Source organism: Hypomesus transpacificus, chromosome 22 (genome assembly GCF_021917145.1).
Source record: "Hypomesus transpacificus isolate Combined female chromosome 22, fHypTra1, whole genome shotgun sequence".
Classification (NCBI taxonomy): Eukaryota; Metazoa; Chordata; class Actinopteri; order Osmeriformes; family Osmeridae; genus Hypomesus; species Hypomesus transpacificus.
Genome location: NC_061081.1, coordinates 8,664,222 through 8,777,701, shown reverse-complemented (window position 1 = coordinate 8,777,701; position 113,480 = coordinate 8,664,222). Strand labels below are relative to the sequence as shown.

Below are 113,480 nucleotides of genomic sequence, written 5' to 3'. Positions count from 1 at the left end.
GAGGAAAGACTGAGAGACAGACGGACCGACAGACAAAGAGAAAGATACCCATTCAAATGCCAGCAGGGACAGTGCCTGTTGAAGGACTTTCACATCAGCATCAACAAAATGGGCCTGGTGAACTGTCTACATCTAGTCTTATATTATGTGCTGTATTGACTATGCACTGGTAGGATCAAAATGACTGCTATTTGAAAACAAGCCTTTTGATGTAGTATTTCAACTTTGTGAAGGAGAACATGCGTGGAGAAACACATTCCAACCGAGAGGGAGAGCAGCGTGGGTTAAGGAACGCATGCAACAAGCCTTGTCTAAATGGGCAGCCGCCACCATAAGAATGACCTGCTTGTTAAAAACCCTGCCATATGGAGGTTCGTCCAAAGCCTAGAACCTGGGGGGTAGTTTCCATAAGTCTGCAGCCTGTCATATGTGCATGCTATTGTTACCAGGAAAGAAATGTTGTGTGGGAGGGGTGAATTTGGCCTGCGAGTAATTGGGCTTCCCACAGTCTAAACCTCCTAAAAAGCATTCTTGAAGTCAAACTCCTGCTGGGCGGGACTATTTGGTTTTGCAGAGCATCACAAAGTGAGGGATGGCTTGACATTATGTCAGTGTAGGTTGGAGTGTGCGTGGGACATTGTGTTATGTCCTGTAAAGGTGTGCTGTGTATTTTGGGGACTATGTTCCACGGAGGAGTTGACTAATCACGGGTGAGCGTGAAGTGAGAGCCTAGCAGGGTGGTGAGAATAGGAAGGTTGGGTTGCCCTGTCCTAACTAGTACAGTGTCTACGTTATGCAGTTGATTTCCCTGAAATAAAACAAAGCCTGTTTTTACCTTGGAAAGAAGATGGCAGCTGAACACCAAGTCATACATTTACTACTTAAAAGTGTGGGCTTCCTTCCAAAAAATATTTCCTTGACTATATCTGACATAGAAATGCATGACAGTTCTTGAGTACTGAATACTCTTAAGTTTGGCAGTTCTTTTTAAATAAAACTAATTTGCTTCCGATTGATCCTGTCATATGTGGAGCAAAATTGTCAGTCTCTAACAATGAGGTTCCTTGCACCTCCTAGTCAAGCATACGTAAGGAAAATTATGTATTTAAAGATGTAGATCTCGGAGGTGAGTCATACTTAAATGATGTCCCCGCCCCATTGATTATATGGTAACTATATGACCACTGTGTCAGGCATGACCAAGTGTGCATGTCAAGTCAATGCCAATATGTGTTTTCTGTATGTAAGGAGTAATTGGTTTGGAAATGGAATGGCTCTCTTCCACACACCTATAAACTAGTGAATTTCCTTCAATATTAACAAAGCAAACATATTGGAAGACACAAAGATAAATTGCCATTGCATACTAATGAGGAAGGTAATAGAGGGGAATTCATATTTCTATGCATCCATCAGATATGATGATGATTCGTGTCGCCTGATCTCTTGACATAAACCCTGTCTTCTCAGACACCTTAGCATGATTATTATTATTATTTTATATCATTACAACACCAGTGTTATAAAGCAATGCAAGCCTGTCACAAGCGCACATTCATAGTGTTGAATTGTGCAACCCAATCAGTTCTCGTGGCCTCTTCATAGTGGATCTATGGGAGAAAACCAGGGAAATGTACAACATCAATATCTAGAAGACTTAATGATCACCTAGGTGACTCCCAGAGAGTTAGGTAGAGCAATAAGATCAGATCCAAATTAAATGGGTAACACATCGGGAATGAAGGATACATATACAGGCATATTTACCAATAGGTTGAGGATTGAAGATTGAAGATTTGCAATAAAGAAATGTGGTTATGTTTTGAGTTCTGTCTCATTTGATGCTAAAATTACATTTCAATGTGTAGTCGTTGAGACCTAACTTGTATTAGGAGACAGAAAAGCCTCTTGTGAATCAGTGGAGTAAGCTTTTAATAACATATTGATCAGTTGTGAGAGTGAACATGGAAGGGCTTTGCCCTTCTTTCCCTCTCAAAAGGATTTTAAACACTCCAGACCAACATCCAGTCATATCCTTACTGTGATTCAACAGTGTTCATCAGACCCTGACTATTTCTAACGTTTCCAACAGTAACACTCTGAAATTGCATTTATCCATTAAAGGAATGTGATATGCCTGAGGCTTAGCACAGTTACTGTGGTAATCACCAAGGCCTGTGGCCCTGGCAAATGGTTGGTGTGATGATAAATGTACCTTATGTTGGGGCTGTTTCATTCTTTTAACTCACTGTCTGTGTCTGTGGACAAAATTCTAGTCTCACTTCAGAGTACCAACAGTACGTGACTGGTGAGAAGTGTTGACGTACATTCCTCAAGGCTAACAGGACAGGAAACTCCATTGCTTTGTTCTGTATTCATGAACCAACACAACAAAAACATATTTCTGCAGGTTTAACAGCAACAGAAAAAGAAGCTCAAAGGGCAGCTGTTAATGTTTTCAAAAGTCTTTTTTTTTTGGAGTATGGCACCACAAACGCCTGACGATTTTAAGTCAAAACACACATTATAAGATGAAAAACATGAACTGAGAAGACACCATTTCCATTAGTCACTTAATAGCAGTGATAAGTGATAAGAAGGGTTTATTGTTTCAGTGCACGGTTCTGCTGAATTTATCAAACACTGTTCCTAATCACAGACTGAACAGTTAAGTCTGTCGAGTGGCCCTGGCAGGGAAGCCAATGAATCAAGGTTTTAATCAGTGACATACAGACTCAAGAAGAACTGTCAGAGAGGAGAGGATGAGGAATATGATCTCAAACAAGGTTTGAATTGCTTAAGATTTTTGTATGGGGCTTTCATCGGAATAAAATGTGTGTGTGCATGTGATGAGAATGTATGCAGTTGTGTGTGCACCTACAACTAGCATGTGCTTGAAAGTGTGTGCGTGCACAATGGTGTTTCTGAGTGATTGCATGTGTGTCTATGAAAGGGAGGAGGGGGCACTCAGATCCAGCTCTCGCTAAGCATCCTGAAATGTCGTCTTGATTTGATCTGGTCGGCCGGGACACAAGAACTTCTCTAGAACTGATTAAGTGCTCGTCTATGCCAAGAGCCTCATCTTGAGAAGCTCCCATCTTCCTCTAATTAGGACACATTGTTCTGAAGAAGAGGGCAGATTAAAATAAAAGGGGGTTGAGGTCCTCACAAACAAACTGTAATCGTGTTTCTATGGATTACCTCTCTGTAAAATAAGACTTGATTTTGATAACTGGATTGGCAGGGGTCATCTGTCTTGTAAAAGCGTACTGCGCCTGAAAAGTATCGTCCTGAGCAGTGTAGGTTGCCATTGTTTTCCCCTCTGGAAAGGACATCAACAGGACATAAATCCCCTCTGTAGTCTTCTGATTATACATGCCCTTAAGATTTTATAGAGTAGAGTATGAGACCATCTTTTACCCACAACGGGCAATAATTGGTGTCAAATAACATTAAAGTGCATATTCAAAATGTTTCAGCTCCAGGAAAATGTTTAAGCTTGGAAATTTTAGCTATAATCCATGTTTCTTTCATGTTCCATGTTTGATTGCAAGGCTAGAAGCACACTTTGCTACAGTTTTTGCTACAAATTTGTTTCATTACTTATAAATATATTTAATTTACAGTGATGTCATGCCTTGTCCAATTACAACCACTGAAATGTGATCGTTAATGGCCAGGGCTGAGATTGGATGGCACAATCTAATCATGAACCTAGAAAGGATATATGTGTTTGTTCTTCATTACTTTGTTAGTTTTGAAGTTCTGGCATCACAAGGTTAGAGTCGCAAGCGAGGCTGAACGTACAAACACAGTGTGTATACTCTCATCTATAGATGTGATTGTAATGAAAGGTGTGGATTGGGTCAACATAGGTGCAGAAAGATACCAGAATCACATTTTACAGACACGGGAGGACACAAAGTTAGTACTGTAGCTAGAATTGAGGCAATTCCATCTGGAATCTCTCAAACTTTGCAACAGCCAAAACTAGATGCCAGAATGCTTTATCGGTGTGGACAACATAAAAATGCAACCCATCAAGGTCAAAGTGTCAGGAAGTATTATGCCCATGACTTTATCCTTTATCCATTCATATGACAGGACACTCCCATAAAATAAGAATGTTGAGGGGAAAAACCAGGTAAATAACGTCTATTTTTCTACAGCTAAAGAAGCAGATTCAAACTAGGTATTCAGTTTGATGTTCACCTGCTGCTGGCTACAGCCCTGAGGGCTCTGCTCTGATCAACACACAGTCAGCAGAGGTCCATTACCTGCTGGAAAACTGCAAATCCTCCTTTGCAAACATAATCAGGGCTATTGTCCAGCTTCAAGGACACACTCAAGTACTGATCCATTCCACTCTAGTTCTCTCATAAAAAATAAATAAATAATAATCAGCTATCTTAACAGAATTGGGCTTGGCAGGAATGAGTGCACATTTAGCCACTTATTAGCCGCGGTATTATTAATAACAGCACCAGTGGACTTATTACATGACGAATGTCATTCCACTCGGCTGCAGCTTAGCTCCCATTAGACGGATGGACACTGAGACGTATCTCAAATTATCAGTAGGTGGGTGTTCTGTCAATCGTCTCTTCTGAGGTGGGTATACACTGCACACCTGCATATATGCAGCACTATACCACTGTATTAGGACACATTGATACAACAGTCTACAAATCTACCGAACAAAGACTTTTAAGGATAGCAGTTTCTACTTAGACAACGTGGCCAGTTGTACTTTTCCACAATAACTAGAGACAAAAACCTTGTGAGAGTATCTGCCTTCCAAACAACACCAAGCCAGGGGAGCTGGGTATCTCACAGAGCTCCCCAGAGCTTCCCAGAGCTTAGCGGAGCTTCCCAGAGCTTCGAAAACAATAAAACATGACTTGTCTACTCATGTTTCAGTATCACTTTAACCACGAACCACATTAGAAATCAATACCATTGGCCAGTGTGTTAGGGTATTTGTTGACCAAAAAAAACATATTTTGCGGATTATGGAAGTCTGATGCTGTGTCTTCTTTTCATATGGGGCTGAAAGAAATGGGCAAGATCCTCTATCTGAAAAAGATTCAAGGATGCAGGAGAGTGTTACATAATTCATGGACACCAATGCTGAGACCAGTGGAATGCACAGTCCTGTGACAATGGTGGCTGTCTGTTCACTTATACTTTGTTATAAAACTGAAAAATGAAATGCATGATAACAACCAGCTATGTAGACATAATTCCACTTCAGCCAAATGTAACTAATCTTTACAATCACATTAATAAGAAACAAAGACAACCAAAGACAACCCCGTGTCGGGCCATATTGGATGTGTCCTTCATATTTTGAGCCCAACTGGTCTTACCAGTATTTGGGACGCCTGTCCATTTGTATGCTGCCATACACTTACCAGCCAGAACAAGGTCATGTTTCACGCTCTAATGAAGCATGCCGAGCTCATCTCATTGCCAGTCGGCCAGCAGCCCCAGGTCAGGAGGGCACTGACTCCTCGTTCTCTGAGGAGGCCTTTAACACTGGAGTGGAGAGAAAGAGCTGTGGTTTTTATCACCCCCACAAGGCACAGATGTTCCCTCCTTGAACATGAAGTTCCATGAAATAACAGCAATAATAAAATAAATTGTGGAGAAAAGATGTGCAGAACGGTAGAGGAGAGAAAGGTTTTTCCAAAAGGGATCTATCGGTATTCCCTCGGCATCATAATTTTTTTTGGACTTCCACTAGCGAGCAAATTGCTAGGCAGAATGAAACCCAAGGATCACTTTGATCACTCGGTGACGGAAGCCTGATAGAAGCAAATGCTCTGCTTTTGGCCAGATGTCAGAGATCTGTTTAGCATAGAATTGTAATCCAGAAAAGCAGGCTTCAGTCAATTCAGGCATCCTGGGGCTCTGTCCCTGGGGGACCTCTGAAATCACTAATGCATGATCAAGCTTTCACTCCAAGCAAGGAGAAACATGGTTTTCCTCGAGGAAAGGCTTGTAGCTGAGATAAAGAAGGGATTGAAGTTGGGGAAAATTGCTTTGTACATCAACAGTAGTTCTGACTTGCATCATAGATGATGAGTTTTCCCTGAAATATTCGGAAGTGTAGGCAACATCTGCATGACGACACTCCCTTGGGGCCAGCCGTAATGTTCGTACTGAGGCCAGGGCTCACACATGGTTCAGGTCTACCCCTGTCATCTAACGACTCACAGACTCTGCAATCCCGTGTCTTCTTCAGTTTCTCCCCCTAAACACCAAACGCTACCAGTCATCTTCTTGAGATCCAAGCCTAATCATCTCTGCTACGGAGGCTAGTCAAAGTCACGGCATACATACGGCACCACACTGGCGAGGGGCTGGCATGACATGTAACCCCACTATGCTGTGAGTATTCCTGGTCATGCTCGTCAGGTGAAAGGTTCACACTTCTAGATTGCATTGGGGAAAAGTGCTGATGAGCTATTGGGCCCACCCCTGGAGGGTTGATTACTGTATGTATAAGGACCTTTCAGACCTCACCTGCAGTCTGACCCCTCAGACAGAGTGTGATAACCATGTGGAGTGGAAGATGTGTATAAATCAAGACCGTCTTTGAGTAGTCTACTATATATACTATATACTACTAAACTATACCCGTAACAACAAGATGATTAGACGGTTTTAAATTGATTTCCCGAGTCTCTGTTATTGATTAAGAAAAAAATATTCAATGAATCTCATTGTGAAAATAGCATTTTACTTTTACTAGACTCCCACGCAGGAAAGAGATTAAACAAACTACGCCCACCCATCCAATGGGATTGGATATTGATTCCAGAATGAAGCAAAGCAAAAGAAGCGAAGCAAAGCAGACAGAGCAGTGAGGTAGACCAGTATAATTGCAGGGCTCAATAGATAGGTAACCGCCAACCATGGAGGACAAATCTCTTCACCACCTCTCTGAGGGCCTTTCTGAGGTTAATGCAAGCAAGAGGGAACAAACCGCGTGTGTCTGTGTGTGTACGGATATTGTTTTTTGAATGGTGCAATGTTATAGGTTTGTCTTAGATTATTGTTTTTCCAGAACTGTGGACAGTCAACCCTGGGCAAATAGCATCCACATGATTCTCGAAACATTAAATAACCATGCTTGAAATGCAGCCCATGGTTGTTACATAGACATAGTAACCCCCCTTTCCCCATAATCACAGCTATTCTGGGGCAATCCTCCAAAAATGTATTCGGTAAATGCCAACACCCACACACACACACACACATATACAGCTTTAGTAGACAGTAGACCATGCAACTGTGTGTTACCGCAGCTGACTAAACCTTGCTACTTCAGGTGGCTAAAGCAACTCCAAGCCTCTGCAGTCCAGGTTTTTGTATTCAGCATCCTCACAGTAAGAGGTGAACGAGCGACACTCTGAAGGTTCTTTCTTCACACACCAACGAGGGTCAGGGGCGCCGCCAGGAATTTTGGGCCCCATGAAAAAGAAAAAATATATTTATAATTTCTATTAGTTTTTCAATTTTTTGGGGCCCCTGTCAGTCAGGGGCCCTTAGAATCATCCTAACCTTTCCCCCCTATACGGCGCCCCTGACGAGGGTCAGTTGACTCATATAACTGAACCATGTTTTCCATATTTAACTTGAGAGTAGACATTTACAGAAGGCCTGTCAAGAGACCTGATTCATGTCATCTGAAAGCTTGCTGCGGTGGTCTCATGGGTAACCATGTGACAGACTGAGGCAAGCACTTCAGTTCATTCATCTCTCTCATCAGCCAACACCCACAGGGTTTTAAGATGCAAGTTCTCGCCATTAGTAGTTGAATCACACATTTCAGTAGGAGTAATCTGGACCCTGTCACCTCTGAGACAACACAAGCATGCACACACACACTTCAACACACACACACACACCTAGTGCTGCCTGTTGTTAGCATCAAGACAAACTTTGTCTTCTTTTTCCCAATGGCAGCGTTTGACATCAGAATTTCTCAACGTTCCCAAACGTAATTGCCAAAGTAGACAGTGATAAAAACTGCTCTGCTGAACTGTGTGAATAATTCATCTTCCCATGAAATGAATACGGTGTGGAGCCCTCGTGGAACACACTCTATTTTTTGGGGGAAGATAATCAATCAATGTAAATGAGGCCTTTCAGTTTCTAAAGGTGGCAACACTGCACTATCAATAGCAAAATGAGCAATGAATCACTTAGATAATTTGGAACAATGAGCTGGTGCCATAACTACAGTACCTGTTGGGTTTTAACAATGCCACAACACCCAGGTAATAAAAAGGAAATATAATACCTGGTTGGCACTTGTCACTTACTGAAGGTCAGCTAAGTCTAATTTTGGATGGCCATTCTGTCTGTCAATAATTTTCGAACTCAAACTACCAATGTTTGTACGCATTCGTCCACATATCACACGCAAACACACTCTCAAAAGGACACCAGAATTTTTTTTATTCCTACAGTAATTCCCAAGACCACACCAACAGCTGGATATGGATACAGCAAAACAGATAGAATTCCGTGAGATATAAAGTTGTGAGCAAGACCTGCAAGTTCCACCATGCAAATGTAAAGACACATCATTGCCAGGTATAAGAAGGTTGTATTTATAGTGGGCTACTGACTGAGTTACACATTGGATTAGCTGTATTAAGTGTGTTATTTGCATGATAACCAGATGCTTGGACAAGGTGGCAGATCGGAGGTGTGGTATGGTCATCTCCTCCAAAAACCCAGTTCAACTTTAAGAGGGAAGCAGAGAGACAAGGGACTAAAACAATTGAAATCCCTCCACATAGGTAAAGTCAAAAAGGCAGATGATGTAGCTGACTGTACCCACATCTTCACCACTCTGGACTAAGTCCTCAAACACACGCTCCCCATGGCTTTTATACACACATCCTCTAAATAGCTAGGATGAGACTAGGAATGGTACCCTGTTAGGAAAGCTGTTATCTTCTGCCATCTTCCAGTGCACACATGGCAGGGAACTAAGACAGACTGGGAGGCAGGACAGACTGGGAGGTAGGACAAGTGGGGAGGTAAGACAGACTGGGAGGTAGGACAGACTTGGGGTGAGACAGAGAGGGGGTAAGACAGACTGGGAAGTAAGACAAGTGGGGAGGTAAGACAGACTGGGAGGTAAGACAGGCGGGGAGGTAAGACAAACTGGGAAGTAGGACAGACTTGGGGTGAGACAGAGAGGGGGGTAAGACAGACTGGGAGTTAAGACAGTTTTGGGGTAAGACAGAGAGGGGGGAGAGACAGACTTGGGGGTAAGACAGATGGGGAGGTAAGACAGACTGGAAGGTGAGACAGGTGCGGAGGGTAGACATGATCCAAGCTAAAGGGCATCTCCAGCTGAAACAGACTAAAACCTTCTCTGAGTGCATGGACTATATGTGTTTGTGTGTATGTATGAGAAAGCCAGAGAAAGACACTATCTGTGTATGAATGAGAGAGACAAAGAGAGAGAGAGACTGTATGTGTGTGGGTGGACATCATGGTGGATATTCACTTAACTACAACAGTGTTGAATAGAACATGATATTGACGAGCCTATTGATGAGCCTATGATATTGACTCTTTCACTCGATTATCAATGGGTTTGACATTTCCTGATATTCAACTTCCTTCAGGTGTAGTTTGCTAAGAAAGTTGTGCAACAATTTCCCATCAATTTGATATCAAATAGGGCATGATATGGTGTAAAACATAAATTAGGAGAACTACAAACATATTCTGTTAAACAATACATTGTTACTTTTGAAAGACACCATTCCAATTAAATGTTGGAAACGAAAGTTGTACATCTTCACATTGTGATAATCATACCACATCCTGTACAAGCATGTCATGTGAATACATTCTATTATCATGGAGGAGTTGAAGAAGGCATCACATTTCTGGATCTATGGGTACAATTTGATAGCAAACCATGTTTAATTGATGACTTCTATATCTGGACGTGCACACGCCAGGCACATTCACTGAGAAGTGATATTTGTTGCCAAGCTGCCAAGATCAAATTGAACTTTTGGATTGTATGTATTGTTCAGAAAATCCCCCCTCAGTATTGGTCTGGCTCAGGGAGCAGGTGACACTCTGGTGCGATTTCCTGACTTCTGGGATGGTGCCGAACGGTTATGTAAACATTAGTCTGTCACATGAGGGCATACTATCAGAAAATACACTATGCATTCAGACAACGCTTCCAGTCAATACGGAGGCAATCTTTTTCCAATTGTGGGTAGAAGTAATGATACAAGGAATGGACCTAAGAGAAAAGGTTTTGTGATTGGATTTTAACATCCCCTTGGAAACAGGCTACACAGTATGAGGATATTATAAGGTTATAGGAAAGGATGAATAGCTATGACATATGTAGGAAGTTCAAAACAGCAAAATAAATTGCACTTTTAGCACCATTGTACTTTAGACTAGAGAAGAATGAATGGCTTTTTATAGCAGGGGCTTTGATGTTGAACGTCACACCTCGCTCCTAAAAGCTTTCGTTAAATTGATGTTGGCTTTCATACATGAGCTTCTATTGATCAGGGATGTCACACTTCTGGATCATCCGACAAAGAACACATGGAAAAGCTTTCATTATTGATAGTATCAATATATCATAAGATTAAGCTTCTGAAGTAAAATGGCAAAGGCTGGGTCTTTACTATACATGGGCTGGAAAATAGCATCCACAGAACTGTTCCTTCAACCTGACAAGGCCAGTCCACTCAGCAGTGGACTGCTCACACTATGTCTGCGAGTACAGCAGTCTCCGTAGAGACAGACATGACATGAGCTTATCCATTGGATATCCATTGGATAAGCTCATGTCATGTCACCTGTCTTTCTGAGGAGAGAACAACTCTTATCTTTTAGGCTGTGAGCTTTTGAACTTGTATCTGACAACAAATCTACAAGTGTACCGCCATTCTGAGTCAAATGTTTGTTCTAAGATTATCTGGCAGGGCCCATAGTCAAACATACAGTATATCCGTGCTGGCTGTGACAATCCTGGGCATTCCCACCCCCAGAGAACCATCCCAGCAGACAGAAACAAATTGGCTGAAAATATGTACAGCCTACTCAGGCTGATTAGTTGAATGAATTAAATGAAGCGCAATAGCAAACCAATTACCCGTGGTAAGACGACACACCAAGTTAGTGATAAACAACATGCCCTGACTTGCTGCATTAGTACGATCCACATTCAGACTTGAGTAATGGTCAAAACATACAGTAACGACAGCAGTCTTCAATCTTGCCTTTTTGAAATGCTTAACCAGAGAAAAAGCTTAAAGCAGTGAGTTCCGGTATGTCAGAGACTTCTTCAGAATGAAATGTTCAGGTGTTTGTTGAAACACCACAGAGGAGTAATGAATGTAAGCATACTGCTGCCAAGTAGCTCTAATGTGCACTATTAGCCCAAAGGCACAAAATAATCCTCTGACTCTGAGGAACTTGTTTGATGGAAAAACAGCAAATGCAGCTTTCAAACCCACTATTTCAGAAGTCTCATTAAGACTAATTTCTGTGTTAATGTTGTTGTGAGTCATGTTTACAAGCATCCAATATTACAACTTTATTCATTCAGATGTCAGAAAGATCTAATAAAATAGATTGTAATTGCGCCTGAGGGGTGTCATGGACACAAGGAATGTATGGACCTCTGATATTTTCAAATACTTTTTGTACTTACCTTATATCCTTATGTGCACACAGCAGAGATCAGCTACAGTTACATTTTAATTGTAATTGAGCCATACTAATTAGCTAAATAGAAACACATTTTTACACGTATGCATTAAGGTGAATCTCTATACTTCATGTTCTACCTCTAATAAAAACAAAATGTACATTTCAAAGCCCTTTTTAAAATGCACAACAGGCTTTTAAAGCTATCAACAGCTTAGGTTCAAACAACCACTCCATAAGTCTACAGACTCTTGAACATAAAGATGTTTTAATTACCTCTGTAGAACTTGAGTTTACTGAAGCAAAAAGGACAATAGTCTTTCCGCTACAAACTTTGCAATCTCAAAAAGGGGACCTGCAAATCCTTGGAATAACGTCCGGAGACATTTTCACACGGGTTCACAGATTAGTCACATCCGAGCTGTCTCTAATTGGACAACAGTGCTTGACTGATGCTGCGTTTCTCCCGACACATGCATGCCTGCTTCATGTACAAAGCATACATGGGGAAAATTGGTTGTGTCTTTTGTTGTAGGTGTTGGGTTGATGCATTGCTAGTTTAATCCTACAGACAATCTAGGAAAACTGCAGTTGCTTGAGTCTACCATAATGAAAGAAGCACAGGCGAGTTTGTGCTTAGTAATGGTCAGGAAAAGGCTGGGACTATTCAGTGGAGCAGAAAACCTTTTATTTACAGGACCACTTAAAAACACAACAGATCAACAGTTACAAGTCCACACACTTACAAAATGCTTTTCAAAAAAACGTAGCAGAAAAAGAAAAGTTTTTCTTTTTTTCGTGATAACAACATTTGATTAATTGAAAGGGCCTGTCTTGAAGTTACTGAACACAGAAGCATATACAGTGCATTTGCATTACATACAAGCGATACATTGTGCATTTTAAATACATAAATCTATGACTTTTTAGAACAGTTTTATTCACTTTAAAAGTGGACATAAGTATGTTGTTCTTAGTTTGAGTAGACCATGATGGTGTTAAAAGCAAAGACAGATGTCTGAATTGAAGCTAAAAACTGATAACAGGATAATCTTTCCAATGTAAAACATTTCTGGGCACTAGTATGGAGACCCACTGTAGTAAAATGACAGCCAGCAGTTATGATATTCTACCATACATCACAACTTAAGGGTGCCAACAAACAGAAGGTACAGAACAGAGCTTTGTCAAGTCAAAAAAGAACTATTTACGATTCCAAACAGCATTAACATATTCCATCTTGATCCACGGTTTTATATTAAACTTTTGGGTTCAGAGAGTTCATCCATTATTAAAAATAAATTTACAGTTTATAGTGTAGAACTCCAGAAAGTTGGCAGATGTGTTAGAAATGTTTTTATTTTTTATTTTCCTGCAATACAATAACACAACAATAGAGGCACTGCTCTTCCTTCTGTCCACTAACACAAAGCATGTTATCGAAAATACATGAACAGGTAACACAGGAACGCGAGATCTCAACTAAGCAAACCACAACATGACACCACGCAACAACTTACCTTTTCATAGGCATTTCTTTGTTTTTAGAAACAAATAGCACATCATATAGATTGACAACACTTACCATAACATAGCAGCATAAATGGCAAACTGTTTTGGTATGAAATTATAAATAGTTGCTTTATAGCAAGTTTACTCGCAATATTGAAATCATAATTTAAGTTAATATAATCTAATAAATACTTTCATGACGTCTTTAAACATTCTAATGGCACACTTAGCTTGCCTACCAACGACTGAGAACTCAACTGTCTGAGTACACACAATATATTTCTCTCTGGCACCAATAACTCCTATGTGAAAATAAATGTGTACATATAATATATTAGCAATGCCCCCTCGGAGGGCATGTTTGCTGTAAGGTGAGAGGCTCTAAACATGCATTTTTGATACTGTAAAACAAGAGTTTGCACAAATCACTATTGATCCACTACATTAATATCTATCAAAGTTCATATGTACAGTTAAACAATGTGGGGTTTTGAATGGCTACAGAACACTGTCTAATTGTAGGCCTCCAAATACAAATCTATGCTTTGAGAATGAATGAGGTATCACTCTCAACCTAATTATGTTCCTACAATCTGTCAGGGGCCACAAATTAAAACAACAGGACTTTGATGAGCTACAGTTCCTAGCGCGACCTCACAAACATTCAATTGTTTCCATGACAACCAACAAGCACAAATAACACAAATCCCCACCACCATCATCACCACCACCACCACCCCATCCTCCTGTTTTCTTTAAGGCACAAAGAAGGAATGGTCACAGGTGGAGGTCAGTCATCTAGAAAAAATATATAAATAAATCTGTTACACTTCGATTCTGGAATCTGTCTATGATTCAACAGAACACTTGGCTGGCCCTGAGGGAGGTGTTTGCCTGTGTGTGTTTTGGGGGGGGGTTACACATTTGTCACCCCAAGCTAGGACTGATCTCTGCCCTGTAGGGATGACTGGGAGACCCCATCGGACTGTCTGACAAGTATAAAGCTGGTTCATGCTGAACTGCCCTCCCTTCTCCCACTCCTCTAAGGCCATGGAAATAAACAGGCATAAACACTGTGTCTGTTTGGCATTCAGACCAAACATGACAAGAGCTGAAGGGCTGGTGGGTGCTGCATTTAGCACATGATGGAGAAACCTGGCTGTAAGATTAACCTGGGATGGGGGGAGACACGCACACACACTCTCCAAAGAGGGAAAAACACTTTCCTTGCCATATTTACACTGAAACTTACAGTCATTGTTCTTCAGCTATGTAAACACACACTTAGCTGGAGCTCTGCGGAAACTCAGGCAATTGTGGTTTTACAGAGGGGTGTGAAAAAATATTTTACATTCAGACATTTACATTCACACATTGTTGCTAGCTCACGTGCTATCGTAATCCCACATCAAGGTAATGTCAACGAATTTGACAGATTTGTCCATTTATGTACAACCCTTTTCACACTCACTTTGCTGTTAAGTGATTTGCACTGTTATTACATGTCCACATCGAGTTATTTGGTGCGCTTCAAACACACAGACAACACCACAACAGTCCCATTTTAAGATAATGCCCAGCCAGGCATCATGAATTAGATCAAAAAGGCCCACACAGCATGACAATAACCTTGTGTTTTTGTCAGCTGTACTACATGTTGACTTGGTCTGACAGGAAAATGAATGGGCAACAAACCCGTAACAGCACACACACACACAACACATAAACTTGATTACACCTTTTCTTGCAAGTTCAATAACTGGCAAGTCTCCAAGTGGCTGTAGACATTGATACATGACCACATTATCACAGTATCACGCAAAAGAAGAGCTCAAACTTATCACCATATATGCTGGATCATGTACACAGCACTGGCGTGACCATGTAAACTGTGGGATCTGCTCAAGAAATAAACAAAACTAGAGATTTCTGGGGAAATTGTAGGGTGTGCTTGCTTACTTGTGTTGGTTGCAAGGGTCCGTATTTAAATTACATTTCTATATATTTTATATTAAAATGCATAGCCTACTTATTATTTATATGCTAAAGATTACATAGATTTAAAAGCATTGTTTTCTGCTCATTTACAACTCAAAATACTAAGAGTGAAGAGTAGAATGAAATAGTTGTCTTCTCATCTCCCCTGCAAGAGGGAATGGTGATCAGCAACCTCATAGTTGAATCAAAACGAATACATTTGGCAGACCGGTGTAAAAATTGACCTAATCTCTATGACTTAAACGTCATTGTAAGTTTTTCCATTCTCGTGATATTTTCAGGCATTTAGCCTACTCATATTGCATTAATTCATTAATAAAGAACCCCCTTTGAAATTTAGTTTAACAACAACGTTACCAGCAGTACTGTAGCTAGCTATCTCAGATGGAATCGCGATTCAAATAGTATCATCTGCTAACTGAAAATATGCCCCAAAAATGGTAAATAAGCTTGACATGTATTTAGGGGAAAATCACTCATTCATAAGAATGTCAGTGGTAGCGATCATTGTCAGTAACCAGGCAAAATGCCATATAGCCCTGCTGTGTGGAGAAGCTGCCCTGGTAGATTGTAGGCTACAACTACTACTAGACTGTCTTGGTCGCGATTGCGTTGGTTGAATTTGATTTAACGTTACTTACTTTGTACGGTCTAGGCTGAAATGAATTATTTTCATGAACAGATTGACAAAGTTTAGGCTTTGGCAATGGAGTTCAGGTTAGTAGTCACTAGTTAGATAGTTTCACCAAAAACATGTGCCGCCGTTTGACTTCCTACAGTACTGTAAACAGCTGTGGAGATGTTTTTGTTAGCTACAGTAGCCTACTAGGCTACCTAGCCGCTAGCACTGTTCTGTTAGTAGTCTTTACCTAGCCGCTAGCGCTGTTCTGTTAGTAGTCTTTATCTAGCCGCTAACGCTGTTTTGTAAGTACCCTACTAGGCTACTGTACAGTGTTGCAGTGAGTTACATTAGTTTGACACCACAGGTAATGATAATTTCACCCAAATCGTTTACTTGTAATATGTCATAATAAATCCTACAACGAAAATGTATTGGAGAAGAATGTTTATTTTAACGATTGAAAACAGATGCATCACGGACCGCTGTAGTATGTGTTGTCCGGGCAAGAGGCTAATGTCATGATGCTAATGCTTCAGTGAAATAGTAGACTATTGTTTCCGAAAGTAGACGTAACTACTTCCTTATATCAGCTTATATTGTACATTACACTTCACAATTGTGTTTCAAATCGCAAAGTAAAAGTATAATGAGTAAATAGTTATCACCCTGGCCTATTTGCTTGTGGCGTTTCTGCTCCTCCCTTGCAGTACAGCAGTTAGCCTAGCTATCTCCCAGAAGTTAACAAGCTGCTAAACTAATGTTCTGCTAGAGGTAGTCACGCGATATTTTGTGACGTTAGTGACGTCAGTAGCGTCAGCGACTGTGGCTAGCACGTTAGCCACTGTTAGCTTCACTTTTGCCACAAAAACTTAATTAAAACCTCAACCGTGCAACGGAACATAAATCCCGATAGAAACAACGCAATCGCGACCAAGACGAACCTTTTGACATCGGCGTTGTCTATGTAGTCCAAATATTGACTGAGCCTTAGGGGCGCGAAAATAAACAATAATAATATATATGTGAAATAACAATGGTTTGTGCTCGCCGTCGGCAAGCACACCCCAATAATCAGTCCAAGAAGGATCATTTGTTTTGCCAGGCATGTGCCCTCGCTAATTACCACAGTCCACGACCTTTCAGATGCTAATCAGTTCCAAGGTTGAGCACTGTGATCATGGCCTGAACCCTCAATGAGGTATATGGGAGAAACCCTCATGGGATTAGAGCTAAAATGAAACCACTACAACACAAACCAAGCAAGACAAACCGCAGAGCTGCGGCACGCCACGGCGACCTTGCTCAACTGTACTTGAGATGAACTAAAAGGATGGTGTTCACAAAGGCTACTACAAAAACCTGTTCCGGTGAACTAGATTCAATTCTCATGTTTGTGCTGTTTACTTGGGTGTGCGTTCGGTTTGGAAACATTGACTATTAGTTGTCTTGATACAACTTAGTACACAACTACCCTGAGTGTGTTTCTGTTTGTGTGTCTAATTATGCGAGAGTATGTGTCTGTCTGTGTGAGTGTGTGAGCGTGCTCGCTTTTGTTTCAGGAGAACTCTTCGGCCTCCACTGTGGGGGCGATCCCGGCCTTGACCGCTCTCCCATTCCCGTTGCAGTCGTCGTGGCGCGACGCCACAGAGATATTCTTCCTGTTGACGGTGGCGTGGTTCTGGACAGCCCCACCACTCCCGGCGTCACCCTCGGCGGGGTCGTACACCACCATGGTGTTGGTGTCCATGCGGGACAGGGTGTACATGCTGCTCTGCCTCGCCGGGTGCAGGCGGGTGGTCTGCAGCTCCAGCTCGTCGTAGCTGGACACCTGGACGAACGGGCACCAGCAGAATGCCCTCTTGAACCCCGCCCGGAACCTGGGGAGAGGGGGGGGGCAGCAGGTGATGAGAAACAGAGAGAGACAGAGAAAGAGAAGCAATAACAGAGAGACAGAAAGAGAGAGGAGAAAAATGGGTGTCAATCCCACTTTTCCGTTAAAGCTGACAGTTGCGTCCACAAAAGTATGTTGGCAGCAGCTTCCCAACTTGCCCCTACTGTGTGTGGACAATGGCATGAGCCTTCATGGGCATTTAAGGGGGACTGATGTATTTTCCCCACAACTTGCCTCAAGTGTCAGAGAGGAGGCAAACACATTGTACGTCCCCCATAAGAGCTGTGCTTACTCTGGACAAAGAGGCACCCTGCACTTCAGTTAATTACCGTGAAACCCTAATTGCCCTATTTGCTATTCACCTTTCATGCACTGCCATACACCAATGCCCAAACCATGCAGGGTGCTTGAAGCTGCCCCATGTCTCTTTCATGTTGTTGTATGGTCATGCTATGTTCAGTTTCGCAGAAACAATGCTCATGGCCATGGAAAAATGTATTCACTCAGAACATTCTGTGTGTGTTTGTGTCGTCACAAGTATCACACATAATTACTGGGTTGTCTAACAATAATAATAATCCACCCAATAATGTCCCACTTGAGAGCATGTTTATGAACTGCATGAATCACAGAATAGATTAAAAGAATCAGCCAGAGTTATTGGACCACTTTGCTAGAGGGGCGCCTTCTAAACTGAGAACACAGCCTTTCATTTTCAAAAGCAAGATGAGGCAACATTCTATTGGTTAGAAGACACCAGGAAAGCTTTTTATCTGTGCACTCAACTATGTTCTGATCTGTGTGTGTGTGTGTGTGTTTAGCCTACCTGCTATTCAGACAGCAGTAGATGATGGGGTTGTACATGGTGGAGCTCATGGCCAGCCACAGCACTGACAGGTACACCTGCTGGATGGACTTCCACCTGTTCAGGTACTTGATGAGGCCCGTCACGATGAAGTAGACGTGGTACGGCAGCCAACAGAGGGCGAAGGTCACCACCACGATGATCATCATCTTCACCACCTACCACAGCACACAAAGGACAACGGGTGAGGGACCAGCAGGGAGAACCCGAGATGTATCTCCAGCAAGTACCTCGAGGATTACAAAATAACAGCACACCAAACTTAATAAGAAAGGTTTTTTTGAAATGTGAAATGGTTGAGCCTTGACAAGCTGTACACCATGGCAAGAAATGATTACTGATGTCACTTTAGGCCAGTCTGTTGCCACATACAACACATTGACCAGTGCATCAGGGGGTCAGCAGGGGGTGAGACCATCTCAACTGGATATCTGGTAGAATAAGCCACCGTGAGGGTGAGTCTGTAAAAATGACACCAAAGAGACGTGTGAGGGCTGGGATACAGGCCTATAAAACCAGCCCAGAACTTTTTCTGAGTACAAGGCAGTAAGGCATTTTACGAGTATGTTTCACTGGAGTAAATGAAGTTAAACTGTGTTTACATGTCACTGCTTCTGGAGTTAACTCTGACTTACTTACAAAACAGCGTCCTGTGATGTCATGTCTACATGTTCTCCAGTTTTGTTTTTGATTATATTTCTGTACTATTATTTTAAACAATATGATATTTTCCTTCATTTTGATATGAATTTGATAGTAACATATAACTAAAACTGACAAACTGGGTAGACGAAAGTCAGATGCTATTTTACCATTCAGTTTCTTCCTGTTAGTTCAAAATGAGTAAAAATATAAGAATGATTAAGGTACTGTTTTATTAGATGCTGCGTGCATCTTTTCTCTCGAGGGAGGAAAGACAAGCTTCAACACCCAGTTGGGAGAGATTAGTATGATGGGTTGAAATATTGATTATGGTTCAGCAGTGTCAATCATTTCAACTGTGACGGATAAGAGTGACCGTCGTGCTGACAGAACCAAAAACGGTAAAGAATCAATAAACTGTCAATATGTGGCTTGCTCAGTTCTAATGGTATTCGAGCAACTTTAAACAGAACTCATCAAGATGTGGCAAAGGCATCTCCCTTGTCAAAGGAACTGACCATTTCTTTATGTAGGCAATGTTGCAACCGAACATACAAGACAATCCCCAGAAACAATATAAAGTATACGAGTATACAGCATGTTATATACAGTATGTGATTATCCAGCATGCTATACAGCAAGCTGTTACCAGCAGACCAAATGACCCCTCCACCCCAAAGGCCATTTCTAAACAGAGACGAAGCCTCATGTCTCTGGGAGGATGATGCCCCACTGCTCATCCGCATCAAACGATGGGGATCATTCTGATTCCACTGCTGTTCTGTGTAGGAAGATCTGCAGGAAACAGGGCCCCCCGTGGTCTCTGAGGTGAAAAGTGGACGCCCCCTTAATAAGTGAACGTCAAGCAGTTGCACTTCTACAATGGTGAGGAAATGAAGGACCAACCTTGGAGACAAATGGAGCAGAGCAGGACTATTTTCGGACAGATTTGCTGCAAAGTAAGTTGTCAATTGGCTTAATTCTTCCAAACAGAAATTATATATATTTTATAAGTACTCGAGAGCATTACAAATATCTTCCTGTTGAATAGTCTACCCCCCCTCCTGACAGAACCCCCTCTACCTTCTCTCCCATTTCCGTCCACTTAAGGAGATCAGGTAAGCATTATAAATATTTCTCTGTTGAATAGTCCACCCCCAAACTCCCCCTCCCCTCCCACATTACCCTCCATCCTATCCACTTGAGATTCAGGTACTTGAAAGCACTATACATGTCTCTGTTAAATAGTCAATAGTCCCCCATTTACCCATCCCCCACTCCCCCATCCCTCTCCCTCATCCACATTGACCTCAGGAGAATCAGCTGGCAGGACGTGCAGTGCTGGCCAAGCAGCTGAACAGGTCAGACCCTTCACTTTTGCTCTCGGCGTTACGGTGCTGAGAAAAGACTTTCCGAACCCCAAGGCCGTCTCAGGGGGTGGGCCCGGCATCTGGGTCTCATCTCCTGTCCAAATTGGACTCTCTTCCAAAAGGCGAAGCTATAACAAAAAACTATAATAATCGTGCTTGAAAGAGAGACTTGAGTCTTGCACAAGCCAAACACAGCATATTCTCCGCCAGGCGTTGCTTGCGCATAGATAAGAATAGAAGTTGAGGTCTGGCATACAAATACATCAGTTGAGCTGAACAGAGTTCCTCTATCATCTGTAAGTCATCTTATCTGGTCTTCTTTCAGATTGCCTGGACTGTTGCTGTCAGAAAATGATGCACCGAGGTGCTGTCAATTGTGTTGACAAAAGATGGGACGTTTTTAATCTCATGGTCATGATGGTTTTGTTAATTCTGGTAACTTTTCAAGTGACAACATGGGACTCCAGACAGTTCCCATATTATTGTTCCCAAAAGACAGTACAGACTATATGTCAGGCCATTTGTCCATGAAATCATCAGAGAGCAAACACAGTAAATATCCTGGAAAAAGCCTCCAAGCCTTTGGTTTTGGTAAGCTACAAACTCAATAGCTCACGCACATGCACACAACAAACAGCTCTAGTTAGTCCATAATTGACTGATGAGGTATTTACTGGAAGTCCACATATGGCAGGTTTCACATTCCACCAATTACAGTCTCCCTTCCTACGTATCTAGGCTGCTGTGCATTCCCCAAGGTGGACAAATACCACAGCGAAATCCCGAGAGCAGCCCAGCCACATCCAGAGCACGGCACAATGATCTTCTTCAGACCAACCACCTTCAGAGTTGACATGGGGACGGCCTCCCACATCCTGTCACACAGGTTATGTAGTGTACAGGTACCAAACACACACACACACACACACATCCATGTACTGTATACAATGGGCAAGGTTAGCAGCTAAATGTCTTTGAGGACAGAGTCTATGGGTGGGCGATCCAGTGAGAAGGATTTGTTTTATTAGTCCATAAAAGCTGACAGGTCTGAGAGAGATACAAGAGAGCTGGAAGAAGAAGGAGAGACTTGACAGTAAATATATATTAGGGGTGTAACGGTACATGTATGCATGCCGAGAATTGGTGATACTCACGTCATGTTGCTAACTGATTCAGTCTCTTTTCAGTCTCTCAGTCTAGTTCTGAAACATGATGCTATTGTATCCCTAACCACCTGGATAACGGTTCTTGTCAAGTGATTGGATTTATGCATGTCAATTAATTAACATGAATATCAAATTCACTGCGTTTCTACTGAAACTAAGTACTCACTTTATATTGTCTTGCTGTTAGTTAGGTAGCCAACATTTCATCCATAAAGAAACTCCTTTCAAATGACCTAATTCAACTACTGTATCGTTTAGCTTCACTTTTACCTCATCAACTTTCCCCATATACTTTTCCGTGCAATATCTCACTGTGGAATGGTAGGAAAAAACAGGAAATTCCCCAATCCCAAACTGACAATTGTGGTTAGAACCGACATGCATGTATTTTACAGTCTAGTTAGTGTTTACAGTCTAGATAGTGCCCATTTTATACAATATGCCGAGAACACAATGCACATTTTTACTGACTTGGAAGCAACAGCAGCTTGAAAGGTTGAGCGCTGCCCCTGGCTACAGGAAATGAGGCGGGCTATGTCCTTCACCAGCACAGACATCTGAGAGATTTTGATGTCACAGGCTGATTCAAATAAAACTTCAACAGTGAGTCATCTACGCTATGCACACCAAACTTCCGACAGTATATTTGTGGGATGGATTTAGATTCAACCATAATGCCAATATATTCAGTATTATATGATGTAGAAGTGGGATCAGGCATGTGGTGTACGCTCTGTGTGCAATGCTCTTTGAGCAATGGAGCACTTTCAGTAACACACCTATTCTGCTATGGTGCTCAAAAGAACGCTTCAAAACCTCCTTCCCGCCATCTGTCTGTCCATCTGATCTGTCTATCTAATCTAGCTCTTCCTGGCTCTGCGGTTACCTGACAGACTGCTAATGGTGTTGACTCATTCCTTCTCTTCATCTTAGCTGTGTATAAAAAAAGAAAACACTTACAAAGGGCAGTACAAAAAGCTGCAGTAGATCAAACATCAGCCTTTATCCACAAGAATGGAAGGTTGGAAGCTAAGTGTTTTTTCATTGGAAAAGTAACGCCTGATTGGAGATACTGTACTTAGGGAATTTAATTAAAATATCAAACACAAAGATACATTGACATTTGTTCATATTACTGTGCTGTATCTGAGAGTAATTCAAAACAAGTCTATACTTTACAAATTTCTGCTACAAATGCCAGCTACAGATGTACAGTTATAACTAGTGCTGTCAAACGATTAAAATATTTAATCGCGATTAATCGCATTAATGTCATAGTTAACTCGCGATTAATCACAATTAATCGCACATTTCTATTTCTATCTATTCTAAATGTCCCTTGATTTCTTTTTGTCCCATTCTTTTTTCAAATTTTAATGCTCTTATCAACATGGAAAAGTGGTTCGGATTGCTTCGTGCAAATATTTTTTGTTATTGAAAACAACATTGCAATCGCCTGGCTTTGACGAGGGGGCGGAGAATTTGCATCATCTGTGTGCTTGGCCATCAAGTGGTATTTCAGACTGGACGTGCTGCAATGATAGCTCATTTTACAACGACAAAACACACAGATCACTTTGGTCTTGTCAATGGAACCATTTGGCAACTTTTTAAAAGTAAACTTTCCATTCAGAATCTTATTGGCATCCATTTCGGCGTCTCGCGCTCGCCATCCACTCAAAACGTAAAGTTAACCTACTACCAGAGAATGTCTCATATCCGTAAACGGGCTCTGCTACTACGCTTTAGCCGGATCGCAAGCCAATAGTGATGTGTCGTTCGTGAACGATTCGTTCATTTTGAACAAATCCTTATAAGGACTCGGGAGTAACGAGTCCTCTCAACGAGTGATTCGTTCATTTCCCGACTCGGTCTTTCTACGAGTCTTTGGATCATTTTTCACGTGACCTGTACAGGCTGTAGCAAGAGGAAACGAACGATTCGTTCCTTTCCCGACTCGGTCTTTCTACGAGTCTTTGGATCATTTTTCACGTGACCTGTACAGGCTGTAGCAAGAGGAAACGAACGATTCGTTTCCCCCCCCCCTGAAATGAACAAATGACTCGAAAAAAGATTCGTTCATTTTACTGAACGAGATTCAAAGAACCGAATCAGTAAAAAGAACCGAACTTCCCATCACTACAAGCCAAACAAGTGTGTGGCGTGCCTGTTGTTTTGTTTCCGGTCTAGCTAGATCCGGTGTGGTGTTGTAGTTTTTCTAACTTCGGTAGTTGTTGCAACAGCATGTGAAAAAAAACTACAAAGTTTGCTAGGCCAAAAAGAGCGTTAATCGCGCGATAAAAAAATGGACGCCGTTAATTTGGGTTTGCGTTAACGCCGTTAATAACGCGTTAAACTGACAGCACTAGTTATAACGTATTGTTATTGTTGTACCCTCAAACTAAATGTGAAACTTTGCATATCTGTGTTGTTCTCTGAAAAAGCATTGAATTGAGCTGGTCATCCCCCAAAAACCAGCGGTTAAAACGAGACAAAATGGCTGAGTTTGCTCAAATGTGTCAGCACACGCAGACCCTGGCACTATAGATCCTCACTCAACACAGTAAATGGCTTCCCTTGTATTGATCCTTGCTATGGAAATAACAGCCAGGGGGCCCTTATCGACCACTAAGTAAAACAAACACATGCATGTCTGCTCTCAAGCCATGCCCTCATGTCACCAGCCCCAGCTCCACCCTTCTCCGACCAGCCCCAGCCTTCTCCGACCAGCCCCACACTCACACCTCCATGTCGTGTTCTCACGATACCATATTTGTACAGACCTGACCACAATGCAGCACACCCACCACCCTGTGTACACAAACAAATGTAAATGCTTTAATGAGACCACGGCATAATGCTGCATTCTCAGTGCAGCACAGGGTGGACATTCTGTACATTGTTGTGCCACATACTGATAGACTACTGTGCAGGATTTTTTTTTGTACATTTGTGCTCTGATTGGCCTTGCGCATCCATACACACTCAAAAGTTGAGCTTTTCATCACTTTTAAGTCCGCAACAAGGAAATCACCCTTTGAAAATGGCCCTTTGGAAATCACAGGTATTGCAATCAAAACTGACCAGATCAAGCACACATACGCAGTGTGGCAACATCAAGTAAAATACCATACAAATTAAACACACTGCCTTTCAAAAAAACAATCATCATCATCGTTGTTACACACATATCCCCATTCCAAAGAGCACCTCAAATAAACTGATTTAGAGTCCAGGAAGTGCTCTTACCCAAACATTTGTTTGATCATTGTCGTTCGTTGAAAAACAGCTGGACAAACAGCTTTTCTTTAGGAGTGCTGCAGGACGACTGTGCACTGTGGGATGTGATGGTCACGCCGGGGAAACTGGGAATATGAAGCTGATTACGTGCTGTGACGGCTCTGCACGTTGGCTCATCTGGAGACGCTCTGTCACTGGGTAATCACACCCAGGCTGTGACAGAGCTCTCTGGTCCAACAGGTTATCACACATGTGGGGATGTTGGCTACCTGCTGGGCTTTCCTCTAAGGATGGAAGAAATCCACAGAGAGCCAATCAATAAACCTTAACAACCTCCAATGGAAGTGGTTTGATAAAGAAAATCAAGCTGTTATCTTTGAAAACACTGTTTAGTTACACGTACCTGCAGTGTTAAAAAGGAAAATAATTTGTCCCTGTCATTTGGGATGAAAGCAGAATTCAAATAGTCTTTTATAGCACTGAAAAACAGCATGCCGACTGAGGAAAAATCCTTTGTAGCCCCCTTTTCTCATCACACAGTAACAAAAGAAAATTGTTAATGTGTTTAAAAGGTCTACTCTAGAGTATTCTCAGAGGGAATTGTAAAAGCTGTCAAGTCGTTTGGTCCTTTTGTTTCAAAGACCCAATGTGAAACCGTGTTTCCTGGTTCCTACTTAACTAATTTGACTGTGCTCTCAGGGACAACAAGAGCTAAAGATATGAGGGAAATTAAAATGGCCAGATTGATGAAACTCCCACGTATAAGAAATTAGTAGGCCAACAGAAAGACATATAGGCCATTTAATATTACTTTGAATTTGTTGAAGGATCCTTGAGAATTGTTCACAACAGTATTCCTCACATGCACTCAATCATCAGTACACCAGCACATCAGCATTAGTAGGTCTCGCTGAAACCCTTCATGTTTTAAATTGCTATGATTGGATGTCAATATGTGTGCTCCATTTCTCAGACACAAACAACCTGTTCACAACTTGTAGGGTATCCATCTTTTCACAATTCTGTCCATATTAATGTATAATTAAACAATTTATTTACACAATAACCTCTTAACATCTTTAAGAGAAGTGCCAGTTGTATCAAACCTTAAAAACGGTGACTTCCTTTCTTAAACAATGCAAGAAGTGTGCTCCACTGCTGTTTATTGCTCCTTTTTTCGTCAACATATTCTCAATCAAATTTTTGCTTTTTAGTTCCTGAGAGATATACATATTAATAACCCGTTAGACATCCATTAAGGATTAGGATTAGGATTAAGGAAAAGAATAATAACAACAACAACATTTGAGCAGAGCAGTGGGAGAAGAACATAATTTTTCATCTGCTGAAAATCTGTCTCTAATGACAATATGAATGTATCTAATTGATGTTGAATCATGCAGCAACTGCCAAGGGTGGTCTTAGGGCATGGCCACTTCATTGGATTTATAATGCATCATTATGCAGTAAATGACTAACTGTTAGTTTCAGGACTACTGGAAGAAGATGAGCCACTGAGAACAAAGTTCCTGAGAATGTAAGAAATGGGGGAGAACATTTACATTTGTTTTCTTGGACAGAAATGAGTATTATAAATATTCAAGACCCCCAACCCACTCAGACCTTACTACAAAGGCCTTTCAGATTGTTGCCATGGTTGTGCCAATATTAGCAGAAATCAAAAGCTGCTTCCCGTCAATCATTATAAGAACCCACATACCCCTACATTTCTCTGTGCTGCTTTTAAGAGTACCCACAACATAACAAAGTTCTATCAGAAACACAAACCATGGCTTCCCATGTCTCATCTACACCCTGGACACAAAAGTTAAAAAATGAGTTGATACCATAGGTGGCAACAGGCGGAGTACTGAAAGTGCCTGTCAGACTTATATTAGCATGTCTTTCAAAACATCATACACTTTTCAGTCATTGATTTTGAGGGAAGCACGAAATGTGCACACTGCACACAATTAAGCCTGCCAGAAACCTCAAATGTCTCTCAAGAACATCCAGGCTGCTATACTTCTAGCTACTTTACACTGGCTCCCTGTTACCTTCAGAATTGACTTTAAGGTCCTTTTCCTCACATACAAAGCTCTACACGGACAAGGACCTAGCTACATTGCTAACTCCCTTATAAACTACACACCAGCTAGAACACTGCGATCATCAAATGCAGGCCTATTAGAGGTCACCAGAAGCAATCATAAGAAGATTGTTGATTTGGCCTTAGTCAAATACGTCCCAAAACTATGGAACAAATTACCCATACATTTTAATTACTTTTATCACTTGTATTATTGTTTTTATTGATTTTATGTAAAGCACCTTGAGCTACAATTCTTGTATGAAATGTGCTACATAAATAAAGTATTACTTACTAATGTGCCGTGATGTCAATCACATACCAGCCGCCCTATAACAAAGCTTGTTTACATTCTGCAGCACAAGTTGGATACTAACAGTGGTGCCTGCAGTTCTGCCTCATATCACCACACTTCAGCTGGCTCTAGCATTGTCACACGTGTGCCTTCAGGATTAAAAATCAGGTCTTCTCGGGTAACCTAGCAATAACACTCTAAAAGATAATACACAGACCAACACACACAACAACATGCATACACATTTTGTCTGCTGAGGGACTGAGTATGCAAGTCCACTTCCAGAGCAGCACAAGTCATCTGTCTGGTACATGGTCATGGATGGGTTTTTCCCAGGGAAAAGCCATTGTAGGGCCAAACATTAATAGATTCTACTTGTCAGAGATTGTCACAGAATGGATTAAACAGAAAACAATGGAGCTCACTGCTGAATCTGTTAGTTGTGAAGATGATAAGAGATAATAATGATAGTCAAGAGACTGTTGCTTCTCGATGGCTTGCTGCCCTCTTCCAACTTGAACACCAAGCCCTGTTACAACCTGCCCACACCAAGCCCTGTTACAACCTGCCCACACCAAGCCCTGTTACAACCTGCCCACACCAAGCCCTGTTACAACCTGCCCACACCAAGCCCTGTTACAACCTGCCCACACCAAGCCCTGTTACAACCTGCCCACACCAAGCCCTGTTACAACCTGCCCACACCAAGCCCTGTCACAACCTGCCCACACCAAGCCCTGTTACAACCCTGCAGGTAGCAGAGAGGACAAGCTGAGGCTGACTCTACTAAAACAAAGCCCCTGTTAGACTCGATCATTATTTTATTTTATGCCTATAATTTCTGCTTGCTTAAATTTTCTTCAAGGACTCTCCCAGATAACCATCCAAGCACACATTCAGGGACCAGACCACTCAGTTTTAATGTAAATTCTAAAAACCATCCAATCATCCAGCATGGTTGGGGTTTTCAGCCTGTTTCTGTGCCCAGCTATCTGTGTTGACATAGGGGAAAAAACTAAATCACGTCTTTTGCCAAAGAGAGTTGAATGACCTAGGCAAATAAAGACAACAAATGATCACTTGACAGCCCTATCTAATACGCAAAAAAAGTTGCAACAACCTCACTGTCCACATCAAATAGATCTGCTCAGTGCCCTGTGCTCTAACAGCATTTTACTGAAAAACATGATGCTCGGAAAATTGGCCGTGGACAATGAAAGTGACACTAAGCCTTTATAGTCTCAGTATCTATATTATCTGTGACAGTAGTGCTCAAGGCCTGGGCTCTCTCCCCTAACAGATTCTGAGCGGGGTCAGCAACACCTAACCTTACGCTACCTGGGACATTATCCCCGGGGGGGAAGGACATTCACAGTCGACTCTCACTCGTTCAAAACCCAGTATGGTTACACCAGGGATATGGAGGGAGGAGAGTCTGTGTACAGACAGGACGTGAAATGTTCTGACCCACTTTTAATTTGCAGCGACTGTCCCTTTTTATGAGTGCAGGACTCATAAAAAAAATCATTTTCGGGCAGGGCAGTGGGGGAAAAAAACATACCGCAACAACATGAAGATCAAGATGCACCAGGAGATTAAAGGGAAAAAGGGAATGAAAGATAAAAACATATGCTCTATAATTGCTGCAACGCATACGAATGCACGCACATCACAGACACCATGTACTGGGATCTACTCTGTCTATTATTAATTCAGGCAGGCTCATTTACTCTGCATGGGAGTATAAGGAGCCTCCCTGTAGTCTGAAGTATTCATTAATGACAAGAGGTTTCAAGCTGCATACTCAATGCCACTGGCAATGGCAGCATTATGGCAGGGGCCCCAAATCATAGCTAATTAAATTGAGTTGAACCACGGCACCACAGACAAAATAACCATGACGACTGTAACAGAACACGCTTCAGAGTTTCCCACCCTACACTTTGCAAAAAAGAACGAACTTTGCAAAGAAGAGCAAACTTCACTGAGGGGAAAAACTTTGCTAAGCAGAGCACACTTCGCTAAGAACAGCACTCTTCGCAAAGAAAAGCAAGCATCGCTGAACAGAGCTCACTTCATACATTTCGCACATAACCACAGCCATGAGACCACAGTGATGGATCCAAATGACACCAAAAACTAACAACTGAGTTATTTTGGTTTGGATCCAAATGGTTATTGCATAGGTTGTCGGTCTCCACGGCAGGCTTCCTGTCAGCATCAGTGCCCAGCCAGGTGTTGTGCTGTCTCCTGGCATTTGGACTGGAGTGGTGGGGAGTCAGCAAACTCCCAGCGCACTTGGGAGTCTACATTAACATTCAGAAAACATTCAAAATACTAATTGTGGCAGAGTGAGGACAAAGAGCAGGCAGGTCTAAGCAAACTAAGCCATGTATTCATGGTCCCTTGTAGAGGGTGGGGCTGGGGCACCAGGTCTATTCAGGTATCACCTCAGATTGGGCTGTCTTTCTGAGCGTTGGCACCATTTGTTTTCTCTGACAGACCTTGACCTTGGTCAGAGTTGTTTGCTCGTGAGATGAAAATATTATTGTGGCCAGAGACAGCTCCCCTGACTATCTCCTGCCACACTGAAACAGAAGGTAGAAGATTTTAAAAACTCCTACTAAAACTCTCCAGAATTACCGGAAACAATTTAAAGTATCCACTCAAATCTATTTCCTTTCTTTCACCACCCCCATTCTGTCTTCTTCTCCATCATGTCTTACAGAAGGACTCTGCTCTCACCTTCCTCTTGGCTCTGAGCTGGCCGTGGTAATTGTCTGAAGAGTTCCCAGGGATCTCTCCTCCCCACAAGGTCACGCCCACGATAGTGTAGGTGATGCCCATCACCACTAGGGGCAGCAGGTACACCAGCACCATCACAATGATGTGGTACCTGCACACAAACAGTTAAACACGGCCATCAACAAAAGCAGTATTTGGTTCAGTATTATCTTACGCCAACTGGAGGAGCTGGGAGGAGAACAGTGTGACATAAATGAAACTGATAAAAATGTAGGCAGGTCAACACAGCATATAAATCTGGTCTGGTATCAAAGACGGATATGAGTAGTGAGGCGAGGGTAGGAGAGTGGATGAAAGGATTAGTAGAGACTTATAGTATGACCGGTGAAACTAAGATCAGAAATAATGGGATAGGTATTGTGTGTGCGTCTGTGTGTTGGTGTGTGTGTCTGCATATGTGTGTGTGTGTGCCCCCTCACATGAAGGAGTCGTCCGCGGGTCGAGGCCAGGCCACGTAGCAGATGGTCCTGCGAGGCATCCTGCGGAGGGTGGAGTAGAAGCAGAGAGGGAAGGCCAGGGCCACAGCCAGAGCCCAGATACTCACGATCACCACCTTGGTGGCAGTGGCCGACAGGCGAGGCTTCAAGGGATGGATGATGGCCATGTACCTGTGCAGGTCAGACATCACAGGGTCCAGATGTCTGAGAATAAGGTTCAGTGGTCTAAGACTTCTTCTTTATGAAGCAAAAATTATTGTTCCCCACTTTCATCTTAAATGAGGACACCTTTTCACATATTTCCAGTAGTCATATAAACTGTTAGGTGGAAAACCTATTTGTAAAATAATTCAATAAAACAAATAGAGACAATTTTTCTCATTACTTAGAGACAATTCGCTCACTCTTCAAAAATCCATCTTAACCCCTAAAAGGGGAAAAGTAGCCAATGTACATCAGGCTGTCATTGTTTCCTTATAATTCGCTTCACAGAAAATTCAAATTTCACATCCTATTCACTGTACTTGGTTATCTTGCTTCATTCATATCAACAAGGGATTTTGAGAAATCCCAGCCTGATTTGAACAATAGAGCCTGCAAATGAGGCAGAGATGGGGAAGGAGATATGCTGAGTATTACCCTGATGAATGAATGCCATCCTCTGGTACATCCCACACTGATGGACTGTCAAGAGTAGAGGGTAAAGGATGCTAATTGAAACGCAGGCATACTTGCATGACTGTCTGAGGGTATTCATCACCTCGTCACCTCAATGATGGGTGTTCCCTAGAAGACATACCCACAGACCTCCCTAACCGCCTCCAGTAATTAATTGTTATTTATGTTGAGTGGCACTCCTCAGTCCAAGATGGGAGACTGGACAGGAATCACTTGTTTAATTCAGAATCAATTATACACCAGCCATCTGCCAGAGCTCTCAGCTTGTTAAGGGTACTGGACTGGCTTTAAAGGTTATTTTGATGTCTCTACTCTGTCTGCATGCATGTACTCAAAATAATGAAATGGCATATGTACATGAAGCGGACACTCAGAAACACAGCCTATGTACATGGGGGAAACCTTCAAACATATTTAGAAACAGTTCGAAATGTACACATACAGAACCAAGTAATTTGCACATTTCCCTCCCATTCTTTTTTGTGATAATTTTTTGGGGGGAATTTAGACTTATCATTATCAAAAGATACACAATATTTACACATTATACAATAAAAAATAAGCTACTTAGGTTTTACACATTAACTGCTAAAGGTGAGGAGAAGGAGAAAAAGGTTTTGTGTGTGTGTAAATCGAATCAATCCAACTATCAAAAATCACCACACCTCAGACAGACAGCTGTCACACACAGCAAGTGTGTACTTGCACACACGTATTGGGGACCTAGTCTGGTTGATATCACACATTATCCGTTTTTGATCCGACAGCCAACAGGAAGTCTCTTCAGCAGCTCCGGTGTAAACAGAGATATAGAGGGGAAGCTGCAGCGAGTATTTGAGGAAGCGTTCGAGGAACAGTTTTGAACCGTAGAACCTCTGCCATTTTCAAAATGTCAACAGAACCGCGCCATATTTTGGCAACAAAGTCTGAGACTCAAGGTCACAATATGTAGGTCAAATCATAGGTATTATTTGTGTCTGGTTTCCAGGGTGATGACATGAAGGGGACACTGTGGTCCCCAAACCAGAACTCGATGGAAGGACATAAGCTGTATAGAAAATTATTTTCTGAGTGGGGGGGACAGGACATCTAGTAGCTCGGAGGAAGCCATCTTGTTTCTCATGGAACTGTGGAAAATCTCCTAAATTCAAGTCACACATCCTTAGCCTGTGTACACCCACTGCAGGCTTTCTACACACACACAGCGTGTGCACTCCTACACACACAAACACTTTCGCTCTCACAAAGATGTGGGATGTGGGTTTCAAAAGTTTAATTGAATGATTGAAACTTTGATCAAGTTTACTGGTCAATATATAAGTCATGGAGGAACATGTTTGAATCACCTCATGACATGATACCGTAGGAGGAGGAAATAGAAAAGTGACACACAGAGTGTGCCAGAGAGTATTCTAATTTTTCCATACACGACTTTCCCCATTTCGTAAAAGACAACACATTCATAAAACAGTGAAGTGATGTGAAACGGATACACAATAACATTACAGCCCACTAGGGCCTCCATCACCAAAATGGATGTGCTCAGGCCTCTCTGGTGTCGCCCCCTGGAGTTGCCATAAATAACTTATCAGAGCCTGAGATTGAACAGCAATGGTGCGGGAGCCAGCCAATTTGTCAAATGGCATTCATTAGTTTTAGCCAAGCTGTCTGGGTTGGGAGTTTGGATCAGTTATTGGCCAGAGGTGTTTTTGGTTTTCCCTGAGCGAGCTACATCAGAGTGTGGAGGTTGAAGAGGGCCTCGGTTGTTTCTGTTTCGAGGGGACATCTTGATTCTTGCTTTTGCTTAGAACATGCACTGCAACTACCCCACCCAACCACCACACACACACAGACACACACACACACACTAACTCCCCCTCTTTTTCAATCCCTTGCTGTTAGTGTAGCCAGCTAATTAAATTGAGTGAATGGGGAAGTGAACATCTGCGAGGCAAATTAGAGGGAAACAATGGCAGCCGGATTCACTGATGTCTTAATAACACGTAAGCGAAAAACATATGTATATTTTATATTTCAAATAAGAGCTGATTAACACACATTAACACACATTATATGCTCAAATATGTGTTTAACCTTTGGAATTTAACAACTGAGAAAAGTTGCACAGGCAAATGTATGACTTCAAATTGATTTCAATTGCATCCCCAATACCTGTCAACGGCGATTGCGGTCATGGAATAGATGCTGGCAAACACGGCAGTTACTGGAAAGAAGTTGTGGAATTTGCAATAAGCTTCTCCGAAGTACCATTCTCCGTGGGAAGCGTAAATAAAGTTGATCAAAGTATTGAAGGCAGCCATGGATGCGTCTGAAAACGCCAAGTTTAAAAGGAAATAATTTGTGACTGTCCGCATTCGTTTGTGGGCAAGAATGATCCAAATTACAATTAAATTCCCGAAGACCGCAACGGTTAGTACGGAGCTGTAGGCTACCGACCACAACGCCACGCGCCAGGGAGGTTGAACAAACTGATTGGTATAGTTCCCCGTGATATTCGATCCGTTGTGAACTGCAGCCATTCTGGTTCCTAGTTTACTTTGTCAAAGATAGTTATGTTTTTAAATTATTATTAATTATTTCCGCGAAAACAGTACCGAGAATGCCACCGCTACAGCCTAACAAGGGTAAGGCAGCACCTTTACCACAGCCCTCTACTCCACGTTTAGAATACAATTTCCTTTTCGATCCAACTAAATTGGTCTGGATGCATGTCTTTCAGACTTCGAATAAAAATACCAAATATTTTTGCGATATGAAGACGTGGGGCAAGTTTCCACTGTTATCCACTGTTATCCCTCTACTCTCCTATTAAATGCAGACAGGCGTGCGGTCCACAGCAACAGCCAATGTACTCTGTGACGCACCAATGGCACAGATAAAGCGAGAATTTGATTGATTTTGGCAGGCTGCCGTTTTTAAACTTAGTGGGGACAAATATAGGTTAGAGCGACAGCATCCCTCTGCTATTTAATCAATCCGTTAGTCATTGCTGTTTTTTTCGAACGGAAAAAACTGTTTGCAACAGAATGTGAACAGGTTGCAGTTCGGTTTGGCACAAAACCAAAAGCAGATGAAAATATTCTGATGTTGATCTAACGTCAACAAACACAATCCCTCACAGTTCATACATTACATTTTAGCATTCTGAGTGTAAGACTCCATAGGTGTAAAATAGCAGAATAGCAAACCCCACCACAGTTTATTTAGGCTAATGAGCTCTTAAGAAGAAGCCATACCCCATCCACATCTTAAGCAATGAGTGTCTCCTTCCAAGAACACACATCAACCCTTTTAAAACTGCATCAGTCTTACTACCTACCCTCTATGTCAAACAGAACTATCTGCAATGTATCTATATTTGCATATCTTTTCTTATCCTGTGGTTCCACAGACCCTTCTTTCAAAATGGATATCCATCAGACAAAGGAGCAATTAAGCCCAGGAAACACCATGGTAGTTTCTGTATTACAAGCTTTGTGTAGGGATGGTTCAGCAATCCATCTTCAGAGTGTACCGATAAGAATGTACACGGCTGAACAAGGCAAGGTTCTCATGGCTCAGAGAACCTTTGTCTGACATTTCATCTGGAAAATTCTTTCAGACTGTCCTTCTACTGTTACAAATGGTTCCATAATCATTGTATAGTGCCTTTAAAGGCAAATTGAGGAACAAAGTGTTTCTCTACAGTTTAACCCTCACTATTAGTGGCATCAACACTGTGTACGGCAAAGGATAAAGGTTTCCGCAATTTACAACTTGATCCATGTCGTGTGAGTAATTATAATAAAAAACTACCGGAGAGCTACTTGAGGGGTCGGGGTTCATGGGCCCTCTGCATCCTCTCATCCCTCAAGCTGATTGAAATGCAGAGCAGGTGGGTGTAATGTGATAGTTTAGCCTTCAGGGATATTGAAATGATGCCAATGCTAGCCATGTTTCATGTATCCATAGGTTGTTTTATAGTCACTGTCTTTATGTGAACGTGTTATGCACATTTAATTTAGTTGCATTCAAAATGTAAGCATAAAAAAAATGAGATGCTCTTCTACAAAAGAAAATGATAACATGTAAACGGTGGCAATGATGAATTATTGATATTAACATTTTCATAATTTGCTCATTTTTGTGTCCGCATGGTGAGAATATAAAGCAGCAAAGTCACACATCAGGGAGCACCACATAGAAAGCCCCTACTTCTCCCGACTCTCTCCTATGAACACCCTCACCATTCTACAATGTGCTTCTACACTAGAAACACTCAATCCAGATTTCCTGGAAGCGCTCTTGTTTATCTGTTCTTCGTCTGTGCAATTCTTCCTGCCTGCTGGAGCCACTGCCTACACTGAACGATCAATGCCAAAAACATCAGGAGGAATAGGACCCTCCTCAACTTCCCGAAACCAAAGAGGAAGCCACTCCCGAGGTTTCCTGAAACACTTCTATAATGCACAAGCAACCGTCTATCAACTGGCATGATTGTAAAATGGGTGATTTACAGCTCCAATCCTTTGGGTTATCAGATGTTGCTGTTTGTCACAACAGCATTGTCAAACTCCATAAAGTCCACATTTACACACCAACACCACCTTGTCTTCTACTGGTCCAATACCCTCAGACGTTTAGATGGAAACACTACATGAGGCTTGCTTTCTGCATCAGGCTGCAGGAAACTGTTGCTGACTTATATGGTGAACTGGCAATAACAGGCTAAGTTCCAGTAAGAAAGGGGGGGAGACATGTGTAAAGGATGTATTACATGCCTGGAAACCGATTACACGCTGTATGTAGATCTGGCATGCTGCCCATACGACAGAGCCTCTTTGATACTCTACATTTACACCTGCAGGTATGCACCACGCTTGATCAGCATGTCGACAGTGTGCTCAAACATTACACAATTTAATTTAATTTGACTCTGGTTGCCTTTGATGTCCACTGTCATAATAATATGTCATTCTTAGCAGAGTAGAAAGCTTAGAAATTAATGCTAATTAAGGTGGACCAAACATTGTGGTCCAATACTGTGATACTAATGATGCTAATACTAATACTATGATCAACATTAAACATTCGGGTATTGAGGTAACAAATTGGTAGGCTGCTGGAGGTCAGATGTATTTCAAATTGAGAATTATCCATAGAAATCTATTCATCCATTTAGGTGTTCATTTATTGATTCTAACCCTGGCTGGTTAAATGTGAGTGGAGCCCTCACTGCTAAATGAGTCAACATCATAACCTAAAGTGTACACACACAGTGAAATCGATCAATGAACAGAGATTGTATGGTGTCACATTACCCATGTCAGCGTTTTTTCTTTTGCTGATTGAGTGGGCACTGATTGATTAAACAGACAACAGAGCTCTTTTCGAGTCGAGTGTGTCAGGTTGTACCATCCCTCAGAGGATGGGACGAGAGGCCTGGGGTATTGCCAGACTACATGACCCAGAACTACACAGAAAGAGCACAGGTCAGCAGGGTAGAGGGTGCCGAAGGTGATACGATATCCATGCAGTATGCCTGCCCCAGTTTGTGTAAAGCTCACAGACATCCCTAAATAAATGTCCACATAAATGGACAACACATGCTCTTCAGTCACATCCTGTCATTTTGTATCTGTTTCTGTCACAGCAAGGTCTCACAGTAACCTTGGTACCTTCCCTAGCGTAGGAGTCTGAAGAGTTGAGTTTGGTGAACTCACAGGTTCTAGCAGTTAATTAAGGGTGACAAAAACAATGTTCCCAGCATGGAAATGTATTTTACTCACTGGCTCAAGGCCGTGGCTCTGACCAGCTCAGTAAGATCAATTAACTGGCATCCCAGACCGGTCCACCGCACCGGAGAAGAAGAGGATTGTAAAGGTCATCATGGGTCAAGTACAAATGAGCATGGCCAGAGGAATTAGCTTCAGGAAAGGATTTGCTGGTGGAAATGTCTAAAGACAGGCAGTAAAACAAACTTGAATTTGATATGTATGTGTGTTTCTAAATCTTTCCTACCGAGTATGTCAAGAGAACAAAAAACAACAAAATAAAATTGCTTTGTTGATTGACTGTATAATGATTGATAGATTAGATGGGTGACCCACACAACATAGAATTTATGAAAAGATGACATGTAGTTTCCCATGAATAATAATTTGATTGTTGGCTTTTTTATGGCTTCTATCCTGGAACAGATATTGTAAGATGCACTTACATTTTACAAAAATGACCTTTCACCATAAGCTCTTCTACAACAGAGATATCATCCTCAATCCTTCTGACAATATATACCTACATTGTGAGCAAATCTAAAAAGGCTATTTCCTCTTATTGCTTACATCAAATGTGTTCTTTCACATCAATACAACATTAATGTCTAATCCCACTGTGCTCAGCATAATAATAGCAGCAAAAGATTTTTCCTTAAAAACAAAACAAAAAGAGCTGCAGAGATGTGGTAAGGGGTGGAAGGGAAACATCTAGAATCAATGGCAACATCAACAAGCTGGAAAAGATGGTTTAAGTGGATGTTGTTATAAGAGACCTTGGTGGATCTATTATATTGCAGTAAGCCTATAGTTTTAATTAAGGCAGTGTCACAATCATTCACAGATGCTCACACGGCGTGGTTGAGATATATGCTAAGTAGGTCTCAAGAGGAGTTTGTGTCTGAGTTTGTATGGAGTGTACACACCTTACCAACCCCAGACTGGTCCCCTGTAGGCGGGCTGTCTTGCAGTCTTCCAGCCCGGACCATGTGGAATGAGGTTAATGAGCCGCTCAAGAGGGTGTCTGCTCATGTGCCAATAAGCAAACAGAACATGTGCACCGGGCTCTTCTCGCGTCTGTTAGAGAAAGACATTAATCCAGCATTGTAGGGAATTTGGACATGCTGTTAAATGTCTCCCGTGGCCTTTATTAAGGAGAAGCTTATTTTCTTCTTGGGCTTCCCCCCCCCCCCCCTCCTTTCCTTCCTACCTGCTCTCATCTGTGCCAACATAAAAATACATGCTGGTTGTGCAAAATGTATACTTAAACTCAAACTTAATGAGTTCATTAAAGATTCATCAGGTTATTGAACATTTAATTGCTGGGTGATGAACAACAACTGTTTTCTGGTCTGTACATCGCAATGAGGAAGTAGATTAGAAATAATAATTAGAAATTGAAATAGTAAAATGTCTACATTACCTTTATAAAAAGAAAATCCTCAATTTGTAACAACCTAGCAGACCTTTGGCATTCTTGTTGTCAATCTGTGGAAGTTATTTGCTATTGGTCCCCCCCATCTGATTACTTTTTTAATACAACGACAATCCTCCCAATTTACGGCTAGTGGTACTGTCCCTGAACCCTGCAGCTGCAGACAAGAGTCTGGGCATAGGGTCATAAACATGCAACAAAATGTATAGCTGGGAGCCTCTTGCTTGCAGAGGAAGAAGCATATCCACAACTAGTCTTCTCCCGCATTCCTCAGACTCTAATATCCAGTTCAGTCAAGACAATCACGTATTACATTTGAGCATTTATTGTTACATGACACGGACATGTAGATTTAACTTTGGCGGAGTGGATGACCTAAGGGAAGCACTCCCTGCATCCTCACTGCAACACATACATACATTACATATGAGGCAGGGAGCAATAGAGATATAATCCCCCTGGTGGACAGAACATACAGACAGCACGGGGGAGAGAGGGGATGGTGGAGGGCGGCAGCAGCACTGATCATACAACAAATGGGCTGAGTGTGTGCATATCCGCACGTCTTTTAAAGACGTCTTATCGGACGTGGCCCAATGGATATGCGCTGATAACATGGGTGTGGTAGTGGGCGGAGGAAAGGAAGGTGGAGTAAGACGCCTTACATCCCCGATAAATGGATGATGCGCGCTGCCCGATTGCCCTGCCTGAACTAGCTGCACTTATATCTTCACACTTTGGTTATGATATCTTCTGCTGGTTTGTGGTATTAATAATAATCAATCAACAGCTTAACATATGGTTTCCAGTAATATAGAATATACTAAAAAGATGGATGAGAGTTTAATTTTAAACCTGATAAATCCATTAATCATAACCCATCTTCATCATTTTAACAGTGTGATGTCAAATTCCATGTCACTTCCCACAAGTTGGATAGGTTTGGCATGGCATTGGAAAATAGAGTGATACTCTTCCTTCTTCAAGATCCCTTTTACCCCGTACAAATCTCCCTCTTCATCACCACCACAGCACCCCCAGATTATCACATTGCTTCCACCACGCTTGACAGATGGCATCAAGTTCTCCACCAGCATCTTTTCATTTGGTCTGATATTCATGAACTCTCCTTTGTCATCTAAACACCTCAAACTCAGGTGTCCATAACCTTTTTTTTATCTTTCTCTGTCCAGTATCTGTGTTCTTTGACCCTCATGATCTTTTCTTTCATATTGGCCTGATAACTGATCTGATAACTTTTTCTTTGAAACTCAGACCTGTTTTGCCAAAGCAGCATGTACCCTCCTGCTTAGTTGTAAACCTTTGCCATCCACTCCTTTTTCTATTCTGGTTGGAGACAGTTTGCGCTGTGTGAAGGGATTAGTACACAGTGTTGTACAAAATCTTCAGTTTTCTTCTTACCAATGTATTGCATAGAATAACATTAATTTCTCAGAACAATAATTGCCTGTTGAGTTTCAGAAGAAGGTTTTTTGTTTCTGGTCATTTTGAGCCTGTAATCAAACTCACAACTGCTGCTCCAGATAATCAACTAGTCCACAGAAAAGCAGTTTTATTGCTTCTTAAATCAGCACAGTCGTTTTCAGCTGTAACTGCAAGTGTGTTTTCAAATGTTGAATTAGCCTTTTAAAACAAACTTGGATTAGCAAACACAACGTATCGTTGGAACACAGGACTGATTGTTGCTGATAATGGGTTTCTGTAAGCCTTGGAAGATATTACATAAACATTCTGCCATTTTGCAGTTGCAATAGTAATTTACAACACTAGCAATGTCTAGACTGTATATGTGATCCATTTGATGCTATTTTAGTGGATATTATTTTGAAAACAAGAACATTTGTAAGTGACTCCAACTTTTGAACGGTAGTGCACTTGAGAAGAGAGGGATTCCTCAAAGAACATTCAACGTGGATACCGTTTCAGACAGTAATCGACAAAACACATACAATTACACAGATTACAAGCACACACGTTTTTCCAAGCCACCTTCAACAAATGTGTCTGGATTTGATATACTTGTCTGTGCTTACTGGTGGTAACAACCTAGTGGTGTGTGAAATGAGATCCAATCAATGCTCCCGTCACTTCTGTAAATTGCACCTGCTGGTAGACCTAGAATGACCTGTGGAGGAGGCCTTGGGCCAATCTGGCGGTTTACATCCTACCTCTCAGAAATGCTCTGTTAAATGTGAGTGACAGCAGCATGGCGAGAGATTTCATGGTTGTCACTCTGGGTTTTCAAGGAAAGGACGATTTCTCCCTTGGTGTTTTGTTCTGTAGGCCTACTGTAGCTTCCCACACTGAATTTGAGAATGGGAGAAGGTTCAAAATAACTGGAACTAACTAATATGCTGTGTGTATGTATGTGTGGTTATTATCTTTCTTTTACCTATTGAACAAAGTCTGTGTGTGCCAGTGCTGTGCCCTGCCAACAGTTCTTGCCCTTTGGGAAATGTCCTTTTTTCTAAAGAAATCACTTCCCTACCTCCTCAGTTTGCATCACAGGGGTCTGCCTGGACCTTGGTTTGATGACCACACAACACAACACCCAGCCCTTGGGCAGTGTTAAAGTATACTGTAGCAGGCTATGGAAGCATGTAGGGTGAACTCCCAAAGCTAGAATATAAAGTTTGACATGTGACATCTATCTGCTTGACTACAACAACAGTAGAGCAGGTAGGTGGACCACCAGCTCTGTTTAATATACAATCAATTCAAGAAGCCAGCAGAGCAGCACCTAGTTTTTTCCAACAAAATCAATAATACATCTAATGTCTGAGAAGAGTGAAAAGGTGTTTTGTGGAGACAAAGAAGGAGAAGGAAATCTCAGATTCAAGGTTTGCCGGTTACTTTAAATGAAAGCTTTTCACCAGAATATATACATGGATCAGATGGAGCGGTCTGATAGTGAGAAGGCCAGCATTGTCCTCTATTCCTCTTCTCTTTCAGTGGGAATGTAATCAGATAACTGTCTCTCTGGAGAGATAACTTTTTATATTTATATTTTTTTACTCCATAGAAAGAGTCATGTTTGTCCTCCAGTCAAAGAAACACGTGAGGGAGGAGGAAGTGGACTGAAGAATGGCATGCACGCCCGCACCTTTATTACCACACACATTTAGGGTAATGTCTGGAAACCTGCGGTTTGCATGGGTCTCCATGAAGAATGACAGGGCAATTGTGGACTAAGAGAGTGTAATTAATGAGATGTGTATTGGGCTTTTCCTATGAAATTTTAAACATGACACACAATTGAATGGCCTATGTCAAGGCTGTCATCCCCAGTAATTGTTTTTTAAATTGTATTCTCTCTTCTTGCTCCAATAAACGATCCGTCTCCAATCACTCAACAATAAATCACAGTGAATTGCCAAAATGGAAGTGAGAGCGAGACACAACAATAGACTCTATTGCCATGAACGGAGCAAAAGAAGAAGCATCCTACAAGAAGCTTGAAATGCTGCCTTTCATCTTGAAGTACACAGCACACCCCTTTCAACTTTTCCTCTGGCACAAAGCACATAGGGAGAATTCTACAGAACACAACAGCAGGGCAAGCAATCAGGAAAGATATATAGGAATTTTAAAAGGGAAGCTGAGATGAGAACCTGACAGGAAAAGATTTTATCCTAAGTGTTATCTTTGAGACCGCCGATAGAACCATCTGAATAGCCCATGACGCACAGTGCCTTTCAATTTTGAAGGCTCAGATAACACGGGGACCGGCTGATTTTGACAGAGAAAGAGTGTGTGTCTGTGTGTGGTTGAATGACAAAACAGGGTTCGAAAGGTAAAGGACAAAACAGATATATACGTTTTTTGCTCAAGGCGCAAGGTAAAATGTCCCAGATCTAGACTTTGGGTATGACATCTCATTGTACAGTACAGGCTGCCTTGAACACAAAAGAGAACTTATGAGAATGTGTTTAGTTGGATCAATACTCTAGTTGTGCTTCACTATACTACTTGATAACATTTCCATCATGCAACACTTGTCAATAAAACTAACCCTGCCCTCTACCACAACCCTGTGGAAGAACACATGTACTGCATGATAGAGTTGCATCATCATAAGAGTGGGTCTGTCACTGTTTGCATGGCACAGTGATTACTGAGCTGGGATTTACACAGATTCACACACAGATCAAGCATGATTCATTTGAACATAAACAGATAACAAAAAACAATCTCTTTACAATCTCTTTTCAGTTTTTAATCGAATGATGGCATTTCCCAAGTTGTACTCCACATCTTCTACAATACAGAAAATAATTTTACGTAAATGAACAATATTCCCCACCACTGTTGTATTGGTTTACATTTATATATCTACTGGAAGGATTCTTCCTGACTCTCATCTGACTTTCTGGTGTTTTTCAGTCTCTGTCTTACTCCATTGTCCGATGGCAGACGACACTCTTACAAAGAAAGTCAGCTATATTCCCTGTTGACATAGATTTATTTTTGTCTTACAAAGTTCTATTCCTGCTAGAAAGAAGATTGCTACTTCCTTCCTTGCTTCTACTTCTCCTTTGTTTTCTTCTCCTGTTCATCTTTTTTAGCCTCTTCCTTCTTCTCCATCTCCTCGTCTTTTTTCTCCTCGTCTGCCTCGTCTCCCTTTTTCTCCTCCTCCAGCACTCCTTCCTCTTTTGTCTCTTCCTCTGCCTCTGCTTTTGCCTCCTCCCCTTCCCCTTGCTCGTCCTCCTCCGGCTCGTCTCCGGTCAGGCGCTCCATCATGGCGATGCGATCCACGATGGCCTGGTCTGTGATGGTGTAGTCTGCCAGCAGCTTTTTCAGCTTCATATGCATCAGCTCCATGGTGCTGTACATGCGGTCGACCTTCTCCTCCAGGTCCTTGGTGTCGGGCATGATGTTGGCTGGGTCCAGATCCAGGAGGCCGTCCTTTAGCAAGATCTGTCTGCCCTTGTCCTCCAGAATGACCTTTGCATCCGGGTACTCCGTCATGGCCTCCATCAGGTCATCTTTGGACAGGATGAAGAGGTCAGAGTAGCCAATGCTCCGGATGTTGGCAGTCCTCCGGTTCCCTGCCTTGCTGCCCTTGATGTTGAGGATGCTGATCTCGCCAAAGTAGCTTCCGTCGCCCAAGACAACAAACTGGGTGATGCCGTCGTCGGCCACGACCGCTAGCTTGCCCTCCTTGATGATGTACATCTCGCGTCCGATGTCACCCTTTTTACAGATGAAGTCCCCCGGGCTGAACACCTGGGGTCGTAGTTTCAACACCAGCTCAATCAGCAGGCCCGCCTCGCAGTCGGCAAAGATGCGCACCTTCTTCAGCGTATCCAGGTGGACGTTGATGGCGATCTCTGCCCTCAGCTTGTCTGGCAGGTACCTCAACACCTCCCTCTCATTCTGAGCCTTCCCATTGTTCCACAGGTAGTCAAACCACTTAATGACACGGTCCTCCAGTTCCTTACTGACCTTACGCACCTGTCAGGAAACAAATAGTATTCAGGTTGCTTCAGGTTTCATACATCGTATTCGTACAATACTGACATACCAACATGGAATGCACATGTGCCAATAATATTAGGTGTCGGGTTGAAATCGTATCCATGGTGTCAACGGGGGTAGCCCTGTCTCATCCCACCTGCATGTATTGCTTGATGTTGTCGATGCGGGACTGGAACTGGGTCTGGGCGGCGTTCATGTTGGTGATCATGGAGCCGATGTTGCCCACGATGGTGGCGAAGATCAGGACCCCAACCAAGAAGTCCACCACGTGGAACAGGAACTCGGAGTCCAGGGCTGGGGACGGCGTCTCCCCGATGGTGGTCAGCGTCAGGGTCGACCAGTAGAGACTGAAGGCGTATTTCCTCATGGGCTCCCCAAACTCTGGCTCATCTGGGTCATCCAGGGCAGGGTAGACCCAGGCGTCCGATCCAAAGCCGATGGACTTGGAGAAGGAATAGTAGAGGCAGGCGTTCCAGTGGATGATGATGATGATGTACATGACCAGATTGGAGATACGGAAGATGTTGGGGTAGTTGGTCTTGGTCTCGGTACGGGTAAAGAACTCCATCATGCGGTTGATGCGCAGCAACTTGTTGATGCGGATCTCCGGGTAGTCCAGCCCCAGGTACAAGTAGAATACGTCTGTGGGGAGCATGGACACAACATCCACACGGAACTGTAGGCTGCTGAAGTAGCGCTCACGCAGCATCTTCTTATCCTTCACCAGAAGGCCTTGTTCCAGGTAACCTGACAACACAAAAGTCAGGGTCACACCCAAAATCGACTTCTTCAACGCACGAGGTAGAAGGAATCAATAAAGTCTGTGAAGGTACTGATCACACTGCGCAGCTTTTTAGAGTAAGATCAATGTAGGTACCGTGATGTTTGGACATTTTATATTGAAACAGAATCTAGACTGGTTTTAACATCTGCAATGGGACAGTGCTTTTCCCCTCACCTGTCCTGGCCCTGAAGGCCATGTCAGCCAGGTACAGGACATCAGAGCAGTAGTCCAGAATCATCCAGGTGAGAAGGTAGTCATGCTGGAGTTCCTCAAAACAGGCCCTTGAAGAGAGAAACACTAGTATGATTGGAGTGGTGTAGGCAAGCACATGCTTACACCTTTACCAGTCATGTTAGATATGCGTGCTATCAATAATTTAAGAATCTACCTTGCAATAATCATTGTCCAGTTGTACATGACTGGAATTGCGATGACAAATAGCCAGTTGTAGTACAAACTGCCGGCAGGGTTAATGACAAACACCTCCTTGGGCCTGCCAGAAAAGAGCACTGAATTATGGAAAACGATTTATATATGGTGTCAATATAACACTGATGTGTTCATATGCTATACATACTTCGCCTTTGCCTTCTCCCTTTCCTTCTCTTTCTCCTTCTCCTTTTCTTTCTCTTGCTCCTCTTCTCTTTCATTTTCCTCCCTTTCCTTTTTCTCCTTTTTCTTCTCTTTCTTCTCCTTCTTCTCCTTCTTCCTGAGAAAACCATTGAGACACATGGGAATGGGTCACAGCATCACATGTATTTATATGTTAAACTAAGTTGTTGGTATAGTCATCAGAAATAGCCTGTTACTCCTTTTTCTCCTTTTTTTCTTTCTTCTCTTTTTTCTTCTTTGTTTTCTCTTCTCTGGGGAAAGTACATTGAAATCCGTTTAAACGAAGCTCACTCATGAAATGTTTAAATGTATTATCATTATATTACAACATACATACCCCTCATTGTTATTGCTGTTGTTGACGTTGAACAGACGACCTGGGCCAGGAGGCTGTGGGTCTCTGAAACACAACAAATCATTTGTAATTGAATCCTGAAACATATAGCTGAAATTTAAGAATAAAAGAACATTCTGTAACATTTGTAATCAGACCAAGGGTGAAGGATTGGTTTGAACATTGGAGGCAGGGGTATTTCTAGGATGCATCCGATACCACCTGCAAGGGGGCCGGCACCAATAGGGCGCACCCCACCCCCACCTAGACAAAAAATACATAAATACAGTAGATTCCTTTGAGTTTTCGCCTAGGGCACCAATTGGTCCAGAAACACCGCTGATTGGTTGGTTCAAAAATTGCATTCATCCTATATGTGAACAGAAGCCCTGCCCAGCAGCAAATGTTTGGGAGGGGACATTGAAATGGTCACTTGACATTGGCCGGGGCGTGTGTGACCCCTAAACCTGCACCTATGGTCTTGACCATGTAGAATGAGAGTGTGTGTCCTGGTGTGTTGTTGTTTACACGTCATCCTCTGTGCTGTCCCCCTCTGTGTCAGTGTCCATTTCTGAGGTGACACGAGACGACACAGACAGGTAGCGCCTGGTGCTCGATGTGGTTGCCATGACTGCAGATTTACGATCCAGCCTTCCAAATATAAAAGTAACAAGTTCTGTTCAAACAAACCCAGCAGTATCTCAGGCATTTGGAAACTACTTCCAAACACTGCAATATTATTATAATGTACTCTACAGAATAATCAAGCCAATTACTATCAAGGAATAACCACTCACCAAGCTTCCCAAATGAAAATGAACAAATACAGAAGTCATTGTTGATGCACATAACATAATTGCACAGAAACTACTTTTCTTAACTAAACTAATGATGTAGAATGCTCACCTTTATTTAACGTATTTTACGGTCCATAGTCCTTCAGCTAGGCAATCTTAGAAAATGACCTTTGTGTACCAACTCTAAACACAATCCCAAAAACATTCACAACCTCAATTTAATCATTATATCACAATAAAATATGTGCTTTCGTCCAAGCATTGTGTAATAGTAGTGTCGTAGAGACACGTCTGACCCTGACCAACATAAGTAGATTACAGAGTGCTCATATCCTCCTACACCCTCCTTTGGTACTACAGAGAGCCCTTACACACTGCTAGTGGGAGCAAATCATTTGACTCCTTTTAAATGATTAACTGTGGATATACTGAACAGGTCTTACATCCAGAATATATAATTTATCTTCCCTGGGAATGAATTACATTCCAGAGCAAATCTTATTGCAGAAATATTAAAACCTGTTCCCATGCTCATTATTATTTTTTCCAGCGTTGTGTTGTCACAATTTGATTAGAGTGATACTTTTACTTTCAAAGTGATATTTTCATATATGTTTCTTAGGAATTAATCATATTTTATATTACTTATTACTTTCTCAAAGACCTATTGAACCCTGTTCCCATGCTTATTATGTTATTCCAGTATTCATGTCATATCTTGGTCAAAGTGGTACTTTCCTTTAACATCAACATCTTACTCAACCTCTTGAATTTAATTCACCCTCTTATCCAACATCAAGTTATGAAATGAGAGTATGCTCTAGGAAGTGTGTACTCGAGTCATTATCAAGACCTCCAAAATGAGGAGAGAACAGGATAGAAAAGTCTCTCTGAGCCAGGGGTGTCTGCAGCATCACCTCGTCTGTGTGCTAGCTCACCTACAGTTCTTCAGCAGGAGTAGAACACATGCACATTAATCCCCTGTAAGGGCCGGCTTTGCTCCACTGCCCCCCCCCCCCCCCTCTGCCTTGTCAGCAACCTCTCATATCCCTCTGATCCTATTAAAACTAGCCAGACAAGTTGTTCAGCCTTTACCCACTTGTTGGAGATCAGATTACATCACCATAATGTGTACTACCATCAGTAATGGAATTGAATAAGATCTGAATCTAAATCTGTGGTTAGAGGCAACTACGAATGCATAGACAGTGCACTCTATGGCTTCCTTGTTGAAAGACATGGAGGGGTTGTAAAGCCACAGGTTTCAAACCTGAGAACCAGATTTGATGTTTAGGAGGTGTCAGATGAGAGTTAATAAAACCCCAGATCAGATGCAGTATCTCAGCAAGATTTATTTTATTAAGAATGAAAAAAAGAACACAAGGTAAAGACTGAATCAGTGGTGTTTGACAAAGACAGTCCAGGCTCATTCTTTCCCACAGACCAATTTCAAAACTAATGTATTTTCCTTCCCAGCACAAGTAGCCAGGACACACAAACATCTCCTTCCTCCAAACACTTTTTTTCACTGAAGTTTTTGATTGTCGTCATGACGTCGTCAGGGAAGCACACCCAGGTTGGAAACTGTGGCTGTGGAAATTACACCAATGCAGGGGTGTCCCCCACCAGCACAGTGGTGTCGATATCCACGGCAACTGGTGACCCCTGTGGAACGAGGGCTGGATCGAAGGAGGCTGCGGCCGCGGTGGCAAAGTCGACAGCATCAGCGGTGGCGGCATCCACGGCGGCGCCGACGTCAGCGCCGGCAGGGACGGCAACGGCAATGTCCATGGAGACCTCAGGGAGAGCGGGCACCACGTCCATGGGAGCTGCGGCCTCCGGGGCGACGGCTTCTGCGGCGGGCTCGGCCTCCACTGCACCCTCCGCCGCAGCGGGCTCTGCCTCGGCTCCACCCTCCGCCGCGGCGGGCTCTGCCTCGGCTTCAGCAGCCTCTGCCTCTGCGCCAACGGCATCCTCTCCCACCTCGTCAGAGTTCAGGGGGGCAGCTGGGGCTGCGCCCGCTGGCAAGCCATACCCATAGGCATACTGGGGCTGGAGAACAGACACGGAAGGCATGAGAAGAAGAGTTGTGTGAGCGCCCCCCCACACACACATTCAGCACGCACGTGCACACATTCATACGGACACACGTTCCTTCCTCCCTAAAAGCAGGATGAGAACCATCCTGATGTGCCGCTTTAGAAATGTCATCAACGGTCCTAATTCATCTCATCGAGTGGAATGTAACCCTTTGAGAAGAGCGCACGCACCGCTCCCTCCTCGTCGGACCCGGCTGACATGGGAGGCGGCATGAAGAAGCTGGGCGGCGGAGCTGCAGCTGCGTTCCCCTGCAGGAGAGACACCGTGATCAAGCCCCCCTTTCAACCTCCAACACTGTTCACACTGTAAGGACACATTATGCTGCATGTGCTCCAGAAGGTCGGCCCCTGCCAATGCTACTTTACTTTCATGAATGAACAAGGAAGATTTTGGATTCATGGACACATTGTACTGAGTTTGCTTTAGAGTATGGAATTGCTTTGAGTAATGGTAATCTTCCAAGAAATGTAATGGTAGTCTTACCAAAAAAATACAAAATGAAAAGGTGTCAGTTTTTAAAGTTCTGTGGCAAAAGTGTGTAATGTGGTCTTTTGTTCTATGTTTCTTTTGTGAAAGGAAGTAAGACGTTTCTCACGGGAACAGCAGGGAAGGCAGGGTTTCCTGCTGCTCCAACACCCTACAGGAAACATCAACACATATTAGGAACACTTCATCTGTGTTGCATCTTTCAACAAGATCCATATTGTGTTATCCCTGTCCATTTAATGAACCCCCTGAACACTCACACACTCCACACAAGTCAAGTGTCTTAACTGTTCAAGTTCTTAAACGGAAGAAAACCAACATGGAGGACGTCTAACCTGTTGCTGAAGGGAACCGTACATTCTGTAGAGCTCCATCATCCTCAGAGCCATGTTGGCATGTGCTGAAACCTGCTGGAAAAACCCGGCAGGTGGGACAGCAGACATGTTATTAAGGCTATTGAGTCATTTTTTGACATGAGAATATCATGGCTGAGATAGTTTGGCACATCGTGCTGGGAGGTGAGCGGGAGAGATGTCTGCACAGGAAAGCTTTATTTTTACCTCATTGCTTCCGCTTTCAGGAGCCTGGTAAAACAGGGAATTGGTTTGAGTCAGCACACGTAACAGCTGAGTAACATTTAGGACATTGTGTGGAATTGGAAAGAGGTGGTCTTACTTTGACCTGAATATATAGAGAAATACAATGTATACAGTTAAACTTCTAAAAGGGTTGCCACAATACTTACAGGTGCAGCAAAAGTTGAGCCCAACAGGAACATCAGGAACACCACTGGTTTCATCATGATGATCTTTAAAAAAAGACTGATAGATTCATTCCACCCTAATGTACAGTACAGTATGAAATATCATTGAACCCCAGTCGACTCAATTGGGTTAATAATAGGTTCAAAGTACTCAACACAGTACTCAACAAGTTTTAGCATCACTCAAAACCATATGGGATTAGAATTCTCACCTTTTTCTGCGTATTAAGAGCAGCTGTAGAGATCTCTGGCTGTAGGGAAGAAGTTAACTATTTCTTGTCTCTGTAAAGTTGCCATTTTATACTGCTCAACCATCGAGAGACAGCCAATCACATCATGGTGTTCCAGTGACATGTGCAAGCGTCTGTCGTTTGATGAAATGTCCTTAGTCTTCAAAAGTAAGGCAAGACATGAAGGCTTAATGCCCCCCATTATGTTTAATTACACACAAGAATGCTTACTGTAGCACATACCCTCCCTCCCACCCCCACCTGCCCCCCCCCCCTGCCTTCCCCGGCCACTCACTCCTGAGGTCCTCTCTACCTCACGGCCCCCTCCCCCTCCCCAAAAGTCTACCCCTCCCAGAAAAAGCCTGAGCTGTTGCATTGACTTATTGCCTGATGGCTATGTGACTGATGTGTGTTGTTGGATTTGGAAGCAGCCAGACAATTTAGGGAAAGAATGTCTCAAAGTTATCAACACAGACTAACAGCTTAACCCCACCCCCCCAAACTGGCGTCTAGGTTTGGGGTTTCTAGCCCGCTGGTTCGTTTGGGCTTGTTCGATGGGTATCGCTACTGCCCCAGGTAATATGGAATGTTGAAAGTGGGTTGGGTGGTTCTGAGGTTCCAGATCAGATAAACAATGAAAGAATGAGTTCCATAATTTTAAACCTGGAACAGTATTCTTAATTGTTCCTCTATGTCTATACCTGCCACTTCAGAAAAAGCTGTGCTCAGTGTTTTCGGTGGAGGACAGATTAGCATCTTATCAGATATTCTGAAACCTCTATTATCAGTTATTATGATCATCATATTGGTACCTCTCAGTTTTCTGCTTTTTGTCTGACAAGCAGATATTGTCTCATTGTCTTAAGGTTAGTTAGTCATGACAGCTCAGCCTTAAATGGTGCTCCCTTTTTATATTTGTACTTTGTACTCCAAGCTTAAGGAGAGTAAAGTCAAATTAACAAATGGGGCTTAATCTTTTGCATTTAGGTGTCATGTGGTTTAGCAAAAGTATGGCAGTGTTCTCCAACAGGATTTAAAGAAATGGCAAGGTTCACATGTATAGGGACTCCTTAAGTTACTAGCCAAATGAAGAACATTCACTATAGCTTTTCATTGCAGATAGACCTACATGGCGGTCATCGTGTACAAACCCTTACAGTGAGATAACAGTAAACACTGTAGTGAAATAAAAGTAGGATATGCACAATAAATGTCTTATCAACACAGAGGTTTTGGTTTCAACTTCAAGTCTTGCAATGTCAGCAATGAATCCATAACACATGATTTGAACCTATCATTTGCTTAATTCATTCCAAACTATTGTGGGATATGTGATTCTCGTTGATGACTATATGAATTTGCTGACCCAATACAATGTAATGCAGATTTTGTTTGCTGTCTCATCGTTAATGGATGAAATTGACACCCAATCATCTAGATAAATAGGAGTGTGTTCCACAGACTTCATCAACAGAATCTTTTCAGTGAACATCTCACAGGTACTGTATGTTCTCTAACTACTAATCTCTGTTTGGAGGTCTGATTATCGTAGGGTTCTTTTGTTCAGAAATTACATTTTTGCCACATATTTTAAATTGTGTTTTGTAACGTTATACAACAAGTTGTTCTCTTGACATTAATCAGATGTCCTTCCCATTTGTAGAATCAATCACCAAGTCACCATGAAGTCTTTCATCGCAGTTCTTCTGGGATGCATTGCTGGCATAGCACTCAGTGTCCCTGTAAATACAAGTAGATTATTCCAAAGTAGAACGTTTGTAAAGTCCAATGGAGTGTATGGATAATAACATTTGGTGTGCCTACCTCTTGTCCTAGGCCAGGCATTACAGAGGATTTGAGCGCTATGTGGTACCACAGACTCAAGTAAGTTACACTGGAACTAAGCTACACACAATATTTATGTAAAATTAAGTTCCTTCATCTAATGCTAAGATTTAGACCTTACAGTTGAAACTGCAAAAGAGAAAAGCAAAACAAAAACAAAGGTAATATTCAAGCCTGCTCTTCAGTTCATCACATTAACACAGTGATGTTGACGTTCATTTCACATTCAGCAAGCAGTAGCTGGGAATGCAGCAGAGTACGAGTTGGAGTTTGTGAGTATCACATGACATTATTATAAATCAGATGATATTCTACACAACCTCACATCTATCTTTCTTTCATCCTCCATTTCAGCTCCTTCCTTTCGGAGGCCCGCAGCAGCCTAACATTGTAAGTGTGTTGTTGATAAAAATAGTTAAAGTTCAAATTTGAAGAGAATTTAAGTGATTGTATTGGGTTTCCTTTTTGTTTGTTCCTCTTGTTTGACAGGGCTTCCCATCCCAAGGCTTCATCAGACAGGAAGTGCCTCATCTACCTGGAAGAGCTAGCTACGAGCTGGTAAGAGAGGCCCCTGATCTGGTACAGAAAGAAAATAATATACAGAGTGATTTGTAATTTACTATTTTCTAAATGGGGATGGTTGTTGATGTGGGTTTTACTCAACAAATCTTTTCTCCGTTCCCTCCAACAGATCTTTCCATTTGGTGGCAGACAGGCTGTAGTCCCCATGGCCCCTGGGGCTCCAGAAGCTCGTGTAAGTTCACTGACAATTACAGACTCTGCATGTGGATAAGGATAACTGAGTATCGATGTGCCTAACCTGCAAACCCTGTAGGAAAGATGAAAGACCCATTGTGTAAATTAGAAATCTATAAATGTTTGATAGTATTGTTTTGGCTGGTATGGAATGGGAGTTTTGAACCAAATGGATGGATTGGTTGGCTTTGAATTTTGACTGAAGGGAGGACTTTTACTGGGGCTGGGACACACAGACACACACACACACATAAATGGGGTAGAAAGATGGCGCCTGCTGTCTATCTGTCTCTCTTTGAAGAGAGACCGAGTGAGAGCTAGTTGTCACTGTGGACGTGTTGTTACAGGCCCCGGCCCCTGCAGGAGAAGACGAGGACCAGGATGACTAGATCACAACAATATTCTGTCTGCAAAGGTATGACACTGGATGCATCTATGTGATACCTAAGACTGGATTGGAAACTCACCATTAATGTTTACTGTTTCCATCAGCATGCGAGCATCTTAAAGCTAGTTTCATTTTGATGAAAAACATGTTAACATTTGGTTTCTGTTGCAGGAGAATCCATGGAGTACGGCTTCCAAGAGCCAAAAAGCCATTATATTAAATCTGTTTGTTTGCTTGCTTTTGCTTTTAGTTAGCTAATTCTTTAAGTACTGTACTGTACTGTAATAGCCCCTTACTATACAAATCATGTACGAGATATGAGCAAGAAATTTGATATTTCCACTCAAGCAATGTTACTGTTACAGTCGGTTTTACCATACTTCATCAACGCTACTGCATGAAATAAACTTTTACATCATCTACAAGACAGTCCGTGTCAATGATATTAAAACAAATGAGAAAGACAGCTGAAATGGTTGCTTGTAAACATTTTAATTGCCTTCATTACTAATAGGGGAACATTTAAATGCAGCACACAGCAGAAACCACTACTTACAATACAATACATAAGACACACTGTGTTCTACCGCACAGTATATCAGTTCTCTATCCTTGTATGAAATTAGTTTACTCCTACACAGAATAAATTATACAGCCTATAAAGGCTGCTGACTCCACATTATTACTCCATCCATAGACATGTTGCCAACAGATGAATGAGAAACAAACACATATCTAGATGACTCGTCTCGTTCTAGCGCTGCACTCTGGATCCTGCGAGTCACTACAAGAACAAATGAAAGAATGTGGTTGTTAGTTCCCAGGGGCTTTTGGGATGTTACTGTCATGCTACTTCAATTTGTATGTGAAGTATAATTCGATTTGACTCACAATTCATTCCTATCCTACGGATGCACAGGCACCTGTATAGTGTTGAAAATGTTATTGTTAAATTGAGCAACATTTGTCATGTGACCTTGGATGAGAGATGTTCTACAGCTATTCGTTTGACCGTGTTGAAGAATATGTTCATTATTGCTGAGTGAGTTCTCTAACAGTACAGCATGCATGAACGTCGAGTCTTTTTCCTTTGTGGATGGATACATACAGGACATATGGACATAACATTAACCACAGGTACTACAAGTACATTGGATCCCACCTGGCCTCTCCGTTGTGGCTGTTCCTGCTGGGCTGGCTGCAAAGGATCTTGGGTATGAGGAAGTCTGGCCTCAAAGGGCGGCACCTGCAAACAGCAGAGTACACATGGGTCTGAGGACACTTTGATTCCCCTAAAAAACGTTAGCTTCCTTTCTCTGTTCCTTGGAAAATTTCTGATCTGATAAAACTCCCCAGTTTAGTTATCTATGTCAAATATTTTTGTTTCATTTCTGACAAGACTGGGTGGTATGTTAGAGTACTGTAAGTTGTATTGTCATTTACAAATAGGATTATTGCAAAAACGGATAAGACTTACTATGGGATCTTGCTGGGGCACGGTTTGGGGAGAGTTATCATAAGGGAACAGCTGTGGGATGTTAGGCATCTGAAGAAGATAAGGAGCTCATATTTAGATATTAAGATTTAAAGATATTGAAATTAGGTTATAAATATGTATTGAATTCAAACACTCACCTGCTGTTGTGTGAAGTCAAAGGGGTAGTACTGAAAAATTAAAAGAAAAAATTATAATTATAATGTGAAACTTCTTTCCACATCATGCATCACATCATGATCAGTGCCGCAGTAAGACATCACAGTGGTTGTTTAATGTTCACACACAGACACCCAGCCTCACAGCAACCCACTTAACATCACACAAGCTGTCCGCTGTGACTGAACACATCTTCATCGGTGCCTGTGGTTTTAACTTCCCCTGTAATTGAAGAGGTTCACTCCATCTTACACCATATAATTCTGCATTGAGAACAAGAAATACTTACAATTTCCACACTTTTTCGACCCGGTGCCTTAGGTACTGAGTACTTGAGAAAGGCCTGAGAGGAAAGGATGGCAGACAGAGAAATACAGAACATCAAAATCTTTAATAAAATAAAAGAATAGAACCAACAGTTAACGGCTACACACCTGTCCATTCATTTGTCCACCTGTAGATTGGCCAGGGAATCTGGGTGGAAACACCTGTTTGGAGAGAGCTTAATTCAATGACCAGGTTTGCATACCAATTTAGTTTGATGGTTCAGTGTAACTAATCATTACATAGCCCAATTAACTTTTATGTTATTGGATGAGGGGTATCCTACAGCTATTCATATCTGCAAACCTCTCATTTCTGAGGAATGATTGCCAGTCAACTTTATCTAGTCGAAGTTGAATCAACAGAAGAGGCAGGGCCCATGGAGTAGAGCTTATACTCTATGTGCATCATCTATATAAAATACAGTGTAGGAGAGATGACAGCGTACAATTTCCATGCTGATGGCCCCATTCATGTCTGGCTGCAAGGGCTGGCCTGCTGGATAGACCTCCTTCCCCTGCAGAGTGAGAGAAAGGATGTTACTACATTTCAACTTTTGAAATAAGACGGAAAACACCACAGGATAAAGATTCATGTTGACACGGACGATTTAAAACGAGTGAATCTGCTGTCGAATGTGAACACAGAATTAGGCAACCTCCAGCAGGTGTACCTGTTGCCGTACCTGCGTGGGTGGGCCAGCCTGTCTGGGCCCAAAGTGAGGCAGGAAGTGAAAGAAAGAGGGAAGCTGAAAAGGCACAAGGTTTACAGTCAAACAAGCAAGATTTTATTTGTGTTCATTCATCTCCGTGATGACTGATAGGTAGGTCGGCCGTGATACCCCAGCGTATGGCTGTGTTGAAGGATATCTGGCCCCAAATATGAAAGACATTGTTGATGTAACAGAACATATGAAGTTGATAACACGGTATAACTTGATGAGTTGAGAGGCTTTATTATTATTGTTAGTATATACTCATTTATGATGATACTAGTAGCATTATTGATCTTGTCAGACTTACCGGGACAGCCGATATGGAGCTGGTCAGGCAGATACACAGTATGAGCAGCTTCATGGTCACAGGATTCACTATGACACAATCACAAGAAACCTTGTCAACATCATGAATCAATATAAAAAATATCAGCAAAGATCATGTCACCAAATACAGTGCAGCTTCTTTTTTTTCCAAATCTCAAAAGCATTTCAAATAAAGGCCTAGGTTCTATTCTCAGTACATCACCTGCAGTACTATTGGTACAGGTTCTGAAGAAGACAGGTTCAGTAGGTCTATTCCAAGTCCACCAAACCATGGGCTTTTAAATAGTTCTGGCTGAATTCTCAGCCAATCGGTGTTGACCTTACATTGGCACCACCCGCAGGGACACTTCACTGAGTGTAGGTGTCTAGTCCTGAGCTTTAGTAAATGATCAGTGGTCAGGTAGGCTGTCTCAGTAATAGCAGTGCCCAGCTGATTATGTGTATCACAGGCTCATTTCAGCCTTACTCTGCATCATACTGGAGCACATATATAGAATTAAATTTCACCCAGAAGAAATCAAGAAGGCATGCAGAGAGGTGAGTGCCCTGGGGAAATGTTTCTCATGTGTTCTCATTCACGGTAGCTTTGCAGTCCTATAAACGTGTTTTTCGTTACAGAGTAGGTGGACCATGGTGAGAGCACTGTACAGGTGTAGAAGCTTGTGGAAGAAAGTTCTGTCTGTCTCCACAAGAACAATGCAACCATCAGTTTAGGTGCTGGGTTTATGAATATTAGACAACCGGCTGATTGGAGAGAGAATTTAACACCTCGGCATGAAAATGACCAGTTCAGACACACAGAGATACTAGCGAAGTCTCTCTGAGGCTTGAATTTACTTAAGCTGATGGTCACACCGTTCTAGTGCACAAGGACATAACTGTTTTCCACACAATCTTTATGTGTATATATATTTTTATATATACATATATATATATGTGTGTGTATTTGTTTATCTTTGTGCATGGGTTTGCTGTCACAATATTACTAAAACACAAAGGGATAAGTTGATAAAAGTTTTATTACCGATCAGATCAATAACAAACTTGCCATACAAAAATCATTGGTTATACAATAGCTAATCCAGGTTTTAAGCACCATTAGACCAGGTTAATATCTGCATTAACCGCATTACTCTATGGAAATAAAAGCAGCATTAGAAGGACACATTTCCAGTCTTGTTTCAATAGGGGGCGCAGTTGATCAATCACCAGTCATTTGTCGCCTGAACAGCAGAAAAACATGAAAAATGAATACAACAAAGAAGATTTCACTGACTGAGCCAGAAAGGTTTTAATGCCATGTGTGTGTTTGTTTGTGTGTGTGTGTGTACCTGGGGGACTTACATCATTTATTCATCGTCTTCCTCATCGTCATCAGACTTACGTCTGGGAGCCTGGAATGACACAGCAGGTCACAAATGAATCAACACTTCTGTAAGGAGCAATGGTCCCATACCATCCACTTCTACATTAAAAACTGGACTAATATTGTGCATAGTGTTTCCGCATGAATATCATCAGCTGTATATTAGCTAGGAGACACCCTATGTTAGAGACTAGAAATGAGAGTCTTACTGGAGCAGCAGGGGCTGCAGGGGCAACAGGGGCAGCAGGGGCAGCCTGGGCGAAACCGAAGGGGTGGAACTAGAGGAGAGGACGGGGGAGAGGAGAAGAGGGGAGGGCAGAGGAGAGGAGGAGAGAGCAGAAGAGGGGAGGGCAGAGTAGAGGAGACACATTACATACAGGTGACCAAGGACACCAATAGTCTGTCCTATACTGTACACGCACAGCACATCAGAACTTACGATCTCAATGCTCTCTCTACCAAGGGGCTGGGGGATCTCCTGCTTGATGAAGCCACGAGTCTGTGGATGAAGACCACCCAGAGGACGCGTTCACAAACAACCACAGAAACATCGCTTTCAGTACCAACTTCAATGCAGCACACTTATGGACGTAGAAAAACATTAGGCCCTAATTATTGAATGCAAATTTTGTCGCACTGAAAGCTTTCTGTCGTGATGAGGGATACTTTCTCATGGCTCTACGGTATGTTGCCATAGTTACTCACAGGTGCGCGGGCAGGCTGTTGGGCAGCATCGACAGGGAGGAGCTGTAAAATATAAACGATTGATTCTGGTTACCATACCAGTTTTGAAAATTGCTTACAGTAATAGTGTAGACAGTTGTATTCTAGCCAATGAAAGAAGTAAGGAGGACTATAGACTTGCCACTTCCAGACTGGCAGGTCCTGCTCCAGCAGGAACAGCTTGGAGGGCCTGGAGATTGAGGACATTTTAAATAGTCTCTTTACATATCGTCACACACATCAATCAGATAGACTTAGTTGAAGTCTATCATTTCAGAGCATCAAATTGTTCTTTCTGTTTGGTTGGAGACAGGCTTAAATACAGATCCTTGTCATGGAGTAACTACTGTTTTGAGGTGAGAATATAAAATGTTTAGGTGTGCAATTTTAGAAAATGAAAATATGTATTATCCCCACCATGACAGTCAATCAGCATGCTTTATACATCACATCCCAGTTGCTCTCTTACCTGGGCAGGTGCATGGTGCATGTCAAACTCCATGAACATCATTTGCTGAAAGATGAAAATAATAAATGTCAACCTCACACAGCCTGTTCCTATCAAGCCAATGTTCATGAATGCAAACCGAATATTTCACAAATGATTCTTAATGGGGATTGGGAACTCACAGGGACGCAGATGGCAGTCCCAATGACAAAGGCCAGCAGAAGGAAGGATTTCATTTTGAATGAATCTGCAAACACAAATACAATTTTAGAAGGAGTACCATGACACACAACAAAGACATTATATATTTTAAATCTGTAACAAAGTTTAGCAAATGTACCAAGCACACATTGTTTTAACACTGCAATTTACAGAACTTCTAGAGAGTTCTCCTACATTACCTTTGGATGTGTAGAGGCACACGGTTATCGAAGGATGCTTGAGGAGGAGTGTGATGACAGTGGAAAGGTCCTCTCCTTTTTATTCTCTCCTGAAACAAAAGAACACTCTAAAGCTGCTTGACAGGCCTTGGTTCCTTGCCAAGCTTTTACTTTGAATTGTGCAAAAATGTGCTTTGGCAGCTGAAATGTATCTATAGGGAAGATCTCCAAAGATAGAGATAAAGATTAATTATGGTCTGTCCCTCATCCTGTGTTTGGTTAGATGGCTCCCTAGAGGGAAGCAATGCTATCAGCTGTTGTAAACATGCACAAGATGTGACATGATATAAATGATTAGGGACAAGAGGAGAAAAACGGTTCTCACACGTGGATAGACCTCTAATGAGCATAAGGACCTAGCATAGTTTGACAATTTTGAAATACTGGTCTCCCTAACATTTTTGAGCAATGACCAACTGAAAGCCTTTCAAATATAGCAACCTTAAATGTTTTTGATTCACTGAGCACTGACATATATTAAAGAAATAAACCTACTATGTGAGACATTGCATTTCATAACCGTGGGGGGTTCATGTGCAGTGCTCACACCCTTCACCCTCATCATTTTGCATAGAGGTTCATTTCAATTAAACTAACCTTGTTCTGAGAAACATATAATTATAAGTTTTACACACCAGGAAGGGAACGTGTGGTTTTATTTAGTTATCTCCTTCTTCAATCATCTTCATCTGAACTTAATCTCAAAGTGCTCTCTCTAGGGGGTGGGATGAGGTGAACGAAGGCTGATTGAAGATAACATTTCACACGTATCATGTCCTCTAGAGGATTGATTGGGCAGTACATCTTTTTCATATGCCATTGTGTTTTTCTTTTGTTAGGTTTAAAATGCTGTACATCATTCAGGCCACAGACATTCAAACAGATGCAAGAAAGAAGATATTTCTCAGAAATGTGTAATCTTGAAGAATTTCTTCTTTTTAATTTTTTATAATTCATTAACATTCAATTATAACATAATAAATACAACTTTCATCAAAGAAAACCTTTATAATGTTACACAGTGTACTCATTACAATTACTGCAGTATCACTAATAAAACTCAACACATACTTTAACATCAAATTCCCTTATGTTTCCATAAAAATCTACTTGTTCAGATGTTTTTCTTCAAGGATAGAGGTCTGTGTTGGTCTCCACGGCAAACCCTGCTGTGGGCGTGGTCTCAGGGAGGAGGTATACTTTGGATTCAATCCGCGGTGGAGAAATGCCTGAATATGTGGCGGTGGGCTCGACTGATTGATAGTTGGGCTCGACCACTGCTGGGAAGATGGCCGCTTCTTGACCAACTGGTAGAGCCTGAGGGTCCGGCAGGGGAACCTCTCCAATGGTTATCTCAGGATAGGTGGCCTGTCCGGTGGGGAGGCCCCCATGTGAGACTTCCATGGTGGGTATGAAGGCAGGAGAGGGTAAACCAAAGCTTCGCAGACCTGGGTTAATGGCCATGGTGCCTGTAGGCAGACTGGCTGGGGCCACCTGCCGGGCCTGAGTTTTGGCCACGCTTGTCCCTTGTACATTGGGCATAAATAAACCTATCTGTCCCATTCTGTCTACCATCTTTGAAAGAAATAGAGGGTGAAAGAGAGGGAGAAAAGAACCCAAGGGAAAGAAAAAATGGGTGTGTTCAGTTGGCTTTTACACAGATGGGTGTCAATGAGTGCATTGAGTTCAGTGAGTTCCTCTTTTGTAATTACTAACAAGGCTTGATTAACATCTTGGTTGCCTCACCTCAAGTTCCTCAGAGCTCAGTCCCCCAAACAGAGGGTCCTAGGAGGTGAACACAAGAATGAGTCATTCCACTGAGTGGCATCATTCAAACAAAATGAACTGCAAACATAGAATGTACAGTATCATAATATTGATCAAATAATATCAATAATATTATATTATTGTTTTACCCTTGGTTGTGGAATCCAGACAAATTGAGGAGTCTGTGGGTACAGAAAATATACCCTTCAACACCTCATCTTACAGATACTAGCTAAAAGCATGACCTGCTTCTTGAACAAACAGGAGGAACCAAACACAGCTGCAGGGTCAGGCCTGCTCTGGTACCTGCTGTGGCTGCTCCTCGGGCAAGGGGTTCTGGGCTGGTGCTTCAGGTTGGGAGGGAGGCAAGACTGTTTCTACTGGGCCGGTTGGCGCAGGGAAGTTTGGGTACACGGGTGGCTGGAAAAACACTGGCATTCCATAGGGGGAGAACTGAAGACAAGCAAACAAGTCACATTACATTTAAACTGTATTTCCATTCATGTTTCTTAATTTACATTACTATTTATAATATAATATATAAATTTTTAAATTATTTATAATTTCTATTACTTTTCATGACTAATTTATAATAAATTATATTTTATATAAACTATTTCCTGCACTTGTAAGTGAAATCTACAATAACAGAATTATAAATGTAAAATTATATTTGTGTAGCTGTTCTAGACAAAAGATGGTTTAGAGACCATTCTGCTGAAATGAACTTGATGAACCGTCAGGGAAAAAATCTATTACAGTATACAATATATTTTCAATAAATCTCTTTTCCCGGTTATAAATCAACAATTTTCTTTGAATATTGCAGCCTCCTGGAGTCATAACTCAAGCTATATCTGATCGAGTCAAAGGGTTTGTTTTGATGTCAGAGGTTTACCCAACAAATCAAAAGCCTGGGAGAAGACTGAAGGACAGATACAGGCAGTTTCTGTTTGATAAATATGATAAATTATTTGACAGCAGAACTTCTAAAAAAAAATTCCCTACAGTAGATGTGGCAGATGAACAAAGACTGCTTCAGGGCAAAACGTTTCAACTTAATTATGTTTGGTTTTGGATGAAAACCAACAGATATTTCACAGATTATTGCACTAATCACGAAACTGTACCTTTACAGTAACACGTATACAATCAGACCACACATACAGCTTCATCTTACCAGCTGATTCCCTTGCTGTGGTGAAAACGCAGGGAAGTATCCATAGGGGAAAACATACTGTAAAAGAATAAGTAAACACAATGCGATTTCTATAACGCTCAAACAATACTTTTTTTAAATCAAACACAATATCATATTTTTCATGAATGACTAAGTCAAGCCAGTGTGTCTCACCTGAGGTTGCTGAGGCTGAGGTCCAGGCTGAGCAGGACTCTGAGTGTTGGGGTGGAAAGGCATCATCAGTTGTGGTCCCCAAGCATGGGGCTGAAAGGGAAACAGGAACTGACCCCCACCCTGGGCATCTTGTTGCTGAGGTAGAATAGGCTGGGGTTGCTGCACACTGGGATGGATCTGAACCACTACTTGAGGCCCAGGCTTTGTGGCAGAGGCTTGCACAGATGGGTCTTTTTGGGCCGGTAGGTCTCCTCTTTGTTTAGGCTGTGAAAGAGCTGGGCCTCCAGTGACCTGGGCCAGTTGAACATGTGCATGGAAAGAACATGGGGTTAGAGCTCCACACTGAACTGAGTAAACAAAGTTTAAACAATGGACAAAAAACAAGATGAACTGTCCTTTTCCAAGATATATGTTGTGAGATAACATGTCTGTCTAAAATACAAACAGAAGATACTTACTGGTACAGCAGTTACAGTTGTGGCAAGATATGCCAGTATTGCCAGTCTAATCATCTTAAAAACTGTGTTTTTGAATTTTCAAAGTAGAAAGGGGTATAAACAAGTACTTATATGAGAGAAAAAGTGAGAGAATTCACCAGAGATCTGCAACTTATGCACTGTCCATGGAACGAACCAACCAATCACGTCAGACCAACATAATTTCCTTTCTTGAAGTACCTGAAGTGGTCTATGAGCTAATGGCCACAGACCAAGCACTGGTTTGATGTAATTGAGAGGTTTTCATTTAGTTTTAGTGCTGTAATGTCTGAAAAGGCACACAAGCAAACATACAAAAGCCACTGACAATAATTTTTCTTTACATCATAGTCTGAGGTCCATGCGTCATCCGTAATTAGACTCAACCACAATGGCGTTAAAAGAATATATTACACTTAGACCAATAAAATCAGTAGAAGAATCTTGTGTCATGGTGAGGTAATAATCTTGCCAAATCATAACTAACATTAGAAGTCCAGCATCTATAAATGCAGACATGAGCCAATGTGCTTCTGGGATTTGTAATCTAGGATTTGGGTGTTCTAGGATGTTAGGATTTGTAGTCCCAACTAATATACAGTTTTCAAGTGACCCAGCTTGTATCTCCATCCATCAATAAGGAGTGGTGTGGTTGGAGTGCAGGCTTAGACACTTTACTGGCCTTGGTGACTGGGGTGCTTTCCTCACAGGCCTAGTATTACACCAGCAACACCTAGGTATGTCATAATCTGAGCTAATCCTATAATTTAGATCTGTGCCATTGGCTGTTTTCAGCACTCTCCCACACACATTGAAAAAAATAACCCATACACAAACACAATGAGACACACATGCAAACATCAAGATCATGACTCATCCTGGGACACGCCTTCATGCCACCTTCTCAATTCAAATCTTAGATTCTAATTGTTCAACATGACCAGAACAACATTGTGTAAATAAGATAAAGACTAAACACAATCGGAAATAATATTAAAATAAGCAACACAATTCTTAATCCAATTAAAAAAGGAATTTATGTTCTGACAAAACAGAAATAGAGCACAAATCATATAAAAAGCCAGTCAAAATGCAGATGGATCTATTTAATGTGGAAATAAATGGACATGTTGAAAAGAGCTTTGCTGCCCTGGTTCATTGTTAACAGAGGATAAGACATTCTACTGAAGACATTTAAAAGAGATGTTTAAGGAAAGGATCCACAGACATGTGCAGGTACCACTGAGAAGGTCTAGCCATTGTCTCCTCGTTTGGCGGTGGTACCAGGGGGTGGGGTAGCAGGTCCTGGGCTTGGGCTTGGGGCCGGGGCCGGGGCTGGGGCCGGGGCTGGGGCCGGGGCTGGGGCCGGTCGGGGCAGCAGCCGAGGATATAGAGGCCACAGAGGGAAGGGGAAGCGGGGATGCATCGGGCGTATCGGGCGATACCAGCGAAATGTTGGGATTGGGTAGATGTTACGTCTCTACAACACAAGACAGATATGTTTAAAATATGTTGACATTAGTATTGCAAATAGATGATAGACCAGTAAAGTTATATTTTAAATACGTTTTCTTACCTCATCGCTGTCAGAGTAGCTTCTATGATAGTGACGACCACAGTTCTGCAAAAAAGTATTGATACATTTATACTAAAGTCATTTGGTTTAACATTTTACATGCATCAGCCTCCTTAATTTGTATTCAAGTAAAGCTTTCACTAACTATTGATTTATATACTTTATGAATAATGTTATTATGTTACACTTACAGCTTCAGGAAAAATTCCAAAGATGAGAATGAACAGATAAACAAAGTTCATGATGAACTGAAAAAAGATTTAAAAAAAAAGATGTTATTAATACACAAAAATCTAACAAGTTTTTTCTGTTAATAGTTGATTAATAAAAAGGACAGTTCATAAATGGGAGCTCACTTACCATGAGGACTTGAATCTGGCAGGTTCTTCAGGGTAATTCCATGTATGATTAAACAGGTAGTTCCTCATCTGTGTTCACATCTAAACTTCCAACTCTCTTTTTCTCAGATGTCTCAAGCCAACTCTTGAATAATTAATAAACCAATTAGGATTAAAAAACAAGTATTTCCTCACTAATATGACTCATTGTTAAAGACGTTTGAAATGTTGAGACAGAAAGACAAAGAAGCACAGACTCATTCACACACATTCCCACACAAACACATGTACGCACAAGCACGCATGCAGGCACACACACACACTGACACACAAACACACACATCCTCAAAAAAACATCTTTCAGTTACATGTACACACTGAATGACAAGAATTAAGCGTGCATATAAGATACACCTTAACATATCAAATACAAATATTTATAACTTATTAGATTTACCCTTACCTGTGGCAAAAATAGCCAGCTCATTATTCAGCCTTTTTCTCAAAGGTCTTGCAAAAAGAATGTGGAAATGTTTTGAATATTTCAGAGAAATATGCAGTTAAAGATCAATGCATTTAGTCCAAGTAACCTAGCTTATTCTAGGTTTGCCACCTGCTTGCTTCAGAATGGGCTTCGAGGAGAACAACTTTCAAAACAACTGTGTTGTGTTTGTTACTGCACCAACTACACCCATGTTCTCATCAGAAGGACTTAAAGACATGTTGAAATGGATCATTTTCCACACCGCTTTGGGTGTCCACCAGCAACCAACGTTGTTAACACGTCCTGTAAACAAACAGCTGTTACTACTGTAGGAGGGGTGATGTGGGTTCTACCCCACTCGGATCACTTTACTGATTATTGACTTACTGAAGGCATCACATATAGTGAATCTCGACAGTTGATTCTTTTCACATGGTGTTCTGTTTCTCTTACTGACACGTACACTACTTGCCACACACATAAACACACACTACCACACACACACTACTTTCTTTACTTGTTGTTACCCACACACAGCATGCATCACACCAAGAAGGTCCTATCAAACAATGACGTCATGAAGCCATATGTGCTATTTCCAATTGTCTTTATTGCATATTGTGTAAACCAACATCATCCCAGCAGACAGGTTATTGCATAGATTTACAGTCAGAAAAGACATTGTTGGCTCCTGTCTGTGATTGATGCTCTAGCGTCCTGGAGCTGGGGCAGGAGCTGGGGCAGGGGCAGGGGCTGGGGCAGGGGCTGGGGCAGGGGCAGGGGCAGGGGCAGGGGCAGGGGCAGGGGCAGGGGCAGGGGCAGGGGCAGGGGCAGGGGCAGGGGCAGGAGCCAGACCAAGTCTCTGGAGGAGCAAGAGGAAGTTGTAGAACTGCAAGAAATTCGGGTTGCCATTCCTGTCCTGTTAAGGAAAAAAGGCAAGAAGAAAATGCTGTCAGCAACATGCAGCTACAGTTTTCTGTGATCTCAGATGAACACTTTCAACAATTTTGGAGATTCATGCTATGGCACCATATATTGATAAAGATACTCTGATAAAGATATTCAGATGTTCTTGGTTTTTATGCACTCAGACTAGAGTTAGACTCACTTCATTGCTTGAAGATGAAGATGAAGAACGCTTCTCGATGACATGGTCAGGTTCAGCCTAAAATAGACACGCTTTAGTCATTTGTAGAGAAGTACAAATCCCAATTACATGTGTACGTTTGCCTCAGCCAACTGTCTGACTTCTACCAATGCTGAAGAGAGAAGCATCAAGCATCCAAGAAGAACTGCGAGCTTCATTCGAAATGTCTGCATCTAAAACACAAAATAAGAAAAATGAACAATCATAATCAGCATCTTTAATCCACAGTCATATGTAAGTGTTTAATATGACCAGGAACAGAAATCCTGAACCTAAACACTCTTCTGTTTTACCTTGGTGTGTCTCAGGGTCTCTGTGAGTATCTTGAATAATAGTCTTCTTGTTGTCTCTTGTGTATGAGCTGATGGAAAGAACACCCAGCACAATATATACAACCTTTCAGCCAATCACTGCTCTCGTTAATTAAGCTTACCGAATGTGTTGTAAGCAAGGGTGTCGTACTGTTTGTTGTCTGGGTTGGGCATGCTAGATTGGCATTGCCAAACAGGCATGCTCATTAATCTTGGATACCATAATCCCACAACATGGGCCATATATGGGTTTTGTCTTCATGAACGGTACAGTGTTTTGGATATGTGTACTAGATATCATTTCTTCACAATGTGACAGGTCACCCATCTAAGACTTTCCTCATTATTTACCTTAAACATGTTATAAATACTATCTATACAGATTAGCATTAAGAGATGTTATGATTGCTGAGGTGGGGTAGTGTGAGCTATTGAGGACTAGGGATGTGCATGACCATATTTAGGCAGATCCTACCGTCTCTGCTCTTATTGTTGGAATCTCAGCATGAATCACTTCCTCAAGTTTTCATCAGGCTTTTAAATACGCTTATATTTTGACAGAGGCTGGGATGTAGAAAACTGGTTTCTCTTTGTGTGTTCGGGCAGAAGTGAGTAACTAGCCAGGCTTGCACATGACTACACTGCATTTACCAGTTAACATTCTGCTAAAGTCGTCAGTTCACCTTGTGGATTCACACTCACGGCTCCAACTAACGGTTTCAATTCACACAAACTAAGTAAGAGACTAGTGATACCCACCACCTATATTCACGTACCTACAATTTTGTTCCTACAATTTTGTAAATTTTGACAACTAACACACACATAAACACCCACAGTAGTTTCACAATGAATGCGGTACCAACAGGCCCAGCACAGATAAATCATTTAACATTGACCCAACTTCCTGTTCCTGTGCCTGTACCAAGTGTTGTTCTGAAAACAATAATTTAACCATTAGCAATATAGACTTCTACACAGCTAGCAATGAAAAGTTGAAGTATTTTATTAATCAAATACAGAGTGGCAGTGTTATGTAGACACATAAATGGTTGAGATGAAGCTACATTTAGTAATGCAGTTGGTGGTGCAAACATAATTCACATTATGGATGTCATGTCTAAATGGCAAGTGCAGAGTAGCCTAATTGTCTGAAGGTAGAAGCTGTCTGTGTTTGTACGAGCACTGATGCTTAGGAACCATCTGTCATACGTTAATTGGAACGGTTTGTGGACTGGCTGCAGTGATTTTGTGGGTTTTCTCTCTGGCATTGCAGGTGGTAGGTGTCCAATTGGATGGGAAGCCCATAGCCAATGATGTCCTCGGCCTCTGTGCAGAGCCTTACTTTTGAAACTTTGTTCTACTTTGACCTATTGTAGTCAATGAAAACAGGCTAACCTGGTCAGCTTAACAGAACACACCTGATAAACAAATCTGAAGCAATGCCAGGGACTATAACTCTCAGAAGCACTGACAACACAGCAAAACAAAACAACTCCAGAAAGTATTTTGTTTTCGTTGTTTGATTTATTGAAGACTAATTCAAGAGTATTAATTTACAACCGGGATTTTCAAAAGTCAACGACTTTGCTGCACAGTCTTCTGGTGAAGTCCATCTTACTTCCCAGCAGGAGCGGGAGCAGGAGCAGGAGCAGGGGCAGCGGCTGGGGCAGCAGCTGGGGCAGCAGCTGGGGCCGCTGCAGGAGTGGCCAGACTAGCCAGCAGGAAGGGTAGGAGAGTCAGGAGGGCATTGTTGTTGTTCTGAGTTGGCTGAGGCTGGGCGTATGGGTAGAATGGGAACTGAGGCTGGAACTGGTAGGGATTGAACCCTCTAAAACCTCGATACATCTGAAACACATACAGAGAAAGAGGGAGAAAGAGAGGAGAGAGAGAGAGAGAGAGAGAGAGAGAGAGAGAGAGAGAGAGAGAGAGAGAGAGAGAGAGAGAGAGAGAGAGAGAGAGAGCGTAGTAAAGCGCAGGCTTATATGACTTGTATCGTATGTGCATGTAACATTAATGATGAGGATTCTTGATCAACAATAACCTCATCACTTGAAGAGCGTTCCTCTCTATCATGGACCTCCTTGGATACCTTAAAAAAGAAGCAATTCAACAATTATACAAATACAATTATTTAAACAGGGCAAGCATATCACATATCACACAACCTGTGTCTGTCGTATAAACTGTTTTAACACAGAGCTTACCGGAAGGGAGGAACACAGTCCAATGGAGCACACAACCAGGAACAACAGTTTCATGACTCTCTTGAATCCTTTTAAAGAAAATAAAGAAATTACAGCCTGACAATGACACTAAACTGACACTGGTACCCTTGATGTCGCCTCATGTATAATATACATACCTGTTGAAGAGTAGATGCAAAAATGTGTAATTGTATCGGAGCAAGCAAAATGTGGTAGTGACTTCTGAAGCTCCAGTGTGGGCTTTATAAAGACCGCTGCCATACACAATCAACCAATCAGCTCTCAAAGCTGTTATGGTCATTTGTCCCCCCCCCCCCCCAAAACAAGGTAAAAAAAAAAATTATGTGATGACATTGAGTTTTGAATGGTTTATTCCCAAAACCTGTAAATCTACAGTCCTCCCACAAAGCCTTGTGTTTCATCAGATGTTAAGAAACCTGTAGATCTAGTCAAGCCATTTTGAAAGGGTCAGTGATTCATACATACATCTTGCATTTTGAAAAGACTTGTGTTCTTACATGGGCTACTAAGCAGACTGTATTCAAGCACAACATTCCATGCTTACAGTTTTAGCTTTAAGTTGTTCCATGAATTTGTTCTCCTTTCTCATAAGATTTTCTTAAATGGCATCAGTCTTTTCAGTGAGAAAACTGAGTAATACTCAATATTTAGAATTTACTGCATTTTAATTTATTCTGTTCCCAAATTGACTTTGCAATGAATTCAATATGATGATACACAATTCATATTCATATCAGGATCATGGACTGAGACAATCAAATCAACCAAACACTTCCTTATTGACCCACAGGGCAGGTGTTGAGGCTGGGGCAGGAGTTGAGGCTGAGGCTGGGGCAGGAGTTGAGGCTGGGGCAGGAGTTGAGGCTGGGGCTGGGGCAGGAGTTGAGGCTGGGGCAGGAGTTGAGGCTGGGGCTGGAGCAGGAGTTGAGGCTGGGGCAGGTGGGGCAGGTGGTGTGAGGAAGCTAAGGATCAGTTGAAGCAACTGCTCTTTCGTTAGCTGAGGCGGCAAATTGAAACTAGCCTGTATAAATAAAAAGAGAGTTTAATTCTGATAATTAGGAGTTGGGTTCACTTGAGCATAACTATAGTGCCTAATTAAGGCAAGCAAACCTCATCAGAGTTGGAGTTAGAGTGAGAATCAGAGTCAGAGTCAGAGCGAGCCATTCGTTGGTGCTTCACCTCCGCCTGGAAAAACAGACAACGCTGTCAACTCACGAAATGCAAAAGACTGACAAGTAAAAGAAAATCTTCTTGACATTGTCAAACTCACAGGCAGAGTCAGTGCCAGCCCCAGAAGACATGACAGAATGACTGCAGTCTTCATCATTGTACTGGGGGGAAATCCTATAGAGAACACAGAAACAGTTAAACCATACTCCACATCTTAGGTTGACCATATTATATCAGTACTGTGAACATCCTAAACAGACACACATACAAATGCAAGTACATATATGGTAAATTACCTTTAAATCTCACAAATCTTGACAGATTTTCAGGTTTAGAAATGAGAGAAAACAATGGATGGAGATCCATCTTGTGGGTTCTTTTAAAGAGCCTCACCGATGTCATCATATGTCACACCAGATGAAAAGGTTGTGAAAACAAAGCCCCATATGCTGAAATATTAGAGGAGTGGTAATCCAGGATTAAAATTGATGTCAGTTTAATTGTGATTTCGGACTGGGCAGTTTATTCTAATCATGTTAATCTGGTTGTTTTGGAAACATAAACCCGCTTAATCTGATAATCAAGTGCTAAGAACAATGATTTTCTATTTCTGGTGTGTCTCCTTCATTCTGTTATTCCAGCTCTGTCACGTATTGAAACATGTTTTCAGACATGAAATACAGATTAGAGATAAATTACAGATTGTGTAAAGTCATCCACATGCCTTCCTGTTTGAAAATGTAAAAACCTTATGAGTACAAAAAGTACGTTTTGTAGATGTCATTTTTATGTTTCTTTCCTGTGTCACATATTTTCGTGGCAAAGCCAATCCCTTTGTTTGGACTAGCAATTGAATTCTGAGCTCAAGATCATTTATAATCCTATTATATGGAAACACTATGTGAAATTGTAGACATCATTGCACACATACATCCCACAGGAGTATTCCAAAACAATGAGGATTTCAAAACACTTGCTTTCAAATAAAAGTGCCCACACACAACCGAGAGTACAGAGACATTGTCAGGGCACAGGTAGAAGTAGCACAATGACACTTGATTTCTTGAAGAAATATATATATTTAGAGTGTTTAAACATATTAATTGTGTGTTTTAAAGGTTAATCTGGAATGATGGCCAAACTTTTTGTTGTGGCTTTATTATTCTCAGCAGTAGCTGCACGAGTGAGTACACATTCTACATATTCCCAAACTGTAAAATATTAGTTTGGAAAATAATTTTTGGATTCATTTAGATGCTTGATGATGTAAAACATTTGTGATTATATCAATCTTCCTCAGCCTGATCCATGGAGGCAGTGGCAGCAAGGAAGCCCTCCATTATCCCCCTTAGGTGGGCCTCCTGAAAACACTAACATGCCCCCGAAGAGGGTAAGTTTTAGATGATCGTAAATTAAGAATTTAAAACATTAGACAGAAATTATTATCATCCATTCACGCATCAATTATGCTTGATTTAAAATAAATGTCACTGTAACAAGTGTTCTGTACAGCCCAATGACAGAGGAGGAGCTCTACCACAATTTTGGGGTCAACCAATGGGTGGAGGGAAAGAAAGCCAAGAACCAATGGGCGCAGGACCTTTGTGGCCATGGTGGGATGTGAGGAAACCTGGCAATCCAACATGGGTAAGAATTTCCCTCTCTGTGGCCATGACAAAATATATGCAATAACATATTGCCGATTCTAACTGATGTCCCTGATGTCATGTAGCCTAAAGAGATACCCCCCTGGCTCCCAGAGAGGCCCACAGCAGGACCAGGGAATGGAGCCGCCCAGCCGCCCAGCAGCCCACAGCCTGGAGGACCCCCTTTAATCCCTGAAAGAGGGGACAGACTGGTAGGTGACAACTCCTCACTGACCAACCTAAGGTCATTGTAGTCTAGATAGTCTTTTAACATCTATAACTGTACAGTAGAGATGGCCATATGGAATAGATATACTATCTTTAAATCTTGTTTGGGATGTAGAAAGATGATTGGGTTCCATGGTGGGAGCAGGGAACTATGGGAGACCTCGCATCACCACCCAGCCTTCCACCTCTGTTGTACAGCAACGCAAACAACCTTTCCTAACACACAAACTTCATTTAGTTAACATGCAAAAATACATAATGTATGCAGGGACCTGGTTTGGGGTACAAGCCTGAGGGCGCAAGGGCCTACCCTGGCCAGGAGCCCCAGCGTGGGCAGCGAGGCCGACCTGGGAAGCCTGGAGGACCCAGGGGAGGAGCACGACAGCCAGACACACGGGACCGAAACAGAAGGGTAATACACAGCAACAATGCTCCTCGACTACACACTAGACTGATAGAAAAGACGTCAAATAAATGAAACGTGGATTGTGTTTGTGGGCAGCCTGGACCGATGCTTCCATACCCTGGAGCTGGCAACATCCTTATTGGAGGGAAGCCCCTGATGCCTGAGATTGTGGTACGCTGCTCAGACACTCACACAGTCACGTTCTGTACATTGTAACATTAAAGAGGAATGACTGTGGATTTAAGTCTCTTTATTATGTTTTTCTTTGTTCAGGGCAATAGGGAGTTCTTCCCTTTCCTGAAGGTAAAGTACAACATTTGTCATTTTTCCAACATCAAACACAGCTTACTGAAATGTGATATCTTAATTATGTCAGGTATGATTGACAGTCAAATTTTTGTTTCTTGTTTCATCAGGCGGATAATGTGATTTTCCAGGTAAGAGCAACGTTTTAAGTTCCTTTGAGTTTGTTCCTGTAAATTGTCTGTATGCTAAATTAATCAATAACTCAAACATTTTTTTTCACAGAATGTGTCTGACCTTCCCCTGAAAGAGGTTAGTGATGAATTGCCTCCTGGTTATGACTAGTCTGTTCATCTCAAAACCAAACAGTTCATGGACGTGTAAATAATTCCTTTTTTTTTAGGGGGAAAATCTTTTCCTGCTGCCACTGGTAAGCATTTGATGCATATAGTAAAGATGTCTGCATCATAGAGGCTCTTGGGGACTGTTGCAAGGACCCACGTTAAAGGTGGAGCAAAGACACTTTCCTTTACTTTTCTAACATATCTTGTCTTTTCCTATCAGGACACGACAAGACCACCTCCACCAATGGTATGAGTCAGTCTTCTTACAGTAAACAGACCCTTTGTATGGCTTCATCAGTGGCAATGAAAGATAACATAACAGTAATGAAGCATAAGGAATCAAACCAATATTGGAACCATAATGTGTCTTTGATATGTCTCACAGGTTGATCCCAACGCACCTCAGAGGCAATTGGTATGATCATAAGTTTCTCTAACTGGGAAATAGATTTCTCTTTTGAGGATAATTAATGGTGTTTATATTTTTTCTCTGGTGATAGTTTGGAAATCCTTCCTATAATCTTCAAGTAAGTCATTCTAATTTTTGTCATGATTTGTTTCATGATTTTAGGATATATTGCTGGTTGAATTACTAAGAATTTGTCTTCATATTTTGTTTCAGCCCTATCTGAAGCTCATTTACAATCCCACTGCAACGGTAATGAATTGAAAACTTCAGAATACATTTGAATGAATGAATTGATTCATTAATCAGTAAGTAATTCAACTGTAATCAACGCATTTTTTTGGTCTTTTAAAGCGTAAAATTTCTTTTGAATATGGATTAACAACACTGGTGAGTAACTTCAGTCAAATTCTTAAAATACACGCCATAACCTGTTGTAATAATAATGATTAATAATAATTAATAATATGAAATATACTTGGTGACACGTTTACTTCATGGTAAAAATCTGTTTCTTTTGCATGGCTCTTTGTCTGAAGCTTCCATTTGGTAAGTGTTGGTTGATATTCTTATTCTAAGAACACTAAACTCAGCGTGATGTTAATAACCTCTTGTAATGACTGGTTCCCCAACAGGCTAAGATAAGACATGAGCCAACAGAAACCCAGAATGGAAGATGTGGCTATCGTTCTGAAGACCACCGTTCATCAATTTCATTTGTTATCTAATAAATTATATATCTAACTATCATACTTGCAAACCACAAACTCAAGTTGAAGCCTTTAGGCTTTTGGTTTGATCTCTTTTTCTATCTTTCTTGTGTAGCAATCTTTTTATACTTCATCATATATTACCTGTATATCATATTGTACATTCATATAAGTAATGATGAAGTAAAACACTGTAACTTTCTTTCATTAAAATGGAATTCATGCAAACTAATACTATTTATTGAAATTCAAGAGGTTTAACACAAGCATGCAAGTCGCATGAGTGGTTTTATTTGACAATGCATTATACTGTTGCTCAAAATTGTCCTGATCATTTACATCAATGACAGTGATGCAAAGATTATGCTGGAAATGAAAAACAAATTAATAAGATGTTAGGACAAACCTAGATTGAGGATATCATATATTGATCCTCGGTAAAAACATGTTACAGCACAAGTTTACCTTGATGGCTCTTGATGCCCACGTGGTCTAGGGCTCAAATATGAAGGGGAAGTTAGGACGGCCCTGGAAACATATTCAGTACAAACAATCAAGGTACTACATTGGAACAATTATGCAACTTTTAAGCACTGTGCAACTTTATGCAAAGTATTTTATTGTTTTGGGTTCAAGGTCAGGGGTCAGGGGTCACACCTCATCAATGCCGGGGTCAGCTGTGTCTCCACGGTGATCAGGGGGCAGGGGGGAGGACTCTGTCGGTCTGTCCTTGGGCCATGTCTAATGACGACAACACAAACTCAACATCGTCCCAGAAACCTCTCTCTCTATTTAGAAGCTGTTAGAATGTTTTATGATGGCATCCTCACCATTTCTCCCTGCCCCGGTGGTTTGATTGCTTGCTGTCGTCATCAGAAAAAGACAAGACAAGCAGAATGACAAACTACCTCGGTTAGCTCTAAACTGTCCATGATCCGAGTACAACAGATTGAGGTGCACGGAAAATTACAGAGACAGGAAATGCCCAAGTCAATGAAACTTCATCCTCACCTGCAGGGGGAGCTGTGGGTTCTGGGTGGTCTTCTCCGGGTTCTGCTGGCCCTGACCGTTGTTGATGGTTGGTTGCATGACCGATGGAGAGTTCCTCATCTGAGGGTAACCATAGGGTGTATATTGGTAGTAGGGGTAGCCCTGTGGAGAGCTGAGAGTTAGATTACCATCTGAATGGAGAATGAAAATTCATTAAGTATGGACTGAATACTAAATATGTTAGAGTTACCAAAATTGTACATGGTTAGTATTGGGCTTTTGCTCATAACTACATTATTTAAAATGTGTTGGTTCTGTCAGTGTAGTATGCAGCGCGCTCTGGATCTCAGGAAACTAACTGATGCTACATCACCAGCAAACAGGGATCCTGAGGAAGATGGAGGTAGAGTAGGATTCTACCTACCTGAACTCTGGGTGGCTGAGGGTAGGCGAAGGATGGGTAGTACTGGGGAACCATCTGCTGAACACAAGGAAAGAAAGATTAGCTTAAACTGAAACATATATTTGAAATGGCATGATACTTCATTAATATTGAAGGTTAGCAGGTAGCAAAGCTAACACAACCTTATCTTCAACACCTGAGCCTCAAAGTGAACAGTCTTTGATGTTGCAGACCTGTTGTGTGTTGTGTGTCTGGTGGGGGCTGTTTGGGTCCTGGGGAGTCCCGGGCTGCGGCTCCTGCTGGGCGTTTGGGAATATTTGGGGAGTAAGCTGGTTCCCCTGGGCAGGGAACAACATCTGGGGACCCATCGGCCCGAAGGGGCCTGTCAGCTGGGGGTTAAGGTTCACCAACTGGGGGGTGCGAGCCAACTCTGCCTGCTGCTGGAGCACGTACTGGGGCAGGAAGGGAGAGGCCTGGGGAAGTGGGGGTGAAGGTCAGGGGAGTTTCAGGTGAGAGATACCCAAAGTCAAATGCATTCATAACATGTGAGTCTTCATGTCAAACAGATAAGTAGCAGTGTGTCAGTGACACTGACTGTTATTGATCTAGTGTATTTTCAAGCATTTTTTGCATTAAGATTGAAATACAAAAACAATCCTCTCAGTACTTGTACTTGTGCTTGACCGAAGCCCAGGTTGGTCAGTGTCAGCCCGTTCAGCCGCAAAATCTGAAAACCAGAAAACGCTTGAAACACGACTGACCCAGTATCGATGTGGGAATCAGAAGAATTGTTTTTGCAGTAAATCTGTATTCTGAATATGTACTGTACCTCATTACTGTTACTTGCAAGGATTCCAATTTGCACCTTTCAAAGCAAAAATGTTTACATACATTTATCTTTAGCATTTACAATTACCTTTCTCCAACGTGAAGTAAACAGACAAAGTGTCTTTGCAGAGATATTATGGAATCACTTACAGGAAGGGAAAAACTAAAAGAAAAAAGGCAGACCAACACAGCAGCCAACTGAAACTCCATGGTCCTGAAGTAGAAAGCAGAGTTGTTTCAAGGCCTTTCAATACAAAAACATTAAACATTTTTGTCAATATCAACTTTGTCATGTTCGAAATGTTCACTTTACCTTGTTCAAGTGTTTTCCAGTCTTTCCACTTTCCTCCTTTCATTGCATCTCTGTCCTTTTATACTCTCCCTGCATCAACAGACTGAGCCATGGTGAACCAGACTCATGCTGCCACCATGACGCAGGGCCACTTAAAGACAACCACATTAGACTCAGACAGTCACGGTGCAGAAATACTGTGTCATTATGGACATGGTGTCATCCCTGATCTCAAGACTGGACATTGTCTAATAGAGTGTCATGTCTTAAAAAATGTTGAAAGATCAATGAATGATCGACAAGTTTAACATTAGAAATACGGTTTTGCTGTTGTTGGCTGTAGGTTTTTTGAGATCATAATAATGACAGTAATTTAAAATTGTTGTGTTTGGTTTGTAAATATGTGCAAAATATAGTAAATGTTGGTGAAAATGTATGTTACATATTATATTAATATTGTCAAATAAATCATTTAAAAACTGTAACAACGAGTAGTAGTCTACATCTGTAGTTTTATTGTCCAAATACCTTCTGAAGCATTTAGCAAAATGCTCTTTCTTCATTACACCACTGGAGGGTGATAAATGGCCAGATTAAATGTCCGTTTCAATCTAAGATTGGGGCTCTCAAAAGCCTTTACAGTACAAAAATGACATTACAACAAATTGAATTAGGCTGGTAATCATTTATTGAATTATCAAGAACCATAAGAAGATTGTCAAACTTCACTGCAGGCACTAATTTAATAAGCAGACACAACAGTTGTAAAGACAGATCAGAAAACAGATATAATAATGACTGTGAAAACTGTGAAACAATATTCTATCCCTTCAAACTGTGTAAGACCTGCACCATTAACAAAGACATGTTGTTAGTCTTAGTGTATGATTCCTCAGGTTGTCTGTCAAGTTTAAACGTGAAGCTGAAGTGGGAGCCTGGGTCTGGGTCTGGGTCTGGGCCTGGGCCTGGGCCTGGGCCTGGGCCTGGGCCTGGGTCTGGGTCTGGGCCTGGGCCTGGGTCTGGGTCTGGGCCTGGGTCTGGGTCTGGGCCTGGGCCTGGGTCTGGGTCTGGGTCTGGGTCTGGGTCTGGGTCTGGGTCTGGGAAGCAGGGAGAGATGGTTTAAGGTCCAATATGATATTTTTATCTGATACATTACATTTCCTTCATCGGTTGGTTAGACGTGAGTGTTACCTGGGAATCAGGATTGGTCTCAGAAGCCTGAGCCTTTCTCATAAGGAAACGCTGAAATGTGACAATAGCGATTATTAGTGTCATTTTTACACAGACACTATGCTGTGTGAGCAAGCAAACCAAGTCACACACACAGCTAGTAGGTACCTTGAATCTTCTAACAGGGTCAGACTGTGAAGGACCTTGTTGCTGCATGCCATTCCCAGCATTTCCTGGTCCTCCCTAGTCAGCAAGTAGAGACATCAATGTCAATTTCATCACAATAAATACTTTACGGCCAGTAATTATGTGGATTTGAACAAAGTCTGTGCTGATATCTGTAATTGCAGTAGTGATTATTTACATGAGGCACACTACAATGTGAGTACTAGTTTTACAATACGAACAGATATTAGTATTGCAAAATGGACTGTACCATGACTTGCTGTTGTGGGGGCATCATTCCTGCCATCTGAGGGAAGCCTGGGTAAGGCAGCTACCAGTAGCAAAGAGACACATGACAATGTCAAATTACAACACTAACAGTAACGCCACCAAAATATATAAAAAATTCAAAATCGATATTCCTAATTGAAAGACAGTAATTATTGGTAATTATTAATTTGTACCCCGTTTGCTGGCAGGCCTGGATACTGGTATTGCCCAGGGAACTGCTGAGGCTGCAGACCAGCATTGGGAAGACCGAAGGGCCCGGCAGGGAAGGCTTGGGGTTGCAGGAATCCAAACCCAGGGACCATCTGGATGGAGAGAGGAGGGTGGGAAGAAACAGGTGGATCATTGACACTTCTCTCTAGTTTAAAGAACAAGAATACCTGCTTCTGCAGTATCAAAATCCAAGCTGAAATAAGGCAGCCAGTTTGACTAAATTCATGAAGCACAAAGTTCAATATGAACCTGGACGAGAGAACCTCTGGAAGGGGTGAGAACTGGGACTGACCTGGCCAAACTGGGGCTGTCCAAGAAAGCCAGCCCCTCCAAGGAGAGCAGGGTTCACCCCCCCTGCCACCGGCCCAGGGTTCACCCCCCCTACCACCAGCCCAGGGTTCACCCCTGTCAGAACCCCTCCATTAACACCAGCCAGGAGACGTAGTTTCTGAACGGTAGAGAGAATCAAAGTCAGGGATCCTGTTTTCTCGTTTTCTGCATGACGATAAACAATATTCGATTATGTTTTTTACCTTGCCTTCGTTGACCTAATGAGGGGATGAAGAGGAGACAAAGAGTAATTTACGATGTGCAACTTGTCATTTATTAGTTTGTTTTACTTTGATGTCTGACCATCTACTGTTTCAGGTCGACTCACCTGGAAGAAGGCAGCTATAGAGACGGCCAGGAGAGTAAGCTTCATTTTGTTCATGGCTGAAAAATAGAACAACTATTTACGAACACACAGAATGGGCAAAGGAACTACAAAGGGACAATAGCTCATACACCTTACAGTTTTAGATTATAAATGTACCTGCCGGATGTGATTAATTGATGGACCTTTGATGTAGATATCGGTTCTTCTCAAGATGTCTGCTTTGCCGGGTTTTCAGTCGCCCAGTGATGTGAACACTGAGCATACTGCTGCTTTTTATTGGCGTTAGACCTCACACAGTGGCCAATCAGAAATTAGTAAACAATCATAATTACTCATATTTGTCACCTGCAAGTCAGAATTACAAAAGTGATCATGTTGTTACCATCTGACAAAAGCGTTTAAACACTCGATAATGGTCAAAAGCTTGTGGTTTCGCCTTGAATGACTTCAACACTGCAATGGAGAAATTTGCCATTGTTCCGGACAAGCTGAAATACAACAGCCGGACAGTGACTAGTCAAAAATAGATGTTGTGAGTCAGGTGAAAAGACAGCTGTATTAGTAGATTGTGAAACCTTTTAAGGTAAAGTGGTAACCTGTTGTGGTATAAGGAAAAATGAGACACTAACAGGGACTTTGAGTGGCCAGCCAAAGACAAGCAGACTATAAGGGACTGGATGAAAATCATCCTGTTGAACTCCTAGCAGAGGTTCCCCTCTCTTCAATACTGCTGCTGTGTTTGGGGCGTGTCAGGGCTGTCAGCTGCCTGATTGCCACAACATCCTGCAGCTGGTGGGCTGCAGCCACAGGGTAATGGGATGTGCAGTGTTTTGGTAGTCCGTTTCAGGATTGCATAGGGTGTACAGTATGTGGGGACAAGGCAGAGAGAGAGACAGACAGACAGATAAAGAGAAAGAGAGAGATAGGGGGAGAGAGACAGAGACCGACAGAGATCAAAACAGAGATGGAGACAGAGAAACAGAGGAAGCTAAGGTTTTTTTTTATCTTTATTGGATGGTTACACCACACTGGACAAGCAGCACAACCTATTTACGCATAATGATAATAAACAAAAACTAAAATAACCCATTGGTTACAACTTGCACTGAAGCCCCCTCCCCATTAATTAGGCACAGATGCCCCTCTCCAGCTACAATGCAATAAACTCATCTTTCCAACCAACTTACAATAGAAAACTTAATGCGTAACCTTGCCATGACCAGCCCCAGTAACACTGCTTATGCATCAAATAACCCGAGAGGGGAGGGAGGGAGGGAGGCGTATTTGATCCCTGAGAGAGATCCCAGAGAGAGAGAGAGACCAGAACACTGTCTTTTACCACCGGATGTTATCTGGGCCATGACTCTGCTCTAGTGTTATCGGATGCATATGGTGCAATGCAACGATTAGATTGTGTGGGGTTGGTGTGTGCGAGGTAACTAGCACCTGTGGTAGTCTGGGGGTTTACCTTGATTATAGACTGTCATGCAGCCTGTTTAATTGTACACTGTGACTTGAGATTGATTCATTATGGTTTTGAAACATCAGCAAAGATTGAGATAATGTTTTTGAGAATTTTTCCATGACATAGCACCACTGTGTGTGCATTTGTGTGTGAATGTGAGACAGACACAACAAAGATAGAAAGAGGAGATGACTTTCTTCACTCCCAGCATCACCAATGATAAAATGAAAACTTATATTCAAGCATATGAAAGTGCTAACTAAGCAAGCGAAAAATCGTTTTCATCATGCTCCATCCATGCTTTATTCATTTATTTCAATTGATTGACATGACAGAAAAAATATTTTATCAAAATAGGTTACCAACACAGATATGGCTCAATCAGTTAAACAAAGAACCACATCAGTAATGACAAATGTAGATGTTTCAAGAGGTCTGCTTGACTTTCATCGTAGTACCTGTCCCTGAAGACTCCTCCACCTCACCTCCAACTAACCACCTCTGTCAGCAAACAGAAGCAGGACACATACCATCAGTACCACTCTCATTAGTAAACGTCACAACTCGCTCCCCACTGTCTTGTTAGTAACATAACATGCTTGTCTTATAAGACCTACATCACGGAATGTTGGTTTATTTAGGTTTTTTCAAGTGACCTCAGAGGAAGGAGACAGTGGTGTTTGGGGTTACCTTGACTTTGGCAGCTCCCCTGGGCGCTGCTCCTGGCTGCTGCATGTTCCCCCCTCCCACTGGGATCATCTGGAGAGGGGACAGATGAGTGATAAGGGCTCCATAACAGTATGGCATGTCTATTCAGTTCCTTGTCCAGAGTTCCCGGACAAGGCCCCTATTTAAATCGGAATGTTGGGTGACCTTAAATTACATCTTAAAGTCTGCGATATGTATCAATGCGTTCAGGTGAGGATACCTGTACTTGAGCAGGGATGAACACTGGAGCTTGGGGACCTCCCATGGCATTGGGCTGGGGCAGTGTGGCATACAGTGGTACTGCCTGCCAACACAGGTTCATTCAACCCACATGATACTTTTTAAATTGCTTCAATTTTTTTTTTATGATCCTATTCTATTTTTACATTTTCAAAGTTTCCCAGGTTGGTATGGATGTAATGCTGGGCTGATAAAGCACACTGACCCCATTGGGCAGCTGAGGCAGCTGTCCCTGTTGCTGTGGCACCCCATTGGCTGCTCCAGCCTGCCCTGCCGCAAGTGCTCCAAACTGCCGGAATGGTCCAATGGAGAACAACTGAGGTACAGCAGCCTGACCAATTGGAGCACCCGGCTGTTGAATCAAGAATGACCCACCGACTGGGACGACCTATAATGTAAAAAAATATATTTTTTTTACATATTAATGATATATGCATCACAGAAGAAGCATGCAATGTGTTTATGTGTGATGGTGACTTCATCAGTATGTAAGGTACCCAATAGTGCATGTTGACAGTATACAAGTTCCCTAAAAGTACAAACCTGGGCTAGAAAGGGTTGTCCGTTCATGATGACACCATTCATAGCCCCCTGGTTGGCAACATTACCCATTACTCCTCCTTTCACCCCTCCACCAGCCTTCCCATTGCCACCACCAGCCTGTAGAATGTTCCAGAAACCGTAAACGGTACACATGAAGACAGGAAGCCACTGTACATGTCCTGAGAAGAATCGTACATATTGAAAAAGTAGCAGCAGTGCGTACCTTTGCCTCTGCGCTTCCTGATGACGCTCCTCCAGCGTCCACCTGAAACACCAGGAGAACAGACATGAGACACATCCCAATGGATCTACAGTCATGGAGAAATAGTCTGGACATCTGGACATATGGTTCATTCTTACCAGTAGAGCAAAGATTGGAAACATGACCCAAAGAAAGCATAACATGATGTTCTCTTCTACAAAGAAATGTAAACAAGGCAAGCAAAACAAAGTAAGACTTATCAAAGTTTGATCTTATTCTGTTGATGAAGTGTGTTTGAGTGATGAAGCGGAGACAATGTGCTTTTAAAGAGGACTCCCTCCATCCGTCCAACTGTTCACAGTCCAATCAGAGTCAAGCTCCAAAGCTGATCTCAACATGTTAGTCATTCTCACCCTCTTGACCATGTAAAAGACCAAAGCTCACAATTAGGATTTATTTCTGGAGGATGTGTGGATCGTGACCTAGTTGGGTTAACCCCAGCTTTAGAGTCTCATGTCCTCAACGCTCAGGCTTTCATTATCTACAGAGCTGGAAGGTCGTCTTGACTGTCATGTGTGGTGTTCATGTGAGAGGTACAATTGGGGAATGAGAAATGTTTCAAGGTCAAAAAATGATTTAATTAGAATTGTTAAAGAAGACAACAGAAATAAGTGAAACACAATTAACATGTACAGCATTCAACACTCTCAGTACTTCTTTTCATGGAAATAAATAACTTCTACAAGCTGATTTTTGTTTTGTTTCTTAGAGAAATGTCATGCTTCTATGTGGCTTATGACCAACAGTATTTTAATATATTCCAAAATATATATATGTATTCTTAAGATTCAGCACAAGAGTAAAACTGGTAAGACATTGATGAAACAGTATATCATATGGTTTTCTCAGTCAGCTATGAAGGAGAGATTGTAAACTTTTTCCCTTTTGGAATGCGATCAAAACACTATTATTATTCAAGGTTAAAATATAATTTCCTTCTTATCAGCTAACACACATAAATTCTGCTGATGCATCTACATATCACAGAATATAAACACATGTAAAGACCCAAGAGGTCTGCCTTTGTCTGTCTTAAGGCAAAGTCAAAGTAACACAAAATATCATCTTCCATTTACCAGGAAGTATGGCCAAGACATAGAGATGATCATTTCTGTTTTGTTCTAGTTATCTATACTTGTTCAGGGCACATCATGACTGACTCAGCCAACCTCTCCTGTTCAGGTAATGGTGTGTTGTCTCTGCTTGCTCTGTCATAGCTGTAGCGGCCGCTATAAAGCCGGTTGATTAGGTACAGAGAAGAAGCTCAGAAAAGCAGGTTGACATCCATATCCTCTGTTGGAACAAAAATAGGACAATATGTCAATTACCGTTCTCTGACCATACAGCCTGGTCTAACACTAACCCCAGAGGGCCAACAACACAACCTCAGCACACATCTGCCAAAGTAGAAACCCAAATGGCATCCAAACTGCACGGACAGAGAAAACACTTCCTCACCGTTCTTGATGCCAAAGCAGTGAGCCCACTCCCTGAAGGACACCTGTTTGTCCTTGTCGACGTCACACTCCTGGAAGAACAGGGAGGTGCAGTGCTCCATGGGAACGAGGGGGACCCTGAGAGGGGCTAGCTCCGTGTGGGACAGGAGCCTGGGAGGGTTGACATAGGGGGGAAGGATGAGGGTGCACCAGGTTGACATAGGGGGGAAGGATGAGGGTGCACCAGGTTGACATAGGGGGGAAGGATGAGGGTGCACCAGGTTGACATAGGGGGGAAGGATGAGGGTGCACCAGGTTGACATAGGGGGGAAGGATGAGGGTGCACCAGGTTGACATAGGGGGGAAGGATGAGGGTGCACCAGGTTGACATAGGGGGGAAGGATGAGGGTGCACCAGGTTGACATAGGGGGGAAGGATGAGACACACCAGAAGGGGGAAGGAAGGGGAGATAAGCGGAAGGGGGAGGGGGGGGGGGGGGGGTGCATGAATGGGTCTAAATGCTCACCTGGAGTTTGAATTGTGATATTAAAGCTTACATATTAAATATGTAGAAGTCAGCAACGGGAATCTATGCTGTATTTGAGTCCCAGTGTGATAGATAACTGACCTGAGTATTACGTAAATCCATGCTTGGTTTCATTAACTGCACATTCTTGTTTCATCAACATAAACTTTTTGTTTGTTTCTTTCAACCATTCGATACCTTCCTGATGTCTGAATACCTGTCTGCTGGGTGCTGGTCCATTTGGGCAAACTGCCAGTGGACAGGGTATATGTACATGTTGTAGTTCTTCTCAAAGTCTTGAGCAAGCAGCTCTATGGGATGGTCTCCGGCGTGGAGACGTCTCTCGCTCTCAAAGATTTTCCTCACCTGAGGGGTTTTGGTATATGGCAATTTTATGAATGATTCTTTTCTTATTTAGATAAACTTTAGGGATGTTAGAAGGTTTACAGTCAAACAGTTATCCATCCATTGTTTCATTCTTACTCTGTAGCGCTGTTTAGAAGTGAGGAACCCAGGAGTCTTGCTGTCGTGTTCGTAGAGTTGCAACAATACGTTCTTCAGCCAGTCCCTCATACGCAGAGGAAACTGGACCAACTCTGAGCTCAAACATGGGGCTATGACTGAGAGACAGAGGAAGAGAGAAAGAGAGAGAGAGATAGAGAGAGAGAGAGAAAGAGAGAGAGAGAGAGGGAAAGAGAGAGAGGGAAAGAGAGAGAGGGAAAGAGAGAGAGGGAAAGAGAGAGGGAAAGAGAGAGAGAAACACAGTGATGATGGGAAAAGCAGTGGTAGAAAATACAGTGTGAATTTGTTTCAGTTTGACCCATTTTCTGTCGCTACTACTATAAGAGACTGGCAGATGATTGGCATGGTGGTTGGCGTGGTGGTTGGCATGGTGGCCATCTTACGTTTGCAGGGCCCGGTGTAGTCCAAGTGGAGCCTATGACCCCTCCTGGTTCCCTCCAGGTTGCACTTCGTAGCAAACAGGTCGCATGAGGTATCATAAGTGGTGTTATCAGATCCACAAACCTACAACAAATGTATACAGTGCATTAAAAAGCTATAGGTATTGTAGCTAAACACTCCGAATGTTTTCTTCCATGGTTTCCTTCCAACCTTTTTTTTCATTTTTGTTCAGTGAAGTAGACTGAGATCATATCGGTTTTTTTTAATCCTCCCATCCACAACTTGTGGAACCCTCCAAAGACATTGCACTCACATGGTCAACATCTGACTTGCTGTGAGGACAGGCGGAGGGCTGCTGACACACACAAGTGGGCTTGTTGTCCTCGCCGAGTTTGCAAGTCTTCCCACGCTTGCAGTGGAAGGTATCACAGGGGTCTGAAGGGAACACAAACATAACAGGAATTTAGGTTCTCCTCAGACCCAGAAGATACACATATGTATGTAAAGTACAGTAAAAAAAACAGATTTTGATAGAACCCAACCCTAACAGCAAAGCTATATCACGCTACTGTGTTAGTGTAACTATCATGTCCGTCCATAATGTTTAGTTGTTGTTGTATGTATTCATCCTGGCCCTCCCTGTCCTTGTTGGAGACCGTAGGGACTAGTGAACACAAGCACTACATCCACAGTACACCAGAGCCCTACATTCCAGAGCTGCAGTAGTTTGTACAGAGCCTGAATTCAACATGATCTCTCTCATTGACTCCTTAAGCTGGACACAGTTGTGTTTTGGTAGTGACCGTGAAAATGAATGACACTATTATTCTGGGAGGGTTAGTAAAACGGGCCAGTCAGCATATTTATATATTTATTTATTTATTGAGTGTATGTGTTCATGTGTGTATGTATGTGTGTGTGTGTGTGTGTGTGTGGGTGTGAGAGAGAGAGAGAAATAGAGAGAAAGAGAAAGAGAGAGAGAGAGACAGCGAGAGAGAGAGAAATGGGGAGAGATAATGTGTCTGCTTGAGCATGTGTGTGTATGTGTGTGTGTGTGTGTGTGTGTGTGTGTGTGTGTGTGTGTGTGTGTTTGTCCATGTGTTTTAACAGGACAATTGGTCAGAATACACACCACACTAGAAGGACATTTTGAATTAACAGGACAGGAGCAGTGTCCTGCTAATTTCGACAAAATTCTAAAAGTGTAGAATGGTTTCTATTGGTCCATTAACCCTAAAAATGCAAAAAAACCAAGATGTCCGTTTAATACATATAAACATGATTTGTGTGTAAAATCTGTGTATCACCACAGCGCCCCCTACGGCAGGTTGTGTACTAGCAGGACTTCATGAATATGCACACAGCGTCTTATGCTGATTGGTTGTCTGCCGGAAGGTCCTGATAATTACTACACTGTCCTTCCAATTCAAGTCGCTATTTACACAGGGGATGAGTTAGCAATACGATAAAAGCAAAATGTATTATAAACCATGTATCTTGAAATATTGAATGAAATTAACAAAATATTACGTAAGTAAGTTGTTTTCTTCTTCCTGAATAAATCAAACTATGCTCTTTAGAAACGAAAAAGGAATTCTTATTTTGTCATACCCCTCCTCTTCTATCAACGTGGTACAATCCGTCAAGTTTTGCCGCGAAACATTAGTACTTTCTAATTGAACACCTCTCATCCCTGCATGCGTGGAGGACGAGGTAAGACCCATTTAATATTCTTTACACATTTAGGTACATATTGTTATGTAATCTGCTAAAACAATGACTAAAGGTAAATTATGCAGAATGGATTAGGTTACTTGATGTTTGTATGCACCAAAACATCTGATCTATGACAGTTTAGCTAGTTATTAGCAACTGGCCAGTGACATGCGGTGAGGTTCTTGGCTGGGGAGGCACGTAGGCATACTGACTCTTTCAAAATCAGATTTACAAATATATTTATTCAACAGAGCAGCTGCTTGCACATTGACTAATGGTTATGTTTCATATCCCTAACAAGTAACACTAGCAGGTAGTAGCATTGCTACGAGTATTATGCTAGGTTGCTAGGTAACCGAAGCTAACTAGAGCTAGCTAGCTTCCGTTTTGGAAAAATAACATCTAATATCATTAAATCATATTGTATACTGAAATTACATGTACAAAGGAATGAAAGTACATTAAGAAGTGCGCAGACACACAGGTCCTGTGTAATACTCAACATGTAAGGTGCAGGAATAAGGAGGACTGAGTTTTGAAATTACATGTACAGAGGAATGAAAGTACATTAAGAAGTGCGCAGACACACAGGTCCTGTGTAATACTCAACATGTAAGGTGCAGGAATAAGGAGGACTGAGTACTGTACATGAGAAACAAACTCTCATTCAGTGATTGTTCTTTACATCTCAGATCTCCAAAGAGATGCCATGCCAGGCTGAGGATGTGGACGCATGCGGATCCTTTTCAGGCAACACACTAGAGGTAAGTTTCATCTTTTAAGGCATATTTATTGTCTAAAATAAAGTCATGAGAATGATATTCAGAAGTATTCAGACACACAAGTACGATGTAACCTTTATATGTAAGGTGCAGGAATTTGGAGGATTGAGTTTTGAAATTACATGTACAAAGGAATGAAAGTACATTAAGAAGTGCGCAGACACACAGGTCCTGTGTAATACTCAACATGTAAGGTGCAGGAATAAGGAGGACTGAGTACTGTACATGAGAAACAAACTCTCATTCAGTGATTGTTCTTTACATCTCAGATCTCCAAAGAGATGCCATGCCAGGCTGAGGATGTGGACGCATGCGGATCCTTTTCAGGCAACACACTAGAGGTAAGTTTCATCTTTTAAGGCATATTTATTGTCTAAAATAAAGTCATGAGAATGATATTCAGAAGTATTCAGACACACAAGTACGATGTAACCTTTATATGTAAGGTGCAGGAATTTGGAGGATTGAGTTTTGAAATTACATGTACAAAGGAATGAAAGTACATTAAGAAGTGCGCAGACACACAGGTCCTGTGTAATACTCAACATGTAAGGTGCAGGAATAAGGAGGACTGAGTTTTGAAATTACATGTACAGAGGAATGAAAGTACATTAAGAAGTGCGCAGACACGCAGGTCCTGTGTAATACTCAACATGTAAGATGCAGGAATAAGGAGGACTGAGTACTGTACATGAGAAACAAACTCTCATTCAGTGATTGTTCTTTACATCTCAGATCTCCAAAGAGATGCCATGCCAGGCTGAGGATGTGGACGCATGCGGATCCTTTTCAGGCAACACACTAGAGGTAAGTTTAATCTTTCTAAGGCTTATTTATTGTCTAAAATAAAGTCATGAGAATGATATTCAGCAGTATTCAGACACACAGGTACGATATAACCTTAATATGTAAGATGCTGGAATTTGGAGGACTGAATTTTGAAATTACATGTACAGAGGAATGAAAGTACATTAAGAAGTGCGCAGACACATAGGTCCTGTGTAATACTCAACATGTAAGGTGCAGGAATAAGGAGGACTGAGTACTGTACATGAGAAACAAACTCTCATTCAGTGATTGTTCTTTACATCTCAGATCTCCAAAGAGATGCCATGCCAGGCTGAGGATGTGGACGCATGCGGATCCTTTTCAGGCAACACACTAAAGGTAAGTTTAATCTTTCTAAGGCTTATTTATTGTCTAAAATAAAGTCATGAGAATGATATTCAGCAGTATTCAGACACACAGGTACGATATAACCTTAATATGTAAGATGCTGGAATTTGGAGGACTGAATTTTGAAATTACATGTACAGAGGAATGAAAGTACATTAAGAAGTGCGCAGACACATAGGTCCTGTGTAATACTCAACATGTAAGGTGCAGGAATAAGGAGGACTGAGTACTGTACATGAGAAACAAACTCTCATTCAGTGATTGTTCTTTACATCTCAGATCTCCAAAGAGATGCCATGCCAGGCTGAGGATGTGGACGCATGCGGATCCTTTTCAGGCAACACACTAGAGGTAAGTTTCATCTTTTAAGGCATATTTATTGTCTAAAATAAAGTCATGAGAATGATATTCAGAAGTATTCAGACACACAAGTACGATGTAACCTTTATATGTAAGGTGCAGGAATTTAAAGGATTGAGTTTTGAAATTACATGTACAAAGGAATGAAAGTACATTAAGAAGTGCGCAGACACACAGGTCCTGTGTAATACTCAACATGTAAGGTGCAGGAATAAGGAGGACTGAGTTTTGAAATTACATGTACAGAGGAATGAAAGTACATTAAGAAGTGCGCAGACACACAGGTCCTGTGTAATACTCAACATGTAAGGTGCAGGAATAAGGAGGACTGAGTACTGTACATGAGAAACAAACTCTCATTCAGTGATTGTTCTTTACATCTCAGATCTCCAAAGAGATGCCATGCCAGGCTGAGGATGTGGACGCATGCGGATCCTTTTCAGGCAACACACTAGAGGTAAGTTTCATCTTTTAAGGCATATTTATTGTCTAAAATAAAGTCATGAGAATGATATTCAGAAGTATTCAGACACACAAGTACGATGTAACCTTTATATGTAAGGTGCAGGAATTTGGAGGATTGAGTTTTGAAATTACATGTACAAAGGAATGAAAGTACATTAAGAAGTGCGCAGACACACAGGTCCTGTGTAATACTCAACATGTAAGGTGCAGGAATAAGGAGGACTGAGTACTGTACATGAGAAACAAACTCTCATTCAGTGATTGTTCTTTACATCTCAGATCTCCAAAGAGATGCCATGCCAGGCTGAGGATGTGGACGCATGCGGATCCTTTTCAGGCAACACACTAAAGGTAAGTTTAATCTTTCTAAGGCTTATTTATTGTCTAAAATAAAGTCATGAGAATGATATTCAGCAGTATTCAGACACACAGGTACGATATAACCTTAATATGTAAGATGCTGGAATTTGGAGGACTGAATTTTGAAATTACATGTACAGAGGAATGAAAGTACATTAAGAAGTGCGCAGACACATAGGTCCTGTGTAATACTCAACATGTAAGGTGCAGGAATAAGGAGGACTGAGTACTGTACATGAGAAACAAACTCTCATTCAGTGATTGTTCTTTACATCTCAGATCTCCAAAGAGATGCCATGCCAGGCTGAGGATGTGGACGCATGCGGATCCTTTTCAGGCAACACACTAGAGGTAAGTTTCATCTTTTAAGGCATATTTATTGTCTAAAATAAAGTCATGAGAATGATATTCAGAAGTATTCAGACACACAAGTACGATGTAACCTTTATATGTAAGGTGCAGGAATTTAGAGGATTGAGTTTTGAAATTACATGTACAAAGGAATGAAAGTACATTAAGAAGTGCGCAGACACACAGGTCCTGTGTAATACTCAACATGTAAGGTGCAGGAATAAGGAGGACTGAGTTTTGAAATTACATGTACAGAGGAATGAAAGTACATTAAGAAGTGCGCAGACACACAGGTCCTGTGTAATACTCAACATGTAAGGTGCAGGAATAAGGAGGACTGAGTACTGTACATGAGAAACAAACTCTCATTCAGTGATTGTTCTTTACATCTCAGATCTCCAAAGAGATGCCATGCCAGGCTGAGGATGTGGACGCATGCGGATCCTTTTCAGGCAACACACTAGAGGTAAGTTTCATCTTTTAAGGCATATTTATTGTCTAAAATAAAGTCATGAGAATGATATTCAGAAGTATTCAGACACACAAGTACGATGTAACCTTTATATGTAAGGTGCAGGAATTTGGAGGATTGAGTTTTGAAATTACATGTACAAAGGAATGAAAGTACATTAAGAAGTGCGCAGACACACAGGTCCTGTGTAATACTCAACATGTAAGGTGCAGGAATAAGGAGGACTGAGTACTGTACATGAGAAACAAACTCTCATTCAGTGATTGTTCTTTACATCTCAGATCTCCAAAGAGATGCCATGCCAGGCTGAGGATGTGGACGCATGCGGATCCTTTTCAGGCAACACACTAAAGGTAAGTTTAATCTTTCTAAGGCTTATTTATTGTCTAAAATAAAGTCATGAGAATGATATTCAGCAGTATTCAGACACACAGGTACGATATAACCTTAATATGTAAGATGCTGGAATTAGGAGGACTGAATTTTGAAATTACATGTACAGAGGAATGAAAGTACATTAAGAAGTGCGCAGACACATAGGTCCTGTGTAATACTCAACATGTAAGGTGCAGGAATAAGGAGGACTGAGTACTGTACATGAGAAACAAACTCTCATTCAGTGATTGTTCTTTACATCTCAGATCTCCAAAGAGATGCCATGCCAGGCTGAGGATGTGGACGCATGCGGATCCTTTTCAGGCAACACACTAGAGGTAAGTTTCATCTTTTAAGGCATATTTATTGTCTAAAATAAAGTCATGAGAATGATATTCAGAAGTATTCAGACACACAAGTACGATGTAACCTTTATATGTAAGGTGCAGGAATTTAGAGGATTGAGTTTTGAAATTACATGTACAAAGGAATGAAAGTACATTAAGAAGTGCGCAGACACACAGGTCCTGTGTAATACTCAACATGTAAGGTGCAGGAATAAGGAGGACTGAGTTTTGAAATTACATGTACAGAGGAATGAAAGTACATTAAGAAGTGCGCAGACACACAGGTCCTGTGTAATACTCAACATGTAAGGTGCAGGAATAAGGAGGACTGAGTACTGTACATGAGAAACAAACTCTCATTCAGTGATTGTTCTTTACATCTCAGATCTCCAAAGAGATGCCATGCCAGGCTGAGGATGTGGACGCATGCGGATCCTTTTCAGGCAACACACTAGAGGTAAGTTTCATCTTTTAAGGCATATTTATTGTCTAAAATAAAGTCATGAGAATGATATTCAGAAGTATTCAGACACACAAGTACGATGTAACCTTTATATGTAAGGTGCAGGAATTTGGAGGATTGAGTTTTGAAATTACATGTACAAAGGAATGAAAGTACATTAAGAAGTGCGCAGACACACAGGTCCTGTGTAATACTCAACATGTAAGGTGCAGGAATAAGGAGGACTGAGTTTTGAAATTACATGTACAGAGGAATGAAAGTACATTAAGAAGTGCGCAGACACACAGGTCCTGTGTAATACTCAACATGTAAGGTGCAGGAATAAGGAGGACTGAGTACTGTACATGAGAAACAAACTCTCATTCAGTGATTGTTCTTTACATCTCAGATCTCCAAAGAGATGCCATGCCAGGCTGAGGATGTGGACGCATGCGGATCCTTTTCAGGCAACACACTAGAGGTAAGTTTCATATTTTAAGGCATATTTATTGTCTAAAATAAAGTCAGGAGAATGATATTCAACAGTATTCAGACACACAGGTACGATGTAACCTTAATATGTAAGGTGCAGGAATTTGGAGGACTGAGATTTGAAATTACATGTACAAAGGAATGAAAGTACATTAAGAAGTGCGCAGACACACAGGTCCTGTGTAATACTCAACATGTAAGGTGCAGGAATAAGGAGGACTGAGTACTGTACATGAGAAACAAACTCTCATTCAGTGATGGTTCTTTACATCTCAGATCTCCAAAGAGATGCCATGCCAGGCTGAGGATGTGGACGCATGCGGATCCTTTTCAGGCAACACACTAGAGGTAAGTTTCATCTTTTAAGGCATATTTATTGTCCAAAATAAAGTCATGAGAATGATATTCAGCAGTTATACATTAACTTTATTTAAATCTGAATTCATAAGAATTGCATTCAGCTGTGTATAGATTCACAGTTTTTTTTTTTTTTTTGAGATAGCAATTGAGTGCTCATGCAAACAGACATCCACAGTTGGTTTGCGTTCTACTCGTGGGCCTCTATGAAGTCACATACAAAGATGGCAAAGGGTGCCGTATGCCAATTAGATTTTTCAACGTTTCCTGGTTTATTCTGTGAAAGTCTGCTTTTGTCCAAACTTAACTGCATGTGCCAAATGACACATGCAGTGACATGACATGGCAAAGGTAACTTAAGTTAACCAAACTTTCTCTGTAATACTCATCTTTATTTCTATGTATGTAATGAAGTATATTATATTTTATTACAGGTTGTGCAAGAACTGTTGATGGTCGGGCAACCTGTCGAGGAACCTGCGCCATTATCACAAGGTTAACTCTTATCCTCAGTCTACATGTCACCTTCTTTGATTGCTTTTAGGCTATGAAATAATGCATTGTGGATTCAGACCTTCTTCACTCGTTTCAATGTTGTTGTCACGGCAACAGTTCAGGTAAATGGGAGGCATGTAAGCTAAATTTCAAGTGATGTGAATGTAGATTACAGAAGTAGTAGCTTTAACCGATGACCAGGAAATTATTTTCAATCTAACAATGAACTTTTTGAATACATTACAGTGCAACAAGGAACATATAGGCCTGGCTGCTGCTCTTCAGTACGCACGACAGCAACGACACTGCCTTCAAAATAAAAGCACTTCTAATCATATCATTCATAATGACAAATCAACTTGGAAGCAAATAATGTTCCAGCCTAAGCGCTTTACAGTGAATGTATTTGTTATTTATTATTCATCCATCAGTTGCTTGAGCATCTTGGACTTCACCGTATTTAAGGACCCTACCCTACAACAAATAAATGCTCATCCATTGTTATTTGTCTTTATTTCTTCATTTCAGCACAAAGTCAACACACAGATGCTAAGGGGGAAGAACCCAACAGAAGACTAAAAAAGAAGGACAAAGGGCCCAGCAGAAAAAAGAACACGAAGAAACATTCTGGTAAATGCGAAAACACATACTCAGTCACTAAACACCAAGTTACTTAAGTATAACTGAAGAATGATAAAAATAAATTATCCATACCACCCAAAGGCAATATGATGACCATTCTCTTCTTTCTGCGGGATACTGTTTATACTACTACTACTATTCCTTATTTAAAACATGTTTAAAGTGGAGTTGGTTTTCATTGATTTATTTGTCTTTTTTTCTAGTATCTCTGGAAAGTGCCAGGAGAGCAAAAAAGCATCTTTGGTCTCCCATGGAGGTTGCCGCAGTCATGAGACATTTTGGCCAACACATCAAAAAAGGGAAACTGGCCACTATGATTGAATGCCAGCAATGCAAGAAGGCTGAAAATCTTGCTCTGGCTGGTCGCTCTATCCAAAACATAAGAGATTTTGTAAGGAATCGGGGCGTAACTTTGAAAAGAAAAGAAAATCCTGGATAGATACAACACCCTGCAGCAGAGCTGAAACATATCCAACATCACATCCTACATCACACCCAACATCACATCCAACATCCCATCCATGACATCTAACACCATACAGCTACAGTACATCACATCCAACATCACATCTAACACCATACAGCTACAGTACTTCACATCCAACATCACATCTAACACCATACAGCTACAGTACATCCCATCCAACATCACATCTAACACCACACAGCTACAGTACATCCCATCCAACACCACATCTAACACCACACTGCTACAGTACATCCCATCCAACATCACATCTAACACCACACAGCTACAGTACATCACATCCAACATCACATCTAACACCATACAGCTACAGTACATCACATCCAACATCACATCTAACACCACATCCAACACCAGGCCTGTTGTAACTGGAACACTGTTAGACATGCATTGGTCTAGTAGACATGCATAATTTCATTTTGACATTTATAAATGTTTTCCTTTCTGTTCACAAATACATTTCTGTTGCTCTGATATGTGGTCAAGGCGCTGTAAAATCCAGTCTACTTCTTTCTGTTTAGTCATATTCCATTTATCCATGTTTGGCCTTTTTAATACACATAAACTTCACGTTTGTGTATGTGTATGGCTATGGTCCTGATAAAAAAGTTGGTCCTGGCAATTACTGTTTGTGTCATGGGCGGAGCTAAGTACCTCATTATCTTGTGTCCTCTTAATACAGCATTCCGTCAGGTTCTTGTATCTTGAGTTCTGATGTGTGTATCTAACTTTTGAAGTGAGATTTGTGCTGTATGGCTCAAATAAAATTTTTGAAGATTCACTACATCTTTCTAGCATAAGTGGAAAGAGGTGTCCGTTTAGTGTTGCAAAAAACTGGTTTGAAAAAATTGTCCCTCTAATACATAAGGACCTGTATAGGTGTGTGTGTGTGTGTGTGTGTGTGTGTGTGTGTGGGTGTGAGAAAGAGATTTACAGTAACTGCTTATTCGACACTTACCAGAGGATGCTTCTCCTCTGTGAATGCTGGCCCATAGAGAGGGCCTGGTGGGGTACAGATCCACCCTGGCCCTGACTTGGACTGGGTTCATGCCCACTGAAGGAGCCTGTGAACAACACACCATAGAGGGAGTCACATCGTATAACCATGAAGAAAACTGTATAACTATAACGAAGAAGGGCAAAGTGCATTCATGTGGATTTTCAGTTTTATTTTGCTTGGTCACAGTTAAATTGGCCATTATAAATTTCAATTCATTTAAACGTGAATGAATTGTATTTGTGAATGGGCCTTGTCACACTAAAAGTTACTGTTATCACTAATGCCCTGCATACTGTACATATTTACCCATTTCCCAGCTCTCTTCCTCTGTGGCTTGTAGACAGCATTGTCGGCGGGCAAGCTGTGCTCCACCTGTCCTTCGGACTTCTGGGAGTCCTGGCTGGCCTCATCCCTCTGAGTGTCCATGCTGGCCTCATCCCTCTGAGCAGGGTGCTTCCTCACCCTCAGATTCTTCTTTATCTTCCTTATCTTTCTTTTGGTGTGTCTGATGCTCTCCTTTTCCTTGTCCTCCTCCCTACTCCCATCCAGCTCCATGCTAGTCTTAGAATCCTGGTCAACTTCCAGGTTGTCCTCTTCCCGAGTGGAGCTGTTCTCCTGGGGTACCGCCTGGGAATCTTTGCCCGGGTTTTTGTTTTCCTCTGGGAGTTTTCCCTCGTCACTCACTTCCTCATCCTCCAAAGCTTCTGTGTTTTGAACATCTTGTTGGGACTCGTAGTCGTCGATTGAAGTGGGGATTTCTTCCTCAGTGGCGGTCTCTTCCTCCTTTTTCCCCGACGCCTTCACCTCATCCAATTTTTTCTCTTCCAAGAGGAGCTGAGTGTCATCAGCGAGGGGTTTCCCTTCAGGGGTCTGAGTCTTCAGGGGCATTGTGTACTCCATGTCGTTGATCTCAGACTCTGTGCTGCTTCCTATTTCCTTCACATCAGCCCCTTGCTCTCCCTCTCCATCCACAGCCAAGGACTCCTCCTCTTCTTCCTCCTTTTGCTTATCAGCAGCCTCTTCCTCCTCTTCACTATCCTCCTCCTCCTCACTTTCCTCCTCCTGCGCATTCTTGTCAGTCTCTTCCTCCCCCTTTACCTCTGCCTCTACCTCTTTCACACTGACCACTTCTTCATCCTCCCCTTCCTTCTCCACCTCTCCCTCCACCTCTCCCTCCACCTCTCCCTCCACCTCTCCCTCCACCTCTCCCTTCAACTCTCCCTCCACCTCCAACTCTCCCTCCACCTCTCCCTCCACCTCTCCCTCCACCTCTCCCTTCAACTCTCCCTCCACCTCCAACTCTCCCTCCACCTCTCCCTCCACCTCTCCCTCCACCTCTGCCTCCAACTCTCCCTCCACCTCTCCCTCCACCTCTGCCTCCAACTCTCCCTCCACCTCCACCTCTTCCACCTCCTCCACAGTCCCGGCAGATTCTATCTCTACCTTTCCTTCCTCTTCCCCCCCCACCTCCTCTGCCGCCACCTCCTCCATGGACTCCTTCTGCAGGAGATCCACCAGCTCCTCTTGGCTCAGAAGGACTGGGGTGCTTCTCTTGCCTTCCTCGTCCCCTTCCTCCCTCTCCTCTTCCTCCTTGTCAGCGTTAGCATTGTCCTGGGAGCTCAGCTCCTCGTCCTCCTGCTCTAGACTGCTGGCCTTTACGTTGGTGGGAAGGACCTGGCCCTTGTCGGCCCCCTCAGAGACAGCATCCTGAGTGACCAGGTTGTAAAGCATGAGTGTTAAACGCAATGGGATTCCAAGATTAGATGAAAGGGCCACTTTACAATGTCTACTTTCATGAGAAAAAGGGTCCTATCCTAACCCTAACACAACTTGAATGCTCCATACTGTACCTTTTCAGTCGTTGTGTGTGAGGACTTGACTGAAGCTTGGTGTTTTTCATGAGGTTTGCCTTTGACCTTGAGGACAGTGAAGGATTGGATGTAAATGGTGTTGCATGTTGAAACACTGAGTTTACTGAGAAAGAAGGTGCTACTCACAGACACTGCAAAGGCTGAGGCCAACAAGCAGACCAACAGAAAACGGGTCTCCATACCTGCAACAGGAGAAATGATATTGGTCCAATTAGATTTAACCGCAATTCAGGGAATCCTAAAGTATGGATATTGTCACTGAGCATTGCATGATTCTTGCAACAGAAGACGGTTCAGACCGGAGCCAACTGAAATGAATGATAAACAAATATCATTCAAATCTTGGGCCCAAGTGAAGTGACAATCCAGTACAAGGACCCCTCAGTGCCTCAGCAGCCTGACTGCTCTTACACAGCATGCGGGGGCGTTCTCAGCCTTCCCCCCAGTGTGTCTGCATGCTGCCAGGACAGCCGTGATGACACAGAGGCCTCCCAGGGCCGTTGCCACGGAGATGGGCAGCGTGATGCGCCCCCTCTCACAGTGGTTGAGTTGGGGGAGCGGGTGAGGGGGTGAGGGGGGGAGCGGGTGAGGGGATGAGGGGGCTAAAGCAAACACCACAACCCACCAGACTGGAAAAAGAACCGACAAAGTCCACAAACTTGTTTTGTCTCTCAGGGGGTTAGGGTTAGGCTACAATGCAGGCATTACTGGATCAACCGTGGGAGACAATAAACCCATGAGCAAGCCTCCAGAAAAGGGAGTGGGGGTTGTTAAAGCAGTCCTGTGAAAAATAATACATCACTGACAAATGATTGAGACTTTGCGTAATGTTCAAAATTTTGGAAATACAACACTTCAATTAGTGAATTCTAAAGAAGCCATCATTCTCATGTCAATAAAGAAAAATAATGAGAAAATCCAATTGTGCATGATTTGGTATGCATTGTAAAACAAGACAACCTTTCATTACTTGATAAACAAACACATTCTGCAGTATGTTGATATTACTAATACTTAACTTCCAAAACACAATTATACAATCATTGTAAAATTATGAATGTCCAGTTTTATAATATGTTGCTTTCAAACAAAAATTCCTACTGTGATAACAGTAATTTCTACTCTTACAGACCTTCATAAAAAAGACATACTACAATAACTAAGATATTACCTTGATTTGGCTTTGAGAAGAGGGTAAAGTATTGTTCAAACACACACTGACACAGACCAGTGCTGGCCCAGGAGAGAGGTCTGCTCTCACCCAAGACAGCCACACACACAAGGTTCCTAGGGTCTCTGTACAGTGAGCCATCTAGGGATGGGGAATTGGGTAAGAGAGACTGAGAGAGAGAGAGAGAGAGAGAGAGAGAGAGAGAGAGAGAGAGAGAGAGAGAGAGAGAGAGAGAGAGAGAGAGAGAGAGAGAGAGAGAGAGAGAGAGAGAGAGAGAGAGAGAGATAACCAGGAAGAGAATGTTATTGTATAATTGTATCATTAGTAATGAAAAAATATCTAACGTGGTGTATAAAACAGCAACTTGATAATGTTAGGTTATGCAAGTCTAAGAACCAACGGACAAATTATCAAGTATCCCTCTATGTTTTCTGATGGCCTTTTAAAAAAATGGTATGGCATAACTAACTCACAGTAGGATTCATCGTTGTAATTAGAGTAAAAGGTAAGCTTTTCACAGATAAAAAAATAACTTGGGAATTGTAAACTGTTGCAGTTATATCTTTACACCACTAGGTGGCCTCCATGGTATCTCATAGAAACGGGCATATCTCACGAAGTTGTCACCAAATGTTGTAGTTAAATACTTTCACCACTAGATGACCCCCTATCTCTAGTCTACCACAGGTTGCTTGTTATATCTAAGTCAGATGAGTGTAAACACTGTATACCGTCTCTACCAAGCACACACATGCACACACACACAGAAACAAGAAGCAACCCATCTCCCAAAATAGCTTAGAGCTCATTCTAAGCATTGTAAACATGCACACAGTTTCAACACACTTCCAAACATCCTCCTATTAGTTTCAATCTTACGTAGTACCATCATACTTTGTAGATTACACTTGTTAGAAGATAGTCCTTCAAACAATCAAGCTTAAAAACAATGTTTCAAGTTTTTTTTTTACACAACGTTCGAAACATTTGCATTAACTCCTACATTACAGAGTCCTAAATCACAATCAGTTTGAGTTATCTGCTTCAACCACCAACACTGTTACACCCCACATAGAAGACATTTAAACTCCAGTATCCGTTAGAGGGAGAAAACACATTGCTCAATGACAACAATGCTGTGTACTAAGTCTGTACTGTAACCAGCCTCTGTGCTCCTCTCGTCCTCCTCTCCTCCTCTTCTCCTCCTCCTCCTCTCCTCTTCCTCTCCTCCTCCTCTCCTCCTCCTCTCCTCCTCGTTCCTGACCAGACCCATACGATGACTGGGGGGGATCCGTGGTTTCCCATGCAGCACCAGTGTGGTGCGGCTCTAATTACACGCTGTGTTGGCATAGCTGAAATAACTGACTTAGAGTGAGGTCAAAACACGGAATTCCAAAGAATAATTGTCCAAATATGGATATCCAGGAAACTATTGATATGGATTTCCAGGAGAGGATATGTTGGTGTCATGCAGGCAGGTAACTCAGGCAACATATGATAAGTGAGCTGTTATGTTCTTAATCTATTAAAATTACTTAATTACATGTTGTATTAACACAAATTAAGTATTTAAAATGTTGTTTCAATTACACTGAATATGACAACACTCCTGTTGAGTCGTAAAAGCCTTTACAAAGAAACATACATGGGAACCCATTACAGTAATATACATTACTGTTGAATAAGTTCAAATAATTCCGCAGGAATTTTGGACAGTGGTATAATTTAATTTCGTATAGGATGGTGTAGCACCTTTAAAGTATCTCAGCATGAGTGAGTTTCTCTGATGAAGGCCCAGGGGTTTGGAAAGCGGAACTCCTTGACAGGATGTAGCCGTGTTCTTATTTGACCCTCCCTTCTTCCTGGTGTGGGTGAACATGTTTTTTAAAGGCACCACAGACCCTGTAGTTAAGACTCCTAAATTACATGTAACTTTTGACAGGGAGGGGGAGGATGGAGAGGAGGATGGATTGTTTGGATGGATGGATCCGTATGTGTGTGTGTGTGTGTGTATGTGGGAGAGAGGAGGGCTGTGTCTGTGCTAGCTCGTGAGAATAAGTGTGTTTGCAACTGTACGTGTGTGTGTACGTGTGTACATACTCGCCTTTGTCCATGTTTGTTTGGGTATATTGTGTGTGTAGGTGTGTGCAATCCAGTGTACAAGTGTGCGTAAGTGTCTTGTGAGTACGTGTGTGCGTGTGTATGTGTGTGCACAAGCCTGTGTACATTTATGCATGTGTCTTGTGTGTGGGTGTGAACAATCTTGTGTACATCTGTGTATGTATGTCTATGTCTGTCCACATGTATATTGTGTGTGCATGAGTGTGTGTGCATGAATGTGTGTGTGTGTGTGTGTCCAGGCTCACCAACAAACCCACCTTCCCTGTTGACTGGCGATGCAGCTTGGCGTAGCATTGTCGCCTGGGAGGAAATGATGCAACAATGTTAATTGGAGTTCATGCTTAGTTATATAGCTCTGCCTGCTTCCACAGTCACCACATCCACTAATGTGATTGTCTCAGCATCCAGTCTCCACACTTCTGAGATCAAGCGTGGCACTGCAGCCTACCTCTGTACACCACATAGGAACCATTAGCTGAGCAGTCTACTGTATCAGGTTACAGCAGAGCTGAAGGTAAAAGACCTAATAACTTGTACAAAGTTGCATGAATGGATATGGAATGTGTTACTTTCAGTAATGAGGTAAGATATAAGTGCATGTTTTCACATGCAGACTGTTTGCTGTGGATGAAGTGTTGTTGTTGGTGGTAGTGGAGGGGAGTTTGGTCTGAAATGCATTTTCTGATCAAGTTTATGATAATTGTATTTACTACTAAGTCATGTTTCACACACTGGAAAACGTGTCAAACTTAAATCCAATTTGTGTTCATAATAGAATGAAGATTACCACAGTAATACTCTGTCTGATGGGAGCCGTTTCTGCAAACCCAGTAAGTAACATTCCTAGATTTATGAGAAAAAGCAACAAATCAATTGTCAAATGTACATAAGATTTGTATGCTTTTTATTTCTGTTCTCACACCCTGTCTGTCTCCGACTTAAATTTGTCTTTCAACAGATTTTGCACCGAGTAGACATGGAGCCATGTGTGTCTGAATCAAATGCAGTGAGTACTGTCACAACATGCAATCAGAATCCATTGCACTTGGTTGTGGCATTGGGTGTGGGCTCTTGAAATCTCCACACAGACAGAAGTCTCCCGAGTGTAATCAACCTGTCTGCCTCCCTCTCTTACATATCCCCATTTCAGCAAGAAAAGCTGACAATTGCAGTAATTTATACCTGTGCCAAACCTCAGGTTTAGTAAACATTTGAGGTTAGCCTCCTCTGCATTATGTACATCCATGTATCAGACTGTGTAGGTGATGTTAGCTTGTTGGGGCCACAATAGGGCATGTTTAGATTCCAAATGAACATGATGATTGTTGACATTGGCGGACGGAGTTCTCATTAAAATGAACTGTTGTTTCTGGCTGTGTTTTTTTGTCTTTCAGACTCAATGTTTGTCTGGCTCACAATCGTCAGATCAAAGTGACACTTCAGAACTTCAGGTGGGTGTGAATTGTTTTGAGGGTAATGTATTATTGTTTGTTGTTGCATGGTTATTATTGTCTGCGATCTTAACAGATCTCTTCTGCACTTATGTTGCAGAGCTCTGAGGAAAACACATCAGAAGATACATCTGAGAACCAGGTCAGTAACACCTCCTTTGATGAAGCCAAGACACCTTCCAAAACACAGCAGATGTGTTCATGCTGAGGTCATCTGCATTCTTATCATGTAGGTCACAGCTGGGTTTCTCTTTTCAGACTTCAGAATCCGAGTCAGAGTCAGAATCATTGGAATCCAATTCTGATGATGAGGTGGGTGTGGATGCATCAGTAGACACAATTACACAGACAAATGATGTTGACAAAACAACCAAAACGAGCTCTGGTCTTATTGCATATTTTGCTTACTTAAATTCAATGAACATTACTAATCCCCCAGTGGTAGTGTCACAGTAAAAGCAGCGTTGTCTGTTTCCCACCAACAGAGTTCTGAAAAGAGTCAGAGCCAATCACTACAAGACACAGTAAGATAATAAGAAAAAGATAAAGTGTTAATAAATTAAATGCATTGTTGGTAGTTTTGTCAGTTCAGCTTATCATTACCACATGATAGAATGTTCAGAAACATTCATGCAATACCTATGATGTAAGATCAATGGTCATCATTTGATGTATTTGTCATTGCCCATTGAAGAAAGATTAGTGTTCTTATGTCAGGAATATTGTAAAAGGTCTTTTCTTTCTGTAAATGTTGGTGCAGAACACGTCACGCGAGATGGGTGTCACCAGTGACAACAGCCTGGGCAGTGAGGAGAACATTCGCAAGGTGAGATAGGACTATTGACATTATGACAGCAACAGACCTGTGCTTACAAGCTTGCCATCATGAGACACTTAGGTGTAATTTATACACAAATGTGATTTCTGCTCATATATCTAGAGCTATAACCGTTGTGATGTTGTGAAGTCATGTTTTTATAACAGTTTCGTTTATTGAATAATCTTGTCCATGTCCAGAGTTGGATCCGGATGTTTGCAAATGTCATCCAAGTCCTGAGCCCCAAGGTCAACGGCAGTGTCAAGGTCAAAGGTCAACCAGATCATCAGAATGTTGAGGAGGGAGAACAGCTGCAAACCTCCATTCACACAACCACTGCCATGACAGTCAACCAGAAGGGCACCACAGTACCAAGCAATGGAGACATCTTTTTGGTGGAAAGTATTTCCCAACCGTTAGATGGTCAAATTGCGACCATTCCCAGAGAGGACCATGATGACAGAGAAGGTTGTGATACCAGCAATGTGCCAGAGGCTAACACTGACTCCAGTGAGAGTAGTGACACCTCTGAGGCCAGTGACAGCAGTGACACCAGCGAGAGCACAGAAAGTGAGACCAGCGACAGCGCAGACACACAACAGATGGAAACCAGGGACTGCCGGGTAGGTGTCGATAGCACTGCCTGCGACAGTGACGAGTATGTCTTCCAGGACATAGGTGATGACGCTCATTACCCAGTGGAACACCTAATGATGCCAGAAGAGGTGCATGAGTTGCATCTACGGAGATAATGAACACCTTGACGAACATCTCTCAATCCTACACTGTTTTATTTGACACTCTGCTTTTGTTGAGTTGCATTACACATAGAGATAAGAAGCTTTGTCAAGTTGTATTGTGCTTCAGTACCTCAATTGATGGTCAGCTTTAATTATGACTTCAAACTAATGTTATAGATAGCAGGTGGTCAGTTTATAGGCATGGTTTCTGCCAAATTTGAAATAAAATGTAGCCCTATTTGTTTGTGTTGTTCTGTAAATGGCTTTGTACTTTAATACGTGTTTACAATAAATGTATTGTATTCAGGATAACGTGTCAAGTGTAGCTCCATCAAGTGTTGACAATTGAAGTTGTCTAAATCCTCCTATAAAGTCTCATCGGCCGGTTAGCTCAGTTGGTTAGAGCGTGGTGCTAATAACGCCAAGGTCGCGGGTTCGATACCCGTACTGGCCATACTATTTTTTTAAATGCGTATTTTAGGATACTGTTTCGTTTTAGAAATTGTATTTTATGTTAAATGTGTTAGTTGCTGGAGAGCGGTATTTAACAAGGGGTGGCCATTTAAAGGCGTTCTTCTAATTTTTACAACTTGCATCACATTTCACAACTTCCGTTGATGTTTTAGTTGAAGCCTGGGTCAAATATTCTGATACAATTGCATTGCATGGTGTGTGAATTTAAGCACGTAACGCAGTTTGACTAACATCAGAGAATGTTTAATAGGTAGACGGGCTCTGCTAACATGGATCAGGGTCCGGAAACCCAGGCTTTTGAATACGCATGTGCACAAACTATGGACAGGCGCTTCGGCTACCTAATCTAAATAATGCGTACATTTTCATAAATGACAATCATAATACAAGTGTCTTAGAAATTACATTTCTAGGCTGAACAAAGGAGTGGTTCATTTACCCGACCTAGTAGGCATAGCTACAAGCAAAGTAAAGTACAAGAAAAGTCCGCCTATTGAAATGGGGAACTCCCCTCAAGGAAATCCCCTGCAGTCGGAATATTTTCATTTCGAAATTGAGATGCGCCACATCTTTTAGCTTGTTGACCTCCTTGTTTTATTTAGAAAGTAGGCCTATTTGGCTTTATTAGAGAAGAACTCTCGAAGCACGACAATTGGACACCAAATAATGGACTATTGAAAACATTCGCTACCTACTGTGCTTTTATCTCCCTCAAAAAGTGTCATCTTCGGAAATACTCGCTTGCTATGGATAGTGTAAATGTTCACAATGATTCGTTGAAAGCAAAAATCCGGAGTTGTAATACTTTGAACACATTTTATCACGAAACGCGACAACAGATGGATACTTTGAATAAGCAGATTATCAAAAGGGACAATTTAATTTCTGATCTTAAAGCAAGATTGGGTAAATATGAGAGAATTGATATTAATGTCGAGGGACAAGAGTCAGTTGTGATTGGACCATCCACGTGCTTAATTGAAAGTTTATGTAAAGAAATCTGCAAAATAAAGCAACAATTTTACGAGACACAGGTGAACACGTCCCATCAAGCAGAGTTGAGTCAACAAGTAAGTAGCCTATTTATTGGCAATCTGAATTATGGCATGCATGGAAAATAAATCATGCAGATAAAGTAACGTGTAACTCAATATTTATTTTGTAACTGGTTAGTCTATTGTTTTTTGATTGACTATATTGTCATGTTTGTATAGGTAAAAATGGTTAGATTACAATAATTTATGACTTTACACCTCTCCCTATACGAAATCTGTTCTATAGCCACGAAATCTACATAACGTGTACTGCTAAAATTAGCAGAACAAAGTAGTTCGGAACAGTATAGTAAGACGTTTCCCTGGGGAATTTGACGTGTTTGTCAGGTAAATTTGACAAACTCCTTATCATGTTGATAATAATAATTGACAAATACTCTGTATAGGTGTGTTCACACTCTTTGATAAGGAAACTATATATTATATATATGTAATATATTACAGAGCTATTTATTAAAAGCATAAATGATAAAGTCATATCTTTTACATAAAGGCTTAGTTTATTTTTAGTGAAACTGACAAACTTGATACAAATCTCAATTCTTCAGACCCACCATACAAGTACAGTGGGTGTTGCTGTAGCATCAACCATACGTTTCCATCTCACAGCGTCTGTGTGGGTGCAGGTGCAACTGTTGTTTTATGGGTTGGCAAGACAGTTGAGCAACAATTCTTTCTTCTACCAAGAACAACACACAGAATTCATGTTCAAACCCTCAGTGTGTTCCCACAAAGGGAAACTATAAACTGTATACTTGAGTATGATTGACATCCTCTAAAGCTTGCGTCCTCACACTGCTCCTCTCCTCCTCACTCTCTATTTCTCCCCGTCACTCTCCTCTCTCTCCATCTCTTCCTCCATTACTCTCTCTCTCCATATACCTTCCTCTCTCTATCTCTCCCCTTTTCACATTCTCCGTGTCTCTCTCTCTCCCTACCCTCTCTCCCCACAGGAGATCCAGAGGTTGAAGCAGCAACTGAGAGAGAAGGAGAGGGAGCTGGAGACCTTCACCCTCCAACCAGAGCATGAGAAGGACGAGGAGATCCAGAGGCTGCGGGGAGCGCTGGAGGAGAGGGATCGAGCGCAGGCCACCAGAGCTGTGCTGTGCAACTCCCTGGTGGAGGAAGCAGACCAGCTGCGAGCCCAGCTGGCAGCGACAGTCCGGGTATGCCAGGAGCTGCTGGGCAGACTGGAGAAAGAGAAGAAGGGAGGTTTGACGGAGGAGGAACAGACGCAACAGAGGGGAAAGCAGGTGTGTAATATTGTAGTCGTAGCAGACCCAGTCAGAATAGACTTTTAACTGTAACATTGTTGGTAACAACGTCACCAACAACCTTTGCTATTTTGTGCCCCCTGATCTGCTGAGTTTGTGACTGAAAAAGAGAATAATTGCTCGGCAACACAAATAGTGAATTTCCTATTTATGATCTCTCACATTTGCCATAAGTATTGATTTTCCCATGAGGAGTCAAACCCACAGTGCATTTTATTAGTAAGCCCATTTATTGTAAAGGTTGTTGAGTTTTTGATGCCGCATTTATTCATTTTGAAACTGAAATTGTCAGTCATCTAGTCTACTAAAATGTCCCATTATTTTCCTCTACACGTCTGGCAGTTATGTACATGACTGACATTGATTGTTTCTGGAATTCCCTGAAAGACTGTTTCATTTTGAGGTTTGATTTCTGTTTGTTCATGAAGATGACAGACGGGTCTCAGGAAGCACTGGTGAAAAAACTGCAGGAGCAGAACCGACAGCTGAAACACAGCGTGGCTCATGTAAGAACAGGTCTTACCCCTAACAATGAACCAACCATTGCATGCAAATTTGAGTGGCCCGACCAGAAAAAGCCTGAAATGTTACGGGGGAGTGACTATCCTTTTCTTCTTCCCAGGTTGAAGCTCTGAACGCTAAATGGCAGAAGTATGATGCGAGCAGGGAAGAGTACGTCAGAGGACTGTGCCAGCGACTGAAGGAGTTCAGTGTCCAGGCTACCTCCAGCACTAGCCCAGTAGAAGGGCCTGGGCCTAGGCCCGGGTCTGGATCAGGTTTGGTGCCTGGCTTGGCCTCACCCAGTAGCGGGTTGCTCCAGAAGGAGATAGCCAGGCTTAACGGCTTACTGGAAGAGAAGATTAGAGACTGTGGGAGACTTGGAAGAGACTTGGAGGGCATGAGGAGGAAAAACCAGGAATGTATTCAAACGCTAGAGCAACAGGTCAGTGACAAATATGGAAATATTCCGCCCTCTTATTCTTATAATGCAACATATTCCAGTGTTTTTGGATCATGAAACCCGACTTGTGTCCTTCCTCATTATGATATGATAACAGGACCACACCTGGGTAGGACTTCACCTGACCTCATCCCTCCCTCTCTTTATCTCCCACAGGTTCTTATCTATACAGAGGACTTCAAGTCAGAGCGGGCGGACAGAGAGAGAGCACAGGGCACGATCCAGGATCTAAAGGAGGAGGTCTCTCGCCTACAGCAGCAGCTCCACGCACAGGTGAGGCCTTAGTGTAGCATGAGCTACCAGGTCTCACACAACATGGATAAGACTGGACACAGACATCTTATTCTATGATATAGCTGTCTAATTGCTGGTCAATAACGTAGCTTGCAAACACGCAAGGAGACCTTAGTCAGGCTGGAACACATCCTCAAAATTTCATGCACCGAAATGGCACTAGAAAAAAAATGAATAAGAAATATTAAGGACAAGCAGTTGTGGTCAGTCTAAATGTGGTTCTGTATCTTTGACAGAGTCGTGGTAAGGACGCAAAGGCGACATGCAGAGTTCATACTGGAGTCCGAGTCTCACCTCACCGGCGAATGGACACGACCCAATCGTTGTTAAGGACTAGCGCGGACCTGCCGGTTGCCAAGCACCAGACCAGCCAATCAGCAGCAGCACAGACAGAGCTGCTTGTCCCAGCCTGGATGGAGACCCGGGGACTGTCAGAACTACAGTGCCCACGATGCTTCACAACGTTTGATGAAAACCAAGCCACAGAGTATCTGAACCACTGTGAGGAGTGCGCCAGGCTGTGAAAGGTACAACATGAATGAGACTAGACTATTATCTCTTCCTGACCTGTTATTCTATTCCGGACCTGACGAAAGCTGAGCACTGGAGAAAAACACTAAATGTGGCTGAACGTTTTGGACTTTTGAAATGTATTTTGAATAAGAACTGACTTTGAGTTCAGAGTCTAAACCTCTTAAATGTCATAAGTGTCAAATGTTTTATTTAGCAGTCCCACTATGTGTCACATAAGATTGACCCCCCAAAAAATGCAGGTTTTTTTTGTGGCAAGAACATAAGATGTCTGTTTGTATGGACATTATGAATACTAGGTGATTGAATATCACTGCAATATAAAATATACCTCCATTAATATTCTCTGCATGAAATGATGACCGTGTTGCACATCCTTCTTATCTTATGCCAAATTGATTTCCTAAATGCACAGATTATTGAGTTTAAATACATAAGCTTCCCTCTGGTTAAAGATTTTGAGTTTATTCTTAATATGGTGCTATTAGCTGTACATGTTTTAATGATATATTTTGAGTCTGTAAATTATCTATTCAGTTTCCCTGATAGATTTTTTTTTACTAGCTACTGTACATGCCACAGACAGAGTTCAATGACAGTATTATATCTAATTTATTTTATCCGTGTTGTTCTAGAAACTGGCACATAACAGTGAAATCAAAAACAATTAATATTTTTTGCACCCAACACATGTTACATTCTTGCAATAAATGTAACATAATGCTCCATTATGTCAACTGAAAATGCAAAAGAAAGTGCTTTTTCAGTTGAATCATGACTGACAATGTTTTAGCTCAGTTCTATGAAATATCACAATATCCCTTGCTGTTGTTCACAAATATTTATTTTTTTATAATAAAAGTTTAGTGTTGGCCTCGATCACATGGTGTCACATTATTCAGTGAAATCAGATCGTAAGGAGGCTGTGTGGGGGTTAGTCAGGAAGGTAACTGACAGTCATGTTCCGGGTCGGTGGGGAGGAAGAGAAAAAAGCAGCAGAATGATTGTGATGGTAATGATGTGGTTGTGTGCGTATGTATTTGTTTCTGACATCAGATATAAACACAAAAGCTGCTGAACTGTCTGTGCATGCCAGCGTGTCTCTTTGCTTGTGTAGAGTAGTGGTAGAGAGACCACGTCCCTCTGACCACAGCTGAAACATTGAGTGTGTGTGTGTATATGTATATGTGGACAGGGTGGAAACCCCCTTCCCTGAGTAGTCTGAATGGGCATGCTTTACAGTGTGCTACATTCCCAGCTGTCCTATGGCTGAAGGGAACACTGCAAAAGGACAGACCGGACCAGTCAGACACTAGTTCTAGTTTCAACTGAATCAGGATCAGTTGTCTCATGTCAAGCCCTCAATTCAATCCTTGTGAGAGGAAAGAAAAACGAAGTTTAGGACCTGTTAGTTGTTGCGAGTGTAGTTTGTCTTTGTTAAAATTAAGTGGGCGGTTATTAAGTTGAAAGAGGGGGTGGACAAAGCACTAGAGTTCTTTGTGTGTGTGTGTATGTGTCAACCTTATAAGAGGAATGTGTGTACAGCCGTGGCCAAAGGTGTTGGGAGCAACATACATTTTGTGTTTCTAAAGCTAGCTGGGCCTTGGCATAAAATGACTGCTAACATAATTTCAGTAAGTCATATCATCAGCACAGGGGAAAGTGTGAACTAGTTCTAGCCAGGTGAAATCACTCTATCATTCTGATTGGATTTTAAGAGCAGATTGACTGCTGTAAAAGAGGGTAGTATTTGCATATATTGAAAATGTTCGCCCCAAATAACCTTGAAATAATATGAAATGTGCCTTATTGTGATTACAGTATTCTATAGAAACGTGAAAACATTTTCCTCAAATACTGAACCAGCAAACTTACCACCAAACACAACATTTGTCATTGCCAAAACTTATGGTCACGACCGTATACACCCTGTAGACCTTGTATGTATGCGGTTGCAAAGACGCAGCCATAGTAACAATAGGACTAGGCTCTTCCTGTTTTTTAACTGACTACTTAAATGTCTTCTCGTCATTCCATTTACAGCCTCACACATTCAATAGAAATGAAATCTTTCTGTTTCATTTTGTAAAGGGACCTACTGAATAGTAAAGTAGGCAGCCCAACGTGTTCACCTGGCTATGGCACTATAAGATCAAAACTCTGCCTTGGTTGAGTACCACTTGTGGTAAAGAAGCACATTCTACAAGAGACACCTGAGTAAAACTGTGTCAAACGCAACTAAAAGGTCAACGAAAGAAAACCCATCAGGTTTCGAAGACCTACGATCAGCCAAATCATAGTTTTGGGATGACGTAGGGACCGTGTTTGGGGAAGATGTTTGATAACCGTCAACTAGTTCCCATGGCGTATAAACATTTACATAGAGGTTCTGTGTGTCCCCTGAGCTGTCATGTGATCAGGGAGTTCATGACGACTTGAGCGTGTCAGATTGGGACTTCAAAGTAGGGCGATCAGAGGTTGACAGTCACATTAACCATGCACATGCTGCCTTGGGTAAAGTCATAGGTGGGCTTCCAGGGACTCCCCCTTGAACACTTATACACACACACATATCTGGATTGGTGAACGCTATACAGCACACAAACCACCCACCTCATTATAGAGTGGAAACAATTAGGTCACACATCCCTCTTCTATTCTCAGAGACCTTTTCTCAGAAAGAACACAACTATGAATCTGCAGTCAAATGACAGAACATCCGTGGCTGGCGCCAACAGCTTTTCATAATGGGCTGTTCCTCAGATCTGTCCCTATACCCCATCAGAGATTGGGAAAACCTTTTTTCCTGTGTGCCTGACATCCAGACAAACACAGAATGGATAGATATGGCCTTTAATCTCTTGTGTATCCGAAAAGAATGGGAATTTCCCACCATAGACATAGGGAATTCCCGAAAAGCAGACTCTCTAGTTCACTTGAAAGAGGAGCTATAGACTATAGACTCGGAACTGTAGATCATTATTAGTTGAAGTTGGGGTGGCTAGCGTCAATTGCTTTCGTCAAAGTCTTTATGCCAAGCGAGGGTCAAGCCAGTACCTCTGAGTGCTTCTGCCAGGCCATTTCAATTGTGAATGTAAGTGAGCTGGGTGCTCCCTCCATTCCATGGAGGTGTACACCATGTCTTTGACGCCCCAGGCTGTGTGCAATGAAAAGATCCCCCTCCACTGATTACAAGCTGCGGGTAGCCATCTGAGAGGCCTGATGGCTCCTAATGGAGCTCTGCCCCCTGTCATTGAGACACTCCAACCCTGCGTCACGGTGCTTTCCTGCATCTCTCTGGCTCAGGGAGCCTGGGCTCCAACATTGGGACATGTCATGAAAGTGAAAAATGTTGGCCTCAAAGTTGATGCGAAAAATGGGCAACATAAGGATTTGAGCAACGTCGACGAGGCCATGTGTGGCCAAGGCTCACTGACGCACATGGGCAGCGAAGGCAAGCCTGTGAGCATCAGAAGGGGACCACAGAGCAATGGAAGAAGGTGGCCTGGTCTGATGAAGCACATCTTCTTTGACGTGGATGTGGACGTGTGCGTCGCTTACCTGGGGAACACATGGCACCAGGATGCACTATGGGAAGAAGGCAAGCCGGCAGAGGCCGTGTGATGCTTTGGGTAATGTTCTGCTGGGAAACCTTGGGTCCAGTCATTCATGTGGATGTTATTTCAACACGTACCCCTTACCTGAGCATTGTTGTAGACCAAGTTTGCTTGTTACATACAGTACATACATCAATTTAGAAATACCCACACATATCTAAATACTTTTTTAGATAGATTTTAGGTTTGTCTCATTTGAAATGGGTTTTCCATGATCTCCCTGTGCCTGACGGGAACCCTTGTCTGTGTGGTGTTTTGGTGGCCTTTTCTGAGCATGGCTTCTCCTTCATCTCGCTCCCTTGGCCAAGCAGGGCACCTCCATTCTTACATCACCGCAGGCTGACAGAGAACATGCTGCACAGCCAGACAGAAGGCCACAGACATGAACCCTGACGCATATCAAAATCATCTCTACTGTGACGTCTGTTTCTATGGCATCATCTTATGATGGGCTGTGAATTTCCCAGCTCTCCCTCCTTGACTAAATGTGTAAGAAAGGGGAATGTTGGCAGTGAAAGTCAAAAGCATAGTCCAGTATGAGGAAAATTACAATGATCTTGTGTTTAGTCAGACTGACTCACTTCCTGTCTGTGCTATGTTTTAGTGTTTAACCTAGCTTCACCAAAAGATAATTGAATGGCTTAATAAAGAAATAATAGATTAATGGATGGACAGATGCTAAACAAGGCATACATGAAGTCCTCCCCGTATGAATAAAGACATGAGTTCAGAGAATTGCGTATTTAAAAAAATATATAAAAAAAAAAGTTAGGGTGGAGTAAGTGCACGTTGACCTCATTTTCTGCCTTTTTTTTTACGGTAAGTTTGAAAGCAGAAGGGACATTTCTTAAAACCTCAACATTTTTATAAATCATCCAGTCGACGAATCCTCCCCCCCAGAGGGCTGCCTCTTGTTTTTTCACCCTCACCAGGGTGTCACATGACAGTGAGAGCGCTTACCAAAACGAGCAAAAAGGCCCTCTCTGACAGGATGTGAGGGAAAAAAAGACAAAGGATGTTTAAAAAAGATACTGCATAGCCCCCGCCTCAAAAAAGTTCCCTATGTGTAGGTGTCACACCTGACGAGTGGTGGGGGGATAGTCTCTGTGTGGTTTTAACACTACGCATCTCTGAAACCCTCCATATAAACTCAAACGGTACCATCAATTCTCCCGTAGAACATGCATTCACAAAGAGGTGGTTGACAAAAAAAGGATTGTTCTCATCCTCAACATGGCTCTGATCCACTGTGCATGTCAACAGTGACACAGTAAAGAACATGGATACATAGGAACCTAGCAACACCACAGCCACCCCCAATCGATCTAATCAAAATAGCATGGCCTTTGTTTGGTACTCCAACATCAACGCACACGTCACCAGGTGAGCTACGCTCTCCTGGGCCTCGGGCACGTACACATAGCTTTTAAACAAAGATCACCACGACACCCTGACCAGTTCCCCAGGGGGGCGGTCTAGTCAAATCAAACAGAGAATGAAACAGCTGACACCTCCCCCCCACCCTGGTAAATCCAGTCAACTTGACTCACCTGGGACCAGCTGGTCACATGCTCGTCACATGCCATGTAATACTACTCTTCCTACGCATGCAGACATCTATGGACAAAGCCAATGGACTGATATTTAAAGAGTAAACCAAGATAATGTGATATATGAGGACTATCTGCTGCACAAAGAGATATGAAGAAAGAAGGTTTGACACAACACA

The 113,480-nt window shown here is 42.0% G+C and overlaps 15 protein-coding genes, 2 long non-coding RNA genes and 1 other non-coding gene across 26 annotated transcripts; 5 read left to right on the top strand and 13 right to left on the bottom strand.

Annotated features, from left to right (window-relative positions):
* Positions 1-16,951: 16,951 nt before the first annotated feature.
* On the bottom strand, positions 16,952-34,754 carry LOC124484785 (neuromedin-K receptor-like). Its single transcript, XM_047045879.1, has 5 exons — positions 33,504-34,754; positions 30,636-30,824; positions 30,157-30,307; positions 18,571-18,767; positions 16,952-17,730 (listed from the first exon to the last, which is right to left on the bottom strand). Exons 1-5 carry the CDS (start codon positions 33,869-33,871, stop codon positions 17,409-17,411), a joined length of 1,227 nt encoding a protein of 408 aa, XP_046901835.1. The 5' UTR covers positions 33,872-34,754; the 3' UTR covers positions 16,952-17,408.
* An 8,331-nt stretch (positions 34,755-43,085) lies between these two features.
* On the bottom strand, positions 43,086-46,398 carry cnga1a (cyclic nucleotide gated channel subunit alpha 1a). Its single transcript, XM_047045284.1, has 8 exons — positions 46,298-46,398; positions 45,773-45,835; positions 45,633-45,686; positions 45,401-45,532; positions 45,212-45,316; positions 44,998-45,104; positions 44,176-44,786; positions 43,086-44,015 (listed from the first exon to the last, which is right to left on the bottom strand). The coding sequence occupies exons 1-8, from the start codon at positions 46,396-46,398 to the stop codon at positions 43,086-43,088; spliced, it is 2,103 nt and encodes a 700-aa protein (XP_046901240.1).
* Positions 46,399-47,898: 1,500 nt separating this feature from the next.
* On the bottom strand, positions 47,899-50,182 carry enam (enamelin). The gene is made up of 7 exons (XM_047045255.1): positions 50,128-50,182; positions 49,898-49,960; positions 49,713-49,736; positions 49,488-49,562; positions 49,262-49,303; positions 48,837-48,914; positions 47,899-48,618 (listed from the first exon to the last, which is right to left on the bottom strand). Exons 2-7 carry the CDS (start codon positions 49,952-49,954, stop codon positions 48,166-48,168), a joined length of 729 nt encoding a protein of 242 aa, XP_046901211.1. The 5' UTR covers positions 49,955-49,960; positions 50,128-50,182; the 3' UTR covers positions 47,899-48,165.
* A 3,424-nt stretch (positions 50,183-53,606) lies between these two features.
* On the bottom strand, positions 53,607-56,407 carry scpp5 (secretory calcium-binding phosphoprotein 5). The gene is made up of 11 exons (XM_047045126.1): positions 56,357-56,407; positions 56,135-56,202; positions 55,798-55,860; positions 55,561-55,629; positions 55,223-55,276; positions 55,078-55,131; positions 54,770-54,799; positions 54,612-54,680; positions 54,297-54,380; positions 54,026-54,057; positions 53,607-53,918 (listed from the first exon to the last, which is right to left on the bottom strand). The coding sequence occupies exons 2-10, from the start codon at positions 56,186-56,188 to the stop codon at positions 54,040-54,042; spliced, it is 495 nt and encodes a 164-aa protein (XP_046901082.1). The 5' UTR covers positions 56,189-56,202; positions 56,357-56,407; the 3' UTR covers positions 53,607-53,918; positions 54,026-54,039.
* A 748-nt stretch (positions 56,408-57,155) lies between these two features.
* Positions 57,156-59,164, bottom strand: scpp7 (secretory calcium-binding phosphoprotein 7). Its single transcript, XM_047045258.1, has 9 exons — positions 59,093-59,164; positions 58,874-58,938; positions 58,713-58,757; positions 58,386-58,433; positions 58,226-58,267; positions 57,960-58,019; positions 57,730-57,798; positions 57,499-57,548; positions 57,156-57,377 (listed from the first exon to the last, which is right to left on the bottom strand). Exons 2-8 carry the CDS (start codon positions 58,925-58,927, stop codon positions 57,504-57,506), a joined length of 363 nt encoding a protein of 120 aa, XP_046901214.1. The 5' UTR covers positions 58,928-58,938; positions 59,093-59,164; the 3' UTR covers positions 57,156-57,377; positions 57,499-57,503.
* Positions 59,165-60,181: 1,017 nt separating this feature from the next.
* LOC124484228 (calcium-binding protein P-like) lies at positions 60,182-62,886 on the bottom strand. Of its 2 annotated transcripts, none has more exons than XM_047045065.1 (7): positions 62,711-62,886; positions 62,253-62,549; positions 62,079-62,135; positions 61,205-61,351; positions 61,048-61,080; positions 60,878-60,916; positions 60,182-60,706 (listed from the first exon to the last, which is right to left on the bottom strand). In XM_047045065.1, exons 1-7 carry the CDS (start codon positions 62,762-62,764, stop codon positions 60,260-60,262), a joined length of 1,074 nt encoding a protein of 357 aa, XP_046901021.1. In that variant the 5' UTR covers positions 62,765-62,886; the 3' UTR covers positions 60,182-60,259. The 2 variants fall into 2 exon arrangements, with proteins under 2 accessions (XP_046901021.1, XP_046901022.1); XM_047045066.1 differs by having other exon boundaries at positions 62,253-62,543; positions 62,711-62,885.
* Positions 62,887-63,746: 860 nt separating this feature from the next.
* On the bottom strand, positions 63,747-65,335 carry LOC124484229 (vegetative cell wall protein gp1-like). The gene is made up of 5 exons (XM_047045067.1): positions 65,106-65,335; positions 64,665-64,787; positions 64,496-64,552; positions 64,305-64,349; positions 63,747-64,208 (listed from the first exon to the last, which is right to left on the bottom strand). The coding sequence occupies exons 2-5, from the start codon at positions 64,665-64,667 to the stop codon at positions 63,981-63,983; spliced, it is 333 nt and encodes a 110-aa protein (XP_046901023.1). The 5' UTR covers positions 64,668-64,787; positions 65,106-65,335; the 3' UTR covers positions 63,747-63,980.
* A 618-nt stretch (positions 65,336-65,953) lies between these two features.
* On the bottom strand, positions 65,954-66,657 carry LOC124484501. Its single transcript, XR_006957965.1, has 4 exons — positions 66,567-66,657; positions 66,381-66,446; positions 66,235-66,291; positions 65,954-66,045 (listed from the first exon to the last, which is right to left on the bottom strand). It is a non-coding gene; the product is annotated as an uncharacterized LOC124484501 (long non-coding RNA).
* Positions 66,658-67,572: 915 nt separating this feature from the next.
* On the bottom strand, positions 67,573-69,018 carry LOC124484477 (translation initiation factor IF-2-like). Its single transcript, XM_047045402.1, has 4 exons — positions 68,950-69,018; positions 68,792-68,859; positions 68,629-68,676; positions 67,573-68,432 (listed from the first exon to the last, which is right to left on the bottom strand). Exons 2-4 carry the CDS (start codon positions 68,843-68,845, stop codon positions 68,202-68,204), a joined length of 333 nt encoding a protein of 110 aa, XP_046901358.1. The 5' UTR covers positions 68,846-68,859; positions 68,950-69,018; the 3' UTR covers positions 67,573-68,201.
* Positions 69,019-69,164: 146 nt separating this feature from the next.
* Positions 69,165-70,328, bottom strand: LOC124484631 (myrosinase-binding protein 2-like). The gene is made up of 4 exons (XM_047045622.1): positions 70,279-70,328; positions 70,083-70,156; positions 69,923-69,997; positions 69,165-69,833 (listed from the first exon to the last, which is right to left on the bottom strand). Exons 2-4 carry the CDS (start codon positions 70,137-70,139, stop codon positions 69,573-69,575), a joined length of 393 nt encoding a protein of 130 aa, XP_046901578.1. The 5' UTR covers positions 70,140-70,156; positions 70,279-70,328; the 3' UTR covers positions 69,165-69,572.
* Positions 70,329-70,974: 646 nt separating this feature from the next.
* LOC124484178 (basic salivary proline-rich protein 1-like) lies at positions 70,975-74,163 on the top strand. 2 transcript variants are annotated; one of them, XM_047044986.1, is made up of 18 exons: positions 70,975-71,016; positions 71,101-71,165; positions 71,283-71,372; positions 71,495-71,629; positions 71,715-71,840; positions 72,125-72,268; positions 72,359-72,433; positions 72,536-72,565; positions 72,679-72,699; positions 72,791-72,817; positions 72,909-72,935; positions 73,070-73,096; positions 73,235-73,264; positions 73,350-73,376; positions 73,472-73,507; positions 73,610-73,645; positions 73,795-73,804; positions 73,891-74,163. In XM_047044986.1, the coding sequence occupies exons 2-18, from the start codon at positions 71,112-71,114 to the stop codon at positions 73,893-73,895; spliced, it is 900 nt and encodes a 299-aa protein (XP_046900942.1). In that variant the 5' UTR covers positions 70,975-71,016; positions 71,101-71,111; the 3' UTR covers positions 73,896-74,163. The 2 variants fall into 2 exon arrangements, with proteins under 2 accessions (XP_046900942.1, XP_046900941.1); XM_047044985.1 differs by lacking the exon at positions 70,975-71,016 and having other exon boundaries at positions 71,023-71,165.
* A 76-nt stretch (positions 74,164-74,239) lies between these two features.
* Positions 74,240-76,547, bottom strand: odam (odontogenic, ameloblast associated). Of its 2 annotated transcripts, none has more exons than XM_047044987.1 (11): positions 76,500-76,547; positions 76,337-76,400; positions 76,188-76,223; positions 76,026-76,085; positions 75,592-75,831; positions 75,380-75,436; positions 74,977-75,117; positions 74,796-74,828; positions 74,623-74,706; positions 74,431-74,493; positions 74,240-74,331 (listed from the first exon to the last, which is right to left on the bottom strand). In XM_047044987.1, exons 2-10 carry the CDS (start codon positions 76,394-76,396, stop codon positions 74,458-74,460), a joined length of 747 nt encoding a protein of 248 aa, XP_046900943.1. In that variant the 5' UTR covers positions 76,397-76,400; positions 76,500-76,547; the 3' UTR covers positions 74,240-74,331; positions 74,431-74,457. The 2 variants fall into 2 exon arrangements, with proteins under 2 accessions (XP_046900943.1, XP_046900944.1); XM_047044988.1 differs by having other exon boundaries at positions 74,241-74,331; positions 75,380-75,433.
* A 4,186-nt stretch (positions 76,548-80,733) lies between these two features.
* Positions 80,734-82,439, bottom strand: LOC124484426. Its single transcript, XM_047045331.1, has 7 exons — positions 82,289-82,439; positions 82,152-82,193; positions 81,929-82,045; positions 81,591-81,773; positions 81,366-81,449; positions 81,128-81,196; positions 80,734-80,938 (listed from the first exon to the last, which is right to left on the bottom strand). The coding sequence occupies exons 1-7, from the start codon at positions 82,331-82,333 to the stop codon at positions 80,864-80,866; spliced, it is 615 nt and encodes a 204-aa protein (XP_046901287.1). The 5' UTR covers positions 82,334-82,439; the 3' UTR covers positions 80,734-80,863.
* A 406-nt stretch (positions 82,440-82,845) lies between these two features.
* Positions 82,846-97,674, bottom strand: sparcl1 (SPARC-like 1). Its single transcript, XM_047045283.1, has 12 exons — positions 97,657-97,674; positions 97,372-97,427; positions 97,225-97,290; positions 96,734-97,081; positions 95,681-96,541; positions 95,333-95,438; positions 85,369-85,490; positions 85,058-85,178; positions 84,636-84,772; positions 84,370-84,518; positions 83,649-83,797; positions 82,846-83,483 (listed from the first exon to the last, which is right to left on the bottom strand). Exons 1-12 carry the CDS (start codon positions 97,661-97,663, stop codon positions 83,455-83,457), a joined length of 2,151 nt encoding a protein of 716 aa, XP_046901239.1. The 5' UTR covers positions 97,664-97,674; the 3' UTR covers positions 82,846-83,454.
* On the top strand, positions 91,868-95,155 carry LOC124484730. Of its 4 annotated transcripts, none has more exons than XR_006957998.1 (4): positions 91,868-91,916; positions 93,185-93,245; positions 93,774-93,875; positions 94,091-95,155. It is a non-coding gene; the product is annotated as an uncharacterized LOC124484730 (long non-coding RNA). The 4 variants fall into 4 exon arrangements; XR_006957999.1 differs by having other exon boundaries at positions 91,875-91,916; positions 93,492-93,875; XR_006958000.1 differs by having other exon boundaries at positions 91,875-91,916; positions 93,185-93,647.
* Positions 97,675-99,708: 2,034 nt separating the features above from the next.
* scpp1 (secretory calcium-binding phosphoprotein 1) lies at positions 99,709-103,847 on the top strand. Of its 3 annotated transcripts, XM_047045398.1 has the most exons (10): positions 99,709-99,894; positions 100,909-101,051; positions 101,313-101,367; positions 101,496-101,543; positions 101,932-101,988; positions 102,089-102,130; positions 102,247-102,300; positions 102,474-102,512; positions 102,749-102,814; positions 103,006-103,847. In XM_047045398.1, exons 3-10 carry the CDS (start codon positions 101,314-101,316, stop codon positions 103,555-103,557), a joined length of 912 nt encoding a protein of 303 aa, XP_046901354.1. In that variant the 5' UTR covers positions 99,709-99,894; positions 100,909-101,051; position 101,313; the 3' UTR covers positions 103,558-103,847. The 3 variants fall into 3 exon arrangements, with proteins under 3 accessions (XP_046901354.1, XP_046901356.1, XP_046901353.1); XM_047045400.1 differs by lacking the exon at positions 99,709-99,894 and having other exon boundaries at positions 100,773-101,051; XM_047045397.1 differs by lacking the exon at positions 99,709-99,894 and having other exon boundaries at positions 101,047-101,119.
* A 78-nt stretch (positions 103,848-103,925) lies between these two features.
* Positions 103,926-103,999, top strand: trnai-aau. The gene has a single exon. It is a non-coding gene; the product is annotated as a tRNA-Ile (tRNA).
* Positions 104,000-104,394: 395 nt separating this feature from the next.
* tnip2 (TNFAIP3 interacting protein 2) lies at positions 104,395-109,144 on the top strand. The gene is made up of 6 exons (XM_047044989.1): positions 104,395-105,089; positions 106,028-106,327; positions 106,777-106,854; positions 106,971-107,291; positions 107,466-107,582; positions 107,840-109,144. The coding sequence occupies exons 1-6, from the start codon at positions 104,766-104,768 to the stop codon at positions 108,125-108,127; spliced, it is 1,428 nt and encodes a 475-aa protein (XP_046900945.1). The 5' UTR covers positions 104,395-104,765; the 3' UTR covers positions 108,128-109,144.
* The last annotated feature ends 4,336 nt before the right edge of the window (positions 109,145-113,480 follow it).

Bases quoted from the DNA above. Each gene is read 5' to 3' on its own strand.
- LOC124484228 (XM_047045065.1), bottom strand. From the start codon at position 62,764: ATGATTAGACTGGCAATACTGGCATATCTTGCCACAACTGTAACTGCT. The intron at 60,917-61,047 runs GTAAAACAATAA...TTCACCTCCTAG, and splicing joins TCTGGATTCCACAACCAAGG to GACCCTCTGTTTGGGGGACT. The intron at 60,707-60,877 runs GTGAGGCAACCA...TTTCTTTCAAAG, and splicing joins TGAGCTCTGAGGAACTTGAG to ATGGTAGACAGAATGGGACA.
- tnip2 (XM_047044989.1), top strand. From the start codon at position 104,766: ATGGATAGTGTAAATGTTCACAATGATTCGTTGAAAGCAAAAATCCGG. The intron at 105,090-106,027 runs GTAAGTAGCCTA...CTCTCCCCACAG, and splicing joins AAGCAGAGTTGAGTCAACAA to GAGATCCAGAGGTTGAAGCA. The intron at 107,292-107,465 runs GTCAGTGACAAA...TATCTCCCACAG, and splicing joins TTCAAACGCTAGAGCAACAG to GTTCTTATCTATACAGAGGA.
- scpp7 (XM_047045258.1), bottom strand. From the start codon at position 58,927: ATGAAATCCTTCCTTCTGCTGGCCTTTGTCATTGGGACTGCCATCTGC. The intron at 58,434-58,712 runs GTAAGAGAGCAA...CTCAATCTCCAG, and splicing joins TGCACCATGCACCTGCCCAG to GCCCTCCAAGCTGTTCCTGC. The intron at 57,549-57,729 runs GTAAGACTCTCA...GTGTCATTCCAG, and splicing joins CTGCAGCCCCTGCTGCTCCA to GCTCCCAGACGTAAGTCTGA.
- sparcl1 (XM_047045283.1), bottom strand. The intron at 84,773-85,057 runs GTAAGATGGCCA...TCTGTCTCTCAG, and splicing joins CTACACCGGGCCCTGCAAAC to TCATAGCCCCATGTTTGAGC. The intron at 83,798-84,369 runs GTATTCAGACAT...CAACCCTCCCAG, and splicing joins GACCAGCACCCAGCAGACAG to GCTCCTGTCCCACACGGAGC.
- scpp1 (XM_047045397.1), top strand. The intron at 101,368-101,495 runs GTAAGTAACATT...GTCTTTCAACAG, and splicing joins GAGCCGTTTCTGCAAACCCA to ATTTTGCACCGAGTAGACAT. The intron at 102,301-102,473 runs GTGGGTGTGGAT...TCCCACCAACAG, and splicing joins AATCCAATTCTGATGATGAG to AGTTCTGAAAAGAGTCAGAG.
- enam (XM_047045255.1), bottom strand. From the start codon at position 49,954: ATGATGAAACCAGTGGTGTTCCTGATGTTCCTGTTGGGCTCAACTTTT. The intron at 49,737-49,897 runs GTAAGTATTGTG...CTGTTTTACCAG, and splicing joins GCTCAACTTTTGCTGCACCT to GCTCCTGAAAGCGGAAGCAA. The intron at 49,563-49,712 runs GTAAAAATAAAG...GGGTTTTTCCAG, and splicing joins CTGAAAGCGGAAGCAATGAG to CAGGTTTCAGCACATGCCAA.
- LOC124484178 (XM_047044986.1), top strand. From the start codon at position 71,112: ATGATGGCCAAACTTTTTGTTGTGGCTTTATTATTCTCAGCAGTAGCT. The intron at 71,166-71,282 runs GTGAGTACACAT...AATCTTCCTCAG, and splicing joins TCTCAGCAGTAGCTGCACGA to CCTGATCCATGGAGGCAGTG. The intron at 73,377-73,471 runs GTAAGTCATTCT...ATTTTGTTTCAG, and splicing joins ATCCTTCCTATAATCTTCAA to CCCTATCTGAAGCTCATTTA.
- scpp5 (XM_047045126.1), bottom strand. From the start codon at position 56,188: ATGAAGCTGCTCATACTGTGTATCTGCCTGACCAGCTCCATATCGGCT. The intron at 55,277-55,560 runs GTACGCTGTCAT...CTCTCCAAACAG, and splicing joins GGGCCATCAGCATGGAAATT to GTGTTTCCACCCAGATTCCC. The intron at 54,681-54,769 runs GTGAGTGTTTGA...TATCTTCTTCAG, and splicing joins TTGACTTCACACAACAGCAG to ATGCCTAACATCCCACAGCT.
- LOC124484426 (XM_047045331.1), bottom strand. From the start codon at position 82,333: ATGTTATGCTTTCTTTGGGTCATGTTTCCAATCTTTGCTCTACTG. The intron at 81,774-81,928 runs GTTTGTACTTTT...TTTACATTATAG, and splicing joins GACAACCCTTTCTAGCCCAG to GTCGTCCCAGTCGGTGGGTC. The intron at 81,197-81,365 runs GTATCCTCACCT...TCCCCTCTCCAG, and splicing joins TCATCCCTGCTCAAGTACAG to ATGATCCCAGTGGGAGGGGG.
- cnga1a (XM_047045284.1), bottom strand. From the start codon at position 46,398: ATGGCAACCACATCGAGCACCAGGCGCTACCTGTCTGTGTCGTCTCGT. The intron at 45,533-45,632 runs GTAACAGGCTAT...TGGTTTTCTCAG, and splicing joins GAAAAAAAGGAGAAAAAGGA to GAAGAAGGAGAAGAAGGAGA. The intron at 45,317-45,400 runs GTATGTATAGCA...CTTTTCTGGCAG, and splicing joins AGGGAGAAGGCAAAGGCGAA to GCCCAAGGAGGTGTTTGTCA.
- LOC124484229 (XM_047045067.1), bottom strand. The intron at 64,350-64,495 runs GTAAGTGTAACA...ACTTTTTTGCAG, and splicing joins TTGGAATTTTTCCTGAAGCT to AACTGTGGTCGTCACTATCA. The intron at 64,209-64,304 runs GTAAGAAAACGT...CTTGTGTTGTAG, and splicing joins GCTACTCTGACAGCGATGAG to AGACGTAACATCTACCCAAT.
- LOC124484631 (XM_047045622.1), bottom strand. From the start codon at position 70,139: ATGATGAAGACTGCAGTCATTCTGTCATGTCTTCTGGGGCTGGCACTG. The intron at 69,998-70,082 runs GTGAGTTTGACA...CTGTTTTTCCAG, and splicing joins GGCTGGCACTGACTCTGCCT to GCGGAGGTGAAGCACCAACG. The intron at 69,834-69,922 runs GTTTGCTTGCCT...TTATTTATACAG, and splicing joins CTAACTCCAACTCTGATGAG to GCTAGTTTCAATTTGCCGCC.
- LOC124484477 (XM_047045402.1), bottom strand. From the start codon at position 68,845: ATGAAACTGTTGTTCCTGGTTGTGTGCTCCATTGGACTGTGTTCCTCC. The intron at 68,677-68,791 runs GTAAGCTCTGTG...TTCTTTTTTAAG, and splicing joins GACTGTGTTCCTCCCTTCCG to GTATCCAAGGAGGTCCATGA. The intron at 68,433-68,628 runs GTTATTGTTGAT...TATGTGTTTCAG, and splicing joins AACGCTCTTCAAGTGATGAG to ATGTATCGAGGTTTTAGAGG.
- odam (XM_047044987.1), bottom strand. From the start codon at position 76,396: ATGGAGTTTCAGTTGGCTGCTGTGTTGGTCTGCCTTTTTTCTTTTAGT. The intron at 75,832-76,025 runs GTACTGAGAGGA...CCACTTCCCCAG, and splicing joins TCGGTCAAGCACAAGTACAA to GCCTCTCCCTTCCTGCCCCA. The intron at 74,829-74,976 runs GTGAGGATGAAG...TGATGACGACAG, and splicing joins ACCCACAGCTCCCCCTGCAG to CAAGCAATCAAACCACCGGG.
- LOC124484785 (XM_047045879.1), bottom strand. From the start codon at position 33,871: ATGGCTGCAGTTCACAACGGATCGAATATCACGGGGAACTATACCAAT. The intron at 30,825-33,503 runs GTATTGGGGATG...TGACCTGCACAG, and splicing joins ACCGCAATCGCCGTTGACAG to GTACATGGCCATCATCCATC. The intron at 18,768-30,156 runs GTGAGAGCAGAG...GTGCTGTGGTAG, and splicing joins AGCTCAGAGCCAAGAGGAAG to GTGGTGAAGATGATGATCAT.